Consider the following 139,823-nt stretch of genomic DNA (forward strand, 5'->3'; position numbering starts at 1 on the left):
GCCCATGGATGAAAAACATTAGAAGGAATGCTGTTCTCTACCCCCCAACTCAAAGCTTTGTGTCACATCATGACAAGTGTAGCCAACACCAGGGAAACTGGCTGATTCCTGCTTGGATTTTTTAGGGATCCATTTAAGCAAAGTGTGCAAACTGGGCTATGGCCCTATATCCTCTGAAAAGCTCCCATTCTGCTCAGCCAGGTACCCCGCTCCCCTGGCTGGGCTGGGGAGGGGAAACACATCAGCTCTTCCAAACACCCGGCAAGGGGGCAAAGAGAACCATAGGTTTGGTCTCATTTGAACCTCTATGGGGAGGGATATTGTAGGACTTGCTTAGTCCTACATTTGAGTTCATGTCAGAGCAAGATCCAAATCCTAGAGAGAGATGTTGCTCAGTTACAACAAATAAGTGTTTAGGTGACAAGGATTTAGGAAAGGAACATAGGCCTAGGGTGACTATAGCATCCTGTCCCAAAGAGGGGACAGGGAGAGATGTGGGGGAGGGGTAGCTTCTCCCAGCTGCACCAAGCCCCAGGAAACTGGCACTCCTCCCTCCCCCAGCCCTGCAAAGTGGCCGCTGACAGCTCCCACCCCAGTCCCCAAGGGCCTAAATATGGGACAATTAGTCCCTTTTAAAAAAATGTGGGACCCTAATACGGGATGGATGGTCACTGTACCTATATGCCCCACATCCTGCTTCCCCAACAGCTAGCGAGTAGCCCTAGAACAATGCAGCATCTACCAAGGAAGCATACCAGCCAGCTTCTAATAACAGGTTTCCCTACTATGGCAATGTGAGAAATCCATGGCAGGTTGAAGCTACTCCTGCCCCTAACCCTGCAGGTATCTGCCAAGATGAAAGGTTCAATACTCCCCACAGCATAGTCAGCAGGACCATAAGTGAGTAGCAGTGAGTACCACAGAATCCTTGTACAGTAATGTTTCATTTAATGTCATTATGGTCCATGAAGAATTTTATTTAAAGCAAAACACTGTTAAGGTATTTCAATTTCCCCATAAGTAAACAGTTTTATTTTAGGGATTTGTTTGATTTGGGTTGGTTTGGGTTTTTTTGCCAGATAAGTCATACAGCAAACTCTTTCATATCTGGCAGCTCTGAGACAGTGAGGTTGCCAGATATTCAAATATTCTCAATAGAGGGGTATACCTAGCAATGCATAACATCTAAAGAAAAACAAGATTAGCTATTAAGAAACAAATGTATGCAGAGTATTTTATTTACCATCAGCGATATGTATTTGTATTTACTTTCACTCTACTGTACTTATGGAAAAAGTGACTGGAATTTTAATCAAGTAAATTTTAGTTATTTGAGAGTTCTGGATAATAGACTGATGGATATGAAAGAGTTTACTGTATTTACATACACTGAGGGGAAGCAGGATCCTCCTCTCTCCCTTCGCTCCTGCAGTTCATTTTGGTCTCCAAAGGCCATACTGTCCCTGAGGGCCAGCAGCTCCTTGCACCAAAAGCACGCGCCATGTGTTGGATTCAATAAACTAGATAGCCCCCACTGTTGGTGGTCCTGTCTTCATTCCCTTCTTACTCCAACACTGACTCCTCAATTATTTTTTTTTTTTAAGGAAGCTGGTTTTTGGTTTCAGCTTAAAGAAAGTTGAGTGCATCTAGCCCCCCTCAAAACTCCATCACAAATTTCCCATTAGCTGCTTTTGTTCACTAGCTGCTTGGGTTGCTTAGCTGTGCGCTGCGTAAAATTCTGGCTTTCCTCAGTAGCTATGCTCCCTGGTTAAGTCTTGATGGGTACTATATTCAAGGGGATTAGGTATTAAAGCCTCAAGTGCCCACTGTGTCTGTGGTCATTTAGCACAATCCTAGTTCTTGCAGGTGCAGTGACAATCAGATACGAGTAGCTTGTTCTCGCTACACGTAAGTTGTAGAGCCAGCTTACTTCATTGTGTCATAGTAGCTGTGTGCTTAGCTAACCCTCTACCATCTTAGTTTGGCCCAAATTCTGCTGTGAGGCATGTGGACAATTCCTGCTGCCTTCAATGGAAGCTACTGGTGAGGTTTTGAGATGAAAAGCTCACCTGTCTTTGAGAGATTAGAGGCTACCTATCTACCTCTCATTGCTTTGTGCCCTTCTGGCTTCGACTGTCTCTCTTCTGTGCCATCTAAGAGAACTGCTCTAGCTCAGGGCACCTGTGTTTTGAGCTCAATGAATTGCACTGTTCCACTTTAGTAATCTCCTACCACTCCAGGTCATCTTTGCCCACTTCCGCTTGGCTCCCTTCCTTTGTGCTAAGTAAGGGCTCAAAGAGGGATAAAACCAGGGTACCTCTCCCTCACGAAGTATGGGGAAGGTTCATTTGCATACAGCATGTGCAAGAAGCCCCATGTATCGGGGGTACAGGGGCTAAACTCTGCCTTTAGTCTCCTTATCCTCATGCTAATGCTCATTACTGAACCACATGCGGCTCACTGAGCAGGAGCTTAATGAGAAGCACCTTGGCCATACTAACCATTGTTGATGCCAACGGCAAGGATGCTGAGGTGTGCACACAGCTGGCCTCCTGGCTTGGACAACAGCAAAATATTTTGGAAAGTCAGCACTGGGAGTGTGGGCCATGAGATGACTTCCCACCTGTAAATAAGTCAGTACCTTCTGTATTCAGACTGACTGAAGGCTTATTTTCCAGTTAAAAAAGAGTGCTGGTGGTTACGTTTACGGGAGTCTAGATTTCAGTTTCCCCCTGAGAAAAAAGGTTGGGGAAGACAGCCTGGGTCTAACACACTTTGCTACATGGACTCCTGGGAAAGGCAGTCTTTGCCCCAACCACAGCTCTGGCATGTAATCCCTCACCTCCTGTAATGCATAAAGCCTTTCTGAAACAAGGCCTGAGTGACAACTTCAAATATGCTTCTTCCCCCTCTGCGTGGCTGGCTTCTTATTTGTGTGTTGCTAGGGCAACAGCCAGAGTTGGAAAAAGTACCCAAAAAGTTACTTGAGTGAAAGTGCAGCTGCTTTCACTTCTGGATGCTTAAGTATGATAGAGCTGTGATGTGTTTGTGTGTGCACACTTTTACTCAAGTATCAGAGGGGCAGCCAAGTTAGTCAGTATACTCGAAAACAAGAACTCCTGTGGCACCTTACAGAGCAATAGATGATAACCTTTCCTGGGCAATCTTTGAACCAGTGACTTGTACTTAACTACACTCCCTACCACCCCTGGGCAGCTGCACTTTTACTTAAGTAACTTTTTGGGTACTTTGCCCACCTCTGGCAACAGCTGACAAAGTACTCCTATACGTGAGATTCAAGAAATTGTAACCAGTTTTCTATGTCACACTGCGCCCTTAATTGCTGCTGGAGGCTGAGCTCTGCGTGTATACGCAGCCTCGGGCTGGCAGGGGAGTGTGCATACTAGAGGGCCTGGAGGTTCGTGGGAGCTGGGGCGACAATGAATAAATAGCTCTGAATAAGTTATGCATGTGATGTTCTAGTAACGTGTAATGTATGTGGGCAGCAGCAGAGGGTGCCAGAGAGCTTCCTCAGCCCACAGTACCACCTGGGCAGCAGGGACTTGATTTAACTGGAACTCCGGCTTTTCTGGTTCTCACCCAAGTCACACAGGATTTTATGTAGCAGTGCTTGCAGCATCGCCATACAATTAGGGGAACTGCTCAGAGGTAGCTTTAAAAGTCCCCACTTCCAGATAAATGCCTTTAAGCTGCATGCAGGGCCTCACTGTGTCTGGCCAATGAGTGATCAGCTCCCAGACGCTGCACCCAACAGATGTTTAACAGACATCTCAGCCACTCCACACTTGGGTGGCTATGGAACCCCAGTGCAAACCTTTTACAAAGCCAGTCGGGAATCCTTCCTTCCAGAGGCATTTAAGACATGCCCAGGGCTGCAACCAAAAGGGCCAGGTCTGAGAATATTTAAAAAGATGCCCAGAGCTGGCAAGAGACACTCCAATGATGGGCTTCTGAAGTCAAGCATGTTTAGTTTCAATTCTGAGAAGAGAGTATTCTCTGGATCTACACACAACACCCTCCCCCCATTCTGGAGACAAATGGTTGGGATCTACAGGGAAATGCCTGACACAGGGTCCCTTTTAAATTCTTTTTCCTGCAAGTAGGCATGGGCTGTGGAGTTTAATATTTCCCCTTTGCTGGAAAAGATGTACAGTAAGCAAGTGAAGCATGTGACTGTTTCTCCCCAGTGAAGTTTCCTTCCAATCTGACTGCCTTGCATTGCGGTGCCTCTGATTATCTAAATCCCTTGGAGGAAAATGGAATACGCTAATGCAGCACAATTCTCAGAGAGCTGACAAATCCACTGCAGGGAAATCTTTATTTCTTTAGACCGCCTGTTCTAGGTGTACAATATAAGGTTAAATTATACATCTGGATTTTACTGGGCAAACTAGGCTGATAAAATGGCTTTCTTCAGGGACCCTATGCTGTCCCTACAAGACTTTTTTCCATGGATTTTACATGAAGTCTACTAATATTATTCCAATAGGTCAGCCCATCCATTTCAGCAGCCAGGAGAAGAGCTACTCCAACTCTCCAGTTCTCATGTGGTGAGAATCTCCCCACACACCAAAGAGGATTTCAATGCCTGAAGACATTACCCAGAAGTGCTCTGCTAGGTACCAACTTGTCTCTGTTGACTCTCACTCTGCCAGGTCTATCATCTGTAGATTGGGGTAAAACTGCATGAAAGAAATCATAGAAGAGTAGGACTGGAAGGGACCTCGAGAGGCCATCGAGTCCAGCCCCCTGCCCTCATGGCAGGACCAAGCACTCTCTAGACCATCCCTGAAAGCCATCTATCTAACCTCTTCTTAAATATCTCCAGTGATGGAGATTCTCCCACCTCCCTTGGCAATTCGTTCCAGTGTTTGATCACCCTGACAGTTAGGAACTTTTTCCTAATGTCCAACCTGAACCTCCCCTGCTGCAATTTAAGTCCATTGCCTCTTGTTTTATCCTCAGAGGCAAGGAAGAACAAGTTCCCTCCCTCTGCCTTATGACACCCTTTTAGATACCTGAAAACTGCTCTCATGTCTCCCCTCAATCTTCTCTTTTCCAAACTAAATAAGCCCAATTCTTTCAGCCTTTCTTCATAGGTCATGTTCTCTAGATCTTTGATCATTCTCATTGCTCTGCTCTGGACCCTCTCCAATTTCTCCACATCCTTCCCGAACTGCGGTGCCCAGAACTGGACACAATACTCCAGCTGAGGCCTAACCAGCGCAGAGTAGAGCGGGAGAATGACTTCTCGTGTCTTGTTCACAACACACCTGTTAATGGTTTAGACGTAATCACCAATCAGATTATATGCATGCACCTACACATGGGCATCCTGCACACCCCTCCAATCCTAACACCACCCACAACAAATCAGCTGGAAAGTTCTTATTCAGTGTATAGAACAGTCAGCGTCAAATTCACCATTTTATTTTCTCCCTTCAACCATGATTATGTGGTATCCAAACTTCGTTCTGATGGGAGGGTCTGTGTACACTGGCTTGTCCACACTGCTGACTGCCAAGGCAAACGCTGCTTCCTGGAAAGGCCCCACCATGGAACCTCTGGTCATCCAGCCTAGGTCCCCCTGAAAGAGCCAACCAAAAGGGCTAGGTCTGAGAATCCCATGCAACACACACACACAGAGCTGCACTGGGAAGCATTTTTATAAAGCAGAGAAATCAGACAGAAATCCAAGAGATGGAGTTTTTAAGAATAAGTAATTTTTTTTTCCATAAGAACAGCCACACTGGATCAGCCCAAAGGTCCACCCAGCCCAGTAGCCTGTCTGCCGACAGTGGCCAATGCCAGGTGCCCTGGAGGGGGAAGGGGGTGGCGGGGCGGGAAGACACTGAAGACAATGATCAAGCAATTTGTCTCCTGTCATCCGTCTCCAGCCTGTGACAATCAGAGGCCAGGAACACCATTCCTACCCTTGGCTAACAGCCTTTTATGGACCTAACCTCCATGCATTTTATCTAGCTCTTCCTTACATTCTGTTATAGTCCTAGCCTTCGCCGTCTCCTCAGGCACCAGTTAACTATGTGCTGAGTGAGGAAGAACTTTCTTTTATTAGTTTTAAACCTGCTACCCATTAATTTCATTTGGTGTCCTCTAGTTCTTGTATTATGGGCATAAGTAAATGACTTCTCCTTATTCACCCTCTCCGCACCTGTCATAATTTTAAATACCTCTATCATGTCTCCCCTCAGTCTCCTCTTTTCTAAACTGAAAAGTCCCCATCTTTTCAGCCTCTCCTCATATGGAAACTGTTTCAAGCCCCTAATCATTCTAGTTGCCATTTTCTGAACCTTTTCCAGTGCCAGGATATCTTTTTTTAGGTGAGGAGACCACATCTGTACACAGTATTCAAGATGGGGGCATACCATAGATTTATATAGGGGCAGTAAGATACTCCTTGCCTTATCTTCTACCCCTTTTTTAATAATACCTAACATCCTATTTGCCTTTTTGACTGCCTCTACACACTGCGTGGATGTTTTCAAGGAACTATCCACGATAACTCCAAGATCTTTTTCTAGTCAGGGCTTGGAACCTTGAACTTCACAGCTGTCTATTAGTGCACAGATGTGCATGGGATAAGACTTTCAGATACTAGTGATGCATGCAGAAAAAAATACCTACATAAAATAGAGCGTAAGAATGGCCAAACTGAATTGGACCAAAAATCCATCTGGCCCAGCGTCCTGTCTGGTTTTAAACTTGTTGCCTATTAATTTTGTAGGATAACCTCTCTTCTTATGTGAAGGGGCATTTAATGCTTTCTAACTCACTTTCACCCCACCATTTATGGTTCTATAGCCCTCCAGCAGGTGTTTTCCGAGTTGTCTCTTTCAACAAAAGCTGAAAGCCCTCTCTTTGAATCTCTTCACCTATGGAAGCTGTTTCATACCCCTACTCATATTTGTTGCCTTTCTCTGTACCTTTTCCATTTCTAATTATCCTTCTTGCACGCAGTATTCAAGGTATAGGCATATAATGGATATATATAGTGGCACTATGATTTTCATTATTTTATTATTTATCCCTTTCCTGAAAGTTCTTAACATAGTTAGCTTTTCTGACTGCTGCTATGATCTCTGTCGTTACAGACATGCTTACTGATAGGTACTTTGTAATATCTTACTAAAATAATCGAAACTGGCATGATTATATAGTTGCTTGGACAAGAGACAGAATTTTGCAGACTTTTAAAATAGTGTAAGGAGAATTTTAAAAGAATTGGTGCAGATTCCTCTGAGGAGTAAAGAGCTACTGAGAGAGTCCTGTCGACGGGCTCTGCCTGTGTGGATTACTCTTCCCCTCCCAGGAAGGTTGTCAATGTAAAACCATCCTCAGGGGCAGCGTTGCCCTGAAAAACCAAACTGCTGGGGCAGGTGGAGAAATATGACCTACGCAAAGATCTCGTATATCAGGGAAGGGAGAGGAGCAGGAGATCTAAGGAGTCCAGAAGAGACTTCCCAATGCAACCTCGCTCATCTGCCAAGCGCTGCGATACCACTGCCCAGGACCAGGGGACTGTTTGGTGCATTCCCCAGAGTCCCAGTCCCCTCCTACGCCTGCCGGAGCCAAAGGTCCTGCCCCTCCCCGCCAAGGTGGAAGACGTCCCAGCACTAGGCTGCTTTGGGCAGCGCCTGGGGCCTCTGGCTGGGCTGAAGCCGCAAGACGCCCGCCACCCCCAGCAGAGGGAAGGGGCGGTGAGCCCCTCCTGCCCTCGGGCCGGGACACGCACCCCCTGTCTGGCTTTGTCCTCGCTGTACTGCGAGGCGACCTCGCTGAAGCGCGCCCCGGCCTTGAGCTTCTCCAGCGCCTCCAGGGCCCGGCCCTGCTTCTCGCACAGGATGTGTCTCACCTGCAAGGCAAAGGCAAAGGCGAGGGAAGGGCGCGGGCAAGGGCGCCCGGCTCCCACCCAGCCCCAGCACTCGGGGGGCGCCCGCAGCATGGGCACAGCCCCCGCCCCGCTCACCTTCACCGCGCTGCCCCCGCCCTTGGGCGCCGGGACCGGCTTCTCCGCGCCGCCGCCGCCGCCGCCTGGGAACAAACCGCCGGCGTCAGCCGGGCCGCAGGGACGGGGGCGCAGGGTCAGGCCCGGCCTAGCGAAGGGCCCCGCGCGTCCACGGACTGCAGCGTCCGCCGCCCCCACCACCCAGCGGGGCAGCTAGTGACCGTGACCCCCGCCCCCGCCCGGTGGTACCGCCCGCCCCGGCTCCTCCCCCCGTCCGGTGGTACCGCCCGCCTGCGCTCACCCTTCCCCCCCTTGCTCCCTTTCCCTTTGGGGGGCATCTCCGCGGCAGCTCGCTCCCAACCAGCGGCTTAACGTGCACGGGGCATGCGCACCGAACTGAGCATGCGCAGTGCCCCGAGCCGGGCTGTCCTCGCGCCCCGCCCAGGCCACCATGCGCTTCCGGCCCCCCGTCCTTCCCACGTGGCCCGGCCGCCCCGCCCCCCGGGCGTGCCGCGGGGTGCGACGGGCGCACGGTCACAGCTGGGTGGGGCGGCTCGGGTCTCAGCCCCGCCCCCATCGCTCCGGTACCCGCGGGGGGGGCCGGGAACGGGAGGGCGGAGTCCCGAGTCCCGGCACATCCGCTCGCCTGACGCCCGAGCCGCCCTGCGCTCCGCCTGCGGGGGGCTCCGGAGGCTCGGAGGCCCCGGCCTCGGCCCCGGCCCCGGCCCCGGCCCGTGCGGCAGGGCCCGGCTCTGCGGGAGCCCGCGGGCCGCCCCTCGGTCCGCCCAGCCCCCGTGGTGCGTCCGATCCGCTGGCCGCTCACTGCTGGGCCTGGCGCCTCCCGGCTGCGGCTCCGGCGGGCGCGCGGTGTCCCCTGGCTCCCCGGGGTGGGACGGGACGGGACGGGACGAGAGTTCGGAGGTGGAGCCCAGCCCCTGCCCAACGCACGACCGGCCCTCACTACCCCGTCCCGGCCAGGGCTCAGCGCCTCCCCGCTGTGCCTGCGGGGCAGCGCCAGGCCAGGGCTGCAACAAGCAACCCCTGTCCGGCAGACCTGCTGCCGGGAGCCGCCCCTGGAAGCCAGGCCCTGTGTTACCAAAGGCCAGCCCTGATCAGGGAGCCAGGGTAGCTGTTGCCTGGGGGGATCAATACAGCACCGGGCAGCTCCCTAGGACAAGGGTGTGCAAAGTGGGGGGGTGGGCCCCGGGGGGTAGGAACGTGAAATTTATTATCATAAACGGGGCACAGCCTCATGGACTCCTAAGGCTGGGTGGGACCTCAGGAGGTCATCCCTTCTAGCCCCTGCCGAGCAGGATCAAATCCAACTAAATCTTCCCAGCCAGGACTATGTCAAACCAGGACTTAGAAACCTCTAGGGATGGAGATTCCACCACCTCTCTAGGCAACGCATTCCAGTGCTTCACCACCCTCCTGGGGAAGTAGTTTTTCCTCATATCCAACCTACACCTCCTGCTCTGTAACTTCAGACCATTGCTCCTTGTTCTGCCGTCTGTCACCGCTGAGAACAGCCTCGCTCCATCGTCATCCGGCTCGTTACAAACGTGGAACTGGGTGACCCTTTGTATGTCTGGCTTAGCATTTGTGTGCCCATTAATAACAGTTCTAGAGTCCACCGACTTCTCTTACACGTGCTGAAGGGTTTTCCCCGTATGAACATAACCAACATTTCCATTGGGTTGGATTATGTTAGACAGGTCGGGGGAGGGGGGAGCACTGCTAATCGCAGGGACAAAATGTAGAGCTCCATGTAAAAAGTTGTCCTCTGCCCTAGATGACAGTAGCTGAGGCTCCTGCTCAGTGTGAGCGTAGCAGGTATGGTTCTGTACAGCAGAGGGCAGCGTGTACCTGTACAGAACAGTGGTCCTGAGTGGTGGTCCAGAGGCCCATTTGGGGTGCATGACAGGGCCCAGGCCAGCTCCCATGAGGGGCAGAGTGGGAGCATCACTCATCTCCCCCCTTGGCTCTCAGTTCAGCTCTGGTTTCATGCCCTGTCTGCCCCCAGGCTGGTTCCTTCTCTGCCCCATGTCCACCTGCAGCAGTGGGAGTGGACAGAGTCCCTTGCTGGAAAGAGGTGGGGAGGGGCACACCTGGAAAAGCATAGGCTGCAACCAAGAAGCAGGGTGGCTCGCATGGCTCACCCCTGCAGGCCCAGCGTGCTGCTGCCAGGACATGGCTAAACTCTGGGAGTTTGGGGATCCACTGCAGGGTCACTGCTTCCCCTGGGGCTCCCAAAGGCAGCAAGTCTAGTGCACTGGGGACTGCTCAGTCTCCCTCAGGGGGCTTTGGCTCACACCCTGTCTGTGCTGCTCCCAGATGGTGCATGGTGTGGGGAGGCCCTGCACAGCCAAGCTCTGTCCTGGCCTAGGCGATAGCCACATGCCCAGGACCATCCCCACGTGGGCCGTTGGAGATGCGTATGCGTGAGGTGCATGCAGGATGCTGAATTGTGTTATGGACTCACTAGACAGCTATGTCTATGCAGCAGCATAAGCTGAGGGTTAGTGGGACTTGATCAGCTGACCCGGGTCAGGGAACCCCCCTAGCTGAGCGTCTACACTGGCTTTTAACCCTACAAGGAAGACTTTCCCGGCCCATGCTTGACCTTGGAGTGCTGCCTGCACACTGCAGTGCAAAGGGCAAAGTAACCACAACCCAGCAAGCTGCCACCCACCCGCAGGGCTGAGGAACGTGGTGGGACAGTTCTGCTGGCTGCATTCACTGCCTGGCTGGGCCCCTGCTCTCCCAAAGAACCATGACATAAATGGTGGTGTGTGCTAGGAGTGGGGGGGAAGCTGGCATGTTGTTGGCAGGCAGGCAGTGCTGGGGGGGGAGGGGTTTGGTGTGCCACGCAGTGCAAGTCAGAATGACGAGCTGGGAGAGAAATGGCGGGGCCGGGGGGGCTGCACCACATCTTTGCAAACTGGCTTACACATACCTGCCTGCAGCAAGACGGGGAGGGCCTGAGTGTGCGTGTGCCCACTGCAGCTCACCGCCCCTGCAGCGTACCGCTTCCAGTGAGGGGAGGCACTGCCTCAGTCCCTCTCCCAGGCTCCTAGCATCTGGCCTGGCCCAGCCCCATGCAGGAGCCATTCCCAGCATGCAGCCCCAGCCACGGTATGACTCCCGCTTCACTGACAAAGCTCCTGAAGCAGCCAGCACGGAGCCCGCTGGGGCTGCCTACTTGTTAAGGTCTTTGGTGTGCGGCACCCCCTCTGACCACCCCCCCAACGACCTGCTTCCTTCCGCCTAGGCGTGGGAGTTGGAGGCTCCAGCTGGTGTGCAACTGGCATGAGAGCTTTGGGCCCCAGGGTTTGGAGTGCGGGTGGTGAGGGATCCAGCTGCAGGGTTTCAGCCAAAGATCCTGTCCTTTAAACAGCCCCCAGGCTGCCTGGCTACTGCCAGCTGTGTGGGGAAGTGCAGCACCAGGGCTTTGTCTGCAGTGTGCTCCAGCACCCACCCCGCCCCGGGAGTCCTTATCCCTCCCACCACTGCACCCCTGGAAGTCGCAAGGAAGTTCTGGAGCCGGGTCCCTCTCGCCACCCAGATAGGCCCTAGAGCCTGGGCATCCCATGCACTCAGCCCCAGGTGTCAAAAGGGGCAGGGAGGTCTGGGAGCAAGGGGCAGAGAGCAGAGGGGAACCGGCAGAGCTCCTGGCTCAGGCAGCCTCAAGGCAGGATCTCTCCCACTTCCTGGTGGCTGGGGGCTGCATCACACCCAGGCAATGGAAGGGCAAGCAGGCTCAGAGAGGCAGGAAGGGCACTGCTGGCCCCTGGGCTGGCTGCCTGCAGTGTGCTCTGTCCTCGGGAGACATCTGGAGGAGTCCTGGGACCAGAGTCAAGCATGAGCAGGGCTCACCTGGGTGCAGATGTGCCCTAAGCCGTGTTGGCCAGGCTGCTTCATAAGAACAGCCACGCTGGGTCAGACCATAGGTCCATCAAGCCCAGTACCCTGTCTTCCGACCGCGGCCAATGGGATCTCAATTTCTCCCTCCGTGAAGTGGAGCAAAGGACAGGAGAATTGGGAAGCTCTGTGGCTGGAGTGTGCGGGTAGCTAAGTTCACACTGGACCCTCGACTGCCCCCAGCTCACCCTGAAGAGCCCTGCCACCCACTGGGCTTCACACAAGTGCACCTGACAAGACTGGGCCAGAAACTAATAGGGTTTTAACATTTCCACTGTTTCAAATGCCTGACCCCTCCAGCTCCCTGCCCTCTTGGAGCTCAACTAGTCCCTGTGCAGGCAAAGGCTGGCGAAGAAATGCACGCGCACAGCGGGTGGGTGGGACAGTTATTGGAGTTTACCAAGCTTGCAATAGTTAAAAAGTACAACATTCAGAGATATAAAAAACGTTGCTTTTGCCATCTCCAAGGGCTGTAGAGGGGCAGAGACGGGGCTGACATTGCAAAAGAGGCCACTGACGCAGGGAGGGGAGAGGGGTGTTTGCATAACAGACAAATAGTTCACATTCTTTCATCTGGCCCATGGTTGGCCCACTCAGGACAAAAAAGTTCTGTCTAGCTCTAGGGCTTACTTCAATCTTTGCTGCACAGAACCAGCCAGAGAATTTTGTCTAAGTTCAGGCAGGTGGCGTACAGGAAATCCATCCCTACCTATCCAGTTCATCCCCTGCAGTGCTCCAGATTGGCAAAGCAACTGTTCCATCTTAGGTGCAGAAGTTGAACTTGGCACAAACAAGAGCCGTGTTCTCGGTTAAAGCATTTGGAGTGGGACACCCTGGCCCCCGGAGGTCTGGGGCAGACCGCCCTGTGACTTTGCTAGAGCCAGGACATCAAGCAGGGATTTTAAGGCCAGGATGTGGAGATTCAAACTTCATTTTTTAAAGTGATTTTCTGATAGTGAAGAGAATCGAGGACAGATTTGTTTTCTGAAGCAGCTATTTTCATTAGAAACGCTTTGCAAAGTCCCTTTCCAGCAGGATGCTTACAATCTAAAAAATCACTCCTCCCTCGTGTCGTGCAAAGCCATCGCTAACTGCTGGGGGTAGCGTCTGTTTCCTGAGCAATCGTGTGCAATACTATACACGGTTATTGGCGTTCTAGCTTGGCCAGCAGCTTCTCTTTCTGCAGCTAACCATGTGATTTGTGTATTGAGCATTCAGATTTTACCCTGCAATATGCAACACTTCCCTGAACACATGTTGCTTCTACTAAGGCTTAACGTTTCTTTCAGGCCTAGAGCCAAGTGTGGAAATGCTGAGGCATCTGTGAGGGTCATTGCGCAACAACTTTGCACAAACTGTTCAAGGCCTGGAACCCAGGTGGGGCTGGTTTTTGCAGCCACAGATCCAGCCACTGGACCTGAGCGGGAATACCACAGGACCTTAGACTACATTCTAATCGGTCAACAGCATGTTATAAGGGCAAGGACTTGTTCTTGGTCCGACTGGGGAAAGCGGGAACGTTCCCACATGGGAGCGAGAGGAATCTGAGTTCCGGTCCAGCCCGTTACCCTACAGCAGACACCGCTCTGGAGGGCAACTGAAATAAAAGTGGGCTCTCGCTGCAGGCAGACCTGGGCCTCAGTGGGATGCTGACTTGCTGCCATACTCCTGAACAATACCACGGGGGAGTGCCTGAGATTAGCATTGACATAGAGGGAAGTGGCTCTAGGCCTGGCCCTGGACAAGCCAGCTAGCAAATCCAACAGGGAGCTCCAGGGCTGGGTGAGATCTTAGGCACAGGCCTGTAGCTGGGCCACATTTCAAGCCCTGGCCCCAATGTGAAGGAGACCAGGTGAATAAGCCAGGTATGGGAGCAGCACAAGCCCCTGGCACGACGGGTCTGAGCGCAGGGACATGGCGGCTGTGATCACAGGTGGCACTTGAGACCTGGCAGCAAGAGCGCTTGTCCGGCAGAGCACAGCCAATGGCTTCCCTCGCTTCACGTGACGTAAGCAACTCGGCCAGCCACATTCCAAGTCCTTCCGGGCCACTGACTGCATCTCCATGCACAAGGGGGGTCTGAGTCCAGGGGTGAGGGGAGACGGATGCTGTGCAGCTGGGAGAATCCCCTGCCCCAGCGGCAGCTGAAGTCTTGTGGAGCTAACAGCTGGGCGACTACTGCTGGCAGATGCAGAAGAAACAACAGTGAAGCTTCGAAATCTTTATGATCAATTTTTCCTGAGTTTCTCAGCCTGGATGTTAATTACAGGCTTAAGTTCTGCAAATCCATGACAACAGAAGGAGTACCATGTAATCAGAGAGAGCAGAACCGGCAGCATGAAGAGCTGACCCTCCTTGACAGCAAAACACCGAGTCCTTGTGGTGAAAAGGGGCCAGTAGTTCTTCCCCTGGGATAAAGGCAGAGGTGTAAACATGAGAGAGCCTGGTGCTTCTCCACCAGCACGTCCCTGGGCGAGGGGAGACCCAGCTCCCCACTCATGTGTACAGCAAGGAGGGGGTAACCGGCGAGCCAGGAAACCCGTTTGGCTTGAAATCTCCCAGCAGAGTGGGATTTTCGCGTCACGTTACAATCCGCAGATGTTCATGAGCCATAAAGCTGATGCCCCTGCTCGCTGCAGTGCCCCTGTGGTACACACCCCCGCCCCGGCACATGCTGTGCAGCTGGCGACATCTGCTCGCTCTCTTTCCATGCCCGCTCGACAGATGAGCTGCCTGAGAACTCGTGGGAATGGCCTGATTCTGAACAGATCCCGGGAGCATGGGGGGAGCTGGCTGAATGAGCCATTGTGAATTTAGCCCTTTTGCCAGTTCACAAGCACCTCCTGGGTTGCTTCCAGGGGTTCTGCGGCTCACAAAGATTTGCTGATTGGTTTGCACCAAAGATTTCCAGCTGGTTACTGTGACTGGACATGAGCTGTTATTCGTGGGGTGTGACTGAAGTCGCATGGTACCCTTCCTGCTCTGATCAGACTGCGGAAACCTTTCAAGCAGCAGAGTGGCATCTCTACCTGAGGGGACCCTCCCCTGCGTGACCACCCAGGAGTGGGCAGTGTCTTCCCACCGGCTCTCAGATCCTCACCAACTGGCAGTGCCACAGCCCCACACACGCTAGCAGCCTAGTCGGTGAAAACAGTGCAGCTCCTTGCACTATTCCACCAGCGCCAGTGCCAACCGCCAGTGCAACTGGATCAGGCCCTGCAATCAGTGGCCAGCTGCAGTGTCCTCCTTGTACCATCACACTGCAAAGGGAAGGCCTTTGTTTCTATTCAGGAGGCTCAGGGCAGGGCTGGTCTGCCCCAGCCGGTCGGCGGGCACTCGCTCGCTGGGATGGGCCCGTTCCCCAGGTGCGAAGGCTCGCACAGAACAGCAGATTGGCATACAGAGGAATACACCAGGAGGCAAAGTCCAGTTTTCTTCAAAATGCTTCCGTGAAGCGTCAAGTCATTGTTCGCCCCGTAGTCATCAACCAGCAGCTCCCTGTGCGCCCCAAGCAGCCTGGTCGCTAGCACAGCTGAAACAAGCCGGTGAGGACAGTCCACTGCCTCTCCCATGTTGCTGCAGCTGCTGATGGGAAGGTGCCAGGCACGGACCTTGCGTGCCGCATGGATGCGTCACGGATGGGATTCCTTAAGGCAGCTGGCCCTGTGGGGCTGCAGAGCCAGGAGAGTGCAAGGCAAGTGTGTGGCACTGTTCATGGGAACGGACCCAGCAAACCCCTCCCAAGTCCTGCTGCTAGGCTGAGCAGGGGGCTCTGGTGGCGAGGCCCCTGCTCAGCCCTACTTGCGGCTGGCTACTGGCTTGGTTTGCTCTCTGGCTGGATGCCTGAAACTGGTGACTCAGGAATCACACAATTTCCAGCATGAATTGGCCTTGGTGCTACCATCCCCATGAGGCACTTCCCAAGAGGCCCAACGCCTGTTACTCCTGTCCTCCCCGCCACAGCCGCAGCCCCTCCCTGCCCCCAGACAGCTCTGTGGACCACAGCAGATCAGATCAGATGGCCTCTCCCTATGGCTTCCCGGCCAGGCGATAACTCAGCAAAGCAAAGACAGAGCTTGGTGCCGGGAACGCTTCAGGAGCTTTGCTTTACGGAGCGAGTCCCTGGCCACGAGCACTCAGGGCTGAATGCAAAGCAGCTCCCAGCACTGTGCTGGGATGGGGACCGTGACAGGACCTGGGACAGCCAGGTGGGATTTGGAGGTGTCATGTATCTGAGCCAGGGCAGCACAGCAGGAGCAAGCTTGGGAGAGGGGAATTTACCTTAAAGCCAGGGAGGGGTCAGAGCAAACCCCTCACCAAGGAGAATCCGAAGCAGCTGGGCCCTGCCTGAGCGCGCGGGGGGCAGATCCTGGCCTCGGCTCTTTAGTGATTGTCACCGCATTCGGGGGCGGGGGGCGCGGACGGCTGCCAGGCAGCCTGCACACGACTCGGCTGGGATTTGTGCCCCTTTGTCACAAGAGCAGATGCCACGTTCTACGCGTGACAAGTGTGCACGGAGCCGGTGGCCCAGCAGCGCACGTGCACAACGCTCTTGGTCACAGGGCCGCGGGCACCCGGCTCAGCCCTGGCATAGCTCCACCGAGCAGCAGCTGACCTGCATGCAGGGGAAAGGCGTTTAGCAAGCCGGGGAGCCCACAGGGAAGCCGGGCAGGCCGGGAGCAGGCAGATGAGTTTGTCTTACGAAGGGAAGTAAGCCATGCCTGGGCCCTGCCGAGAGACAGTGCCTGTCTGTGTTCTGCAAGGCAGCTGCAGTACGGTTTGGGCTGAACCCCTGGCCTGGTCCCGGGGCGCTGGGTGCCATGCCATGGTTCCCCCACCCCACCCTCTCTAGACTATCTCCAGCTGGAGGGACCAGCCACGAAGACTCCTGGTCCGGCTGAGGGCAGGCAAGAGACACGACCTGCTTTACCCCCGGCTGGCCAAGTGCCTCCCGTGAGGTCGGCCCTGCGGCTATTCAGCGACAGGCTGCAGGTTTCCTTGGCAGAAAGGCAGCTCCTGCGCTAGGCCAGCCAGGCCAAAGCCATCCTGAGCAGAATCCTCGGGGTAGCCACGTTACACCCGGGGTCACTTTGGCCCAGGCACCTGCCACTTTAGGCCTTGGCCCTGCAAAGAGCACGTGGGCCCTTGCACCTGGAGAGCCAACCACTGGGGTCAGCGCTCTGAGGCCCTGGGCCAGGCCCTCTCCGAACACCAGTGCTCTCTCCTGGCTGCTCCCGCCCCTTGGCTGAAAACAGGCCCAGCTCTCTGCCTGCCGTTCCTGGGGGTGGCCAGCGGCATCACGGTGACAGCCCTGCCAGAAGCTCTCAGCAGCAGCTTAGAACCCGGCCGGCGAGGCGCTGGGGCCGGTCTCGGGGAACCCTGGCTCGGAAGCATCTCAGCCCCTCCAATGCAAACTCCGTCCTACCTGGCGCTCCGGCCTGCGCCGCTGGCAGCTCTCCACATGGGGGTCTGTCCGGGGGACTCAAAGAACAAGGCCAAACGAACGAGAAAATACAGGGTCAACACTGCACTACCACAGCCATTTCAAGTACCACAGCTGAAGCGACTGAGCAGCTGCCTGGTTACGAGTGGGGCTGAGCGAGCCCGTCTGCAGATCACCCCAGAGCAGGAGGGCGGTCGGTACGTGTCACGACGACGGCCCCATGCGGGTGGCGTACGCCCGCCTTCTCCTTGCAGCCCATCGCCGCTGGGGATGATGCTGTGAGCCCGCTGCACCGGGGCATGCTCTGGAGTTACCCTTGGTCGGATGCAATCCCCAGGGAGAAAGGAAGAAGAGTGGCAATTGCCAGGGAGGGAAGGGAAAAGTTCTGCAAACCCCAGCAGGAGAGGATGGGCTCACGGCACCAGGCTGGGAGGGAGCGGTCCCTGCAGCTGCAGCTGGTCTTTTAAGAGCCAGCCTAAAACTACCAGCCACGCCGTGTCCGCCCCACGCGGGCCGTGGGGAACTTGGGAGGTCAGGGCTGGGTTCTGGCACTGCCTGCGTGGTCCAGCTCGGGGGCAAACTCCATGATGACTCGCCGAGCCAGGGGGTTTGTGCTCTTGAGAAGCTCTGCAGCGGAGGGGCGAGTCCCTGGACTGGCCTTACTGCCCTTCTTCTGCAGCAGAGCCTTGAAGTCTTCATTGCGACTGGTGGCTCTGCTGGGGCCGCCCCCCGCTGGCGGGCCCTCGTTGGCCGGGAGCCCAGCTGGGCTCTTCATGGTGGAGTGAGAACTCCCCCGGCTGCCAAAGGCATCGCTGGGTTCCTTCCAGCCCAGCAGCTTCCGCTTTGACCTACGGAGAGAAGAAGCCCGTGGTTGGTGTGGCCGTGGAGGCGCCGGCTTAGCAGGTGGAGCACACGCAAAGGGACCTTCCCCACAGGCCCTGGGTGCAGGGCTCCTTTCAGGTTCCCACTTGCTGCATCCCACCAGTAATGGCCCTGGTCTGGCCTGGGCACTCCCTGCGTGGGGCAGGGTCTGGGCTGGCAGCCCTAGCGGCAGCGGGGCTTTGTTTGCCCTCAGAGCTGGGACAGACCTCACGCAGCTCCATGGGCAGCCCCAGCCCCGGCCTCGGCTCTGCAGAGACCAGCCCAGTTACTGCCTGCTGGGCCCCCGACTCCCGGGCTGAGCAGACGCCGGCTGGAGGGTGTTTGCTGGGGGGCCGGTACCTGTGGATGACAGTAAATAGATCCTCCGTCGTTCGGGTCGTCACAAACACCTCATCATCCTCTTCCGCTATCGACTCGGCCGTTTTGTCACTCGCACAGCCCCCCTGGTTGGTGCCTCCCTCCGGGGGGTTCCCTGGCCGGGGAGAGGCGCCGTGAGCCAGCGCAGGGCAGGGGGGCATTCCCTGAGCTGGGGGTCACTCCCAGGAGCTACGTGGGCAGCCCCTCAGAGCAAGCTGAGGCCCCCATAGCTGTCCATGGGCCCGGGGTAGCCCTGCTGGGTAACCAGTCTGATGCCCGGCCCCCGGGGGGGTGAGAGGATCCCAACCCCAGGCTTCCAAACCCCACCACCCCAGGCTGAGAGCCAGCAGCCCCTGCCCACCACCCCAGCTGAGTGCCAGCAGCCCCTGCCCACCTCCCCAGCTGAGTGCCAGCAGCCCCTGCCCTGCCCGCCTCCCTGGGGGCTGCGACAGCAGAACGCACGAGTGCACCACTCTGCTTCCTGCACACACACACGGCCTGGGAGGTGCTCGGCCTCTGACGAGACTCAGCACAACACTGAGCCGCCAGGCGTTGACACGCCCTGACCCAGGGCTCCCATCCTCGCGCAGGTGGCTCTGCCTGCTGGCCATGGGAGGTGTGAGCTTGGGCACCCCTGGGTGCCCTGGCCAAACCCTGGCATGGGCTGCCAGCTTGCCTGAGCGCTTCACATCCTAACCCCCCGCCCCCTGGGGAAATGCTGCAGAGAGCATCCGCTGCACTGACCTGCCGGAGCCTCCCCGGGCGTGGCAGCGAGTGGCAGGCTCGAGGGCAGCTCCATGGCCTCTCCGGGTGCCAGCAGGTCATTGGCGTCCGGGTCCCAGCAGCTGGTGTCCTCCTGCAGGGTGATGATGGGGCTGGGCGTCAGCCTGAGCTCGCCGGGGCAGGCGCCCAGGTGGGGCGGGGGCGGGGTGAGGGGCAGGTACAGCACACTGGGCTTCTTGGGCACAGGGGGTGGGACTTTGGCTTTCCTCTTCTCCCCCTCGGGCCCGCGCACGGGGCCGCTCCGCTCCGGCTGGCCTCGGGGCTCCTCCTCCAGGCTGCTCTGGGACAGGCGCCGCAGGCCCGAGAAAAAGCCCTCTGGGTAGCCCTGGGTGGGGGTCAGCGGAGAGGGGGGCTCCCCTGGGCTCCTGGCCTCCGGGCTCCTCTTGGCCTTGGCCTTGCGAATGACCAGGTAGATGTCCTGCGGCAGCCCCCGCTCCTGGGCCGGCGGCGCGGGCGGGGAGGTGGGCGACCCCAGGGGAGACTCCTCCTGCAGAGGCGGGGGCTTGGCCAGGATGTTCGGGGGCCGCTTGGCCAGCGGTGGCTTCTCGGCCACGGGCGGCTTGGCCTTCCTGCCTGCCAGCTCCTCAGCGCACTCGGGGCTCTCCAGGTCGTCCTCGGGCTCCGAGCGGCTGATGGAGCGCAGGCGCACGGCGCGCAGGTCCGACTGGGTCACCACAGGCATGACGGCTTGGACGGGGCTCGTCTTGGGGCCCAGCCTGGGCCCGAAGGTGGAGTCCGAGTGGTGCCGGCTCACCTTGGCCTTCCCCTTGAGCGAGAACTTCAGGCCGGACAGGTCCAGGTGCATGGGCGGCCTGAGGGGCAGCTCGAAGGAGAGCCGGGACTTGGGGCTGCGCTCCAGGGGTGACGGAGGGGGCAGGGAGGATTTCCTCTCGGGCACCAGCGGGCGCACCCGGACGGGCTGGTGGGGGGAGTGCCCGAGAACCACCGAGGTGGGGACGGTGGGCGTGGGGGTCTCTGACTGGCTGGAGTAGCCGCTGGAGGGTGACATCAGCCCAGCAGGCCGCCCCGGGGAAGAGGTCTTAAGCTCTGCCTCGGCCGAGAGCTGGGAGGGGGTGGTGGCCCGGGAAATGGAGGGGGAGGGGAGGGACTCAGAGCTGCCCTGCGCCCTGCTGCACTCAACCACGGTGGTGCCCGTGGCCGTGCTAGAACTGGACAGGGACTGGTAGGGATCGCCGGCCTTCCAGTCCGGCAGGCACCAGTGCCGGGGGAAGGGCACGCTCTCCGGGTCCCCGGCAGGAGGCGCGGCTGTGCCGTCCGGGGGCAGCATCCCAGGAGCCGGGGGGTCCAAGAGGAGGCAGAGGCTCTTGGGCCGCTGCTCCTTTGGCAGCGCGAGGCCGGCCTCTGCTCCTCCCGCCTGCCCGTCTTTGATCAGCGAGACGCTGCGCATGGGAGGAGACGGCTTCTTCTTCGCCTTCTTGAGAGAGATGCTCTTGGAGCGGCACCTGCGCTGGGCGTCCGGCTCCACGGCCAGGGAGACGTTGTCCGTGCTGGCGCTGCCCTCGGAGCTGGCGCTGGGGTAGCTCAGGGCATAGGTCCCGCTGCCTCTCCTGTCCTCGGGGTACACCATGTCCACGGAGCTGAGCGAGCCCGAGTCTGTGGGCACAGACAGCGACCTCTCGCGGAAGGGGCCGGCCCGGCTCTGCAGCGTGGCTCCCTTGGTCCCGCTGGCTGGGAGGGTCACCTTGGCCTCTGTCCCCTTGGGCGCCGGGTAGACGGCAGTGTCCAGCGGGGACGCGGCAGCCCCGCAGGGGGGCGCGCTGGGCCCTTGGCTTTGGGGTGGCTCATCTGTAGCGATGAAGAAGGAGGCAGCACCGTTGCAGCGCTCGGGTGAGCCCGCGGCTGGGGACCCCACAAGGCCACCGGGGGAGGGACATGCTGTGTCCTCGGCAGCTGGGCTCAGGCAGTTGAAGGAAGCCGTGTTCCAGGCAGGGGAGAAGGCAGAGTCCTTTGGGCCGTTGCAGGCCACGGCGGTGCCCTCCATGCTGGCGGGGGGCTGGCAGCAGCGGGCCTGCAGGCTCTCCCCCAGGTCACTGAATGTCTTTCTCAGCGGCACGGCCGGAGGCCGTGGGGTGCAGGGCCGCCGGGGCGCGCTCCTCCCAGTCGCAGCCTCCGGGGCGAAGCTGCAGGAGGCCGACTCCACAATGGTGGCGTGCGGCGTGAAGGTGGGGCCGTTGCTGCCGCCTGTGGGGACAGACAGGAGAACAGGGCTGAGCTCTGGCTCAGGACACCCCCCAGCCGCCAGGCACCGCCTGCCTAGGCCCGGCCCAGAGCCCTGGCCAGCCTGCACTGTGCCCACGCTGGGGGTCAGCACAGCGCATGGCTGGGGGGGGCAGGGCTGACCTCTCACCCAATGGGCTGGAGCCCAGACCCTGCTGGCATAGAGGCTGCTGGACCCAGCATGGCCGGCGAGAGGGAGAACCTCCCTGCAGCCCACACTGGGAAGGACCTGGGATTGCAGGCACCAGCCCCAGATCTGCCTGCTGTGTCCTCAGGCTGGGTCCCAGCCCCAGCTTCCTCCAGGGCAGGGCCTGGCCTGGTGCTTGCACAGCCCAGTATGACGTGGTTATCCTGAGGGGCGTGGGGAGCAGGACAGGTCCTGAGACCCACAGAGCCCCCTTCCCTCGGCTTGTGGCCACAGCCCAGCTGGCACCCCCTGGCCCTCGCTGGACAGCTCTGCCAAGGCCTCTCCCTTCCACGCTGAGTGACTGCCCAGCCTGGAGAGCCCCTGCCACCCACTGTCCAGCCCAGCCCAGCCCAGCCCAGGCAGGAAGCAGAGCCGGGGGCTGGCTGCAGCCAGCGGGAACTCTGTGCAGAGGGTGCAGGATATGCCCTCCGAGGTTCTCTTGGCCTCCCTGGTGCCTGAGTGCTGCCAGGAGGCTCCCCAGGGCCTCCTCTGGCCTGGTGGGAGGGGCTGGATCCCGGCTGCGAGCTGGGACTCAGGAAGGGAGCTGCCCATGCCGCCAGAGAACCGGCTCTGCCATTTCCCCTGCCAGGAGCCAGCACGAACGGCGCACAAATTGCCCCTAATTGCTCGTCAAGGCAGCGAGGAGCTGTCAGGCGCCACAGCCCCAAACAAAGGCACCGGCTTCCTGGCAACAGCGCCTGTGACGCTCCCAGCGATCGCGCCCCCCATGCAGGCGGGAGCCAGCTCTACAAGGCAGGGCCCTCGGGAACTGGGGGAGGGGAGGCCCTGGGCTCCCACAGGTCACCGCTGCGTCCCTCACCTCGGCCGGCACTCAGCACCCTCCCGGCACTCACCTAGGGCCCACAGAGCGAGTGGGCCGTTCCCATGGGCACATGGCAGGTCGCCGGCAAGGCCAGGGATCCCAGCCGTGGCCGGCGTTCCAGGCCCCCCCGGGGAGGGACCAGCCGGCCTGCTCTTCAGATCAGGGTCAGCATGTCAGGGTGCAGCCCCAGGAACCTCCTGCTGGGCCGGGGTGGGCCAGCCGAGGGAATGGAGGACAGACCCCTGGACGAGGGATCTCAGAGCTCCGTGTGGAGCCCTGGGCTGCTCTCGGCTCACCGGCTCAAGCAGCCCCCTGCGGCTCTGGCTCCCGACTCCCAGCTCCCCCCCGGCCTGCGACATGGCCCGAGGGGCCCCGCTCCCAGCCATGCAGCTGCTGTGGTCACCTTGGTCTCGCAGCGCGAGGTTAGGGAAGCCGATAATGGTCCGTCTGCGCCGCAGCGTGGACTTGGGGTTCACCGCGGTCTCCGTGTTAAACAAGGAGTGCCGCGCGCTCGCGTGCCTGTCGAAGTGCTGCCCTGTAGCCAAAACAAAGACACTGCGCGTGGCAGTGGGCTGGGGCCGGCGGGACCTGGGAGAGCCACGTCCTGCCGCTATCAGCTCCCAGCCCTCGTGCGGCTCAGCGTGGCCTCTGGAGAGATGGAGGGACAATGGTAGATGACTGGGAGGGGGCCGCATGCTGCTGGGAGAACCAGCCTTGGGGGACCCGGAGACAAAGGAGACAAGGTGATGGAGATGTGATGCATCAGTAGTGACCGAGACCCCCGCTTGGGCCTCTGGGGCCGGGCAGGTGAACTGGGGGTCCTCAGGGACAAAGCACCAGACAGGCTGGGCGGGGTCTCCCACGAGGGGCTCTGGCCACCCAGCTCGGGCTGAGGGCCTGGCTCCAGGCGTTCCACAGACAGGCAGGGCACCTGGGGGCTTCACACAGGCCTTATGCAACTCCAGCAGGGACTTCAGCAGCCTGTCCCCACAGTGCCTCCCCTTCCCCTCCAGCGGCCAATGCTGCCGCTCTCCCAGCTCCTGCCAGGCAGTGGGAGGGCTCGGGGCGTGTGCCCTCCCAGCCAGGGCAATACCCAGGGCAAAGGGGTCAGAGGAGGCCGTTTCCTCTAACACCAAGGCACTTTGGTACTGCCAAAGCCCCACGCTGAGCAGAGCCGGAGCCGGGGCCTGTAGCCTCCCCCTCCTGCCAAACACAGGAGTTCCCTGGCGCTGACGGCCGGCTCGCCCCATGCTGGGAGCACCAAGGTGACCACAGAACACACTGACTGGTGAGCTGGGAGCCACTCGTGAGATGACGCAGACGAGACGGGATGAGTCCAATGACGTGTCACAGTGAAGGCTGACGTTACGGAGGGTAAAACACAGGGGCAAGAACACAGCACAGAAACGCTGCCCTGCAAACTGCCCCTGGAGCCTCCCTCGGCCTGGCTACTGAGCATCATCCGGGCCCTTCACAGCCTGCAGCCCGCCTGGCCAACAGCGTGGCTGCAGGTTGGCCCCGCCTCTGCAAGCCCGGCCCCGCCTCTGCTTGCCTGGCCCCTCCTTCACGTGTCCGACCCCGCCTCTGCAAGCCCGGCCCCGCCTCTGCTTGCCTGGCCCCTCCTTCACGTGTCCGACCCCGCCTCTGCAAGCCCAGCCCCGCCCCCACGTGCCTGGCCACGCCTCCCCACATCACTGCAGTCTGGCTTTATCTAACCATTGCGCTTTCTGGGGCGTCCTCACCACCCTATCCAGGGCTCAGCAGCAGTGGCACTTACTCTGCCCAGAGCTGCCCTGCGCAGGGCACAGAAACCCAGTGCCGCTGTGGGGAGCTGACTGGAACAGGTTAACCCCTTGCCTCCCATGCACCTACACACGATCCCCAGTGGCCTGGAAGAGGCACAGTCAACGCTCCACGGGCAGAATAAATTTTGTTCTATGCACCAGGGGGTGTGGGGACACAGGCCACTGGCTGTGGGCGCGCTGCCTTCAGCTGGGTAGCCCCGGATCTCCCTGGGGCGGCCAGTGCAGCGCTCGGCTCACAGGGCACAGCCCTACCAGAGACGTTGATGGGGACAATGTTGGCTTGGATGGAGCAGGATTGGTGCCACCTCTTCTCCTCCACGGTGGGCAGTGGGAAGGCTCGTGTCCAGGCTGGCTGCTTGTCCGGGGTGGTGGGCAGGCTCAGGAAGGGCTCTGGGGGCCTCACCCCCAGCGTGGTGCCCTCATCCTCATTTGCTCGCTGGGCTGCAGGCTGCCAGGGAACAAGAGAAACGGGTCCCGAGGCCAGGCCGTGGTGGGACGTTACCAGGCCTGGGGAGGGGAGGGACGGGAGTGCGGGTGTGTGGGGAGCGGGGGGTGACTGTGCGTGTGGGGAGGAAGCCAGTGCTCACAGGGAAGGCCTGAGTGACGGCTTGAGTCACAAATCCCATGGGTAGGATTAGCCTTCCTCCTGCATCCCTCCGCCCTGTGGCCCCCAGCCCAGGGCAGGCTCGGCCGATGCCCCTCACCCCCCCCGCGGCCCCCAGCCCAGGGCAGGCTCGGCCAACACCCTTACCTCCCCCAGCCCCTGGCCCCAGGAAGGCTGCTGTGCCCTGGGCCAGAGACACACTCACCATCAACACGAACTCCAGGCGCTTGGCAGGCAGGGGCCGGGGAGACGGCTCGGGGGGGACGTCCGGGGGCAGGTGGCTGCCGTAGCGGAAAGTCTGACCAGTGACTCTGGCCTCTGTGTACTGCTCCTCATACTCCTCTGGAAGACAAGAGCTTGCCATAGCGCAGAGTCCGGGGGTCCCCTCCCAGTGCTGGGCCAAGGGCCAGTGGGGCAGGCACTGTCTGCCCCCCTGGCAATGGGGTCCTGCTCTCTGCCCCCCCGGCACTGGGGCCCTGCTCTCTGCCCCCCTTCATGGCAATGGGGGCCCTGCTCTCTGCCCCCTCTCATGGCAATGGGGTCCTGCTCTCTGCCCCTCCCCACGGCAATGGGGTCCTGCTCTCTGCCCCCCTCCCACGGCAATGGGGTCTTGCTCTCTGCCCCCCTGGCAATGGGGCCCTGCTCTCTGGCCCCCTCCCACGGCCATGGGGCCCTGCTCTGTGCTCCTCCCCACGGCAATGGGGGCCCTGCTTTCTGCCCCTCCCCCGGCAATGGGGCCCTGCTCTCTGCCCTCCCTCATGGTAATGGGGGCCGTGCTCTCTGTGCCCCCACAGGGAGAAGAGCCCAGAGGAGCTCCCAGCTGTTCCCGAGCAGCTCTAGCTGAGCCCGTGTCTCTCTCCCAGGTCCCACATCCCACGAGATTCGGGGGGGGGGGCGGGGGGAGCAGCTGATTCCCAGCAGGGACAGTAGTTTGTGGAAATCTGGTTGGTGCCCAGAATGCCCCGAGCCTGCACCATATCCCCACCTGAATGCCACCCCACCCGCCTGCGGCTCAGGGAGGGAGGTGGGGTGGGGAAGGCTGCGGGGGTGCGGCAGGCTCAGGGTGGGGGCAGGGGCTCGGGTACAGCCTGCAGGCTCTGGGAGGGAGTCTGGGTGCGGGAGGGGGAGTGCAGAGCTCAGCTGGGGCACCCCCTCCGGCAGCAGCTCCTAGGTGGGAGGAGGGGGCGGGGAACACCAGCTCCCATTGGCTGCAGGGGTGCTGGGGTGGAGACATCGCCCCTCCCGCCCCTTCAGTGTGTTGGCAGACGTGGGGCGCGGGTGGGCTGGGAGCTGCCAGTGGGGGGGGACCCCGGGGCCATTTTAAATTGCCCAGAGGAGGCAGGTGGCCAGAGCACCCCAGGGGGACGTGGGGGCAGCAGGCGACCTTGGCTGGAGCCGGGCCACCGGCCCACAGAGCTCACAGCCGTGACCTGGTCTTACAAGAGGGCAGGGGAGGGAGAATAGGGCAGCTCTGTCCCCTCCTCTGCACAACGGGTCAGGCTGCACCCTGCTCCCCCTCCTCTTGTGTGCAATGGTGCAGTCTGATTCCTCCTCCCTTCCTGTCAGCAATGGGTCAGCCTGCTCCCAGCTGCCCCCCCAGTGCAATGGGTCAGCCTGCTCCCAGCTGCCCCCCCAGTGCAATGGGTCAGGCTGCTCCCTGCTGCCCCCCCAGTGCAATGGGTCAACCTGCTCCCAGCTGCGCCCCCCCCGCCAGTACAATGGGTCAACCTGCTCCCAGCTGCACCCCACCCCAGTGCAATGGGTCAACCTGCTCCCAGCTGCACCCCCCCAGTGCAATGGGTCAACCTGCTCCCAGCTGCCCCCCGCCCCTCAGTGCAATGGGTCAGCCTGCTCCCAGCTGCACCCCACCCCAGTGCAATGGGTCAACCTGCTCCCAGCTGCACCCCCCCAGTGCAATGGGTCAACCTGCTCCCAGCTGCGCCCCCCCCCCAGTGTAATGGGTCAACCTGCTCCCAGCTGCGCCCCACCCCTCAGTGCAATGAGTCAGCCTGTTCCCTGGTGTCCCCATGTACGAGGAGGGGTGGTAATAGCCCCCGTCCCATGAAGCACCCCTCCCCCCCCCGTGGTGCGCCACAAGCCAGGGGGACGGCGTTCCTGCCGCGGCCCTGCCCGGTGGCCCCAGCCCTGCCCTCGGGGCCGGTACCTTGCAGCAAGCTCTGCAGGTTCAGCTGCGCCTCCTGGTGCAGTTCCTCCATGCCGGGCGGGCGGCCCGCGGCCAGGAACACATTCACAGGCTGTTGCCATGGCAGTTTGCAGTGGGGCGTTTTTTTGCTCTCTGGGTCCAAGTTAGAGGTGGCTGCTGAGAGGAGGGAAGAGGAGGGTGAGAGACGGGCCACAAGCCCCAAGGTGCAGGCTGTCCAGGGCAAGCCATTGTTGGCGTGGGGGTAACTGAGGCAGAGGGGCTGGGACTCCCAAGTCACCGACTGTGCACCCACAGGCCTCCAGCCCCGCAACAGCAACATGACCTGGCACCAGCCACCAGACCGGGAGCCAGGAGAGCTGGGTTGTAGTCCCCACTCTGCTGCCCCTCGCTGGGTGCCCCAGTTTCCCTGCTGGAGCATGGGGAGACTGCCGGCTCTCTGGCCCCCTCCCGCAGTGAGTCTGGCCCCTATGTCAGCAGCAAAGCACTGCGCAGGGCGTGAGGCAGTCACGCCAGCCGGGCGTGGGCTGTGACGGACAACGTGCATAAGGACTCTTGCTCGCAAACTGCCGGGGAAGGAAGGAACAGCTCCGCTCCCCTGGCCACTCTCACACCACCACTCTGGTGGTCTGCATCTGCATCTGCACCTGCACCCAGCATCTGTAGACCAGCCTGCACCCAGGGGAGTTCCACCGCGGGGGAGGACAGCTCCACAGTCGCTGCAGTTCAACCATCCCAGTGACCAACCCAACACAAGGGCACCTCGCAGTCCTCAACCGCAGTGAGCACGGCAACACGGCCAGCCAACGGCTCTCCCACGCCATAGGCCATGCAGCGCTCAGAGACCCCACCCCACAGCGCCCCCAGCCAGGACATTTGTGATCACATCTTTCCCCAAACAACTTGACAGCCTCATCCCCCCCAGCCCTCCCTAGGGACCTTCTACAGGCCAGGGACCCCAGGCAGACCCATCAAACCTGGCCAGGGGACCCTGCCTGATGGAACAACACAACTCAAAGAACTGTCCTCAAACCACGCACCCACACCAGGCTGGCTTCCTCCCTCACAGCACCCTTGCCACCATACACATCACCTTCTCGCACACCAGCGCCCCCCACAGCGATGGCATCACTGCTTGCCTCGATTTATCTACAAGACAATGGTCACCCTTCGGCTACCATCCCCAACACATCACCAAACTCATCCCTTCCATCCTCACTCAGCCATTTCACATTCAATAACTCTTTGCCCAAACCGAGGGACCGCCATGGTTTACTAGGATGGCTTGCTGCCAAGATACACTCCTTGTGGGCCACTTTGAAATACATTAATGACACCTAAACTCCCTCATAGGCTTCCACCATGACTTCAACAACCACCATGCCTCCTTTAACCTCTTATTAGCCTTGATTTCCTGGATATCAGTCAGTTTCAACAATGGAACGCTACAGACAGTCATGTACAAGAGACCCCGGGATCACCACACTCATCCCACAAATCTGATAACCCTCAAACACACAGAGAATCTGTTAGCTACAGCCAGACACTCCGATACCACAGAAGATGCTCGGATTTGGACGAGAAAGTCCTGGACAGACACCTTAACACACTAGAGCCGTGTCTACACGTGCACGCTACTTCGAAGTAGCGGCACTAACTTCGAAATAGCGCCCGTCACGGCTACACGCGTCGGGCGCTATTTCGAAGTTAACTTCGACGTTAGGCGGCGAGACATCGAAGTCGCTAACCTCATGAGGGGATCGGAATAGTGCCCTACTTCGACGTACAACGTCGAAGTAGGGACCGTGTAGACGATCCGCGTCCCGCAACGTCGAAATTGCCGGGTCCTCCATGGCTGCCATCAGCTGGGGGGTTGAGAGATGCTCTCTCTCCAGCCCCTGCGGGGCTCTATGGTCACCGTGGGCAGCAGCCCTTAGCCCAGGGTTTCTGGCTGCTGCTGCGGCAGCTGGGGATCCATGCTGCAGGCACAGGGTCTGCAACCAGTTGTCGGCTCTGTGGATCTTGTGTTGTTTAGTGCAACTGTGTCTGGGAGGGGCCCTTTAAGGGAGCAGCTTGCTGTTGAGTCCGCCCTGTGACCCTGTCTGCAGCTGTGCCTGGCACCCTTATTTCGATGTGTGCTACTTTGGCGTGTAGACGTTCCCTCGCAGCGCCTATTTCGATGTGGTGCCGCGCAACGTCGAAGTTGAACATCGACGTTGCCAGCCCTGGAGGACGTGTAGACGTTATTCATCGAAATAGCCTATTTCGATGTTGCTACATCGAAATAAGCTATTTCGATGTAGGCTTCACGTGTAGACGTAGCCTAGAATTGCCATCACCAAACAAGGAGGTGGTGGCATCATGGGACGGGCTATCCACATGCCCCAAGAGAATGTTGAACATGGAAACAACCCCCCTTTTGACCACTCGCCCGTAGTTCTCACCTACCAGGCCACAGTGGAACGCAGAGCATCACTAGCTATTACAGCCCATGTTCGATGGGAACTCCATTCTGAAAGAAATCTTTCTGAGCCCCCTCTCCTGACCTTCGAATTCCTCTTCAGCCTTCCCAGGCTCATTATCAGGTCCCCCCAGACCTGGACTCACCACTCAAAACTGCCCCAAACTCAGTCAGAACAAGAGATGAAACCCTGCCGACGTAGCGCCACCGCTGCGACTCTCATTCTCCGTAACGCACCTTTCCAGAGCTCTGGGCCTTACATGTGCCTGCCACAATGTGTGGTGCCCCCACCCCGTGCACTGAACGTCTCAAAGAAAACTAACTGTGCAGGGGAATGAAGTCAGGCAGGCACAGCACTCTCCAATGAAGTCACACAGGGAAACGAACGCGGCTATCCCTCCGTCACAGGGAAACGAACGCGGCTATCCCTCCGTCACAGGCAAACGAACGCGGCTATCCCTCCGTCACAGGGAAACGAACGCGGCTATCCCTCCGTCACAGGGAAACGAACGCGGCTATCCCTCCGTCACAGGCAAACGAACGCGGCTATCCCTCCGTCACAGGGAAACGAACGCGGCTATCCCTCCGTCACAGGGAAACGAACGCGGCTATCCCTCCGTCACAGGCAAACGAACGCGGCTATCCCTCCGTCACAGGGAAACGAACGCGGCTATCCCTCCGTCACAGGGAAACGAACGCGGCTATCCCTCCGTCACAGGGAAACGAACGCGGCTATCCCTCCGTCACAGGGAAACGAACGCGGCTATCCCTCCGTCACAGGCAAACGAACGCGGCTATCCCTCCGTCACAGGCAAACGAACGCGGCTATCCCTCCGTCACAGGCAAACGAACGCGGCTATCCCTCCGTCACAGGGAAACGAACGCGGCTATCCCTCCGTCACAGGGAAACGAACGCGGCTATCCCTCCGTCACAGGGAAACGAACGCGGCTATCCCTCCGTCACAGGGAAACGAACGCGGCTATCCCTCCGTCACAGGCAAACGAACGCGGCTATCCCTCCGTCACAGGCAAACGAACGCGGCTATCCCTCCGTCACAGGGAAACGAACGCGGCTATCCCTCCGTCACAGGCAAACGAACGCGGCTATCCCTCCGTCACAGGCAAACGAACGCGGCTATCCCTCCGTCACAGGGAAACGATAGAAGACAAAAGTATCTTCTCACCCGCTGGCCAGACCGTTCCCCTAACCGGTGACCAGAGCTCTCTCTGTACTCGCTTCTCTAGGGCAACCTGCCCCGCACCTTGGGACAAGCCTGGGAGCTTCAAGGACAAGCCTGGGAGCATCAACTCATAAGCAGACACTGAAAATCCCAGGGTGAGTAGGGGCACTGGATTTGTGGCTGATCACAACAATCAGCCTTTTCATTTCTTACTCTTCTCACCTCTGCTCCTTTCTCCCCTGGGGGGGGGGGGGGGCGCGGTTTTGCCGACCACTTCACCTTGAATGGCGCCTTGAAAGACGTACTAACTGCTCATACCAAACAGTCTGTTCCAGCTTATCTTTAGCTGTGACACTCTGAGGACATTTCAGAGAACTCCAAAGCTTGTCTGGCTCGTCAACAGAGCGTGGTCCACTAAAAGACATTACCACCCCTCCACCTCAGCACTCTCATCCCCTGGGACCAGCAAGGCTATCCCACCACCGAACATCACAGCCCCATGCAGTCAGAGGTTCATGAATTCCAAGGCCAAAAAGGACCTCTGTGGTAATCTGGTAATACCCCACAGAGACCTGCCCCCAAAAGACACGCAACCTTGATTTAAAAGGGTCGGGCTGGTGACTCCACCGCCACCCAGGGTAGATAGTTCCAATGGTTAATTCTTCTCCTGCTTGTAAACATCTGCCTTATGTACACACTGAATTCATCTTGATTCCACTGCCAGCCAGGTGAGACCTTCCTCTGCTGGGCCCAGGAGCCCCTTTACTACATTTCTTTCCTGAGTTGTAGGTACTTATGGCCTGGATTGAGTCATCCCTGAACTTTCTCTTTGCTCAGCTAAATGGCAACAGAGCAGGGGGTTGCCGGGTTAGCCTGTATTCTGACAGAACATCACAGCAGTCCCGTAGCACTTTAAAGACTAACAAAGGAGCTCCTTGTCTCTCTCCTGAGAAGTGGATTTTAACCCCTTAATCCTCCTCGTGGCTCCTTTCTGACCCCTCTCCTATGGATCAACCTCTGCCCTGAGGTGTGGGCACCAGAACTGGAGAGAGGATTCCAGCCACTGTTGCACCGGGGCCAAGTGCAGCGTAAAATGAGTGCCCTTGGGACAGTCCCCTGGTGATCGATTCCAAGGCCACCCCCGGTCTTTTGGCTGCAATGTCGTGCTGCTCACGCACAGCTGACTAACTACCGCGACCCCCCCCAAATCTTTTCCATGGTCCCTGCGCCCCAGCATAGCCTCCCCCTTGCAGGAGGTCCGGCCGACGTGCTTTGCACCCAGTGCCTGCATTCACAGGTAGCTGTATTCACTCTGCTTGCAATCCGTTTCCCAGGAGATCACCGTGCTCTGGAGCAGTGGCCTGTGCGCTCCGTTTTTTTAACTTCCCCCACAATAATTGTGTCAACCCCCGACTTCATCAGGGATGAATTTCAGGTTTTCTTCCAGCTCACAGATATTGCTCTGTTGCCCTCCTGTGTGCTCTGCCCGTTCCCTGGGGCTGGGAAGGGCGTCTCAGTGCGTGCTCTCAGCGTGGCAGCAGCTGGGCCTTTCTGCTCCACCAGCGTGCAGGCTCTCGAGCCCACGGCCGCTTCCCTCCTTGCACAGATACGCCGGGGCCAGGCTAGGACTTGCCTCAGTTGTGTGCAACCTCTGCCTTCTCAGAGCCCACCTGGGCCTGTCCTAGCCAGAGCCAGGGCCTGCCACAAGCACAAGGAGCCACAAGGAGCTGGGGCCTGCCCCAGCCAGATGAGGCCACAGAGAGCCAGGACTGACCCTACCCAGACACGGCCATGGGGAGCCAGGGCCCACCGCTGCTGGGTGTGGCTGGGACAGGCTATGGGAAGGGTAGTCAGGGTGGAGGCACAGGGCTGGGATTCAGGAGATCCAGAGGCTTCGTGTGACTTAGCGCAGCTCCCTGACTGCTCTCCCTCCGTCACCACCTGTGCCCCGCTGGCGCAGAAGGCACGAGCTGCCCTGCAGGAAAGGCATCAGGGCAGGGGCTGCTGGCAAGGCCGGGAGCTGTGCGCTCCAGCGTTGTGGATGACTAGCGGTTGCACTGAGAGCAGCTGACCAGAGGATCTGTTGAGCCTCGGGGAACACCACTCTGCCATAGGCTGGGTGGGCTCCGTAATGGTGTGGGTGCCCTGCCCCCTGCAGGGAGAGCCTCCAGGGGCTGGTTTCGCCCCCGGAGGAGGATGGGGCCATGCCCAGGCACACAGTTCTCTGTGCAGAAAAGGGGCTGGAGGGAAGCGGAAGCGGATTTCCTGCTGAGAAGGGTTTCCTGGCAGTGCGAATAGCACAGGAATGACAGGGCAAGGGGGGCGTGAGGCCTGCCCAGGAGTCCCTGGCTCTGACGCTGACTCTGGCAGCCCAGACCCAGAGGAGATTCATGGCTCGCTCTGCTCCCGCGGGCCTGGCTAGCTCCACACCGCAGAGCTCCAGGGAGAACTGCCGGCACCCGGAGAGCTGCGTGCGCAAATCCACCGCACAGGGACCGAGGCGCTAAGTCAGGAGCTGCAGAGCCAGGGGACACGCCACCCAGCTCTGCTTCCTGCGCTGGGGTCTTAAGCCCCAGAGCTTTACGGCAGGGGAAATCGTTCATCAGTCGGTTGTGCCAGGCAGGGTCTCCTCCCACCCTTCAGCTCCGCAAGGCCCAGCCCGGCCCTGCCCTGCCCCAGCTCCGGAAGGTCTGCAGAACAAGCCAAGTGTGACGCGAGTCCCCACGCACAGCTGGGCTGGAGAGGGAACTTGGAAAGTGGCACCCACGGGTGCTGAGATCAGCCTCATCATCTGCCATCTTGGGGACCCTCTGCCCCACCCTAGTGGCGTGCACCCAGGTCCCACTGCCAGGCAGGCAGTGCCTCTCTGCACCCACTTCCAGGCATGCTCAGGTCTCTGCCTGGCAGGCAGTGCCTCTATCCATCCTCTGCCTGGTCCTCCTCTGCAGGGCCGAGCCAGGCAGGCTCAGCCCCCTCTCCTGGTACAGGTGCACACCTCACACCCTCTCTGCCTGGGTGGCCCCTACGGGACACAGCCCAGCACATCGCTCCGAAGGAGTCTCCGTGGGACCACCCGCGGCACGGCGCCTGGGCCGTCACATCCCTGTGCCCCCGCTGCAGAGACAGCCAAGCGGAGTCCAGATCCCTGCACCTGGCGAGCTCCCATGGCTCAAAGCCTGCACCGGCCCCCGGGCCCCCACAGCCAGGCTTTGTTGATGGTCTCTGTCTTCCCGCACCCTGCCATGTCTCTGGGGGCCCCTCCGGTGCTCTCTGGGAGCTGAGTGCTGGGGCGGCCGCCCGGGAGAGAGGTGGGTGCTGCCCAGCTGGTTAGCAGAGCGCCCACCGCCAGCAGCCTGTGTTGGTAGTGCAGGTTCACACGCCTCAGTGCACATAAAATTTATTCCACCCATGGATGGAAAAAATTAGAGGGACCATCGGTCCCCTCCCCCTCTCCCTCTCCCAGCCTGGCCCAAGGAGGCCGAGTCCCTGTGGCTCCTGGCCCCTGTGCACGGAGTCTGATCTCCGTGGGGCACAGACGCGGTGCTGGCTGCTCTCGGGGAGCTTCTGGCTCACTGTTGCTGCAGGAAGCCCAGCACCCGGCTCCCCTAATAACCAGCCAGCCTGTTTACAGCTGCCGGCCACCGGAGCGTGACGCAGAGAGACCTGCCCTGCTGGGACACTCACAGCCGCATGCAGGGGCATGGGAGGCCACCTTGAACTGGCCTGGTCTGCACCCTGCCCCAGCTCTCTGGGGGGGCAAAGGGCCCTGGTCTGACCCACGGCACGCTGTGTGTGGGGCAGGCAAGGAGCTGGCCTTGGGGGGGCCTGAGGGGAGCTGGGCTGTCTCCACCACATGCCCCTGCACATAATGTGCCCAGCAGAGACACATGCAGCTGGGCTGGCCTGGGATGCGCACAGGGGGTGCATGCGGGGCAGACACACACCTACATACCCGGAGACGTAGTCACACAGAGGTACACACCCAGAGAGATGTATTCGCACACAGGTGTGCACAGAGCTGCACCCATCCACGATTTGCCAGCGTCTCCCACAAATGCGCCCCCCAGCCTGGCTCTGCCCTTGGCTGCCGTCGTGGCATGTGTGCTCACCAAGGCCTTGTCTGGCTGCTCTGGGGCGCCCAAGGCGTGGGGCTCCTGAGCACAGCCCAGAGGCAGCTGGGGCTGGGTGCCACGTGCTGGCCCCACTTCCCCACGCAGCCCAGGGGGAACTGAAGCCAAAGGGGCGTAGCAGCCCGGGGTGCACACACCCGGAGTTGGGGGTTGCTTGGGCGTCCCGGCAGACAGGAGCACAGCACCCCCTACAGCCCGTCCTCCCCTTTCTATGTCCCCACGTCGCTGGGGTAAACTGGGAGTCTCATGAGTCTGTGGCTCTCACGGCTGAGTTACCCAGAGCACTGTCGTCTTCGCGGCACCGACGCGCAAGAACGTCAAACGAAAGCAAAGCCACGCTCGCTGCGCTGCATGGCTAGCCTGGGGCACGGGCCAGGAGACAGCAGGGAGGGGCCGGGGCCAGCGACGCAGAGAGCAGGCCCCACCACCGGGCTGGGACGGGACGAGACGTGAACGACGGGTCCGAACGCCAGCACTGCGCCCGCGCGGCCGGAGCCAGAGCCAGCGTCTCAGAGCTCCGGCCCACCGCCCCCGCCCCACCCAGCAGCACGGCCGCTTCTCACGCTCGCACGGCAGGATGGGCCGTGTCATGAGAGCTGCAGCTCCGGGCGCCCTGCCCCGAGGAGAGACCCCCAGCTGCCCTTAGCAGGGCGTATCCCTGGCCCTCTTTCGGGTCTGAGCCCGGAAGGCTGGTGCCAGGACCCAGCCTTGACCACCGGTGCCCTCTCCTGACTCGCGAGCCGAGCGTGGGAACTGGAAGATCTGACTCCCGGCTTTGGTGTACGTGGGGCTGGCAGTTCCAGGCCTGGCTCCACGCAGGACCTAGCAGCCCCCCACGCCAGCTCTCCTGCCACGCCACGGGCGCCTCCGGGGGCCAGGCACAGGCAGGCTGGCCTGGGTGAGGGGCAGGAGCAGCGCTGGGTAAAACAGGAAATGCCAGGAAACTGCTCCAAACCACAGCCCCCTGCTAAACCTGAAACGAGTGGGCAGACTCCCTCGCCCCGCCCCGCCCCGGGGGGATCAGCTGAGCCCAGGGGTTCCTACCAAACTCAGCATCCAAAAGCAACACACCACCCCCTGCGCCTAGTTACTGCCACAACTCCCGTTCCCGTGGCAACAGCACTTAGCAGATGACTTTTTAGGCTTTAAATAATTTGACTTGTTTCCATATCAACAGGGGGACGGGCGCACGAGCCCATGAGCGCACGTTACGTGTGCGTGCACACGCGTGTGAAAAGCATGGGGCGGAATGGCCCTCCCCCAGCTGGGCTGGGTCCCCAAGGCCCACGCAGGCCAGGAAGCGCTCCTGCCCCAGCAGCACTGGGCTGTCCTGCAGAGCAGAGCCGGGCCCAGGGTTTTGTGGCAGGAGCACTGGGTGAGGAGAGCGCAGAACAAGCTCTCCGCCTGGCAGGCGGTGCCCCTCTGCACCTCCCACCAGGTGGGGTCACGTGGCAGGGGGCGGGTGCCTGGGCTGAGCCTCTGCATGTGATGGCCTCGAGGACTGTCAAGGCGACCACAGAGCATCAACCTGGGGCCAGAACCGACCCCTCAAGGGTGTAGCCCTGCAACTTTCCCCTGGGCACAACCCGACCAGCCGCTCGCTGCTGGGCACAGCTGTGACCAAGGCTCATTAACGCCACTCCAGCACTCCCATCTGCCGCCCGCCCGCCCACCGTCGCTTTCCCTCTGCCCCCAGCATCTGTGCCCCCCAGGCCCGCTCCCCACCCGCCCACTGTGCCTTGCATTCTCTGCCTGACCCTCCAGCCCTATCCGCCCCACAGCCTGCCAGTCCAGCCTCTGGTGCCCACAGAATGCAGACTCGGGTGCCAGGGAGCAGCAGGCAGGCACTGCCAGTCAGTAGGGCTCCACCCTGGGACCTGGCCTGTCCCAACCCACACCCTCCGGGGTCCCTGGCACCTTCAAACACCTAGACACAAGCAAGGAAGCAGCAGCCAGCATAGCTGGGGTGTCTGATCTCCCGCCCTCCCCCACCGGGAGCCGAGTGTGAGAGCGCTGAGGGTACCGCTTACGTGTCCGCTGCGCTGGCCCCCGGCCCGCTCAGTTCTGCACTCCTCCGAGCCCCGGCCACGCCAAGCTGCCCCAACGCCAGGCTACAGCTGCTGCCGGGCAGCGGGTGCCCTCGAGCCGCACCCTGCGCCTGGCCCAACTGACAGATTCTGGTCATGTGCGCAAACCGCAGCCCAGAGCCACGACTCTTCTTGTGCAAGGAGAAGGGGGAAGTGGGGCACTGCACAGGATGCAGGGAGGCACCTCGGAGCAGCAGCCTTAGCAAAACAGGCTAGCAACGGTTTTGCAGCCCCACCCTGCTGACCCCATGCTCGGAAGCAGGACAGGGACACTCTGGGGTGTGCGGGCTGCCTTGCCCTGCATGTGACGATCAGAAGGGCTCTGTCACTGGCCTCACGGGAGGCAAGCTGGAGAGAGGGCAGGAGGCCCTGAAACTCACAGCGAGCAGCCATTTCTTAGCTCCAAAGGGTGCACCCAAGAAGGGAGAATTCTGCACTAGACCTGTGGCTTGGCAGGCAAAGGGGAACTCATCACAGAAGTAAAACCATTAATGGTAAATGCTCCCAATATGCTCCCGTCCATAATATGCAAACAGAATAAATCCCAGAGCCGCGAGATACATATAAGATACACTCAGTGCTTTAAAAGGAGCAATTTCACAAAACTGAAAACAATTCTGAGTCAAGTCAGATGGAAGGAAGATGTTAATCAGAAAAATGTGAATGATAATTGGGTATTGTTGAAGAATACTTTATCCCACGCCCAAAAAAGCCACAAATGAGGAAGTTTTCCATAGTGATTAAATAAAAACAACCTGGTTTAGAAGCAAAGTGAGAACAACCACGGAAACTATGTATAAAAAAATGGAAGAAAGGGAAAGTTGATAGTGAGGAGCAGAAGTCAGAAGCTAGGAACTGTAGAAAACTGATAAGGGAAGCAAACGGATGCAAGGAGAAATCTGTGGCCAGCAGAGTTAACAATAATAAGAAGGAAAGAAGGTTTTCTTAAGTATATCAGGAACAAAAGGAATCATGACAATTTAAATGACAGAATAATCAATAACAGAAGTATCTGTGTTTGAGGGGGGATACAGATAGTCATCTACGATAACACCCTTTCCAGCCCATTGGAATCTCTGTAGGATGTTAAACAGCAGACACTAGAAATAAATATTTGTGAACTAACAGGTCCACAAAAGTTGCATTCAGGAGTTTTAAAAGAGCTGACTGAGGATCTCACCGGACAGTTAATGGTCATTTTCAATATGTGTCTGAACACTAATGAAGTTTCAGAAGAGTGGAAGAAAGTACCAGTATTGAAAAGGAGGAAACAGGGTGACCAGAGTAATTAGAGGTCTGTCAGTCCGATACGTTGATGTAATATACTTAGACCTCTTCAATGCCTTTTTTTTTCTTTTTTCTTTTTTTTAAAAAAACAAAAACAAAAACAAAAGAGGAGCTGGTACTCAGCCCTCCCCCCCAAAAAAATCACCCTCAGCCAATCCCATAGCTAGGGCTGCCAAAGTCCTGGTATTCAGTACCAGGAAGTACGGGCACAAAAAAAAAAAAAGCCCTGGATTTCTGTAAGGCATTTGACTTGACACCACAGGACGTTCCCACGGGGGTTGCAGTACCAGAAGTCCGCACACTGGGTAACGTTACTATCTGGTGGCTTTAGCCTATGCACTGGCGGCCTTGGCCTTCAGGTGCCCGACCTGGTGGGGAGAAGACGGGGAGCACGCTACGGGCAGCGAAAACCCACCGCCCTGTCCAAACCCGCCTCAGAGCAAACTGGGAGCCGCCGCGCTGCCGTTCGCCGCTCTGGCCCCCACGGGTGGGAAGTGGGAACCCGGCAAGGCGACGATGGCAGCCAGCAGCGGCTGCCGTATAAACACAGGCTGCAGCGGCCCAGCTGGCGCGCGGCAGTCGGACCCGGGAGCAGTAAGAAGAGGGCACTTTTCAGAGCGGCTGGAGGATGGGGACAGATGCTCCAAGACATCAGCCCTGGTCACAGTCTGAATTCGCACAATGGGAATGAAATGCGCCAACGTGGCAAACCGAGCCCCTCCCCACTGGCCAACGACAGGCCTGCCCTCCTCTGGCTGTGCCCCCAGCACGGCAGCGTTCCTCGCAGTAAGCGAGGGCAGACGCGGCCCCGGCGCGCTGCTGGCAGAGCTGGCTGGCATCCGCTGCAGTCCCAGAGCTGAGCCGCACGCTGGCTGTGCCCAGTGGGGGAGCAGCAGAGAGCAGGAACCAGAGGGCTCCGGAAGGCATTGCACAGAATGCGTCTCCCCTCAGCCCCTGCTCCTGCTGAACTCACAGGCTGGTGTGAGCAGCCCAGGCTGCTGCCTGCACGTCTGCAAAGGGGCAACCTTCAGGCCAGCTGGTCCCCTTTGCAGGGCTTGGCTGCAGCCTGAACAATGGCCTGGAACACGAATGGCCTGGGTGCAATTTCGGAATACTTCTTTTAAACGTCACACTGACCCCCGCCCCGGCTGCCATCCCGAGACCCCTCCAGCCCGTCAGCTGCAGAGCTGCAGCTTGAGCAACAGGCAGTGCGGTGAAGGGAGTGAGGGCTGGGAGCTGCTGCTGGAGAAGGACCAGGAACATGCCGTGAGGTGGGGTCTCAGGGCTGGCTGCTGGCAGCAGAGGACTGGCCAGACAAGTGCTGTGTTCAGTTCTGACCTTCACCCCACTCTCCCCAGGCCCACCAGCCTCTCGCCTGCTCCTGCCCCCTTTGCCACTGCTCTCCTCACTAGCTCACACCCAGCTCTCCACCCCCAGTTCCCACCCACCCCAGCCTACCCTACCCCTTGCCCTCTGCCTGTGCCTCAACTGCCCCAGGCCCTGCCAACCTTCGCTTGTGCCCCCAGCCAGCCTGCCCTGGAAGCTGAGCATTTGGGCGGCTGCCTGCGTTTCTACTGGTGGTGCACAGTCACTCGTGCCTGGGTGCACACAACAAAATTTATTCCACCCACCGATGGAAAAAAATTAGCAGGACCCCATATTGTACCCCCTCTGCTCGGACCCCATCCCCCCAGCTCCTTCACCTAACCCCTCTCCTCTTCAGGCTCCTAGTCCCATCACCCCTCTGCATTGCAGGAGACAGACTCCCCGCTCTTAGTTCTGGAGCTAAGCTTCACAAAGGGCCAGGGACAGCAATTGCTGAGCAGCCCTGTGTCCTGAGATTGGAGCATGCGTCGTCCTGCCCGGCCTGGGGATGGCTCTGAGGGCCAGAGCATGCTCAGTACAGGCAGACTCTTTGGAGAATTTAGCTACCGAACTCTCACAAATTTCTACTGAGCAAGTGCAAACAGATTTCTGCAGAGGGTTGACTGATTTGGGGCCTGTCCCCAAAGAAACAGGTTAATGCACCTCCCTGAAACAAAGGAAACTTCTCCACCAAATGTCAAGGTCCTGCTCAAAAGCACGAATGTGCTGGAGCTTCCCTGGGAAAGTTGGAAAAGCGGTTTTAGCACAGGCAAAACTGCCTATTTGCCCCTAATCTCAGACTCAGAAACGGCTGTACTCTTTGAGCTGAAACTCAAAGCCAGCTCAAGCCAGACCCCAGCCGTGGGACATTGAAACCTGGCTGGTTAAAGTCTGGCAAAGGCATACAAAATGGGATCTTTGAAAACGTCAGGCAGCCTCGGACAATTCCACATGCAGCCATAATTCCACGGGGAAAAAAAATCACTGACTGGCACAGAACTCGGTGCAGAGAGCTGGAATTTTTTTGCACTGGCTTCTCTTCAATTAAACAATGGTGCTTCTGTTGGAACTAAATGACAATAATTAACACACTCGAGACACTGGGGTCTGTGCTATTTAATTCACTGTTCAATTCAGTGTATTCACCATTGGTTCCACGTGTCCACTGTTTGCTGTGTGGCTGACTTTCTCGCAGGAGATAACTGCACTGGTGAAGCTGTCATAGGAGGAGTGATTGGTTTGGCAGCTGCATAAGGGACATTTGGGGCGTTTAGCAGGTTGGAAACAAATTGGGATTATGAGATAAGCCTAGTGCTTGTTTCTGCTAAAACTGTTATCAGTAGGCAATGTCGGTATTGACAGTGCCATTGTTAGGGTCCAGAGCTAACACCTCACTGGGTGAATAGAGCAATTTGCTCCTCTCAAGCTGCAGATCCAGGGAGGTGACCCAGTATCAGCTATGCTCATTTAAGGGATCCCAGAAACCAGAGCTGAGCTCCTTCGCCGATTTACCTTTCCCTCGCTACCTCCTCCGCAGCCTGCCCTGCCAGAGGCTCATCCCTGGTTTCCTCTCCAGCCTGGGGATCGGGGGAGACCATTATTTCCATTTGCAAATGCAGAGACGTGTGTTTTCCAGGGTCTCCTGTGTGCTGTGTTCACTGCAAGTGCAGATTCAGCAGAGGGGCCAAGGGGTGGGGGTTGGTGGGATATGGACCCTGACTTTATCCATAGGCCAGGAACAGCTCCACAGGCCTCAGTGAGGTCTCCATGGCCCAGCGAGTCCTTAGCCTCTCTGCTGACACAGGGCCACTGACTGTCTCCTCCACTGACCCCTAAGCCACCCTGGCAACCCCTGACCAGCTGCTCTGGCTTGAAGCCAGCTCCCTGTGCATCCCGATGGCAGGGGGCCGGCACAGCTCAGGCCCTCCTCCCTGGAGCCCTGGCAGGAGCCACAGGCACCCAGAGGGTCCCCAGTAGGCGGCAGTGGTCACCGCAGCACCCGGAGCATCACCACCGTCTCAGGGACAGAACAGCCTTAAAACAGGTGAAAAGAGCTGGGAGCTGCTGGGACACGGCCCTGGGGACCGCCGCGGGCGAGAGGGGGGCAGGCCAGCCAGGCAGCGGCCAGCACAGGAGAGATGCAGGCAGGGAGGAGGGTACAGGAGGTTATCGAAGAGGTGACCGTGGATCTTTCTCGGGAAGGGGGGTGGTGGTTAGAGCAGGGCTGGGAGCAACGTTCCCTCGCACCTTTTCCAGCCCGGTGTGGAACACATTTTGTGCATGCTGAGGCCTGTGTGAATGTGCACCACTCGCAGAACAAACGAACAACAAACCAAACCGAGCTGTGGGCGCTGCGCTGGGCGGCTCTGGAGTCTGCCCCGAGCAGCCGCCCGAGCGTACAGCTCACAGGCAACACCGACCGGGAGTTCCTGGGTTCTGTCCCTGAACCCAGGGGGAGGAAAGGGGTCTCGCGCTGAGTGCCGCAGTGAGTGAGCCTGGAGCCGGTACTCTACCTGCAACCCCACCCCGACTTCCGGGGTGATCCTGGATGTGCTCCTGGCCCGCTCGGTACCTCAGTTTCCCCACCTGCAACACGATGTTTGTGTTTCTCTCCTGCCTCACGGAGTCAGAGCTCATTCATTCCCGTGAGGGGAAGGGAACCAGCCGGGGCAGGTTTCCACCCTGGGGTCCTCCACAGGAGGCAGCTCTTCTAAAGGACCCGGGTCGCGTCAGCGTCAGAGCGCTGGATGCTGGGGCGAGGACACCTGCCTGCACTGCTCCCCGCAGACATGCGCTTTGGCCCCTTGTGGACTGGAGCCAGCCCAGGCCCCTAGCCGCGCCTGTGAGCTCTCCTTGCTGGGCTGAACTAGGGAGGCCAGCAGCAGAGCCCTGGCTGCTTTGCTGACACCATCCAAGCCGCTGGCCTGGCGCCCACTCCCCTGGGAGGGGAAAGGAGGTGAAGTCATGCACTTTCTCACACCTCCCCTCCCGTCTGGAAAGCAGAGGAAATGGGACTCCAGATTCTGTCTGTGTCAGGCCGGTGATTCACGCCAGCGTGGGGGATGTGAGCACCAGCACGCCACGAACTGCCCTCCCTCAGCCTGCCCTGCACCTCTGGGGCCGGGGGCGCAGTCCCCACCCAAATAAGAAGCCAGAGGCCAACTGGAGGAAAACAATATTGGCTCCCAGGCACCTGGATGGTGCCCGAGATGGTACCGCCTTTGGGCTTCACCAATGGTCCTCTTCTGCGAGCCCTGGAACGCTGCAGCGAGGGAAGGCAGCCGGCGGGGCATGTGACAGGTGGGGAAACTGAGGCACGAGGCGGCACTGGGACCTGCGGAAGGCCGCAAAGCAAATCAGCAGCAGGGCCAGGACCTGAAGCTAAGAGTACTTTAACCTCTCTGGGGCCCACACAGCACGGCTCAGGGAAGCCCCCAGAACCTCCCAGCACTGACACCCCACCCGTGCTGGCCCCACTCTTGGAGGACGCGCATGCAGAGGAACAGCCCAGCATGCTCTGGGACCGGGGGGCCCTCCCACCCCAGCTGCTTCCCCCAGCTCCAGAGACCCCCATGTCTGACCTGCAGACCAGGCTTGACCCTTATCTCTGTCAGTGAGTCCGACTGCCCCATGCTGCAGGGCAGAGGCCGCTGCGACACTCCCAAGGGGTTTGCAGAGGTGCCCATGGGGCAGTGCACAGCAGCCGCTGGGGGGGCAGGGAGTCCTGGGGGCTGGGCGATGGCTGCCCCCGGAAGGCGAGAGAAGGCTGCGTCTTGGCAGGGAGCTGGCGGGGTGCAGGTCGGGGACAACCCTCCCCCCCCGCTGCCTGCCAAGCGGAGCCCACGGAGGGTCCCTGCCCCGAACAAATGCCACGGCTGGCTTGTCTGGGGCTGCAGCCCCAGAGCCAGAGCCAGGTGAACTGCCCCTGGGCTCACCGCCCCCCCGGCTGGTCCCCCCCCACCAGGGGCACTGGGCCAGCCCCGGCGCGCCTTGGGGCCGGGCTGTGCGAGAGGGGAGTGGTGCTGGTCTGCCCATCATCTCCCTCAGCCCTTGGAGGGAGCAGCAGCCGAAAGCCCGGAGGAAGGGCCCGATTCTGTCCCAGGCCCGCCGCGGTGGTCCAGGGCGAAGGGGGCGCCGTATGCAGGGCACCCCTGCCCATTGCCCCTGCATTCTCACCCTCCTCTGTCCCTGGGCAGGTGCTGCAGGCCCCCGCCCCACACCTGCCGGGCCCTCGCTCCCCAGGCTCCAGGGAGCAGCGGGAGAGGAGAAGGGCTGGCCGGCTCTGTGGGAGAGAACTGCAGCCACAGTCGCTGCTGGGCTCTGCCTTGCGAGCTGCCGGCTGCTGCAGCCTGGGGGAGCTGCACCCCTGGGCACTGCCACGTGGTGGGGAACCTGAGACTCCAGCCGAGGGTGCGTCCCCAGCACCACACCAACCCTGAGGCACCGCAGGCTCTGCCACCCGCAAGGGCCGCGTGAGCTGTCACATGCCAGAAGGGGAGGCGGGAGCTGTGGGGAAGGTGCATTCGAGCAGTCTGTGGAGTTAGCACCCTGCTGCCAGGGGAGCCACGCCCAGCACTCAGCACCTCCAGAGCAGCCACTCCATCGCCTGCCCCTTCCCAGGCACCCCAAACAGCACAGCCCTGCACAGGAGCTGGGCTGTAGGGGCTGCAAACCCTCTGCCCTGGGACCCCAGCATGTACCCCATGGGCCAGGCAGCCAACCAGCGCTTTCAACACACACCTGTCCAGTAAGTCAGACCTCCCTACACATGCACATACGCCTCCCCAGCCAGCCAGCACTGGTGACCACACAGACTCCTCCTTCCAGCCCTGCGCAAAGCCCACCAGCAGGAAGGCTGGGGACAGGGGCCCAGAGGGGGTCCCCAAGCTGGGCCCTGCCTCTCCTTCCTCCTCCTGCCAGACCGGATGCCCCACTCAACCTCCCAGCTCCAATTCAAACCCGCCAGGCCCCTCCCCATCCTCTGTCCTGTTTCCCAGGGAAGAAAGGGCTCACCTGGCTGCCTGGGTTACAAAGAGCAGGGAGACCCATTGCCTGCGTGGGAGAAGGCATCACACAGACACTCCCCTCACCACCGCGCACTGATGCTGTGCCGAAGGAAACTGGGTATGCACCTCAGGTTGCTACAGAACAGTAGGGAACACATGCAGCCCAACCAGGGGAACGAAACCCTCCCACACCCCACGTAGGCACAGACACAAGCCAGGAGTGGAGACCACGGCCTGCGGGAGCCCCGGGCCGGCGCAGTGCTCACAAGGAGCGAGCGGAGGGGGGAACGCAGGCTTGGCAGGGCTCCGCGCCATTTTCACAGCTGCCAGCCAAGTAAGTCCATCCCAAGGGGCTTGGAAACACAACCAAGCGCTGGCAGGAGAAGGGAAAGCTCTTGCACCCAGCCAGGCAGCCCAGAGCTGCAGTCCGGGGCATGGGCCCAGGGCTAGAAAGTACGGCAAGGGGCACAGCAGGGCTGTGCTGCACAGCCAGGCACCAGCCCCACACTTGGCCACGCAGGTGCGTGTAGAGGAGCCAGAGGAAGCAGACGCCGTTTGCACTGGGGGTGTGGGACTCATTCACCATCCCGGATCCGGGACTCTCCCTGCTTCCCCCAGAGGGAAATGCCAGGAGAACTGAGCATCACTGCTCTGGCTGCCCAACAGCCCCACTGCGCCCCCAGGGCAGGGCCCACAGCCTCTAGGAGGCCTGTGCCCTGGCTCCAGTCCTGCCTCCCCAGCCTAAGACCTCCTGCACCAGGCACCATCCTGCTCAGGACTCTAGCCCAGAGCTGAGCGTGCCCTGGAATAGCTTTCATGAGGGGCTGGTTTGTGTGCATCCATGGCCCCCTTGCTCCACTGAGCAGGTCCCATTGGCTCAGACCCACTGCCTGTGATGTGCCCCGAACGCTGCCGCACAGGCAGGGAGACAGCTGCCGCCCCAGACTGCCCCCCCCGGCCCCCCAGGCTGACGCTGACGGTCAGAACTAGCCTGATGTCTCTGAGACTTGGGCTAGGCTCAGCGATCTCTGATCCGGGCAACGCACCTCTGGCTCCAGAGTTCACCCCGAGCCCTTGGAGGGGGACGGACCCCGAGCCGGTGCTGCCCCACAAGACAGCAAAATGCCCCATGGGCACCTAAACACACCACCCTGAGGCTCCTGGGTTTCTCTGCTGTCCAGGCCCTGCTCCTCACAAACACCCAGCCGGCCTTCCCTCCCCGTCCCGGCGTTGCCACCCTACCTGCCCCGCGCCGGGAAAGGGCCAGCGACTCGGGCCAGTCCATGGCTGCGTCTCCACATGAAGGGCCGACCCCCTGCGGCTGTGGGTGGGGGCTATGGGACTATCCGGGTGGGCGCGACCGAACAGAGTGCTCTGGGGTCCCCAGCCACACCCCACAGCGCCTTCACTCCCAGCCACGCACGGGGGGAGGGTCCCCCAGCTCCTCTGCTGGGCCCCCACGGCTCCGCTCACAGGCCGCAGGGTGCTCGCTGTGGGGCCCGTGTCACAAACACCCGCGGGGCGAACCTCCTCCCCCTTCCCAGCCGACAGAGGGAGGAAGTGGCCAGGAACCGGCTGCTGGAGTCAGTTCCCTGCAGCCCATTGTCCTGGTCTGGCCCCTCTTCCTTCCCAACTGCACAGGAGGTTAGGGGGAGGGGCCTTGCTCCGCAGCCCCTCCCCCACACCCCTGGGCCATGCTTTGGGCTGCCACCCCAGCAGAGCCCCCCTCCCAGCGCCCGAGCGGGACTGGGCTGTCCACAGTCCGGCGCGGAAGGCTGCCTGCCCAGCCCCGGGCATCGGCTCCGCCCAAGGAGAAGAAACTGCCCCTCACCTGCTTCCCAGCCACAGTCACGGCAAACCCCCTCTGCCCTGCAAAAGCAGCTCCGAGGGGCTGGCCCAGCCCCAGTGGGGTGCAGCCTGCGTTGCTCTCTGCCCCACAGAGCCGTAGCACTGAGCCAGCGCCACGCTGGTGCAGCGCAGCCGGCCGCGGGCAGCTCGTTCGTATGGGTGGGCGCTGCGCTGCGCGCTGGTCCGCACCGGCCGCAGAGGTGCTGTGAGGCTGATCCCCGCCGACCTACCAGCGCTGTGGGTGGTGGTGCCTCGTCTGCCTGGGGGAGCCCCTCCACGCAGCCGCACCACGGTGGCGCCACGACCCCACAGGGCCACGCCGGCCGGGGGAGGACGCCGCTGGAGAAGCGAGCGGCTCAGAGGAGAAGGGCCCGAGGCCCACGGGGCAGTGACCCAAGCCCTCGCTCTTCGTTATCCCCGCATCGCGTGGGGCAGCGAGCCAAGGCCCAGCCGGGGCTTCGTATGGTGTTTAGCAGCCGCAGGCAGCACCCAGCCTGCAGGCCCCTCACCCCCGCCCCCGCAGCACTGCAGCTGGCCCTGAGCACAGGGAGGGCCGGCGGGGAGCCTGGTGAGGGTGGGTGACTCCCCAGCGCAGGCACAGCAGGGGCAGGGAACGCTCTCCCCAGCTCTCCTGCCCCAGAATCGCCCCTGGTGGAGGGGAGCCCATTCCGCCCTGGGGCTCCGCAGATGCTAAGAACCCAATTCGGTGGCTGCAGGGCGGCTCCCAGAGCTCGCAACATCCCCCCAGGCACCCGGGGCCCGTTCCCAGGCACCTTCTGCAGTGGCTCCTCCTACAGTCAGTCCGGTGGCTGGGGCGAGGGGTCCAGGAACCAGCCTGGGGAACCCCCAGCTCAAGAGCCAGCAAAACACACACCAACCTGCAACAGTGGCTGGGGCTGGGCCGAATCCTGGGCCCCGATCTGAGCTCCAGCTGCAGCTCATTAGTGGAGAGGGACGGAAGCCAAGCCCAACTCAAAGGCCCCCCTTGGTGGGGTGCCCATCTGGGTCAGGACTCCAGCCCACCGCAGCCAGTGAGGCTGTGGGCTTGGCTGCACCCAGAACCCCCCCCAACAATTTGGGGTAATCTGCCTCCTGCGCTGCTCTGTGCAGTAAGGTGAGAGGGGCAGGGACCCACCAGCGCTGCTACCACCGGCTCAACCGTCCGCTGACAAGGTCTTCTCCTGTGCTAATTTCAACGGGGGGTCCCAGACCCCGCTGCAGGGCTGACTCCTGGAGCCAGTCCCGCCAAGGCCGGCACCCCTCCTGCGCTGCGCCTGTCCCAGAAGTGGGGCAGCGAGGGGCTAGTCCCTGAGCACAGGGGCGGGGCGCTTGATCCCAGCTGAGCCAGGCTAGGAACCTGCCTTTTCCTGGGGCTTTTTGCTACCAAGCAGCAAAATTGCAGGAGCAGGAGTTTACCAGCTGTGGGTGGATGATCCTGCCTGAGCCACAGACCCGCCACAGGCTGCCCTGGTCACGGCTCAGACGGGGATGTGGATTCTAAGTCACGTAGGCCCCTGGAAGTCAAGCCCCCCGCCCCCTCCCCGTGCTCCTTTGTCTGCGGGTTTCAGAAAGGAGCTGGGGGTGGAGGGGGGGCGCTAACACAAGCTGCCGCCGGAACAGTGGCAGCTGCTACTTCCCCACAACTAGGGGGAGAAGAGGCCGGGGTTCCAGGCACCAGACTCAGGAGTCTTCCCACGGGACAGCCTGAGCCAGCCCTGGGTCATCCCCTCCGCCTGCAAACTGCACTCCTCTCTCTGCCTTCTGTCCCAGCTACCACAGCAGCCTGGCTCCGACCTCTCCTCCTGGATGTCGCCCCCCGGCCTCCCTGCACCCCTCACTGGGTCACAGGGACAATGCCTGTCACTGGGGGGGGGGGCAGGCTCTGGCCCCCCACCTGCAGGCAGACGGGACTCAGCAGGAGAGCGTCAGGCTACAGGGACCCAGCGTGGAACAAACTTGTCAGCACAGGATCCAGCAGCCGTCGGTACCATCCCTGTTGGGGAGAGAGGCCCAGAGGGGGTCCCTGAGCTGGGCCCTGGCCCCCTTCCTCCCCCTCAAGCCAGGTCATGCCACCCAGGTCCAATTCAAACCTGCCGGGCCCCTCCTCCCGCCTTTGTCCTGTTTCCTGGGGGGAAGAAGAAAGGTGTCACCTGGTTGCCTGGGTTACAAAGCTCAAAGGAGGCCCATTGTGTACCTGGGAGAAGGCAACGCACCGACTCTCCCCGCACCACTATGCACTGATGCAGAGCCTAGGGAAACTGAGGCACCACCTAGTATTACTAGAGGAGGGTCGGAAACACATGGACGCTAACCAGGGGAGTAAAACCCTCCCCCACCCCACTTTGTTACAACACCACAGCCGGGCTCGGCCCTCAGCCCCCAGGGCGTCACCTCTGCCTGGGCCTCTCTCGAGGTCCTCACGTCGCCCCGAGCAGCTCTGAGACACGCCTCTGCTGGCCACCGGCGCAGCCCAGCCGTGCCAAGGCTCTCATCCTGCACCGCACTCACTGCGCCACGCTCCTCTGCGGCCTCAGCAGACGCCTCCCGTCCCAGCCCCGCGTGCTCCCAGCCTCCAGCACCACTGGCTGCAGTTTCAAAGAAGCTCCTTCTTGCTTCCCCGCTACATCTGCAGAACTGACCCTTCTCTTCCTCCACACCCTGCCTCAACTCCCCTTCCCCAGGACATCCACACCAAGCTCCCTGGGACGGGCAGTGCTCTGAGTCTGCCCAGGACCCGGTGTAACGGGCTGCTGTCCCGTGACTGGAGCTCCTGGGGGCTACGGGAACACCCAGAAATACCCAGGTGGCGGCTGAGGGGTGGGGAAAGACAGGCGGAACCCATCTCAGATGGAGCCTGATTACCCAGGCCAGAGTTCACCTGTGACCAGCGTTCCCTGTAAGCTGAGCCTTCGGGTGGCTGGTCAGGAGAGAGTCAGGTGCTGCCCAGATGATCAGTAGAGCACCCACAGGCACCTGCATGTGTTTGTACTGATGGTGAACACCCACACATGCCTCAGTGCACACGATAAAATTTATTCTGCGCACAGATGGAAAAAAATTAAAGGGCGCATGTTACCACCAGCGTTCAAACAGCTTCACCAGCAGGATCTGCACCAGCGTGGGGGGAGGGGAGTGTGGGGTGGGGGGGGGGAAGGCTCTATTTCTTTGGAGCTAGACTAAGGCCTGGAACTGAATTCCTCTGCCCACCTGGACTGGACTGGACTCTCAGCACAGCCAGCTTGCTACCGAGGGGTGCTGCTGAATTAGTGTTTGTGCTGCCCTGCCCCCAGCTTCTTCCCCCCAGGTCACGGCAGGACAGGCATGCCATGCAGCTGCAGGGCCAGTCTTCCCTGACGCTCGCTGTTTGTGTTCTCTGAACCAACCGAAAGGACAAGCAAAATGTCAAGAACACCGACAAGGAGAGCGGCTCCCCGGACGTGACCTCTCTGCAGGGCTCAAAACGCCGCGCTGGAATTCCATTCCCAGCCCGGCATGAACCGTCATGCTCCACAGCTGCACGGCTCGCCTCTGCAACCAATCTCTTGGAACCGAGTGACCCTGCACGCAGGCAAGCACGGCAGGGCAGCCTCAGACACTCGGCACGGAACACCCACATCTCCGGACGCCACGGCTCTGCACAGCCACTCTGTGCACCCATTTGTGTTAGCAAAACACTGTCCTCACGCACGCTTGTCGAAGCAGAAAGCATCGGACCCAGTGGCACACGAGGGTGTGTACAGCAGCATTCACAATAGCCGTGTTCCCCTGGCTGGCTCCAAAGCTCTTAGCAGGCCTGGGCAACCTGGACAGTGGAAACAATACCTTGCACCTCTGTGACCCATCTCGTTGCACAGATATTCAGCAACAGAGGCGGCGAGGCACTCCTGAGTATTGCACAGGCTGAAATAGGTTTGCACGGCCACTCGTGGATTACCAGACGAAGCTGAGAAACCCAAGGCTGTAGGGGGCTGAACCTCAAACGGGGAGGGCGGATAATTCACCCAAAGACGTGCTCACTGCAGGCTGCCTGGGAGAAAGGCTGATCCGCTGCAGCACACTAGCAAATCCCCAGACAAACAGCCTATGTGACACCAGCCACTGACCCAGGCCCGAGCACCAAAACCAATGGCTCCTCACGCCGCCACTCCCTCCAGCCTCTAAAGGGAGCCCGATTCCACCCAGAGGGAGCCCCAGCTGCATCCACCAAGGGGCAGCGGTGCTGGCAAATGAGCTGGTTGGGTTTGGGTCTCGTGCATTTGCCGTGACCTCCATTCCCGTGCGCTGGGCCCTCTCTCCTGCGCCAGAAGGCCCCAGTTCACACAGGGAAGGGGAAGGAGCGGGACCCTCTGCAACACAGCAGATCGGGGTGTGGGACCCACTGAGCGCTACATGGGCTCCTGCACGCTCACACAGCATGGCAGGTAACAAGAAAGCCACTCCATGGCCTGCCCTTTGGCACTCCCGCGCACAGAGCCAGCCTAGGAACCCACCCGGCCTCACACAGGGTCTGTGAAAAACACTCGGAAACCCAAGGGGTCTACGCACACCGAGCGCTGGTGAGGCAGGGAGGAGCCACCAGGCTCTGTGCCAATGGGGGATGCCGGCTCCAGCCCTTCCTGGACACACGAGGCGGTGGAGCATGCCCAAGGGTAGAGTTAAGGTGACAGGAGGGTCCCAGTGACCGTTATTGAAGGTATTACACTAACTGAGAGCGTCTTGGCTTCCCAAAGGAGGCTTTTCACCCCAATTCATTCTGGTCAGGCCCCTGCTTTATCTTTAGGGAGTTTTTTTACCAAGGCCTTGACTGAGAGCGTGTTCCTGGCCAAGCCAGGTGTGACTTGGCAGCAGATATAAAGGTGAGTTGTGATTGTGCAAAGCCCCTTTCCCCGGGGGACACAGGCACCGAGGAGCTGCTCGCAGAGGTTTTCCCCCCCACAAAGGGCTCTCGATGTAAGGGAGTAAGACAGGGCTAGCACTGGAAGGGGTTACCTGGGGAGGTGGCACAATCTCCACCCTCAGAGAGTTTTAAGGCCCGGCTTGACAAAGCTGAGCTTGGTTCAAACGTGGAGCAGGGGGTTGGATTCCATGGCCTGCTGAGGCCTCTCCTAACGCTCATCATCTCTGATTCTAGGTGCAGATGGCCTCAATCTGCTCAGTCCCCCCACGGCCCTCCCTGACTATGGCTGCACAGTTCCAGCCCAGAGCCCCCCACGCCAGGCGCTGCCAGTCAGCAGTCTCAGCCTGCTCACCCACAACACCCCGAGGACGTTTGCTGACACCAGGCAGGGAACAGTGGCCCAGAGCTCCAACAGGGAACGGCAGCCTCGCTGTCAGAAAAAGCCTCTGCTCCACCCTCGCGCCCCTCGGGGCCAGAGACCTGCAGCAGCCCGGGTGCACAGGCTAACCAGTAAGTGCGGACCCACACGGATCGGGTGGATGGGACCAGCCCAAGCTGCTGCAGCTAGACCACTGATTTTAGCCAGCTAGCGTGAGCAGAACTGGCTTGTGCACAGGCGCACGAGGCGGGACTCACACTCCAGCTGCAGTGCACAGGTAGCCTGAGGGCCCTGGTGCCCCCCTGGATGATGCACGGTAGCCCGGGTCAGTCTGGGCTGGAGCGCGCAGTCTGTTGTGTTGCAATGATGCCACCACACACACGCAGCAACGCAGGGTGCCAGCACAGCATGAGTGTCAGCAGTTCCCTCTGCCACCCCCGTCTGGGGCTGGGTGTCGCTGCCCTTCACCTGGGCCACTGAAACAAAGGTGGGGGGCGGAGTTAACTGAGGGTGGCTGCACATGGCCCGTAGCGAGTAACTCCCACTGGACTATATTCCAGCAACCAGTTACAAGCAGTCACTAGGGAGCTTTGGCCTGTCCCTGGCAGTCACTGTGTCTTCACAGGGACATGGGAACTTCCGCACCGTTCCCACAGCCGGCCCCCGCCCCATCCTCCCCCTGGGCCGGGGTGGGTCTGACTGGGCTCCCCTCAGCCAGCAGGCCCCAGTCCCTTCCCACCGCAGATGATGGGACCAGCACGGGGGCTGGAGATGGGCGAGAACTGAGCCAGACTGGAGGAGCCCAGGGCTGTTTAAGGGGAGCACAAGGGGCGAGCACAGGACTGCCCGGCCCAGGGGAGCCCAGCCGAGACACTTCTTACCCAGGACTCTCCCTGAGGGGTGCCAGCTGCAGGCGTGACTCTACCAGTGCAGCCCGCCCCACTGCAGCCCCTCTCTGCTCCCAGCAACTGCACTAGGGCTTTGCTGGGGCAGTGGGAAAACTCCTCCTATGGCAAACAAACGAGGGAGCCGCCGCTCATCCCCCACAGGAGCCTCCACAGCCCTTCCGGCCAATCTGGGTGAGCTGGGTGTTGTGATCACTTGTCTGGCTCTGACCTGCCTGGGGAGCCTGGGACCCACCACAGGACTGGTTTTTCCAAGGATGGGAGGCACCCAGGGCTATCAAGTTTCAAAGGCTTCTTACTCAGGAGATAAGACTTTGCTTCCAGCCAAGGCTTCGGGGTGGTTCCTTCTCAGGAGGAATGCCTGGGCCATCAGCCTCCCCGCACTGACAGGACTGGATGTGCCTGAGTTGTCTCCATGGCACATACGAGATGAGTTTGAAACTTCTCTAGTGTCCAGCAGTGAACCTCCCTACTACAGCTTCGCTCCCACGGTTTAACACATCATCTGTCAGCCCAGGGCAGCTCTGCTGGGGTAGTTACTCAAGATTACGCTACAGCCCGGGAATGCCATCACGTCCTCAGTGGGGTCACAGCACAGGCCACAGGCACTCAACTAAGGAGTAAGGAGATACAGGTTTGTTTTCTAACCAGCTGGCCCAGCATGCTTCCCCAGGGGGAAGAGAGAGCCAAGCCATCCCTGTCTCCTGTGTCTTGCAGTCTAGCCTCCAGCTTCTCCTCCCCAGCTCTGCAGGGCTAGCACTAGCCAGGCCTCCTGGGCATGGGGCTCTCCCTGCTCCATCCTCTTCCCATTCGCTCAGCACCAGTCAGAGGCAGGGCAGCGCTTCCAGAGCTGCAAGGCTGAGCTGAATGTGGAGCAGTCTGAAGGACTGGAGACAGGTGAGCTCAACTGCTTGGAAACTGGTGCGATCTGAGCACCTGCAACCCTGCAGCTCCTGGAGCCCAGGACTGGGGGAGGGAGAACCCAGGTTCCCCAGGTGCTGAATTACTAAAGCCAGCCTGGGGAGGGCAGGGGGGTGAGCAGGCAGGTGTTCCCCCCGGCCCCGCATGGAGCAAGGTCACGGCTAGATGAGGCTGGAGTGGTTCTGCTGTGAGTTCTGCTGCCTGCGCACAGGACCCTGGGGGGTAGGTTCTGTCACTGCCTCTTCCCTTTGGGCTCCTCATGGACACAGCCGGCATCATACACCCACTACGATGCTCACACTGGAGCCCAGGAGCCGTTAGGAGACTCACTCCCGTGCAGTACAAGGGAGAACAGACCCCGACCCTCCAGCTAACGCCGGACGGGCACCGAGATACACACCCCACGTCACACTGCACACACGCGGCGAATCCAAGCGCTGCCATCGGCTCTGAAGCGCAGCGGGAGCCTGGCCAGCCACAGAACGTGTCGGAGAGAGCCCTGAGCTACCGCAGCCCCTCAGCCTGCGTGCAGGCCCAGACACCAGAGCAGTGCGGTGCTCCCTGCTTGTGGGGCACCAGCGGGAGCCCTGCCTTCAGGTGCCAGAGCCACAGGCTCTCCACCCGCTGAACGTGGCTGGCCCAGCCACAGGGGAGCCCACACCACTGAAGCAGGTGGCCCACACGTTAGCACACAGAGGGCAGCAGCCGGGCAGCGCACACCCCCGCACGCCCTAGAGCGGAGACGTCACATTCTAGCCGGCAGCAGAGCGAAGCGCAGAACCCCGGTGCCCTGGCTCCGACGTGCCACGTGACCTTGGGCAAGTCACTTAGCCCTCTCCTCAGCCATTCAGATGTGACCCAGCCAGACTAAGGGCTGCACGCAACTGGTCCATGCCCTACCCAGAGAGAACAGCAGCTCCCTGGGGACCCTGGAACACAGCCCCATGTCATTCCTGTTGCTATAGCAAAGCCCAGAGCACCTGCACAGACGCAGCATGTACCATCACCCGCTCCTCTGCACCGCAACTCGAAGCGCGCAGGGGAACAGAACCTGCAGCCAGCCTTGCAGCGCCCCCCCCAGCTCAGCCCGGCAGCCCCCTCCCCTTCCATGGGGGCAGAGCCCCCAGCTCAGCCCGGCAGCCCCCTCCCCTTCCATGGGGGCAGAGCCCCCAGCTCAGCCCGGCAGCCTCTTTCCCATCCGCGGGGGGCAGATCCCCGAGCCCGGCAGCCCCTGTCCCTGCTCCTTTGGGCAGACCCCCAGCCCAGCCCGGCAGCCCCTGGCCCGTGCACAGGCCGCAGGGCCCCAGCTGCGCCCAGGCAGGAGCGTGGGAGGGGGCAGCAGAGGGCCGGGGGGGGCGCAGGGGACCGGCCAGGGAGCGGGTTGCAGGGGCAGCCTGGCGGGCGCTGGGGGCTCCCCCCGGTGCAGGACCCACGTGCAGCGCCCCACGGAGGGAGCGGGGCTCCCGCTGCACAGCAGCCGGGGGTCCCCAGGAGCCGGAGCCGGACCCGGACCCGGACCCCCCCCGCGCGCGCGATACCTGTTGCCGGGTCCATCTTGCCGGGCCGGGGGCTCCGCGGCGCCCTGCGCTGAGCGTTGCCCATCCCTGGGGCCGGCCGGGTCTCACCGCGCCTGGCTGCCGCTGAGCCCCGGCTCCGCCGTCCCCGCGCCGGGCTGAGGGGAGCAGCCCCGGGGCCGGGCGGGCGCCGCGGCGCGGAGGGGGCAGCCGGCCCTCATGCCGCCCTGCCCGGCCCTGCGCCGAGCCGGCTGCGGCGTTCACACCATGGGCCCTGCGCCGGAGCCCGCGGGGGTCGCTGCCGCGCTCACGCCCACGCCGCCGGGGACGCGGCTCCTAGCGCCGGAGCGGCCGCGCGGGCCGGGCCGGGCCCCCCATGGCGAGCGGGCGGGCGGGGCCCCGGGGAATCCGGCTGCGGCGCGGAGCGGCGGGGCGCGGCGGGGGAGCGCTGCCGCGAAGCCGGATCCCGGGAGCTGCATCGCTGGCAGCCAATGGCGGGCGCGCCCCGCGGCCCACGAGCAATGGAAACGCGGCGCGGCGCGCTCCGGGGTCGGCCCCCGCCCCCCCACCTAGGGGCGCCCGAGAGAGGGGCAGCGGCCAAGCCTCGGGCACCACCTGCTGCGCCCCAGCCCAGCGGAGGGGAAAGGGCGAGGGGCCGCGGCCTGCAGCGCGCCCGGGCCAGGCCGGGCTTTCACCCCACCGCAGGAGCCGGGGCTGCCTCGGGCATAGGGGAAAATCGAGTCCAGGAGCCCGGGAAAAGCCGCCGGGGGCGTGGAGGTCACTGGGGCCCTCTCTCCCTGGGGGCAGCTACTTCCCGGGAGCCCCTGGCACCCACCCGCGCCCTGAGTCCAGGGCAGAGGCCTGTGCTGGGGAGACTAGCCTGGGGCAAGGCCCCTACGCACGGCACCGGGAGACAATCCTGCCGGATGCTAGTGCCCTTGCTGGGTGCCTGGTATCTCAACAGAGATTGGGGAGAGGCCCAGCACAGGCACCAGCATCCTGCCTTCCAGCCTGCCTGGTGCTGAGCGTGCCCAGCCAGTACCCCCGGTCCTCATCCAGCCTGCCTGGCGCTGAGCGTGCCCAGCCAGTACCCCTGGTCCTCATCCAGCCAGCCCGCCCCACCTTCTCACTGCATCTGCATCAGCAGCCAGAGGTTTGGCCAAGGCTGCCCAGCTGGGGCTTTACGTGCACCAAGTGCTCAGCTTGTACCCGGCCTGTGCAGATCTCCGAGCACAGCAGCCTGGCAGAGCATGGGAATCCTGGCTCACACACCTCATGACCTTCAGAGATGGGCGGCGAGGGCGTGGGGAAGAGCAGGAGTCCTGTGTCCTGCAGGGAGCTGGGAAAACAGCCTGGGAGACGTCACCTGCTGCTCTGTGGGAGCTGGGTCACTGCCTGGGACTTGTCCATCTGACAGCTCACAACCCAGCCCCCCACAAAGAGAAACACCCCCAGGCACCAAGGAACTCTGGGGGCTTCTGCAAACACCCAGGGCCTCCACCTTCCCCTGGCCACTTTCAGCCACTGGACGACCCCCTGGGCAGCAGTGACAGAGTTGAAACACACCTGATAAAATGTGCCCCCGGCCCCTCCACCTGGGGGCACTCACAGAGCTGGGGGGGCTACTGGAGCCAGGGGAGGGGTGGCAGAGCTGCGGCTGCACAGTGGGGCAGAGAGGTCCCCACAGAGCTGGGGGGAGCCCAGGGGCCGGCAGGCAAGGCCAGTCACAGCACCCAACTGCCGCTGACTGTTGGCAGGGAAGCCCCTATTGCCACTACCCCTGGGAAGCCAGGCACGAACTGCTGCTCTTGGCCTCTCATCTTCACGAGGCCCAGACCTTGTCAACTCCACTCCCACGTGCAAGGAAGAAAACCAGACTCGTGTCTCAGGTGGGCAGTGCAGCAGGAGGAGGCTTGTACCAAGGGCTGGCGGGCACAGATTGGGGCACTCCCAGCCTGCAGGGCCTGGGAATTCTTTTCCACCCGACCCCGACTCGCCTTCCCAACGTGATGAATTCTGCGGAGCACTTGAACGCCAAATCTCAACTGCTGTGAACAGCAGAAAGGACCAGAAAGCACCGGGAGGTTGTTATGGAAACAGGAACAAATTGGATCAGTACTTAGCATAAGTTGGCAAAAGAAATTTCCTCTTCGACTGACGTGGGCCCAGGTGGGCGAGTGGCTGCAGGTGTGCGAAGCAGCCCTGCACCCAGATCTGAGCATGCCAGTACTGGTACCAGGACGTGCTGTGCCCAGCTGCTGCCCCAGCCAGAAACTGCAGCACAGCAGCTTGCAGCTGGATTGCAACAAAAATGACCCTTCTTTGCAGAACGCTCCCCGTGCCCTGGGAAGCAGCAGCCAGGGCCTAAAACACTCGGCCGTGAGAGGGAGGTACACTCCCCTAGGAAAGACACAAACCCTGCTGCAGGCAGGGTCAGACCAGTCTCAGTCAGGTCCCTTGCAGCCCAAGCTAGCCCAGCAAGGAGCGCTCAGCTCTGCTGCAGCAGCGGGGGACCTGCGCAGACACATGGGTGCGGACGGAGGGGAAGCAGCTTCTGCCTCCCCTACATGGGAGCTTGACAGTCACTCTTGGCCATGGCTGAACAATCTCTGGAAGCAGCCGCCAGCGGAGCTCTCGCTTCTGCCCTGTCTGCTCCGTCCCCGGGGGCACCGTACAGGAGGGAACCATTGTGCCGCAGAGCCTGGGAGCAGAGCTGGGCTACTCAGCTAGCCCCTCATCTGTTCAGGTGTTTGCGGCCCCGGGGCAGGGTCCTAGGCTTGAAGGGTCACCCTGCAATTGAGCAATGCAGGCTGCAGTGCCGGCCTCCTCAACGTCACCTCCAGTCGGTCAAGGGGCCCCAGCCCCCCCGGCAGAGAGTGACCCAGCGGCAGGTGTTCGTGCCTTCATCCCCACTAGGCTGGGCTACAGCCACCCAGCATCCCAGGGCAGGAGGCACCTACTCATGCACGCAGCTGCTCAGTGAGTGCTTCCTCCAGCCTGGCCTCCCCTGGCTAACGCTGGCCTCCCGGAGACCAGCAAGCCAAGTTCAAGGTCACAGTCTTTGACCTCAAGGCACACCTTGGCCTAAGCCCAGGGGATCTAAGAGAGCCAGGCTGAAGACTGGTCACCCGCTCTGCATCCTGGCCAGCACTCTACAATCAGGGAGACAGAACTCCCTCAGGAGTCACTGTGCCAGAAGCGAGGCTCACCTTGAATCCCGCCCTGGGCACATTCCCTTGATCTTGTCTCCTCTAATTGAAATGCAGAGCCGTGCGTGCGTGTGTGATGCTCTGCGGGTGAGATTCCATGAGTGGCTCTACCTGGTACAAACACATTCCAGACCGACACATTCCACTGGGGAGAGGATGAGAGACCAGCCAGCTGTGAGTCATATCGCCAAGTGCATGGCTGGAAGGGCCCAGCCACTCCGGCGCTGAGAGCGGGAAGAGGACTTCTGCGGACAGCCTGGGACTTGCTGGCGGCCGGAACACTGGAGAGCGACTGGGTTGATCAGTATCAGCTGGTGCACCAAGAAAAACGCAAAGTTCGCACGGCATTAAATGCCCTCTCTCCAGCATGGTCCGCAGCCTAGGCAAGGCCGGGCTGGCGTGGTTAGAAGCAGGGCCTGCAGCTGTTATCTGCCCCAGCCCCAAATGCACTGCTTTCTGATAAGGGACTCTATAAATGTCAGCACAGTGGCCTCCAGGCTGCTCACCTCCCGGGCTCCGACTCAGAGGTGCTCAGCCGACGGGTGAGAATGCTCCTGGGATCACAGCCAAGCTGGGTTATTTTGGGCTCATGCAACATCTCTGACAATAAAGATCCTGGTGTCGAGGTGCAGCCCCTGGCCCTGGCTGCCTCGCGACCCAGGCGGACCCGGCACTTCAGTGCTACTTAGCGCCATGCCGGTGCTTGTCCAGGACCAGCTCCCTGGGTGCTTCAGGCAGGCTGCGAGAGACCACATACCGCAGGCGATTCGGGTCTGAGCTCGGCCCCTTCCCACTCAGCTTAGGGTGTCCAAGCCACGGCTGTGTGACACCCACAACACACAGGCAGGACAGTCACCCCAGGGGCCACGCTCCACTCCAGTTACACTCAGCCCCTTGCCCCAAGGCCCCCTTTGGGGCACAAGCTTGTGTCTGCCAGCGCCCCACTGCCACCAGCTGATTGTGGGGCGCAGAGCCCAGGGGCTGGAAGGACAAGCAGATGGCAACAGGTCCGTACGTCCTTCCTTGCTGCCCCGACTGCCTGACCCAGCCAGGCTCCCCGAGTGTCCCTCGGCCACTGGGTCCCTGCCAGGGAACGTGTGCAGAAAGGCCATTTCCTTTATCTGAAAACTGATTTCCTTCCGACTGGGCCAGAAGGGCAGGTGGGAGCTGCCCCCGTGTCCCCTTCTCTGCAGTGCCTCCTGCCCCCCGGGCTAGCCAGCTGCCCCTGTGCCAGGGGAACCAGGAGACATTGCAGAGAACAAGAGGCAAGCTGCTCAACCCAGCCCCCGGCCTGCACCCTGCGGGGAGCGTGCACCAACAAAGCCATTGGGCTGGCAGAGGCCGCTTGGGAGACGCTCCTCACCCTGTCTCCAGCAGCACTGCCCCTTGGCGGGCTGCTTGGCCTTTGTGGATAAGCTCCTACTGCCAGAGCCCTGGGCTTGGGGTCGGGGGGCCAGACTCTCAGCCCTGGAGTCTGAGAGGAGACAGGGTTGGTGAGCAGGTGGGCACAGCCGGCTCCCACCCCAGGGTGCTGGGAGGTCTGCAGGGAGCTGGAGCACTGTCGCTGCTGGGGAAGAGGAGGCCAGGTGCAGGCTGGCGAGTCCCATGCTCAGCAGAGAAGTGAGGCCAGGCAGGGGCTGCAGTTAGACTCCTGGTAATGGGACCCAGACATTGCTCTCTGGTCCTGGCTGGGGGGCCGTGCTCTGGCCTGGAAGGCCTTGCACGCTGCCAGGGTGAAGCCAACAGGCCTGTAAGCTGCCTCATCCCCTAGCCTGTCCCCACCCCAACCTAGCCAGTGCTGTGCAAATCAAGGCGTTAACCCAATGCAGAAGGTGCATGCTCCGGCGTTCAGAGCCCAGGGGAACGCTGGGGCCCGCGAAGGCCAGGAAACAAGCAAGGCTGGAGCAGCCTGCTGGAACCTGACATGGGAGCGCTAGATCGGCCAGCTCTGCCCTGACGGCGTGGAGCTCCCACCTGGCAGCTAGGAGATACACAGAGCTCCTCCTCCCGCAGCCAGCTGGACCCCAGCGGGTGGGTCTGGCTGTGAGCAGGTAGAGAGGAGCCCCCGCCCGGCCAGCTGGAAACAGCCCCGAGGCCCCTGCGCCGGGGGCAGCCGCGTCTCTGAAGAACTCAGAAACACCCACAACCTGCACAAGCGGCGCTCTCTGCCAAGGAGCCGCATTAAAACCGAACGGCAAGTGAAATGAGCTCGTTAGGAGAACAATGGGCTGGGGTGTGAGCCAAGCACAGCAGAGAAAGAGCCTGGAAAGCAGAATTCCGCACACATGCTCCTGAAAGGGAAAGGGCCGCGCACCAGCCTGCGCTGGCCCAGGGGTGCGACCCGCCTCGCCCCGTGGGGGAGAATCGGGGGAGTGATGCACAATCTGCCTCTCCCGGCCCCTGCTCCAAGAGCCACCTTCCTTGCCCAGCCCTGCTCTCCTGGGCCTAACCCAGGCCATGCCCACCCTGTTCCGGTTAGCCCATCTCAACTATGCTGGGAATGAGCAAGGGAGAAACTGAGGCACACGGGGCAGGGAGAGACACTGCACTTGCCCAAGGTCACACCGTGGCAGAGCTTTGAATCCAAGCAGCATTCCAGACTCCAGTCCCACGGCTTAGCCCCAGAGCAGCCTCCCCTCCACGCCCCCCCATCCCCACACCCTGACGTAGCAGGAACACGCTCCAGAGAACTGTACACCCACCCTCTCCTGCGCCTGCTCGCAGACAGGCCTGGCCTCAGACCAAATGTCCTGACTTGGCTGCACAGTTTGCAGGGCCTGATTTACTCCTGATGTGGAAGATGAGAAATTTGCAGCCTAGGATTCGTGCAACAAAAAAGAGCCCCCAAAGCCTGGTGGGCGCCTGCCCCCGGACCCCGTCCTCTCTGCAGGGGCTGGCAGGGTGACTGGGAAGCTGCAGCTAAAAGCAGTAGCTGCTCTGCCACCTTGCGCTGCCTCTGGGCCTTGCATGCCCGGATTTCAGGCAGACCCCGGTTGCTGGCCAGGTTCAGCAGTGCCTGGGATTCCCAAGGGAACAGGCCAGGAGCAGGCTGCCGGGGCACCTGGAGCTGCAGCAGGGTCAGCCTGCTGCTGGGGCTAGAGGAGCAGCTACGTCCCAGGAGGTAGTGCCCAGGGCTGTCCCTGCGCAGCTGCGTCTCATCTTGGTGTGTGTACTGAGGTGTGGGGAGGGGGAGCTCGCTGCTGCCTCAACACGGCCTCTCGCGTTCCTCTGCTCCTCATCCCAGCCTCTCCCTGGGCATCCCTCCCGCACTCACGAGCTGCAGCGCTTTTTCGCCGAGGCCTGGCCCCGGCTGTCACAAGAGCTTCCCTCTCATGGGGCATCCAAGTCTCTCCATAAACCACCTCCGGCAGCCTGCAGAGTGCACTGGCCTGTCCCCTGGGAGGGAACCCCAGCCTGCCGTCTGCACTGGAGCCCAACAAGCAGCAGCAAAGGCAAAGACAACAACCTGCACGGCCGTGTCCCAGCTATGATGAATGGCCTCACTGATGCCCAGTGTTTCAGGATCCAGGGGCGCTCCAGCTGACGGCTGGGTGTGGCGGGAGCTAGGGATGCTCCGGCTGCCGGCTGGGTGTGGTGGGAGCTAGGGATGCTCCGGCTGACGGCTGGGTGTGGCGGGAGCTAGGGGCGCTCCGGCTGACGGCTGGGTGTGGCGGGAGCTAGGGGCGCTCCGGCTGACGGCTGGGTGTGGTGGGAGCTAGGGATGCTCCGGATGACGGCTGGGTGTGGCGGGAGCTAGGGGCGCTCCGGATGACGGCTGGGTGTGGCGGGAGCTAGGGGCGCTCCGGCTGACGGCTGGGTGTGGCGGGAGCTAGGGGCGCTCCGGCTGACGGCTGGGTGTGGCGGGAGCTAGGGGCGCTCCGGATGACGGCTGGGTGTGGCGGGAGCTAGGGGCGCTCCGGATGACGGCTGGGTGTGGCGGGAGCTAGGGGCGCTCCGGATGACGGCTGGGTGTGGCGGGAGCTAGGGGCGCTCCGGCTGACGGCTGGGTGTGGCGGGAGCTAGGGGCGCTCCGGCTGACGGCTGGGTGTGGCGGGAGCTAGGGGCGCTCCGGATGACGGCTGGGTGTGGCGGGAGCTAGGGGCGCTCCGGCTGATGGCTGGGTGTGGCGGGAGCTAGGGGCGCTCCGGCTGACGGCTGGGTGTGGCGGGAGCTAGGGATGCTCCGGCTGACGGCTGGGTGTGGCGGGAGCTAGGGGCGCTCCGGCTGACGGCTGGGTGTGGCGGGAGCTAGGGATGCTCCGGCTGACGGCTGGGTGTGGCGGGAGCTAGGGATGCTCCGGATGACGGCTGGGTGTGGCGGGAGCTAGGGGTGCTCCGGCTGACGGCCGGGTGTGGCGGGAGCTAGGGGCGCTCTGGCTGACGGCTGGGTGTGGCGGGAGCTAGGGGCGCTCCGGCTGACGGCTGGGTGTGGCGGGAGCTAGGGATGCTCTGGCTGACGGCTGGGTGTGGCGGGAGCTAGGGGCGCTCCGGCTGACGGCTGGGTGTGGCGGGAGCTAGGGATGCTCCGGCTGACGGCTGGGTGTGGCGGGAGCTAGGGGCGCTCCGGCTGACGGCTGGGTGCGGTGGGAAATAGGGGCATACTGGTTGACTCCGGGTGTCTCAGGAAGGCTGATGGGCATGGGAACAAAGCTCTCTGGACAGGGCGCTGATGAAAGCAAAGGATCAGCAGTGCTGCCTTGCTAGATGCTGACACAGGTGCCCAGCCCTGGCCGCAGTCCCGCTGCCCTAGCCTTGCGAACACCAGCACCACACAGCTCTGCGGATGCCCATCACTCCAAACTTTTCCAGCCTTGGATGCCCCGTAGCAGAGCTCTGCAGATGGCCCTTGCTCCGGACGGCATCTAACACCTGTTGCAGTCCAGGGCCTCGCCTGAGCAGAGCACTAACCCCACCTGACGGCGCGCTGCTTTAGTGACACCGCTGACTAGACTGAGCCTGCCAAACTCGCTTCACTTGTGAGCTGCGATGGGCTCTCTCCTCCCGCTTCCGAGGCCACTCCTGCCAGCCCCTCACCCCCTGCCCAGCCCCAGGCTTGCTTCACACATGGATGGAAGGATTTGCAGACTGCTGCCGTTTCCAATTTGTTTTGGCTTTTCTTGACTAGATCCCAGGAGAGGTGGAAAATCCTTGTCTCCCGAACACACGGCCAGAGGCTGCCTCCAGTTCAGCACCAGCCTGTCTGAATTATCACAGCACAGAACATTCATTAGGAGGAGGGGGAAAATCAGACCAGAAACCTGAAAGCAGCTTCCCAGGCATGAGCTGGTTTCCTGCCTTTCTTTGCTCGTCCGTGATATGGACTGAGCCACTGACCCAGCTAGCAAAGGTTCGGGGATTTTATGTCAGGAAACACAGACGCATTTCACAGCAGAGACGCACACTGACAGTGCCTGATTCTTTCAGCTTCCCATAGTTCATCTACGTAACCCTGTGACTGGTTCCACTATTTCATTGTTTGGGGCCTTTACAGCTCTAAGGTCTCTGCAGTCTGCAGACAGGCAGTCCCCCTGCACTGTGTTCAGAGCAGATTGTTCCAGAAGAGATGCGCACACTGTGCTCTCTCTCAGCCTGACTTGACTGACATTCTCTTCATGTAATTAAAAGTCATTCATGTTGAAATCAGCCGGCTGCTCTTCTGTCTGGGGAAGGCCCAGTATGTGCAGTATACAAGGTGAGGTTCCTCCCTGGCCCCAGCTGGGGAGCAATTTGCACCCCAAAGCCAGGTTTCTGTATTGCTAAGTGAGTGAGAAACCTGGATCCTCTTACAAGAAGTCCTGTGGCACCTTATAGACCATGGGTGTCCAACCTTTTGGCTTGCCTGGGCCGCACTGAGTGAAGAGGAATTGTCTTGGGCCGCATATAAAATATATAATATAGTTAACGTATATAAATCACATAATAATGTTAAAAGTTTACAATCTTGTGGGGCCGCATTGCTAGCTGTCCAGGGCCGCATGCGGCCCACGGGCCGGACTCGCCTGTTATAGACTAACAGATATTTTGGAGCACAAGCTTTTGTGGGCAAAGACCCGCTTATGCTCCACAACGTGTTAGTCTGTGAGGGGCCAGAGGACTTCTTGTTGCTTTGGAGATAAGGACTAACTCGACTCCCCCTCTGATCCTCTTCCAGGCAGTCGTGCTGTGGCCAGCGACGACCCTGAGCTCTGTGAAACCCTTCCCTCCTGCAGCCCTTCGCCTTCCTTCGCCCAGCACACCGGAAAGTGCTGTTGCACGCTCGGCCGCCACGTCGCCAGGATGGGCACTGCCCGGCATGCGCGCTCTCACCCGCCGCCACAGCACGAGCCTGGCCCTGCCCGGCGTTTCCTGCGGGGCCTCGCCGGGGACGTCTCGTGTCACAGGCTTGAGCCACAGCTGAGAACTTCATTACAGGATGCCGGGTGCGACGCCATCGGCCGTGCTCGTGCTGGCTGGCACAATGTGCGCACTGTGCACGTTTGATGGTGAGGCCCGAGGCTCCTGCCTGGCATCACCGGTGGCATGTAGAGCTTGGTAAAAACCAGGTGCAGGCAGGGCTGTCAACTGTTTCTGCTCTGCGGTTTGCGAAGGGCCCTGTGTCGGCCACAGGCGCTCAGCTAGCCCTGCCCCTGGCAGCGAACGACGACTGGCCCCAGGCTGGGGCTGACAGGTCTCCGGTGCAGCGAGCGGTGCCTGTAACCAGGGAGCAAGGCTGTCGTCCCAGGTGGGCGGGGAAGACCCCGCCAGCTGTTGCAGGGTGTGGCGCTAATCGGAATCCCAGCTTTGTTAGACGGCGGCAGCTGCTCCTGCTTCCCGCCAGGCGCTGCCGTCCCGTGAAGGAATTGCCATTGGACTCAGGGCTTCAGGGCTGCACACAGCCACCCGCGCGCTTCCCCAGAGCCAGCTGCCCACCAGCCCCAGTGGGCTGTGAAGCTTTGATAAGGTGGCCCCTCCCTGCCCTGAGACCCACTGTACATCCCCCTTTGTAAGTCTCTCTCATGGGGTACGCTCAGGTCCCCGAGGTGCTGACCGGGCACAGCCACGCCTTCCCCGTGGGGCGGGGCACGCCTCGGGGGGGTGCTGGGAGGCGAGGAAGCGGTACCTCCCCCCAGCCCCAGTGCTGGCAGGGCAGGACGCCAGTACCCCACGCCCGAGCAGCAGAAGACGCAGCACGATTCCCCCAGCCTGGCACCAGGTCTAGGACCATTCCCACTCCCCCCGGAGCCAGCAGCTTCCCCTGGGGCCCCCTGTGAACGAGCCTCAGCCCACGCCTGCAGCGCTCGCCACAGGTGGCTGGTGCTGTCCTGCTGCGGGTGCCAGGGCAGGCCTGGGCCCCCAGGATTCCCGGCACGCAGGCCCCCAGGAGAGGGAGAGCTGCAGGAATGTGCCGCATGCCCCGGGAGGAGCATCGGGAGACAGGGCAGCGGTGCGCCAGGAGCGAGCCTCCTGCTCGCTGGGGCCACGGGGAGCAGAGGGAGGAGGCAGCAGCCTCCAATCCCATCCCACTCCCGGAGCCAGCCTGGCAGAGGGGCCCCGAGTAGCCTGCTCCAGAGCATGGGGAGAGCCCTGGCGATGCAGAAGACACCCCACCTCCCTCTCTGCACCGGCGAGAGCAGCGACGTGGGAGCCAGGACGCCCGCCGCGCGTGCGCGCATGTCGCCGCAAGGGGCGCCTGAGCAGCAGCAACGGGCCCGACCCTGGGTAGAGACCCACCCAGCAGCCCCGGAGCTTCGCCGGTCCGGAGATTCCAGCCACCGTAGCAGCGAGGTACGAACCCTCCCAGGTCCACACCGGACAGCCAGCTGCCCCCCAGCCCAGCGCTTCCCAACAGCTCCTGCGCCCCTCACTAGTGCCCCCTGCACCCCACGCCAGAGTCCCGCACGGCCCCTCTGCACCAGCCTCTGGGCCTGTCCCCCCGGCTACGCCTGTCTCTCATGCACGCCCGTCCTGTGGTGAGCACACAAGAACCCAGAGCAAGCGAGTCCTGGTGCCCCTTCCCACTGCAGGGCACTGGCTGACGGCTCTCCCCTCTGGCCCCGTAGGGGAGAGGCACAGCGGCCCCGCTCTGCACCCGTGCCAGCTGCAGAGCCCTTTCCCAGATCTGGGAGCCCAAGCCGCAGGCGACAGGGGAGGAGGAGAAAACTTGTACGTACCCAGCTCCCGGATCTCCTACCCGGCCCAAGCAGCAAGGGGCAGTCGCGCGTCCAGCTGGTCCAGGCAGCCGTCCATCTCACCCCAGGCTGCGTACAGAGGCGACGCAGGGGGCTGCAGCTGGCTACCGCTCACCGTGCCTGCGTGCAGGGAGGGGGAGCGTCTGCAGCGCCTCTAGCCCCTCGCCTCACTTCCTAAACTCAATCCAGATTTGCTTTAAGGGAAGCTGCGTGAAATCGATTCTCCCACCCCCTAGCCCAGGCCTTTCTTAAAGACACAGCCCCTGCAATTCCACCCGCACGGACGCATGCTGCCAGAGGCAGGCCAGACCCTGCTTTGCCAGTGGCAGCCTGCTCCATGCACCGTGCCCTCCACTTGCATAGGCCATGGTGAGCCACAGCCAGGGCCAGACGGGGGATCTGCTGAGGAGAAATGGACACCAGGGCAGCCACCGGGGATGTTTGCCCTTTGCCCAGTCCTACGGCGCCTCTTGCTGGGTTGGTGTTTCCCTGGAGGATGCAGAAAACATGGCTGAATTTTCCTGGACAAGCTCGACTGGGGGAACAGCCTTGGCCACGGACCCCACGCTGCTCCCTTGGACGTGGATATTATTCCGATTGTGCACAGGCCCTCGTGGGGCCAAAATGTCCAAAGCTGAAGGGAGAGCAGAACATCACTGCTGAATGGGGCAAACAGCTCGCATGTGCCCAGAGCCCTTGTTATCAGCTGATCCGTACTAGTCCAACAGCTTCCTAGGCCGGAAGGCCCTCTGTGACCATCCAGTCCGAGCTCCTGGCGCAGCCCACAGGGCTAACCCATAACACAGGCTGCTGCCCCCACAACAGCCCCAGAACAGGTACCTCAGAAAGGCACCTACCCAGCCCCCAGTGGTCAATTAGTCTCAGCTTCAGCCCCCAGCTGGCAGGACTATAAATACACAGGTCATCTTGTTTGCCCAGGATGAATACTGGCACAGCATCATCTTTCTTCCAGTACTCCATCACCCATTGAAAATCAGCAGGTGGTCTTGCAGGTGCGTCAGGCAGCTCCTTAGAAACTCTTGGTTTGCAACATTTTCTAACCTGTCTGACTTTCAGCATCTTCTGTTGAACGTCCCGCAGAGCTACTAACAGAGAGCAGAAAATGGCTGAATAGTTGCACGTGGTGTCCTAGGCAAGATCTTCCAGGCCTGGGTTGGCCTGTGCTCAGGAGGGCGAGGATGCGGCCTGGCAGAAGATGGCCGGAGATGGGGCAGACAGACCTGTGCATTGCATGTAGAAGGGCATGAACAAGGGAGGTGCTGTCTGGCAATGCCAGCCTGAGGACGTCACACTGCCCCCGGCCCCTGGAGCACGAGGTGCCCCTCCCGCTTCATCTTTAATAACCTGGCAGCAAGATCCAGGTTGTTGCTTGGGTCTTGCGCAGATACTCATGATGGGAGCCTGGAGGCAGCGTCTCCGTGACAGCCGTGTTCTCACCCAGCACTGACTGCCACCTGCCTCAGCTCTGCTGCTGCCCTCAGTCCCAACCTGCAGCCCTCAATCACCCCGCCCGACTGCAGCACCAAAACCCTTCTTGCCAAGAAACCCTCAGGGCTGGGACCATTAAACCCTTAGCGCCTGTGTGTGCCTCAGGGAACAGCTGCATCCCAGCTGCTTGGGGTCAAGGGAACAGCCAGCTTCCAGCCCAGCATCCATGGGACCATTCCCTCAGAGCCCAGCCCCCCCACAGGCTCAGAGCCCCAGCAGCTGCCCAGGGCAGCGGAGCTCTCTCCAGTCAGGCGCACTCTGTGGCTGCCACTCGGAGGCCTCTGAGTACCCCCGTGGCGATGCAGCCCTGGGGGGTGCAAGGAAGAGGAGGCTCCCAGGACATCAGGACCGGTTGTTTGGTGTCTGCTCTGCGCAGGGCAGTGGCCCCACAGGCCTTGGGCTGCTGGATCGGGGCCCTGCCCTGGAAGGCAAGGCCGAATTCTGCCCTCTGGCACGCCCTTGCCAGCGCTGCCCTGCAGCGAGTTTGGGGGCCGCCCAGCACGCTGCCTTCCTGCTGCCAGACTGCAAACCGGACGACAGCAGAGCTCCGGCTGGCCCACGGGCCATGTGCCAGCCAGTCACCATCACCACACACACTGGAGATGGGCGCCGGGAGACCCCCCCCCCACCTCCCAGCCCCACCCTCTGGGCCCATGCTCACTAGCTGTACGACCCACGGGCGCACCCCCCAGCTGCGTTCCGACGGCCCCACCAGGCTCTGACCGTGGACGCAGGCCAGTTTCAGGTGCCAGACGGGCCTGAGTGGGCCCCTCGGGCCGTCCTGCTGCCTTCTCCCCACCGGTGGCCCAGGGTTCAGGGCTGGCGTGATACTGCAGCTCGGCTGGGGATGAGCCGAGCCTCCAGCTGTCCAGCCCTTTCCAGCACCGGCCTCGAGCCAAGGGCCTGTGTAAACAGGAAAGAGCAATTTCCTTGCAGGGGATTGTTGTGTTTACCCGCCGGCCTGCCCCTCGGAGCTGTACTGACTGGGATGGATAGGGCTGCAGGTTCCACCCCAGGCCTGAGGCCCGCGGCCCCGGGTCATCCCCAGCAGGGGGAACGGCCCTGCGATCCGAGGTGCCAACCCCTGGGCTCTACTGCATGAGCTAGAAGGCAGGTGGCTCCCAGCCCCGGCGGCAGAGCAGAGGGTTCCCTCGCCCTTGTGAGTTACACGTGCACGTCCCAGCACGGCCCGCTGGCACAGCCACACGCCCCGCCCGGCCAGTGCTGGCTTGGAGCCCCGCCGCCCATCGCAAACGTTAAATTTGCAAAAGTCGCGACCTTGCTGTATTACAAGACCAGCGTAGCTGCCCTTTGCTCACATCCCGGGGCGGATTCCTCCCACAGTTCCACCGGCGGCGAGAGACAGCAGACAGGTGATACTGATCAGCAACCGTCCCGTCCCCCCCGGCGGGCGCTGTTACCCCGACCGCGACGGTGAGAAACGGTTTTAGGAACCGGAGGCCCAGGTCTGATTTAAATCAGAAAAGTCAGAGCAAGACAGCGTGCCCAGCGCCTGGGCGAGCTCCTGGATGCCAGAGCAGCCCCTGTACCTGCACCAGCTCGCTGCTCACACACAGCGCAAGCGGCCTTCTTCTGCACACACCACATATACGGACAACCCTGCGCTCTGCAAACTTTGACGTGTGCTCGTCTGCTGGGTGGGACTCTGGAGAACAAGAGCTCTCCTGCATCCCAGTCAAAGACCTAGGGAGAGAATCCCCCCAGGGGAGGGATCAATAGGTCACCTGCAACCATCTCTAAGCCCTTCTGCTGATGTGCTTCTAACGCCCACCACCAGAACAGCTCTCCTGGGTGAGCCAATGGCTCAGTTGGCTCGGGGTCCTGTCTCTGGCACTGGCCAGTGCTAGAGGCATGGGGGTGCATCCCTGCCCATCCTGGTTTATAGCCCAATCTCCATGAACGTATCTAATTCCTTTTGGAACACAGGTTGACTTTTGGTCTTCACAACATCCCCCAGGTCGTCTGGGCCTCGTTTGAAGAACTATTGCCTCTTGCTTGTCTGAAACCTGCTGCCTGGTGACCCGTAGTTCATGTGTCACGTAAAAGGGTAACCGACATGTCCCTCTTTACCTCCTCCACGCCAGCCATCATTTTATAGTCTCCTCTCCTGCTGCGTAATCAGTTCCAGGGCTTGGCAGTTCGTCCAGCACGTCCGTCTAGACTCTCTTGTGACCAGAAATGGACAGGCCTGGCAGCCACAGAGCCAGGACCAACCTGGATCCACCTTCCCAAACCCCAGCCCCAGCTTCAGAAGGGAAGCTCAGGGTCGGGAGGCTCCCATGGGAGGACAGGGCAGCAGCCCAAGGGACGCCAGGAGATCTGGGAGCAGAGCTCCATGTCCAACCAGCCCCACAGACGGGCCGTGCTCCCACTGGATAACTTCACGCTACTGAAACCTGGTGGGAGGGTTCCCCAGACTGGCCCGATAAAGTCACTGGTTCTAGGAAGAGGCATGCAGGGTCGGGGAGCACCAGGTCTTTACCCCAGGGGCAGTAATCCAGGACCACTGAGAGGGAGCAGGGAGTCTGCCCTACAGCCCCAGCCAGCTGCCTGCAAGCTGGTGCACTACAAGCTCCTGGCTTCAGCCCTGCCGCAGGTCCCACGTTCTACCCCTGCCAGCTGACAACCCGGGTCCATCAGGGTAACACCAGTTTCTGAGTCACTGACAGCTCAGAAAAGGACCCTACATGCCGAGAGTCCATCTCCTGGCTGACAAAGCACAAGCTGGGATACCGGCTGGCACCTGCTACAGCCCCAGTTGCACCAGGGAACAGGATGCTGCCGCCGCAGGCACTGAGCTAGGCGAGAGAGAAGCCGTGAAATCGTCACTGATACAATCTGCAGAATGGGGCACCGACAGGCGCCAGAGAGGCCAGGTCAGCGACACACAGCGAGCGCGCTGCTTGCGCGTTTTAATCCGTCTGACTGCGAACACACCCGCCCAGGAACAAAGGGCGTCGCTCAGGCGTCCCGCACGGGGATGGCTGCGGACACACGTCAGAGGGTCAGAAACAGCTGCAAGAACAGGCGCAGAACTGGGCTTCCCGGCGGCAGACGCAAGGTGCGCGCTGGACCCCAACGGAGAGGTGCCAGGGCGCCCGGATGGCGGTCAATAAATACCGACATCCCAGGGGACAAAGCTCCAATGGCGGCCTGGCAAAGGAAGGGCCCCACGCGCCGGTGGCTGGCAGCAGCAGCAGGAGCAATGCGGCGTGGAAGTACAGCCTGGGTGTGATCCCAGCGGTCCCCCCTGGTCTTGACATCTGCCAGCCAAGCCAGCGGTGCCTCCGCGCTCACTGCCGTGCGTACGGCACCCTCTAGCGGCCTCTCTTCCCCACAGCATCGCCTGGCTGCAGGACCCCACTCTGCTTGGCGCAGGAGCAGCATAGCCGGCCAGGATTTGCTGGGTGCTCACCCTGGGCTGCAACCTGGACCCCTGGGTTGTGCTGTTACTGCCGCCTGTCTCGCTCCAGGGGAAGGCCAGAGCAGTGACTCCAGCATCGGAGAGCAGCCAGGCCACGGAGGAGGGCAGGGAGTGCCAGGGAGAACACGACAAAAAAGCAAACGGAAAGTTAGGAACCATTAGGAATGGGACAGACAATAAACCAGCAGAGATCAGCATGCCACTCGGTAAGCCCTGGGCCGCTCACACCAGCTCAAGGAAGGTCTTGCAGACCTGGGAGTGTGCACGACAGAGCAGCCCAACGGACTGAGGGCACGGACCAGCCGCTGTGTGCGCAGCTCGGAACGGAGATGGCTGAGGAGGTGGTGCCACAGGTCTGCACGACAACCGACTGAGGAAGTGTCCTTGGCCCCCTCCCACAACACGAGTCAGCCCCCCCCCCAGCGGTGGCAGATTTGAAGCAAACTGGGGAAGTGTGGCACCACACAGCAGCTGCCCTGGGGCCCTCCTTGGCAGGGGCTGTCCTGGGGCCAAAAGCAGAAGGGGGCTGAACAAAGAACTAGGCACGTTCCTGGCGGGTGGGTCTGTCGCTGGCCATTTGCCATGATGGTCAGGGCTCCGAGTGCCCATAACCTCTGCGGGCCGGATGCTGGGGCAGGGGTGAGTCGTTCGGTAACTGCCCTTTTCTGCTCACTCGGCAGCACGTGGCACCAGCTACGGTCACAAGACACGGCCCTGGGCTATGGCTCTGCCCCAGTATGGCCATTCTCAGGCCCTGTCCTCAGGAGCCCCAGCTGGCGAGAAGAGCCTTTCTGATTCGGCCTGGCTTGTTGGCTGCCCAGGGGCCTTCTCTCCAGACGCTGGCCTTTCCGCCCCAGGTAAGGTGCTGCTCTGGGAGACCGTGCAGCCTCCTGTACTGGAGGCGCACCCTGGGAGTGCGAAGTCCCTCGCCCAGATAAGCAGCACCAACCCCCAAGGCATGGCCTGAGCTAGCGCGCTCAGCTTAGCCTCCCACAAGCCAAACGCGGCCAAGGCGTGTGTGCCGCTCGCAGCCCAGCTCCCGCTCCCAGAACATTGCCCGGCCCTCCTGCCCAGGCTGGGGAACCGCCTGGCCTGCCCCCCTCTGCACGTCAGTTCCTCTCCTGCAGGGGGCAGCGGCTGACCACGCTCCCCGGGCAGAGCGCCCAGTCCACAGCCAGCACTGCTGGTCAGCGGCTGCCCTCCCCAGGGTCTGCCGGCTTCCAGGTCCCAGCAAGAACCCCCAGCACCACTTGGGCATAGATGCCTGGTCACCGCACAGGCTGGCACAGGCTAGCGCTCCCAGCAAGGGCATGAGGACTGGAGCCTCCTCTGGCCCACAGCCAGGCCAGGCAGCTTGCCCTGCTGCAGGCCCTTGGGTGCTGCCCTGGCACAACAAGTGCCTGCTGGCGGCACGCTCGGGGCGGTCAGTGCAGTGGGACCCTTCCCATGGCTAGTGAGGGGGGCTGAGCGTCCCCGTTGCAAGGGGCTCGGAGCTGATCCAGCACCGGGGGATGGCGTGGGGTGCGAGGGAGGGGGCTGGCACTGGGCGGCTCCTCGGGTCGAGCCCTGCCACACCCCCCTGTGCAGTGCCACAGGCAGACCCCAAGCGACTCTCCCCAGTGCTGCCAGTGAGCAGAGGGGCTGACTGGGTGTGGAGCCCAGCGGGAGCCTGCAGGGCAGAGGGGAGGGAGGCCACAGCCAGCCAGGAGCAGGATTCCCCAGCCAGACCAGCAGGAATCTGGAGCCCACTGTGGGCCCCCTCCCGAGACTCACCCGGTGTTTCCCCCACTCCTCCTTGGCCAGGGCTGATGTGCTGCCAGACATCCCAGGGCCCTGAACCGAACGCCAGCAGCTCCCTCGGGGCTCTGGCACAGCCGACGGGACCCAGTTGCCGCTCTCCTGCCCTGGACTCCCTGTGCAGGGCCCAGCTCCCACAGAGGCACACCTGGGCTGGGGGGGCTGACACCCACCCACCGCTCCTTGTGTGCTGGGTGGTGCCAGCTGGTGTCAGGCCCTGGGGAAAACGTGCCCAGTTGGCACAGCCCACCCGCCTTGCCCTGGGCGCTCTGCCTGGAGAGCTGCAGCCAGCTGTGCCCCTGGCCGGGGGCAGGCTCTGATTCACCCCGGCCCAGCCAGACCCCCTTCAGGACTCAAGGGAGCCTCTGTCTCCCGCCGCTCAGCGAGACAGCAGCTTCTCTCTGGGATGGCGCCAGGCAGGTCACTATGGAGTTGCACGACAGCCTGGCACTACTGCCCAGGCCTGTCCACCCCCCATCTCTGGCTCGGGGCCGGGCAGCGGGGACTGCTGGGTGCATGGAACATTCCCCGGCACCCCGGCCCAGCTGAGAGCTCAGCCTGCCGGGGGCGGGTGAGGAACAGCTGGGAACCAAGCCGGGGCTGCACAATGGGCCTGACCCAACTGCCTGGCAGATGTTCACTGGCACAGGCAGATTGCGCAGCCCCCGTGTGATGGAGTGGGGGATACCTGTGTGTATGTGAGTGGCTCACAGAGGGTGTGGGGCTCCTGCTGAGGGTAACCTTGATGACCAGGTAACACCTTTGTACTGCAGACAAAGGAGGAGGTGGAGCCTGAGGGGTTTGAATTGGAACTGGGAGTTGAAAGCGGTGAGTCTGGGCTGAGGGAGAGAGAGACAAAGGAGGGGGCCAGGCCCCAGCTCTGGGGGCCCCTCTGGGCCTCCTCTCCTCAACATGGGTTGGACTGGCTGTCTCTGCCTGCTGTACTGACTCCTCTGTACGATGCTGTGTCCTGTCGGCTAATAAACCCGCTGTTTTCCTGCTGAGTGAGAGACTCTCCTGCCTGCGGACAGGGTGCAGAGCTTGGGGGACCCCAGAACCCCATCACACCCCAAGCGGCTGGTTCCTCCCGCCCTCCTGCCCTTCACGCCGGGGCTCCACTCACAGGCCTCTGCTGGGTCCCCGCTGTGACCTTGCTCCCAGCTGAGAGCAGGGGACTGGACGCCCTATCGCACGTGGCCCGGAAAAGCGCCAAGCCCTGTTGCAAAGAACGCCAGTGGCAGCGTAGCGGCAAGCTCAGCTCCAGCCTCCAGCCCATCTCACCCCCGGCTCGGCCGCGGGCACACCCAGCCCAGCCGACGCACCGACGGCCTTCGCTAGCTGGGCCTCGCCTGAGCCTCGTGCGCACTGGCCAGCCGGCCCGTGGGCGTGCACGGTGCCACGCACAACTGCAGTGCCAGACACACCGGGGCCTGGGCCAACGGTGGGGCGTGTCACCGTCACGGGGGCCTGCAGATGCTCCCCAAAGGCACCGCTGTAAGCGGCATACGCCTGTGGGGTTGGTTTGCCGTAGGTCAGCGCAACAAGCGGGAACTAACTACCCTGGTCTCTCCCTACCGGGGACCCGGTCCAGCTGTGAGCCCTGGGGGTGGGGGGGCACGAACCCTCCCTGCGACCTCCCCAAAGCGGACCAACACAAGCATCCGCTCCACACCGCTCTCAGTCTCCTGGCTCGTTGCGTCCGTCGCAGGCTCCCTGGGCCCGGCATCCCGGCTCCCCTGGAGGGAAGGCGTAACTGCTCGCACGATTCCTTCCTGATCCCTGCTGCAATTGCCCTGAGGTATGAGACCTGTTCAGCGACCGAAGCCAGGAGACCAGCAGCCACGCTCTTCCCAAAGCCAGCTGCAAGGAAACGGAGTCGCCCCCCTGGAGTTCTTTGACTCAATCCCTCCCGCTGCAGCCGTGAGTTCCACAGCTCAACGGCTCCTCCTGGGTTTGCACGGCTCTCCACAGCCCGGCCCCTGGGGAAGGCCACTCAGCCCTGCAGGGCTCTCCCTGAAATCCGAGCCCAGCCCAGCTGCAGGGAGCGGCTGGGGAGAACCCAGCGGGGCTGACCCGTGGAGTGACACCGGCACCTCAGGACCCAGCCCTGCAAGTCCTTTTCCCATGCACTGAAGCAACCCAGTCCCCAGATGTGCAGCCTGACCCCTCTCCCACTCGGTGCCTGGCCCTGGCGCTGCCCTTGCGGGGAACAAGCCGGGCCGGGGGAGAGGCTGTGCTGGCTCCCGTCCCACTGGCAAGGAGAAGATGACTCACTCTCGGGGCTCAGCTGCCTTGGAAGGAGATACTAACTTCCTGCCCTTCCTCCAGCCCCAAACAGGAAACCGAGCTCAGCTCCACTGGGGTCCCAGCTGGGGTGCAGCCCTGGGGCAAGCTCCTCCTCGCTACGCTGAGCTCCTCCGTCCCACGGAACCAGCCTTGGGCCACGGCGGCATCTGCCTGCAGGTGCTGTCTGTCTCCAGCCCCCAGCAGCCTGTTACTTGGACATCCTTTCCCAAGCACCTCTCGCCCACCCGACCCGAGGCACTCCTGGGAACTGAGACCACGGCAGGCACCACTGAAATGCAGCCACCTCTGGGGCGCAGCGCGGCAGCGGCTCAGCAGCACACGGTAACGCTGCGCCAGTGTGAGACTGTACCCAGCTGACGCTGCAGCAGAAAGTAATGACCACAGGGCCATGGGATTCACAGTCCCAGCTCTTCTGCCAGGTGCCCTGGGATCTCAGCGCCCACGAGCAGCCAGCCCCTCGAGTGTGCTGCTCACCCGATGCACTGGGCCCCCAGCACTACGGTGGGGCAGCTCCCACGCTGCGTGGCCATAGACATGACCGAGGCCCAACCCCATGTAGCTGGGGAGACCTGACCCTGCCGGCTGGCAGCGAGAGCTACGGCAGGCCAGGAGCCCCGGCTGCACTAAGAGCAGAGCGGCCTCTGCCCGTCGCCTGCCCGCAGGGAAGAGCTGCCTCTGTGTGCCGAGGGCTGCGGTGCAGCTGAGCAAAGGCAGGAGCTGCCTGGCATGGCCGCATTGCCCTTTGGCGCCGAAGAGAATGGGCAGAGCGCGGGGCCAGCTGGCCAGCGCCGGGGCGGAGTGTGTGAGACACAAGTGCAAGTCAGTACGTACCCCTGGTGAGCGCCCCGGCCCCTGCCCCAGCCTGCAGTGTGCACAGGAGGGAGAACAGCCGCCAAGGTAACATGGGAACAAAGCTTGTGCGTGCACACACACCATGGAGTGTACAACTCCTTCCACAACCACCACAGACCTCCCGCTCCACAGCCCCGCGCACAGAAGCCCCCACCCGCTGCTGCTCCCTCTCCTTTGCACCTGGAAACGCAGGGCCAGGAGGCTCGTCAACAGGTCCTATGTCCAGCCCCTGCGTGAAGGCAGGACGCAGCCACCCAACGGAGCACCACACAGCTCATCTGTCTGCGCACGAGGGACGCAGCCCTGGGGCAAGCAAGTGCCACAGCTCACCCTGCCCAGACTTCGACACCCAGAGTCTCCCATGTCCTGCAGCACGAGCACGCGCGGGTGTGAATGTGTGTGGGCAGGGTTTGCATTTTGTTCACAGTCCTGAGCTCCCCTCTGGCCCAGCTCCATTACACTTGTCACACCCGCTGCCCAGGCTGGGCACCTTCGGCACTTGCGCACACGGGCTGGACGCTCCTTCACAAGGACATCCCCAGGCACAGGGAGGGGAGACCTGCGTGTTGGAAACCCCTGCCTCATCCTGGGCTGGGCAGACAGAATCACAGAAGATGAGGTTTGGAGGGGACCTCAGGAGGCCATCAAGTCCAGCCCCCTGCCCAAAGCAGGATCAACCCCAACTAAGTCATCCCAGCCAGGACTATGACAACCTGGGACTTAAAAACCTCTAGGGATGGAGATTCCACCACCTCTCTTGGTAACACATTCCAGTGCTTCACCACCCTCCTGGGGAAATAGCTTTACTTGATACCCAACCTCCCCCTCCCCAGCCGCAGCCTGAGCCCAGTGCTCCCCACTCTGCCATATGTCACCACCAAGAACAGTCTGGCTCCGTCCTCCTTGGAACCCCCGTTGGCAGCTGAAGGCTGCCACCAAACCAACACAGGCCTGGGCCATCTGCTAATCCCTCCCCATTTATGAATGATGGAAACACGGCCTTCGACCTCCTGCCACCCCCGGCCCCGACCCAGCAGAACACGCCTGGGGACTGGCTGCCGTGGTCACTTCAGCTCCACAGCCCCAGGGCAGCCAGCTCACTGCAGGCGCATCCCCCAGCCCCCGCCTGCACCACGTACAGCGGTTCCGTCACCGAGTGCCTCCGGGGCGAGGCTGGCAGCTGCTTGGCTGGGGTTAACCGAGGGAGCTGGCTCACTCCTGCTAGCGGCTCTGCTCCGCCACCGTTAGGCTCCCGCCAGCCGGACTGCGGTCGGGCCCCAGCTCCCGCAACTCCCTATTGCCAAGTCCCAAAGAGCTGCCGTCGCCTGAGGGGCCTCTGCGCCTGCTGGCCAGAGTGCAGGGGCCTCTCACCTGGCACCGCCACGCAACGGGCTGGGCGTGTCGCTTAATGCCCCTCAGCCAGGTGCATGTGCACACACACCCCGACCTGCACACGTCCTTGCACGTACCCGGCTGCACTCACACACAGCGACCCGCACCCACGTGTGGGCGGGCACGCACGCACACGCACACCCCGACCTGCACACGTCCTTGCACATACCCGGCTGCACTCACACACAGCGACCCGCACCCACGTGTGGGCACGCATGCACACAGGCACACACCCCAACCTGCACACGTCCTTGCACATACCCGGCTGCACTCACACACAGCAACCCGCACCCACGTGTGGGCACGCACGCATGCACGCACGCACACACCCCGACCTGCACACGTCCTTGCACATACCCGGCTGCACTCACACACAGCGACCCGCACCCACGTGTGGGCACGCACGCACGCACGCACGCACACACCCCAACCTGCACACGTCCTTGCACATACCCGGCTGCACTCACACACAGCAACCCGCACCCACGTGTGGGCACGCACGCACGCACGCACGCACACACCCCGACCTGCACACGTCCTTGCACATACCCGGCTGCACGCACACACAGCGACCCACACCCACGTGTGGGCACGCACGCACACACCCCAACCTGCACACGTCCTTGCACATACCCGGCTGCACTCACACACAGCGACCCGCACCCACGTGTGGGCGGGCACACACGCACGCACACACCCCGACCTGCACACATCCTTGCACATACCCGGCTGCACACACACACAGCGACCCGCACCCACGTGTGGGCACGCATGCACACAGGCACACACCCCAACCTGCACACGTCCTTGCACATACCCGGCTGCACTCACACACAGCAACCCGCACCCACGTGTGGGCACGCACGCACGCACACACCCCGACCTGCACACGTCCTTGCACATACCCGGCTACACTCACACACAGCGACCTGCACCCACGTGTGGGCACGCGCACGCGCACATACACCCCCCGACCTGCACACGTCCTTGCACATACCCGGCTGCACACACACACAGCGACCGGCACCCACGTGTGGGCACATGCACGCACACACCCCGACCTGCACACGTCCTTGCACATACCCGGCTGCACACACACACAGCGACCGGCACCCACGTGTGGGCACGCACACACGCACGCACGCACACACACACCCCAACCTGCACACGTCCTTACACATACCCGGCTGCACACACACACAGCGACCCGCACCCACGTGTGGGCACACACACACACACACACACGCTCCCACCCCTACCCAATCTGCACACAAGCTTAAGTACCTTCAGTCCAGCATCCCCCGGAGCTCCCAGGGCCAGACTGTTCCCCTGACACAAGCCCCACAGGCTGGCCAAGCAGCAGGCTGGGCAGATCGAGGCAGGCCGGTGTCCTCTCCATCACCCCATGTGTTGTCTTGGCTCCCCCGTGGCCAGGCTGCGGTGTCTATTCAGCCCCCTGGAGCCGCTCCGGGGGGAGGGGCCCAGCTCTCTCACACACAGACAAGCGAGAAGAAGAGCCAATTCTTCTGCGGCGCACACTTGCCCCCATTCAGCGTGCCGCTGCCGGAGGAGCCTGCCTGCCTGCCAGCCAGCTCCTGCTTAATCTCCACTTTGTGCCAGCGGCCAATGCCCCTGTGTGCCGGCTGCAGCCCGGCACAGAGCCAGCAGCGTGCGGTGCTTGGTACTCTGCACGGAGACGCCCCTCGCTGGGAAGGGCCAAGCCCAGAAGGGTTGAATCGAGTCCTTATTGACCCTGCCCCTAGAGCAGGTTCCCAGTGCCCCCTGTGCAAAGTGGCTCTGAGACGGCTCCTGCACGAGGCCTGTCCCTGGGACAATCCACTGGGTGCAAAGCTTCCCGGAGCACGCCCCTGCACCCACTCAGCCGGCAGCTCAGGCTGGTTCCCGCCTGCACTGGACGCCCTAGCCTGGCTCCATGCTGCCCAGATGCTGCTGGGCTTGGAGCAGGGCATGGGGCTTTGCAAAGGGGACAGATTCCCCCTGGGGTGGCCGGGGGACGGTGTGGATCACCGGGGGCAAGTCAGAGACCAACAGCTTCCCCAGACACTTTGGGAGCTGAATCTCGTCAAAGGCCGTATCCAGGCTGCAGCACTGGCACACTGGGCTGGCCCCGGGAGGGACCATCTCTGGATCGCTTGCTGGCTCCCTGGAAAGGCCAAGGCTGGGCGGGCCCCTTGTGACCCTGGCACAGGCTGCAGAGCTGCCCCCACAAGCCCTAGATCTTGCAGGAGAGACGAGCGGGACTGAACCATTGGCAGCACTGGAGCATCCCCACTACCCCAGGGCTGCTGTTCCCACAGCTCCTTAATCCCCTCTCCCTGGCACCAGCCTGGGCCCTGCCTGCTCCAGCACGGCGGTCGGAGTGACAGGTCCCTGGGCAGCCAGACACCATCCAAGCACCACCACGGGCTCAGGAGGTGTTTCGGGGGCTTTGCTCACCTCCTTCCTTGGAACTACGAACAGGTATCTTGCACTCCCATGGTTCTCCTTCCCCTGGGCAGTGAGACAGCCTGGCCCCCCGTCCCTCCAGCAGCCCCATCTGTGCCCCGCTGGCAGCGCAACGGCCCTGACATCCAGCCAGCAAGCCCCTCGCGTCTCCCTCCGCGCCAGAGCCAGGCAGGGAGAGAGAGAGACGCAGACCACCCAGCCGGAGCGGACTCCCACAGACAGCTGGGCTGGAAGCAGCTTCTGGCAGGACTCAGCAGAGCCTGATCCACACGGTGTGTGTGTCTCACACTGTGCTCCCCTCCCCCTGCATCAGAACACACAGACAGCTACACACATCCCCCTCCCCATCCACAACAGCTGCATGCACACACACCAGCATCCAGCAGGCACACACTCACAAGGAGAGCTAGACACAAACACGCACCCCTCCACCTCCAGAACAGCTACACACACACGCACCTTACCTAGACAAACGCACACCCCTCTTCCTTCAGAACAGCTGCACACACACGCACCTCACCTAGACAAACGCACACCCCTCTGCCTTCAGAACAGCTGCACACACACGCACCTTACCTAGACAAACGCACACCCCTCTGCCTTCAGAACAGCTACACACACACGCACCTTACCTAGACAAACGCACACCCCTCTGCCTTCAGAACAGCTGCACACACACTCACTAGGAGAGCTAGACACAAACACCGCCCCCCCCCGCATCCAGAATAGCTACACACACTGGCATCCTAGCTACACACACACACCTTACCTAGATACAAACACACACCCTTCCACATCCAGAATAGCTATGCACACACACACCCTACTTAGAGACAAATACACACCTCTCCACATCCGGAATAGCCACACACACACACACACACACACACACACACACACACACGAGCATCCAGAACAGCTACACAGACACATGCGCATGCGATTGGGACAAGCTTTGGCAGGGTCTCTGAGAGGCCCAGCAGGGTGTCACACGGAGCACGTGAGCGTGGGCACACAGACCTCTGGGCCTGGCACAGGACTGGCACGCTCCCCTGAAACGGCTCCAGGAGCGGGGCTAGTTTCTGTGAGCATGGGGGGCTAATGCTACAGCCGCCCTCCGGAATTCACCCCAGCCCAGCCCTGCTTCAAGGCTGTGCCATTGCCCAGGGGCAATGTGCCCCAGAGGGCATTGCACTGCTGCCTGATCACCAGGGCACCAGCACAGCCTGGCAACGCCCTTCCCACTCTGGCCTGGCCGTGGTGCCAAGCAGCCATCAGTGCCAGGCCGGCACCTTTCTGGGAGCACGTCCCTTCAAGGCATTCCCAGGGCAGGGCTCACAACAGATGCTGCTTACAGCAAAGATGGTAGAGAGCCCTAGTCCAGACACCACCTCCAACTTTTTTCCCTCCATGTGCAGAATAAACTTTGTTACAGGCACTGAGGCCTGTGCAGAGGTGCACCACCCCCAGACTCACAGGCTGCCAGCTGCAGGTGCTCTGCCCATCAGCTGAGCTGCATCTGAATCTCTGCTGGGTGGCCACCCAACTGCTCATCTTACAGGCAGAGGGCTGAGCACCACCTGTTATTACTACAATGTGCAGTGGCCGAGAGCAGCTCAGCTGTGGCGCAGTGCCCAGGCCCCAACGGCCAGCTGCCTCGTCAACTAGACACAGGGACAGGGCTGCCCCACCCAGCATCCTCCGCATGGCCGAGCTGGTTCCCATACGACTGCCAACCCCTGCCCTGCCAGCTGCATGTCCGTTTCCAGGCTGGGTGCTGCGGCTTTGCCATGCTGACACCAGGGCCTGTTCCCTGGGTAGGGACCCAAGTACCCTCAGCGCTGAGATGCAAAATGACACTGCTGCCCCAGAGCCACTCATTGTCCAGGAACAGAGTCCGTAACAGGGAACCCCTTTGGCTTCTCGCTTCAGGGCGGCCTCGCCCCCAGAGCAACCATCTCCAGCAGCCTCCTGCAAAGAGCAGAGCCGGCCCCAGTCCTCGAGTGCCTCTTTTGCTGGTGGGCCGGTGCAGCCCCCCCGTCCCGCTCAGTGTGGTGAAGCTGAAATTGGCGTGCTGCAAAGGACACCCACATGGACTTGTCTAGTTCCTTTTCATACCAGCCCATAGCACCCACTGTCCAGCCATCCACGCACAGGGAGTTACCCTAACACCCCGGCCCAAGCCACCCAGGGTGCAAACCTGGCTATGTGCCCTCCTACGCGGTGTCATTTCAGGGCATGGGATGCTCCTGAACCGCCGCGGCCGGGGCCACACCCCATCAGAGCACAGCGACTGGCCAGGAGATGAAACCAGGCTCGAGAGCTGGGCAGGGGTCCTCAGCAGCTGTCCCACAGCAGAGACTTCCCAAAGCTGCCCCATGGAACCCCAACCTTGCTGGGTCACCGCAGCACACCAGGAATTGAGCCCCCAGCTCCGACACCCCTGGGTGCTCCTGAGGCAGACAGGAACCGCACAGAGCTCCGGCAGCACAGCACCAGGACAGGCACTACCCGGCCTTCGGCCCCCAACGGGCGAGCGCCCCCCAGCAAACCAGAGAGCACTGCAGCGAGAGAGCCCAGAGACACGTCGGCCAGCCAGGAAAGGGACTAGCTGCTATACACGTGCCTGCTGAATCCCCAGGGCTAGAGCTGCCCCAAAGGCAGCCACGGCCCTGGCAGGCCATGCGCCCTTCCAGCATGGCCCACATCCTGGCTGCCAGCCTGGGCCCGGGGCGTTACCTCTGACGCTGCGCATGGATCTGGTTCCCGGTTCTGCGCTGCTGCCGGGGGACTGGCAGCGTGAGCAAGCAGCAGCTTGGCTCAGGCCTGTGGCTCCATTCACCTGCTGTTCGCAGCCCAGAGGAGCAAGCCTGGCTCCTGGCTCTGCGCACGGAGAGATGAGGGGGCGGCGAGATAGGAGGGCCGGGGGCGGCTCAGCTGCTGGAGGCCCTGGCAAACGCACGTTACGCTTCCCAGTGCAGCACAGCAAGAACGGTGCAGTCGCCCACACAAGGAGCAGGGAATAGCGACAGGTGAGTAAACACCTCCCCGGGTACGGAGACATCGGCGCTTGCTCTGCAGCGCCCAGGGACCCTCACCCGTGCCCAGGGCTGGTAGCCTCAGCAGGAGGGTGGGGATGGAGCAGGGATATGACCCAGCACTGGAGGAGCTGATATGATTAGACAGGGAAGGGGAGTTCCCGGCCTGAGCCAGACTCCTGGGTGGTTCATGTGTAGCCCAAGGGCTGGGATCAGAGGGTGTGTGTGTGTGTGTGTGTGTGTGTGTGCGTGCGTGCTTCTGCACAGAGCCACAGTCAGGGTAAAGATCAGATGATGCCAAGCAAGGTCCTACTTCCCTTGTTGCAAATAATGTGTGTGATGGAGTGGGGGGGGGTGCATGTGTGAGTCAGGCTGGATGTCTGAGGCAAGCAGCAGCTCCCAGTGGCTAAGGATGACCCTGGGGCTACAACTGGCAGGTAACACCTCTGCCTGAACAAAGAGCAGGGAGGAGCTGAGCTGGGTTTTTTGAATCGGGGGTGGCAGTTAGAGGCTAGGAAAAGGGAGAGCTGGAAGGCAGCCAGCCTGAGGAGGGGGAAGCTACACCTACACCCCAGAGGGGCACCCCTCGGGGTCTTCCCCCAGGACAGGTTGGAAGGACTATCTCTGGCTGCTATGCTGTTGCTTCTGTGAGAAACTGGGCATCTGTTGCCTAATAAACCTGCTGTTGTACCTGCTGAGTGAGAGTCACTCCTGCCAGCGGACGGGGTGCAGTGCAGGGGGACCCCTGAACCCCATCACAATGTGTCCTAGAGAATTAGGCCCCCACAGGCAGCCAAACAGCTGCTCGTATAACTGGAAAACAACAAGAAGTCCTGTGGCACCATACAGACTGACAGATTTTGGAGCATAGTGGGCCCCCACCTCGCAGGGTTGACTGTTTCCTGCCTCCCCAGTGTGGGAAGGCCAAAGCCTGTCTCTTGGTGCTGGGAGGAAGAGGCCAGTGGGTGGGGGAGCTGGGGTCAGCCCAGTCCCATGCGCAGATGAGTCAGTGAGCAGAGCTCTGGCTGCCTTGCTGAACCGGCCCCAGCCAAGCAGGCACTGTTGCTCTCGCTGGTTTTATGATACCTGGATGGAAGCGAAAGGGAAGCTCAGCAAACGAAGAGACAAAACCAAAGAAGTAAAACTCCTGCTTCAAAGATGTGCTGAGAGTTTCCTGTCTGAGACAAATGCACTAACCCTGGAGCTGGAGGAGAGTTCCAGCCCTGCCGCATATGCATTTGTGAGCTCATGAAGGTATCCCCAAGCCCCCTGCCCAGTCTCACTAAACCACCTTTTCCACAGTCTCCCAGCTGAAACGCCCACCCCAGCTCGGCTCGTTCACCTCCTCTCTGCCCGCAAGCCAACACCTGCCACAAGCAAAAGAAAAAGCCCTGAAGGAGAAAGAAACCACAACACAACGCCCGGAAGAAGCAACCTTCCAGGTTCAGCCATATGGCACCACTGACTGCAGCAGATACGCCGACTTGGCAAAAGCACTCCCAGGGGATTAGATTTCAGTAGTTCTTGCAATGCTGCTGGGATACGGTAACACAGTAGGGCGTGGGAGGATGCCAGTCCCCTCATTAGGTTGCATGTGTTCCCCACTTCCCTGTAGTAAGCTGAGGCAGGTGCCTCAGTGTCCCTAAGCACAGCAGCAATGCATAGAGGTGAGGGGAGTTTCAGCGCGATGAATTCTCACGTGTAGAAAATGGGGCTCCAGGCTCTTTGAAACCTAGGCAGCCAGGTAACACCTTGCTTCCCTGGGAACTAGGTGGGGAGGGGCCTGGCTGGTTTGAATTGGAACTGGGCAGTTGAGTGGAGCAGTCTGGTCTGGCTGGAAAGGGAAGAAGGAGGGCCAGAGTCTGGCTCGGGGACCCCCTCACTGGAGGGGGCTGGGGTCAGCGGAGGGCAACCAAAACGATGAAGGGGCTGGAGCATGTGACCTATGAGGAGAGGCTGAGGGATTTGGCCGACAAGTCTGTTCTATGCTGTGTCCCTGTTGCCCAATAACCTTCTGTTTTCCCTGCAGAACAAAAGTCACATCTGACTGCAGATGTGGGTGCAGGACCTGGGGACTCCCTGACTCCATGACAACCAGGGTAACAAAGCGACAGGATCCCATGGGTAAGAACATGAAATTGCCCGGACTGCAGGAAAGAGAGCCTGTGATCCGCCAAGTACGGCTGCCAAGGGGGGGATCCAAATGTCGAGAAAGACCCTGGAAACGCAGCTGACGTCTAGGAAAGTGATGGAAGTATCTCTAAGGAAGTGAATATGATAAAATTCAGTCTGCACCCGAGTAAATGGACAAGAAAGGCAACCCCAGCCATCGGTGAATCTCCACACAGCTGGGAAACACCCAGCTTTTCCACAAGTACTTGCTGACTGTTATTTTACAGCTGAGTTCTGCAGCATCTGGGTAGCAACACCCCCAGAAACAGCTAACAGTCCCCCACAGGGGACCACCTGAGAGCCAGAGGATGTGACTAAAAACTGATCACTGGAGATCTCCGGGGAGTCTCCCAGAAACTGGCTGCAGAGCAAATGCCCAACTCAGCGTGGAACGGAGCCTGCGCAGGGCAAGCGGCAGGAACTCCCATCACTCTTAGAGGTGGCTCCTTCCCCCAGCAAGTGCGTGGGAGAGCACAGGCGTTGGGACCGTGGCCAGGAAGCTCTGTGTGCTGCTGGACTTACTGTACCGATGCTGCGCAGGGAGGGCTTTATTCACAGTAGCTGTCAATCAGCAACTCGCACCAGTGCTCCCTCCTCCACGCAGTCCGTGCAGGACAGGGCACATTCCGTGAGCTACTACACTCATTTCCCAAATGATCCCCCTTCAGGTGTGGTGCACAGACAGGGCAGAAGTGCACCTTGGTGCATTGTATGCAAAGACAAAAACCCAGCTCTTTCCATCTGCTCCTTAGCACGGTGGAGCCAGAACTGACATTCCTGCAAAAGCCAAGGGGCATTCTCCTGAGCTGGAAGGCTCCGGCTTCCTAAGAGAACGCCAAGAATAGGTCTGATCAGATAGGCTAGGCGCCCCCTCCATGGCTTGGCAAAGTCTTGCTGAAATCCCTGGTGCTACTCAAGTGTAACAGAACGTGGCCTAGTGAGATTGTTTCCTGTGTTTCTTGGAGGCCACACGTGTTCTTTCTGCTCTGTTTTGAAAAGAGAAGCCCTCCGTTCCCAACGCTTTCCCTTCAAGGCGGGCCACGGGGAGGAGAAAAGCAAGAGGCTTGTTTGGAAGATAGAAGGTTTGCTTTGCAATCCAACTCTGTGGCCCACGGGCTTGTTACTAATACAGGCAACCTGCAGACAGTAACACCGTTTTCTATCAAGTATCAGCGGGGGAGCCGAGTTAGTCTGTATCTTCCAAAACAACAAGCAGTCCCGTGGCACCTTATAGACTAACAGCTGTTGTGGAGCATAAGTATTCGGGGACAAAGACCCGCTTCCTCAGACGCATCTTTGCCACAAAAGCTAAAGCTCATGCTCCAAAATATGTGTTGGTCTATAAGGTGCCACAGGGCTTCTTGGTATTTTCTATCCAGTGTTTCTGGCCTGGCTGGAGCCCTCACCTGCTCCCACCGTATGGCTGGCCCCACTTCAGGCAGCCTCCTGCTCTCCGGGAAGCATCCGGCAGATGGATACCAACACTCAGGCTTCGGAACAACCAAAGAGCCCAAACCAATGGCAAGAGAAATGTTTCCACACTTGAGGGTTTTTACAGCAAGACAGCAGGAGGGCGGCTGCTCCCTTGGGGTGACACAAGCCCTCAGGCACATCAGCAGGCTTCCAGCGAGTAGGACCCAGTTACCTCAGCTTGGTTAGGAACAGCCAGAGAGACTGATCAATGAGGTTTCCTTGGGCAGAGGGGGGTGAAGTTTGACAACCAAGCCAAAAAGCCTCCGTGGCAAAAGCGGCACAGGGTTTAGCAATTGCTACTGGAGATCGGGGCGCGTGCCTGTGACTGGGACCCCTTCTGTCTGAACCCTGTGAGTTAGGGGTGGTAACCAAGGTGAGGAGACTGGATTAGTTCACATCTGCCTCTGTCTCCGTTTTGCCAGCCTGAAGAAAGCCACCGGTGCACATCTGCAGACGCCCGATGCTAACCCCACCCCAAACAACGGCAGCTGCGTGGGACCCTCTGGATTATATCACACGTGCTATGTAAACCGGGCTTTTAGATTACAAATCTATTCCAACAGAGACCCCACCCCCAGGACCCCAGCTGTCGCCCTGACTGCCCCACGTGCCGCTACAACCACCCCACGGCAGAGCTACAGCCTGAATGCAGCAAAGCAGCAGCATTCTCCTCCCTGCTCCCAGACCCTGCCCAGCTACACGACCTATTAAGTGCAACGCCCCCAGTGCACTCCGCCTCCCCCGAAACCCATCGCCCCACCCCCACCCCGCCTGCTCAGACAGATGGGCTTGGCTAGGAGCCCCCCTGATCTACAGACTCGGCTGGGAGCCGGAGAGCCCCAAAGGAAGAGGTGCTGCAGAGAGCTCTCTGCCTGCAGACCCTGCCTGTTGCAGGGGGATCCAAGGCTGGGAGGTGGCTCTGCCAGGCAGGTCCCACTCCCTGGGGGGGAGGTGAGAGAGCAAACCTAGTAATTTAATCTCCTCCAGAAGCACCGGCCCACTCCCATCTCCAGGTGATCAAGGCCTGGGCCAGATCCAGCGTTCCCTGGAAAACCAGCAATTGGGCGCCCACCCAGGAGCGAGTCACATGTTTCCCAGTTGATTAGCACAGTGCCCACAGCTGGCAGCGTGTTTCTGCTGGTGGTGCACATCGCGCACGCCTCAGTGTGTGTAACATTAATTCCGCACGTGGATGGACAAAATGAGAGGGAACCCTGACCTGGGACCAAGCCCCATCCATGAGAAGGGGTCGCAATCCCACAGCTGCCGAGCTGGCCACGGCCCCGGCCGGACCATCCAAGCGCAGGCGAGGATCCGACACTGTGTGTGTGTGTGCACACCCACGCACGCACACACGCACCCGGAGACCACGCTGTCGCTCCAGGGCTTGCCAGCGGACTGACGCACTGGGCAGTTCCGCCCTGGAGTGCTGCTGCCAGGACGCTGCCGGCAAAGCCAAACGCAGGGATCCGAGCCACCCCGGGGGCAGCGCGGTCACGGCTCCACCACCGCCCCCAGCAGCAGGAAGAGACCGTGCACCCCACGAACTAGCGAGGGACAGAGCCACTCGTGTGCAGCTCTCCTCTCCCCCATCATCTCTCAATGGCTCCCAGCACCCCTTCCATACAAGCTGTTTCTGCCTCCTGAATCCCGCGTCTTTGGCCTTTTCCCTCTGCTTACCCCGGCAGCTTTTTTTAAGTACGACCCTGGCGTCTGAAGCAGCAGTGCACCTCACAGGCCCAGCCTGAAAACTTTGGTTCGCTCTCCGCGTACAGGAAACAAGCTGCAGGGTCCTGACAGCTACTTCCCCCGGCTCCACACAGACAGCACCGACCCAGCCACCAACAGCACACACGGGAGGGAATGCGGAAAACGCAAGATGCACAACCTCTGCCAGAGGCCCCGACGGAAGTGCAGAGTCTGCAGAGGGAAGGAGTCTTTTCCGACAGCCCTTTACAAGCAAATCTGATGGGAGCGGATTTAGACTCCTCCGAAACGCATTGCCCGCTCCCGCTCCTGCGCTGACATTTGCATGGCAACATAGCACTTCACATTGGAAAGGAGAGCGAGACAGAAACAAATCCGCTGGTACGGGGGTGGGGCAGACAGACCTAATAGGTACAACTTGTCATTTCAAGAAGCAGCAGCACCAGCCCTCAGCTAACGGCTGGACACCTAAAGCCGGACACACCTTTAGGGAGTCGCTAAAGAGAAAGACTCAGATGCCTGTGGGAGAAGTTTACCTCCGTGTCCTCCACATCAGGGCTTTGGGGCAACCCAACTAGCCCCAGAAAATCCAGCCCAGGCTTTCCATTGTGCCTGGCAAGCCAGGGCTGCACAGATGCCCAGCCCTGCAGACAGAGCGTGAAGGTTCACAGCTCAGGGGGACACCTTGCTGGGCTGTCACTGGCAGCGCTTTGATCACAGGAGCTCCCTGTTCTGCCATCACTTGGCCAACAGCCTGAAAAACACCTAGTGTTTGGCCAACTGTGGGGGAAAGTCAGCCTGAGCGTCCCCCTCGTCTTTGCAGCAGCACTACGGCACGTAAAGGCAGGCTCGGGGCCGGAACTAGCTGGCATAAGCCAAGCCACGAATGGACATCGTCAGCGTTATGTCAGCCCCCGCTGAGACAGGCTGGGCAGCCCAGGGGATGGACGGGGTGGCCAGGTGCCAGCGGGAGAGGCAGGGACAAAGTCTGAGGGCAGCACGTCCCTGTGCACAGGCCCAAAGCAGCTCTGCTCACCTCCGCTGCCGTGGGGAAGGAGCAGGGGGCTTGGCAGACCCAGCCCCAGCCCCTCCTGGAGAGGAGCGGCAGGTGTCCGGCCAATGTCTGCCGCAACAGGGCTGTGCTGGCGTTGCAGACGTGCGCCAGCGCAACAGAGCACAGGGCGCATCCCCGGGGCCACCACCACACCAGCGGAGAGTCATTCGCTGGGCGGAAGCCGCTGCTCACTCTGCTCCGGCACCATCAGCTTTGCCCGACGGCCTGGGCCAGGACAGCCCTGGGCAGGGCCCGTCACCCAGCTCAGATCTGACCAGGGCAAAGCTTGCAGTCAGGCCACTTCCCTCCTGGAGGCGCTAAGGGTCCAGTCCTGCTCCCACACAAGCCGCCTCCTGCCACAAACACCCTCCAACCAGGCCCCCTGCAGGGCTCTCCCTAGGAAAGGGCAAGGGTCAGAGACACAAGGGCGTCCACCAGGACTCTGCTACAGCGACCCACCTGGCACGGAAGGGGCTCAGGAGCTGCAGCCACAACAGGGGGAAACCTTCAGACGGGCTCCAAGGAGCCCAGGCCCGCGGCTCTGCTCAGCCTGGATCCGGCTACAGCGCAGAACTATCCAGAAATCCCGTCCCGGGTGGAGGGGAGCTGCCCCTTCCCGCAGCCCAGGCCCTGGATCGCCCCGGGGGGGAGAGCTCCAGTCTGTACGCTGACCCCTTTACCCATCAAAGCGGGTAACCCCCTCCGCACCCCCGGCGGCAGCTCTGCCCCAGCGGCCCAGGGCTCGGGCCAACTCGGGCACTAGCCTGCAGAGGCCGCAGGTGCCGGCGGCGCGGCGCGCGGAGCCGTGTCCCGCCGGGCACGCGTGGAGCCAGCAGGGTCCCGCTGCAAGGGGCGGGGCGGGTCGGGTCGCAGGCTCCCACTCCCCGGTCTCTTACCTGGCGCCGGCGGGGGAGGGCGCCCGTGCAGCAGCCCCTGCAGGCGGCTCATGCGGCGGCGCAGCCGGCCGGCCCGGCGCCCCAGCGCCAGCAGGTGCCCCTCGATCTCGCCCAGCAGCCCCAGCGAGTGGCCGCACAGGTGGGCGAGCTGGCGGAGCAGCGTGAGCGAGGCCAGGCTGCAGACGTCCCGCAGCTCGACCAGCGGCAGCGCGGCGCGGCGCGGGCACAGCCGGCGGGGCAGCACCGTGCGCCGGTAGAACGGCATGGCCGGGCCGGGCGCGGCGCGGCGCGGCGCGGGGCTCGGGCTGCTCCGGCCGCCGGGGCTTGCACAGCCCAGCCCAGCCCAGCCCGCGGCGAGGGAGGGGTGTGGGCTGGCGGCAGCGCCGGGCCCGCGGGCCGCTCCCTCCCCTGGCGCCGGGGCACGCGGGGGCGGCGCGCCGGCCGGGGGCCGCGAGTCGGAGCCGCGCTTGGAGATCCGCGCTGCGCCTGGGACGGAGGCGAGTGTCTGCCCCACCCATTCCCTTCCCCCCGGGCCCGATCCCGATCCCGCCAGCCCCTGCTCCCTCCCGTTGAGCTCAAGCCAGCCAGGCTCCCCGCCAGTGCAAGGGCCGCCGGCTTCAGGATCGGGCCCCCAGCGGGCAGCTGTCGCGCCAAGGGGCGCGACGGGGGGCAGGGCGCCTGGCCGGGGCTTGTCCCTCCCGCAGCCCCGGCCCTGGTGCCAGCAGGGCTCATGAAGCCACCCCAGTGCAGGGACAGCAGGACCTGGTGCTGTGATTGGCTGGTGCGGAATCAGAGCACCGCTGTGATTCCCCTCCTGTGCCAAGCGGTTGCCCCTGCCTAGGGCCGTCTCCTCTCCGGGTCCCGCAGGGGTCCCCAGGCATCCGCCACAGCCAGACAAACAACAGTACAAAACCTGGGCACGGTCTCCCCCTGCCCTTCCAGCACCCATAGTCCTCCTGGGCTCCCGAGTGCCCAGCCTCTCAGGGTGGCCTGGGCCTGCAGGGGTGCCGGCCTTCGCCGTTAGCCCCCTCCCGTGTTCTCGTGGCTCTCCCCTCGCTCTGCGGTGGCAGGCCGGTGTGGCATGCGCTCCTGGGTCCCTGGTGGCCATGCTCAGGGAGCCAGCATAAGGCTGAGCCCCTCTCTCCCTTTTCGGATGGTGTCCTTACCCTGTTCTCTGTCACTCTCCTTCCTTGCTGTCGGCTCCCCCAGCTCCCTGCAATGCGCCTGGCCGCGGGGCTGGGGAGAAGGCAGGAAGAGAACCCAGGTGTCATGGCGTGTGCAGGGCACCAGGCCCTGCAGTCGGATGTGACTCTCACTCAGCAGGGAGAGCAGGAGGTTCTCAGGTGACAGGGACACAGCCTAGAACAGACTTGTCAGCACAGGAACCAGCAGCCGTCAGTGCCATCCCTGATGGGGAGCAGGCCCAGAGGGGGTTCCCCTTCCTCCCTCTCCAGCCAGACCCGACTGCCCCACTCAACAGCCCAGTTCCAACTCAAACCAGCCAGATCCCTCCCCACCCTCTGTCCTGTTTCCCGGGGAAGAAAGGGGTTGCCTGGGTTACAAAGGGCATGGAGGGCCATTGAGTGTGTGTGAGACATCATCACACCAGAACTCCCATCAGCAGCTATGCCCTGATGCTGTGCCTAGGGAAACTGAGGCACAACCTGTTGTTACTGCAGGACAGTAGGAAACACATGCCCCTAACCAGGGGAATAAAGTCTTCACACCCCACTTTGTCACACCAGGTGGTCGAACGGGAGCTGCACAGCCGCTGAGGAGGGAGAAGTCAGGGCCACTCTTGCTCTGAGGAAGGGATTGTACCGAGGGTGCAGTTGTTTGGCTCACCAGTAAGAGCGACCCTGTTACACGGTTTGGGAGGAAACTCAGGAGTGATCAAGCCTGCCAGGGTCTCCCAGCAACCCTTGTTCCCAGCCCCTCCAAGGTTGAGCAGGGAAAGGATGGGGAGAGAGCCTGGCTCTGCTGCCTGCGCTAGCTGCATGCCCACAACCATATCTCACCTCCTGGCTCCTGCAGTGACCTGGGCTTGTAGTGGTGCCCTGCAAATCCACCAAGATTTGCAGCTCATTTCCGGGGATATGGGTGTGGATGCAGATTTTGCACCTAGCACCCAGCATGTTCCTGGATCTCTGTTGCAGCGCTGCGGGTGTCTGCACCCACGGATGAGCAGGCAGACAGCCACAGCTTTTGTGGGGGTGGATACCCACGCAGGGCTCTAGCTTTTAGTGCGGGAGGTCTTCGGTTCACTCCTCCTGACCACCACGGTGCCTAGACCTGCATAGACCAGTCACAGCGCGGGCTGACAGTAGCCATGGAAAACCCTCTTTTCTGCTGCAGCAGGCACCAGCCTGGGAGGATCCAGCTCCCTACATGGGCTCTTCCCAACACCTGAGGCAGTGAGGGCCATTTCCACTTTTTATTGCCTCCCGTTTTCTGCTTCTGAGGGACAGAGCCAGGATCTGTCTCCCTGGTGCCAGCTCAGGTCAATGGAGAGGGTCACAAGCTGAGCCCCTGCTGCAGCCTGGCCCAGAAGTGCAGAGATGTGCGCAGGTGCGCTGTGATTTACTGATTGCATTGCTGGGCCCCACCGCCTGCCTCTGGGGCTGGTTGGTAATTTTCATCTACTGCTGTGGCTCTGTGTCCTTTTCCTCTGCGGTTACTGGCCAGCAGAGGGTTGTGTGTGTGTGTGTGTGTGAGAGAGAGAGAGAGAGAGAGAATGGGAGCCCTACACCTGGGCAGCATCCCATGGCAGCCGCACACCTTGGGTTGCAAGTGCTGGGAGGGGGGTACGCCCGCCAGCCCAGGCTGATGGGCAGCCTGTGTCATTGAAGCCATGGAGTCAGGGTGGCAGAACTAGGAAGGACTCACAGGGGCTCGCTGCTCACTCTGACCCCCCCGAGGGGAACATGGGGCCCAGTCCTGCGACAGGGTAAACATGGTGAGCTCTTGTGTTTGCATTCTTTGGGCATTCTTCTCCTGTGAGTGCGCCTGGCCACCCTGCAGCTGCAGGCCTCTGCCCTCCCCTCTCTGCTCAGCAGCATACCCTAAAGTAAATGTTTATGCTGGATCTGCCCCTCCTTGGAAGCCTCCCCTGCCCCGCAATCCCACTGGCTTCACAAGACAGCGGAACAGAGACGTAAAACCCGGGCCCTCCCAGAGCCTGGATATGCATCATGGACATCTGGTCCTGCTGGGGCATCACATACGTGCCCTGATAAGGAGGGGCTGGTTTGGCTGAGCCAGAAGAAAGGGGACTGCAGTGTTCCCTGTAAGCAGAGCACTTGGGTGGCCGCTCAGGAGAGAGTCAGGTACCGCCCAGCTGATTTGCCAAGCACCCACAGCCAGCAGCCTTTGTGTCTCAGTGGTGCACATCCACACAGGCCCTGGTGCACATAAAATTTATTCTGCACATAAATGGAAAAAAATAGGGGACAGGGTTGCTCTTTCCCAAGTGGAAAACAGAGAGAGATGTTACCAGGTGCTGAAACTCCCAGACATCATTGGCAGTTCTAGAGCCCCTGTGGGCCTTCCAGCTTCTTCCCTTTCCACCCACTTCCCCCGTATTTAGGGATGACAGCAGTACAGTTGATTACTGTGCATGGCCGTCGAGGGGACTGACTGGCCAAACCGAATCCCAGGCATCACCCCAATGCGTGATTAACCTCTTGCCTTTCCAGAGAATGATCCCCTCGTATTTTGCAAGTTTTGACAAAAGATCACTTAAGCCTGCACTGAAGTGCAGCCACCTCTGGGGTAGAGTACAGCAACATTTTGACAGCACTGAGCAGGCAGTGAAGGAGGAGTCCTGTGTCCGGCGGACGCTGCAGTGTGGATTTCCTGAGGCAGAATGGAATGAGCAGAGTTGGACACTAGCCAAGATGTGAGTTTGAGCTCCTACTTAGGAGAGTCAACAGTGACATGAAGTCAAGGCATGTGCTTTAAACCTCCTCCTAAGGAGGATCCCTCCACACAGCATGGGGCTGGGGCAGACTCAGCTCCCCTGTCAGTAACAGATGTTTCTTGGAAGTTTCCCATCCAAGTGCTGAGCAAGCCCCGCCCTGCTTAGCTTCAGGAAGCTGCAAGGCTCACAGCACAGGCCATCTCAAAGGAAAATAAACAGCTCCTGGGGTGAGGTTGGGCTGCAGAAGGACAGTTTCTGCAGGGCTTGGCTGTGGACCAGAGGGCTTTTCTAATGTGGGCTCTGTTCAGTGCGCAGCAGCCAGGGCAGTGGTGCAGCACCTCGGTCGCCTTGCAGCCTCGCTGTGCCTGCAACGGGGAGCTTCCAGCAAGGCCCCGTCTGGGAGCAGATGGTTCAGATTCGAGGTTTGCAGTGCTGGCTCTACAGGGCTTTGGGAAACTTTATCCCCTGCCCGACACAGGCTAATTTTAACATGTTTGTGTTTGATCTTTGCTTCTTGCCAAGATTCAAATAAAAGCTCTTTGGCAGCAGAAGTTCTGATGTCCGCTTGGCCTCCCCCCGCCCACTCCCAGCGCTCCGCAAGCTGCGCTGAGTCTCCCACAGGAAGCGACAGAGGAACATGCACTGTCCAAGAAGTTTGAGCAACCTCCTGCATTCTTGAAGCCCTGAGATCCTCTGTGGTAGCCACTGGAGAAAGTCAAATTCCAGGCCCAGCGTCTGAGGCAGGCAGGCTACCGCTGTCTTGATGCTCCTTTGTAAAAGCACTCAGCCATCAGTAGCCCCACTGGCAAGGAAGAAAAGTGGGCGGGTGAGAGAAAAGGATTGAACCATGTGTCTGTTCTGCAACAAGCAGCACACAGCACTCAGGTGTCCGGGGCCTGGAAAGCTTCTGGCGCACGGTGGCCCGTGGTGTTTGCAGAACTCCAGAAAAGGACGGTGAATAGGGGTCCCGCTAATGTTTTCCATCCAGGGGCAGAATAAATTTTGCTATGTGCACCAGGGCATGTGTGGGTGTGCACCGCCAGCAGAAACACACGCTGCCAGCTGTGGGCACTCTGCTAATCAGCTGGGCCACATTTGAATCCCTCCTGAGTGGCCGCCCCAGTGCTCAGCTTGCAGGGAACGCTGGCAGCAAATAGGGTTGTCAGCTGTCCAATTGTACAAGCTCCAGCAGCTGTGCCCAGACCCCTTCCTTCACTCCTTCTCCAAGGCCCTACCCTCACTCACTTTCACGGGCTGGGGGAGGGGATGGGTGGTGCTTATCTTCCGCAGCTCCTGTAAGCAATCAGCATGCCCAGCTCATTGGTTCGGGGGCACTGCCCCTGCAGCTTCTGTTGGCTGTGGTTCCTAGCCAGCAGGAGCTGCATAGTCGGGGCTCAGGGAGGGGACAGTGTGCAGAGCCCTGCAGCTGCTGCTGCACGTTGGAGCCAACGGGCCATGGCAGTTGCTTCTGGGCGTGGCCCAGAGCCAGGACAGACAGTGAGCCTGGTGTGCCACCCACTGGACTTTTAGCGGCCTATTAAAACCTCCTGCATGGCCTTCAGGAGCCATCAGGAGATGCCAATTCTGGGAGATGCCCATCTGGAAGGGTTGGCAACCCTCGCGGTGCAGGGGAAACCCAGATCAGGAGATGCAGGTGAAAGCACGTCACAGAGTTCTCTGCCCAGCACCCCTCCTGCAAACGGCGGGAGATAAAAGGCAGCTGTAGCCAGAACTCCTCCACTGGCATGCATGTGGATCGCGGTCCTTGGTGAGCAGGAATGAGGTAAGTCTAGCACAGCCACTTCCTCACACATCAACATGGGAGCAGAGAAGGGTGGAGCCCCTGCCATGCACTATGCCCCAGGGCTAACCATACTTTGTCCCTGCTGAGGGACTGCTCAGATGTCACGCTTGAGGCGCGGCTAAAATTCTTTCCACTCCATTGCGTAGATGGGGAAACTGAGGCACAGGCACAGTGCTGTGACTTGCCCATGTTAACACATCGGGCCAGGGAGAGAGTGTGATGAAGTGGGGGATACCTGTGTGTGTGTGAGTGGCTCACAGAGGGTGTGGGGCTCCTGCTGAGGGTAACCCTGACAACCAGGTAACACCTTTGTACTGCAGACAAAGGAGGAGGTGGAGCCTGAGGGGTTTGAATTGGAACTGGGAGTTGGAAGCAGTTAGTCTGGGCTGAGGGAAAGAGAGACCAAGGAGGGGGCCAGGCCCCGGCTCTGGGGGCCCCTCGGGGCCTCCTCTCCCCAACATGGATTAAACTGGCTGTCTCTGCCTGCTGTACTGACTCCTCTGTACGATGCTGTGTCCTGTCGGCTAATAAACCTGCTGTTTTCCTGCTGAGTAAAAGACTCTCCTGCCTGCGGACAGGGTGCAGAGCTTGGGGGACCCCAGAACCCCATCACAGAGAGCAATCCTGGGTCCAGATGGCCTGAGTCCAGCTGTCCATCTAGTGCGAGTCTGAGAGGTTGGCTGCCAGCACAGCTGGCTAACATTTACTGCACAAAACGTTTTTTTCTCCAAAAAATGCAGATTCAGGTCAACCGCAACCACTCTTGTCCGGGCCAGTAGTAACCACTGCAGCCGCTAGATGCTGCCGTGGATGGAGGGGATCAGCTTTTGGTGCAGCGGAAGGGGGATAACACACCTCTGCAGGCCAGTGGCAGGCTGCAGCATGGAGAGAGTGTGATCCTTTTGGTGGCTCTTCCCCTTGGGCCTGTGTCACAGAGTGGGGGGGGGGGGCGTCCCCAGGCCCTGCATCCACCCGCAGGCAGACGGGACACTCACTCATCTCAGCAGGAGAACAGGAGGGTTATTAGGTGACAGGGACACAGCGTGGAACAGTCTTGGCAGCACAGGAACCAGCAGCCATCAGCACCATCCATCCTGGGGAGAAGGAGCTCAGAGGGGGTCCCTGAGCTGGGCCCTGGTCCCCCTTCCTCCCTCTCCAGGCAGACCAGACAGCCACACTTCCCAGTGGCCCAGTTCCAATTCAAACCCGCCAGGCCCCTCCTCCGCCTTTGTCCTCTTTCTCCCGGGGAAAGGCCTCACCTGGTTGCCTAGGTTACAAAGGGCATGGAGAGTCCTTGCGTCAGATGTCATCACACCAAAACTCCCCTCACCAGCTAGGCACTGATGCTGTGACTAGGGAAACTGAGGCACTTGCACAGGAAATGCATGCAACCTAAGCAGGAGACTCAAACCCTCCCCTCCCCACTCCACCAAGCCTGGTTTCAAAGCTTGCTGCTGTTCTCCCATCACCACCTAGGAGGAGGGACTCAGACCCCGGCTCTGGTCCTCAGAAGCAGAAAGTGGGGGTGAGAATGCCCCAGAAACGCCCATCAGCACCCCAGGCCTTGGCACCAAACAACGTGGCGAGGGACCTGTGCCAGACCAGCCAGTCGCCATGGCCCCATGTGGCACCCAGTGGCGCGCCTGGGACGCAGAACCCAGGTTAGTCCCTGGCCTGTCGTGTCCAGAGCAGAGCAGCAAAGCAGGACATCCCGACAGTGCAGCCCGGTCCCTCCGAGGGATGGGAGGCCACACGAAGGTTGGCTAATGCCGCTTCAAGGCAAGCAGAGCAGTTATAGGGGACCAGGCCTTTGGTCCAGCTAAACACAGCTGTTCCCAACTCCTCCTCTGGTCCTTTGGCCACGCTGCCTGGGGTGCCCCAGCTCTCCTGCAGACAGTATGGGGGTGTGGGGAGATATTCCCATGCAGCCAGCTTTCTCCAGTTCAGCACCCACAACAGGCAGGGGGCTGCCCTCTGTTCTGGGCAGTGGAGGGAGGCCTGAAATAATGAGACACTCCCCCTCCAGCCACAGGCTTAAGATCACAGCAGAAGGACACTTTTACTCCAGCAGCCAAACATCACTGACGCCTCCCCCTGGAGCCTGTGAGCCATCCAGAGGGGACCACCCACTCCCGGACTAAGGCAACCTTGGCTCTAGATGAAGGAAATCTCTCTGAAGAAAGGTCAGCAGTGAAATCCCCTTGAGGGAGTGCAGAGTGTGTGTCTTTTCTGTAATGAGCTGAGAAACCTGGGGCGGATCCTCAGCACTGCAGAAGTGCCCTGGGCGCACAGAAAAGTCATCACAGCTTCTCCTACCAAGAGTCACTTCTGGGAGCAGGGTCTGTACTTCCCACTGCAGAGCAGGAAGGGGGGTTGCCGCACAGCTCGGCCAAAACACCCCGTGCCACCGCCGGTCTGAGACGCACAGAGGTGAACATCAGTGAGTGCACCCTGGTGCACAGCTCCAGCACGAGCCAGCTGAGCTGCTGCAAAAGCCAGCAGGGAGCTACTGAAAGAGCTGGCAGGGACCTGGGTTGCAAGGGGACAGGATCTGTAAGTTACTTTCACCCCTGCAGATGCTGCACTGGTTATTTTCTGCTGCTTTATTACTTACCATCATTTACTGTCTGTCGCTAGTTAGTCTGATTGCTGTGGGTCTCCCTTTGTCTGGGTTATGATACAGCAACTGTGAGTTGTAAGCTGCTGTGCGCAGGAGAGAGCAGAACGAGCAGGTCAGTGCAGTAGTAAAATGAAGACACAAGCTAATGGCATCCCTGTTCAGAAAAGTGAGCTAAACCTTCACACACACAACAGCTGTAATGACCTCAGGCACATGACTAGCACCGTCCCTACCAACATCTCCCAGTACTTTGCAAGCGTGAGCAAATGAAGAGGCAGCCAGCACTCTTTCCATTTTGCAGATGGGGAAACTGAGGCACAGGGTGATTATGTGAGATGCCTAAAGTTACAGAGGAGTCAGTGGCAGAGCCAAGAATAAAACTCAGGTGTCCTGACTGCACCCACCACCACCCTCTCACGCTACGCTGTGAAGTAAACCAAACGCTTGTACCCCTCCAGACCAAACTTTGCCACCCAGGCTGGTCCTGTAGATTAGTTCCAATCACATCCTGATGGTCACTAACAGCTGTTGCTACAGGGAACTAGCTGTGCTGCTCCCCAGAGAGAGTTCAGTTCCTTTCCCCATCTGACCTCAACATCACCCTCCAACTCCTGCCAGAATCCCAAATGTGCCCGTACAATGGGCCTGCTTGTGCTTTTTAAAGCCAGAGATCTTGTTTGCTTGTAGGTCGGAATGCCCACAGTGTGCGAGAGGAGCTGGCTTCAATTGTCTCTAGATTTTGCAACGGCTTTCGAGTATCCAAGCTGGAGGAAGGCCGGTTGAGTCCTGGCTGTCCATTTTTTTCTTGCATCCACCCAAGAGATTCTTCTCCTGCTTTAAGGCAAACTTGATTCTGTCCCACCTACCCCTGTGGTGACTTGAAGGTGTGCAGCATTTGTGATAGATGGGCTACTCTAGAGGCTGCTTCAAATACTCACCAGTTTTAAAAGTCCAGCCCCTTGCCCACTGGGGGTGAAGAAATCAGAGACACGAAGAGGAAGGTGGAGAGAGAATGGAGAGAAGCCAGTGGGAACTGCTTGCCTCCCTAAATGGCAGGAGCCGCAGAACTCCTGGGGGAGGACCTAGTTATATTGACACACACCCATTCACACATGTGTTTACACATATCTGCACACCCACAACTCTCTGCAAAATGAGTCTGTCAGGTGTGAGAAGTGTCCTTCCGAGCTGTCTCAGGCCAGCCTTGTCCAGAGGGTCATGGGCCTGATGTGTCGGGGCTGTGGGTGCAGGCAATAGTTCAGCAGGTGCAACCCAAAGTACCAAGGCCTCTGTGCATGAAGGGCTGGGTCAGAGTTAAGGTAACGTCCTAGGGCAGGGTGAGTTTATGTTTCATATGAGGGGCAGGTGGGATTTATGATGCTCTTATCTATTTCTTCCACAGCTGAGCTTGTAAATGATCTCGTAGGTAACAACGTTTGGCAGTATGGCCAACTCCAAGCATTCAACATTCATGAACTGGACTACCAAAAATCCTGTGATTGGCTTAAAAATCAAGAGGGTTCTTTTTTTAGACTAACACACTTTAGGTTCTTCCTTTATCTTCTTCTTTGTGAGGCTTTAGGTTACACACCCGTCATGTTTTCGAGTTTTCCTCTGCAGCAAGGTGGGGCAGAAACACACTTTTTGCAAGGCCAGCTGAACTTCTCAAGTACTTTTCTGATTCCAGGAGCTGGAGTGTTCAATAAAACATCAAATGTCACGCGCCTCTTGATAAAATCACTTAGCAACTTAAGTTGTGTTTTAAAAGACGTTTTTAGAGGTTCCCTCCCCCATCTGGTGTCTCATGCTCTGTGCAGGTAAATTTTAGTTCAATTTGTAACTAGCATAGTAGGAGGAACACCAGATTTTGACATTAAATGTGCTAGTGCAGACAGCCAGACAAGCAAGAGCCACATTCCCATAATTGCCTTACCAAAGAACCTGCCAGGGAACATGAGTTGTGTACCTCGGTACCTGAAAGGGCACTCTGCACTGGGAATGGCTGTGCCATGTAGCAGCCAACACAATGGGGCACAGTGTTGTGGGGCCTGGGAGAACTGTCCCACTTTGGGTGGGTCTGGTTGCCATCTTGCAGGCAGCTCCCCGGCATGATGAGCAAAAGCTCTGGTTGGGGGGGAGCTCGGGCAGAAGTCAGGCCTGGCTCATGCTGGGGTAGGGAGTGACTTGAACACAGAAACCGAAGCAGCCTCGCTGGTGGCCAGCCCTTTTCCATCAGCTTCAGCTGCACTGACTGCCTTGCACACGAGCAGGGGGCAAACCTCCTCTGTGTGGCAGACGACTGGCTAAAGAGCCCAAGCCAGAGCTCTGTCCCGGCAGCCCCGCCCCAAGAAGGTAACGGGAGCTGGCACAACAAACCCAGGCCTGAGGACTGGCAGCTGTGAGCCCAGGAGCAGAGGGGTTATATAAGGCAGCTGGGCAAGCAGGAAATAGGAGTGTGTGTGTGTATATATGTATAGGGCTAGAGGGGTTTGGTGACTGGCTGTAAATAGGAAGGGGGGGGGACTTTTACCCATCATAAAAGCCTGGGGGCCAGGAACTGGAGTGGCCTCTGCTTGGTTTGCAGACAGAACAGGGGCCTGGTCCCAGGAGCACAAGAGGCCCTCTGTGGCATGTAGGGAGATTGCACTCAGCACCAGGGCCTTTGGGGGAGGAAACTGCCCCTCACCCAGAGCTGGATGGACAGGAGGGGGCAGGCTCAGGCTTGGCCACTGAAAGCAATGGGTTGCAGAAGCCTGGCATGTTGCAACCAGGTGGTGCTGTGGGGGTTTCTTGCCCTGTTCTCCACCTAAGGCCTGTCTCTGGGCAGTGGTGGTCTGTAGTGGTGGGTGTGCTGAGCTCTTGAGGGCAGCAGTGAATGGCCCCTTTGGCTGATGGGGTGACAGGGCTCTGCAGGAGCCAGGCTGGGAGGAGGGTGCATGAGGGGAGGGAGGGTCAGGATGGTATTGCCCTTCCCCTCCCCTCTGACTCCCCCATCTGCAGCTCCTGCACAACCTATGGTGGTCACTGCTCTGTGTGCTCAGGAGCACTAGCTGAGCTCTCTGTGTGCAGCTGACCACCCCCTTGGTTCTGGCTCTGCCCTGTGTCCAGCAGAGGCAAAAGGATGGCTGATGGGGGAAAGCTGGGCTCATGTGGACACTCCGCTCAATGCACTAGAGATGTCCACCCCCAGGCCATGTCAGCACCTGCTGTGGTTCTGGGTGAACGGGATAGGATCGCAAAAGGGAGGTGAGTAGGTGTCCATGGCTACGTCTACACGTGCACCCAACTTCGAAATAGCTTATTTCGATGTTGCGACATCGAAATAGGCTATTTCGATGAATAACGTCTACACGTCCTCCAGGGCTGGCAACGTCGATGTTCAACTTCGACGTTGCTCAGCCCAACATCGAAATAGGCACAGCGAGGGAACGTCTACACGCCAAAGTAGCACACATCGAAATAAGGGAGCCAGGCACAGCTGCAGACAGGGTCATGGGGCGGACTCAACAGCAAGTCGCTCCCTTAAAGGGCCCCTCCCAGACACACTTTCATTAAACAGTGCAAGATACACAAAGCCAACAACTAGTTGCAGACCCTGTATATGCAGCACGGACCCCCAGCTGCAGCAGCAGCAGCCAGAAGCCCTGGGCTAAGGGCTGCTGCCCACGGTGACCACAGAGCCCCGCAAGGGCTGGAGAGAGAGTATCTCTCAACCCCCCAGCTGATGGCCGCCATGGAGGACCCCGCTATTTCGATGTTGCGGGACGCGGATCGTCTACACGTCCCTACTTCGATGTTGAACGTCGAAGTAGGGCGCTATTCCCATCCCCTCATGGGGTTAGCGACTTCGACGTCTCGCCGCCTAACGTCGATTTCAACTTCGAAATAGCGCCCAACACGTGTAGACGTGACGGGCGCTATTTCGAAGTTACTGCCGCTACTTCGAAGTAGCGTGCACGTGTAGACGCAGCTCATATGAGCAGCTCTGCTAAGATGTGGTCTGTACGGGAAGGAGCTGGGCTGGCTGGGGAAGGATGCAGAGAGGAGGTCAGACCAGCAGAGAGAACGGCTTGTCCTCGGGATGCAAAGGCATTACACAGAAGTGAGGAGGGGGATTAAGGGGAAGAGGAATGATGGCTCCATTGTCTTTGATGCTATGAAGCAGTGTCTCTCAACCTTCCCAGAGCACTGAACCCGTGGCAGGAGTCTGACTTACAGGAGAACTGGCCTGAAATCAACATGATAAAATTCAGTAAAGGCAAGTGTAAAGTACTTCACGTAGGAAGGAAAACTAAATGCTCAGCAACACCTGGGGAATAAGTGGCTTGGTGGTCACACTGGGGAGAAGGACTTGGGATCACAAATTGAATATGAGTCTACAACACGAGGCAGCTGAGGAGAAGGTTAATATTGCTCTGTTTCATTCACGTTATTTTAAACCCTTCCAGAAACACAAGCCCTATTTTTCTTTCCAACACAAGTTTTCACTGTTTTTTTGTGTCAGCTACAGACATCACCAGCGAAGATTTTTATATCACCACTGATAAAAATATTAAATAGCTTTGTACCAAGAAATGATCTCTGACAGTCCCTGCTAGCAATGGCCCTGCTCACTGGTTTCTCTCTCTACATTGTGATATCTGCCTGTCATCCAGTTATTAGTCCATCTAGTATGTGGCTTGTTAGTTCCCTGTAATGTAAGTTTCTAATCAAAACATAATGTGGTACTGGGTCAAATGCTTTGGAGACATCAGAATATTCTACAGCAATAGAGTTGTGTTCACCAGCTTGATCCATAATCTCTTTTGAAACGAGGTAACAGGCTTTTTGACCAGACCTACTTTCCACAAAACCACGCAGACTGGCATTCATTATATTTATAGCTTCTAATTTTAGCCAAAGTAACAATTCCACTATTTTACCAGGGATCAGTGTTGGGCTAATCAGTCTGTCATTGCATGTTAGAAATATTAGCAGAACTACGCTGGCTGCTCTGAAATCCTTTGGGATTTTTCAGTCTTTAATTGGGAGCTTTTCTTCTAGTAATCTCAGCTGAATAGATACTAACAGAACCCAGAGTTTTAAGCAGTGTGACTGAAGGTCACTTTGCCTCTCGCTTGATCATCATCAGTTTCAAGTGGAGTGCCCCAGTGATCGGTTCTAGGGCCGGTACTGTTCAACATGTTTATTAATGACCTGGAGGAGGGGATGGATTGCACCCTCAGCAAATTTGCAGATGACACTAAGCTAGGGGGTCAGGTAGATTCATTGGAGGGTAGGGATGGGGTCCAGAGTGACCTAGACAAATTGGAGGATTGGGCCAAAAGAAATCTGATGAGGTTCACCAAGGAGAGATGCAGGGTCCTGCACCTGGGATGGAAGAATCCCAAGCGCTGTTATAGGTCGGGGGCCAACAGGCTAAGTAGCAGTGCAGCAGAAAAGGACCTGGGGATTACAGTGGACAAGGGGCTGGAGATGAGTCAGCAGGGTGCCCTTGTAGCCAAGAAGGCTAACGGCATATTGGGGTGCATTAGGAGTAGCATTTCCAGCAGATCTGGAGAAGTTGTTATTCTGCTCTACTCAGCACTGGTGAGGCCACATCTGGAGTATTGTGTCCAGTTCTGGGGCCTCCAGTATAGACAGGATATAGACACATTGGAGTGGGCTCAGCAGAGGGCAATGAAAATGATTAAGGGGCTGGAGCACATGGACTATGAGGAGAGGCTGAGAGATTTGGGCTTATCTAGTTTGCAGAAGAGAAGACTGAGGGGCAATTTAATAGCAGCCTTCAACTTCCTGAAAGGGGGCTCTAAGGAGGACGCAGAGAAACTGTTCTCAGCGGTGACAGATGACAGAACAGGGAACAATGGTCTGAAGTTCCAGAGCAGGAGGTGTAAGTTGGATATGAGGAAAAGCTATTTCTCCAGGAGGGTGGTGAAGCACTGGAATGTGTTACCTAGAGAGAGGTGGTGGAATCTCCATCCCTTGAGGTTTTTAAGTCCCTGCTTGACAAAGTCCTAGCTGGGATGACTTAGTGGGGGTTGATCCTGCTTTAGGCAGGGGGCTGCACTTGATGACCTCCTGAGATCCCTTCCAGCCCTAGGATTCTATAGCTACGTCTACACGTGAAGCCAACATCAAAATAGCTTATTTCGATGTAGCAACATCGAAATAGGCTATTTCGATGAATAACGTCTACACGTCCTCCAGGGCTGGCAACGTCGATGTTCAACTTCGATGTTGCGCGGCACCACATCGAAATAGGCGCTGCGAGGGTACGTCTACACGCCAAAGTAGCACACATCGAAATAAGGGTGCCAGGCACAGCTGCAGACAGGGTCACAGGGCGGACTCAACAGCAAGCCGCTCCCTTAAAGGGCCCCTCCCAGACAGAGTTGCACTAAACAACACAAGATACACAGAGCTGACAACTGGTTGCAGACCCTGTGCCTGCAGCATGGATCCCCAGCTGCCGCAGCAGCAGCCAGAAGCCCTGGGCTAAGGGCTGCTGCCCACGGTGACCATAGAGCCCCGCAGGGGCTGGAGAGAGAGCATCTCTCAACCCCCAGCTGATGGCCGCCATGGAGGACCCGGCAATTTCGACGTTGCGGGACGTGGATCGTCTACACGGTCCCTACTTCGACGTTGAACGTCGAAGTAGGGCGCTATTCCGATCCCCTCATGAGGTTAGCGACTTCGACGTCTCGCCGCCTAACGTCGAAGTTAACTTCGAAATAGCGCCCGACGCGTGTAGCCGCAACGGGCGCTATTTCGAAGTTAGTGCCGCTACTTCGAAGTAGCGTGCACGTGTAGACACAGCTTATGAGTCTATGATCGTTCTAATCCTATAGGTTCTCCAGGCCTCCAGTCCTCCAGAATAGAAAGGGTTAAGAAGGCCTGATTTTTTTGTAAAAAAAAAAAAAAAACCACAAAAAAGTAACCCTTCAAATAAAATCAAAACAACCCTCTTACGCCTGCCTTATCCCTGAAAAACAAGCAAAGATGGGACAAAGCCTTTGTCTTTCTTTTTGTATGTCATGTTTATCTGTGCCCTCTGTGGGGCTTAAACAGAAGTATATCAGAGATAAGCCAATGCCAGAGAGATGACTCATCAAACACTGAGTCTGGAAAAGTGCAAAAATGCAAAAATGCTGGGAACATCGACAGCCAGACAGCAACTGGCTTGTTGGAACAGGGTGACTCCTCTCTCCCCGGCCTAGAGACAGGTCCCAGGGGATCCCTTCTGAAGATGCCTCTCCTGCTTCTCACGGATGTCTCCGCATTTTCCCTTTTCTTGTGTAGTTGTGGGTATTGCATGGTACTGGGAATCCGCAAAGGTCTTGTTGGCAGATGAATGCATCAAGAGAAGTCATGTTGTCAGTCAACAATAGAGAGTTGGGTTTTGATCTATGTGAAACACCAGCAACAAACATGGAATTCTTGGCTAATGCTGATGGTATAAAATAGATTGTTGCTTTTCGCTGTGCTCCCCTACACAGCCTCCTCTTGCCTTATTGCCCCCTGGGCTTGTTTTGCCCTCCAATTTTCCATCACTGTGCCAGGTTCAGTCCCCTCATGATAGCAGTGAACATAAGAACGGTCACACTGCATCAGACCAAAGGTCCATCCAGCCCAGCGTCCTGTCTTCCAACAGTGGCCGATGCCAGATGCCCCAGAGGGAGTGAACCGAACGGGTAATCACTGAGTGATCCCTCCCCTGTCGCCCATTTCCAGCCTGTGACAGAGGCCAGGGACACCATTCCTACCCAGCCTGGCTAGCAGCCATAGATGGACCTGACCTCCATGAACGTATCTAGCTCTTTTTTGAACCTTGTTAAAGTCTTGGTCTTCAAAACCTCCTCTGGCAAGGAGGTCCACAGGTTGACTGTACATTGTATGAAGAAATCACAGAATCACAGACCACTAGACAGGAAGGCGTCTGAGATTCCACACTACTTCCTTTTTTTGTTTTAAACTTGCTGCCCATTAAACTTCGTTTGGTGACACCCTCCTTCCTGCCGAGTTTTGGTGTTGCGGGAACAAGACATAACTGTTATGTATTTACTTTTTCCACACCTGTCATGATTTTATAGACCTTCATCATAGCCCCCTTTAGTCTCCTGCTAAAGGGAGCGGGACCAAGGGACGGTGTGAAAGGAGAGTCTTACTCAATACTTTACATTTCAAAGGCTTCAAGAGTTTCCCCTTCTTTTCCTTATCTTCACTAAGAGGTAAACAGTTATTAACTGTAACAGCACCAAAGGGTCCTGTGGCACCTCATAAACTAACAGAAAAGTTGTGAGCATGGTGCCACAGGACCCTTCGTAGTTATTAACTGGTTTGTCTCCCAGGCACAGGCTGAGGTCTTGGTACGCCAAACCACCCTGCTTTACCGCTTTTTAGTTAACACCTCCGAGCCTTTGGACACTTTATTCCTTCTGCATTAATACCGCAGAAGGGAATGTCCTGTGTTACTGGATTTCTACCACACCCAGAGGCCCAGGTTCCGCCACAAGCAGGAGGCTCCTCTGGAAGTGGACGGAGTTTGCAAATCCCAAGGGCGATCTTGGTTTGCTCAGTTTAATTTCCTAAGTGGCTGCACGTGGCACTATCACACGCTGACAGCTGTCACCTGGCGACGGGAGGTTCCACTTCAGCCTCGCTCTAATAGCTGCTCTTGGTCCTGTCCCTTCCAAGGGAGGGTCCCTGGGACAGGGTGAGCTGGCACAGGGGCTAATGAACAGGACAGACTTTGACAGCCATCTGCTGGGTATTGCCTGAAACTGCAGCACCCGTACGCTCAGCGTAGTGTGACAGTAGAGAGGGAGCTCTGACCCTGTGCTGAGTGCAGAGAAGGGGGTCGTAGGGGCAGCTCACTAGCCTCTCGGTGCACTCACAGCCCGGCTGCATCCTCAGTGATGGGGAGCCATGGGGGGAGAGGGCAGGGCTTGTGGGGCCAGTAACAGACAGCCCCTCCCCACCCCCTGGAGTCCTGAGCCACACACTGGTGCTGCTCTGGCTGGGGATGAGCTGCAGGCTGGGAGTTTGAGACCTTGGTCCGCACTGATTTGTAACCCCTTGTTAAGATTTTCCTATCCTAGCTCAAACGTGGAGCTTTGGTTCCCATCGTAGAGGGTGCAGAACCTTGTCAAACCAGCCATTCCTGCATCCTTAGCACCTCCCCACCTGTGGCTACACTAGCCCCCGGAATGTGGTGCATTATGGGGAAAATGTACCGCCCCCCTGCACATTAGGGAGGGTAGTTTGAACAGCCAACAGCGCAGCTGTGTGGTCGGTGTGCTGCCCGCACCACGGAGGAGGCGCCTTCTGAAGATCTCTGCCTCGCGCTTCCCCTCCCGGGCCAGGAATGGGCCAAGCTCTGTGAGGTGCAGGTGGCCATTTTGGTGGCATCTTCTGACCCACCAAAGGTCCATGGCAGATGCTGTGCTGGAGCAGGAGGGGGAGTGCCTGAGCCTGGCAGACACGCACTGGAAGAAGCTGCTCAGTGAACTTGGCAGAGCCACCGATGCCCCCAGGTAGACAGACTGTGCCTGGGACCTGGATACAGGGAATGCAGTGGTTCAAGCATTGGCCTTGTAAACCCAGGGGTGTGAGCTCCATCCTTGAGGAGGCTACAGTAGGACGGTGTTTCTGGGCACAGATAGAAACATCCATCCAGGGTAACTTTGCTTAAAATCAGTAAGAAGTCCTGTGGCACCTTATAGACCAAGATATTTTGGAGCATAAGCTTTCATGGGCAAAGACTCGCTTCATCAGAGTCCTCAGCATCCACCCAGGACATTTTCTATTTCCACAGCCTCTGCCCCACCAGGGCGGGTAACGTTCCCCACAGACATCACCGAGGAGCATGGAAAGTTAGTGGATGACGGTTTTCCTCTGGTTCACTCCTCACTGCCTTGCCCTGCCAGCTGTCCCTGGGAATGCTCAGGAAATTTCTGCTCGCTCTCAGCCTTTGTTAAATACCCAGAACTCCTGTGTACGTATTAGCACGTTAATTAGCCATCAGCATATGCTAATCTTGCAGTCATGGGATTTCTTCACAATCTTAGGCTCCCAGGCAACTTTAAACCAGGTTTGGAAAGTCCCAGCAGAAGTGGTGGCGCATCTCCCTGATCTGCTGAGAACATTGGTGCAGCGCAGTGGGAGCTTAAGAGTTACAATAGTAAATAAACTGATTACAAACGTTACCGCTAACAAACCACAGAGCTAGTTACATAAGGCAGGGTTAGGAGGCTATGCCGAGAGAGAGAGAGAGAGAGAGAGAGAGAGTCTCACCACTCCATGGAGCTTGCACTGCCCGGCGGTCCCGGATGGTGATGGTAGCTGGGGATCCAGAGGGCAGGAGACAAGCAGAGCTCCCAGCACAGTCAGGCAGGAGATGGTCAGGTCTCAATGGAATTAATGTAGAGTTTACATCCAGGCATCGGAACCGTTCTTAGGCAGGGGCAGGTGTTTTTGTAAAGACAGGACAATGGTTCAAGAGGAACACTGGGCTTGATTATGGGTAAACGGAGGCGAGACAATAGAGACAGATCATGCCTGGCTATGGGTGCTGTTTCCTGAAGGAGCTCACAATGCAACTAGGCAGTTTCAGCAGTTTGGGTATCAATAGGGTGCATTACTAGAACTGGGGCGACAATGACCAATCGGGGGGTGAGCAGGCCTGCGTTCATTAGCATCTGGAGCAGAGGTTTCCCATCAGGCAGTGCTTCTCTGCTTTCAGCATCCCATAGGTCAATGGGGTTCCTGCTTTGGGAGAACTGTTCTCCACTCATTGTGCTCATGGAGAGGTCTTTCTGTTCCGTCGTCTATACAGACGAGGCTGGGGGGTGTTTCCTCAGTCCAATCGCCCTTGTTGGTAGGATATAGGTGTCCCCCTACCCGCTAGTTCCAGTACTTTGTCTTTGATTCAAGCAGCGGCCTGGGGGAAGGGGATTTGTTTTCCATGAGTGTCACTTCCTGACTCTCCAGGAGCACAGGGCTGACAGGGGGTTGTGTTCTGGTTCCCCAAAAACAGAGCTGGTGGGTAACAGTGGCATTCGTGCTTCTTAAGTGCAGCAGGGCAGGAGGGAGGGAGCCCATGCACAGAGCAGGCAGCTGCCTGCGTGGGATTCAGTGGCTGAACAATGGGGAATTGCGTGCAGCCCCTGGGCTAGGCTAATTCAAAGCTTGACCTCAAAGGCATCCCTCAGCCCCAGTGCAACGTCCTCCACTGCTCTGCGGTTACACTGGGGAGGAACCTGCTGCAGATTGCCCTGTGGCCTGTTCGAGGGGGGCTGGAGAGCAGCTGGGCCACTTGCTGCCGGGCGTAACAGAACTCGAGGCCTGGCCACTGCTGCTGCTCCATGGCGGGTGCCATACAGCTGGGCAGACCAGAGCGTCTGGGGACCCGGTCTGGCTTTGATCTCTATGACACTCCTCCGAGCGCCTCAGCTCGCTCAGTGACTAGCTCGCAGCCGAGAGGATCCAATCCAGTCTCGCACCGTACGCACCTCCGGGCCGAGGTCCCACAGCTCCGTCAGTGACCCAGGATGCCCTTCAGGTCCCCTCAGCAGCTAGGAGCCAAACGGCCTTGCCCCGTAAGCGTCGCAGAGCAAGAAACGCAGTGAGGCGGTGGTTAAACATCTTCCCGGTCACAGAGAGCCGATCCCCTCATGCTCCAGCCCCTCTTCAGAGCCAGCTCGTTAGAGCGCAGCCTGTCTGGAGAGCTCATTTCACCTCGTTAGCATGCCAGCATGGAGATGAGTGTCGCTCAGGGTGCTCAATCAGTGTCAGCTCTGGTTACAAGAAGACGCGTCTCTATTCTCTCGTTCTCCCAGCTGGATCTGGCACCTCCCCCCAGTGCATATTAAACGCATCAGGAACAATGTCATTCCGTACGTGGCACTGGTTAAACGACTCTCAGCAAACTGAGTAAATGTTGGTTAGCAGCCGTGCACGGCTTACTGGGTGAGACGGGGCCTCTCCTCTGTCTGATCCGGCCCTGCCGCTGTGGATGAACTCCACATTGCGCCTGGCAAAGTCTCCCTGGTTCCCTGCGGTGGCCGGTAGCATGTGGTGGCCTCCCCCGGGGGAGCAGCCTGGGGACTTTGCACCAGGACGTTGTGTTATTACACCAAGTGCTCAGGCCTGCCTAGGCCTTCCCACCGGACAGCCCCTTATCCCTGTCAGTCGTGTGACTGCAGCTCCGAGAGAGCTCGGTGGGCTCAGGCCCCCTTCTGCTGGGCAGTGCGCAGGCACAGAGACACAGTCCCCCAGAAGGGACAGTCGTGGGCAATAGTTTTAGAGAGGGGCCAGTCCCCAGATTTCAGGGCTGGTCGCAGGCCCGGATGAGGCAGGGCCTTGGGCAGAAGTTTTGGGGCTGGGGGCTACAGAGAGAAAAAGAGAGTGCGAGTATGAAAGAGAAACGCTGTGTGCGCGAGACAGGCTCTGTGGCACAGACTGAGCGTGTGCTGCAGTGTGTATGTGACAGTGACTGTGTGTGGCACAGAATGGGGGTGTGTGACAGTGACAGTGTGTGTTGGCTGCTGCTGGGTAAGTTTCTGAGAGAAGCTGCCCTCTGCCTCTAAGGGAAATCTGTCCGGCTCTGTAGCTCCCCTGTCCCTTTTCTGCACCCGAGTCACTCGCCATCCCTGCTTCAGACTGGAGCAGCTCCGCTGTGCGTCTCCCTCTCCCTGATCCCTGCTCTGCAGAGACGGGGTGCAGGGCCAGGGGACACGCTGACGTCAGCACCGCCCTCTCCCTCCACCCCCTGCCCTTCTGCACAGCTCGCAGGAGAGCCCCAGGAGCAGCTCGGCTGCAGACGGAACAAGGGCGGGAGGGACAGCTGAGCACGTGCCGCCGGCTGTCAGCACCTACGCTCTGCTAATCCGCTGGGCAGGCCGGAGAGAAACGCTTTGTGGGCCTGCAGCGGATTTTGCCCGCCCCGATCTGAAACGACAAAGCCCCGCACAACATGAGACAAATATGGCGGGAGCAGGTATCCCACTCTAGCGACCTGTGAAACAACGGCCCTGCGTCTTGGGGAAGCTCTCCCCTTGGACAGGCCAGCAGGTGGGTCCAGCCACAGTTCTCCCGGTCTCAACCTGCCCTGGCTCCAGCTCTCCAGCGTGAGAGGTAAGCCGCTGGGCTGTGGCCTTGCACTCAGTTTTCTCCAGCCTTCCACTCTGGCTCAGGCGTGTATTGGCAACTCCCAGTGCTTGCCCCAGCAGCCAGCTTGGCAAATCAGATGCTTTCGGAGACCTGCCTCTGCTTCCTTTTGATCCTTTGTATCCACAGAGGCTGCCCCGCCTGCTTAACTGGCCAAACTGGGAGCATGTGCTCTGGCCCAGGGGAGTGGACTCGCTTCACTGAAAAAGCCAAATGCTCTTTGACGCCATACGTGGAAACACCGCAAGTGTAGCTACAGCTGAGACTGGCATCCAAGTGCTTTGACAGGTGGCTCCTGCCGGTTCACCAAGAGGCAAACACACTCTTATGCCTGAGTAAGTGTGTTCCCGGCAGGGCTTACCACAGCACAGCTCTGCGGGTGAAAGCTCAACCCAAACCGACACAGCTGCAGGGGTACCTGTTTGCAGTGCAGACCAGGCCAATGGGAGGATTATTGTCCCACGGCTACCCATAGTGAGCTGGGTTTCTGCATGGCCCATGGCTGGGTGTGTGTGTGTGTGAATTGAACCAAACTCACCTGGCTCCGAGGCCTGGCAACTCTAAACCCAGCTCTAAAACCTGATCGAGTGGCAGCTTCAAATGCAGAACTCTGTGACAAATAACAGACCAGCCTTGCTCTCGCTGCTGGCTGCTGGCAGTGCTTTCCCTGGTCTGTAAACAAACAAACGAGGGCTTCCACCCCCAGGGCTGGCAATTGGCATTAAACTGTCCCAAGAGTCTGGGAGAGTCCCAGACCCTGGCTTCCCTCCTGTGCCCAAACTCCTACACTGCAATTTTACAGCCCGGCAAGCCGGAGGCAGTGATGCCAGCCAGTCCTGGGTGCTTGTCGCAGTGTAGCTGTAACCTGGGCTAGCCTGTCACAAAGAGAGAGTGATGATTTCAGACGAGGAAGACCAGCTGCAGAACCCTAGGGAAACAAGGAGCTGTTTCATAACGAGCTGTGATGGAGTGAAATTAGTTCAGGGCATATGTGAGACAGCGGCCTGGGGTCTGTCGGTAATTTCCTAGTGAGGGAAAACTGATGTGGGCCTTAGAAAGAGGCAAGTCTGGGCTCCCTCTCTGACTACGACAGAAACATCCCGCATGAGGGGGTCAGAGCTGTGCAGCGGGAGAGGCGCTGTCTTCTGAGCGGCCCATCTGTCAGTGAAGGAAAGGTGCTTTTCTGAACAGCAAGGAGTCTTGTGGCACCTTATCGACTAACAGATATTTTGGAGCATAAACTTTCGTGGGCGAAGACCCGCTTCATCAGATGCATGGGGGGGTGGTTCCAGAGGGGTATTTAAAGAGTGGGGTCCCAGTAAGAGGGAGGGCCAGAGCTGACAAGGTCTATTCAGCAAGGTGGAAATGGCCCAGTATCAACAGTACTTAGCAAAAGAGGAAAAAACCAGTCAGATCAGACGGGGGGGTGTGAGCCTTTGTGTGAGTCTAATGCGGAGATATGAGCACCCACAGCAGAGAAGCTGCCTTTGTAAGCTGTGAGCCACTCCCAGTCTCTGTTTAATCCATGGTTAATGGAGTCAAATTTGCAAATAAATTGCAGCTCAGAGATTTCTCTCTCCATTTGATTTTTGAAATGTCTTTGTTTCAGGACTGTCACCCTTAAGTCTGCCACTGAGTGCCCAGGGAGACTGAAATGTTCCCCCAGAGGCGTCTGTACATTACCGTTCCTGATGTCTGATTTATGTCCATTTACTCTTTTACGGAGAGACTGTCCAGTTTGGCCAATGTAAATTGCAGTGGGGCATTGCTGGCACATGATGGCCTATATTATATTATATTATATTATATTATATTATATTATTAAAGTGCTACTTGACTGCTTTTTGTTTTGATAGTGTATAGACTAGCACGGCTCCCTCTCTGTTACTATATTATATTAGTAGATGTGCAGGTAAAGGAGCTTTTCTGGTCTCCTCACCATAGCATCTGAGCATTGCTGGTGTGTAACGGGCTAATCCCCATGCAGCTAGCAGGCAGGGTAGTGCTGCTATCCCCCTGGGGAAGGCGTTAGCCCAAAGGCCCACAGCAGGGACCCAGACGCTCACTGCTGGGCTGTGCTTCCTTGCATGACCCGGGTCTATCTCCCCTTCAGCAGAACTCCCCACTGAATCCACACCAGGCCCTGCCCTGATCCTGCATCCCCTCCCCAGGCTGCCTGTTGCATACTGCTACCTGTGTTCCCTGGAGCCGAGGCGAGACTGGAGAACCAGGCAGAGGGCCAGCAGACGAATGGACGAAGGGACTAACAGGTAGCCCATGCTTGGGGTGAGCTTTGTCCAGGATCCAGAGGCAGTGGAGCAGCAGGTCCTGGAAAATTATTCTGTCAGAAACCAGCAAACTGACGTGCCCCCAGAGCTCACCGGTGCAGAGTTAAGGCGGTGCCTTGTGTCCTGGCTAGACGTAACCCTCTGAGACCTTGGAAATGCACACTCCAGTTCTGTGCAAGGCAGGGCTAGTTGCGGGGTGGGGGTGGCGGGCAGGGCTGTGTCCGGGGAGGCCTGGCTGTAGTGGGAGTGGGGGTCTGGCCAGGGAGAGGGCCTGGGGGACGCAGCCGGCTGTGCGCTTTGGGCTAACTCACCGAGGAAGCGTGCGGCCCCCGAAGAGCTGTTGCCCGTGATGCACGTACACAGCAGCAGAGGGCGCCAGACCACAACGAGAAACGTTTCACCTGCTCCCGGCTCCCAGAAGGGCTTAATGAGATGCGCAAGCTAAGAGCATCCCAGCAGGGCGGCGACACCTGGGCAAGGTGCAGGGACCGGCAGGGTCCTCAGGAGGGGCAGTGCCTCGGGTGGAAGGGGCGAGGCTGGGGGCTAATCTCCCCTACCCAGCCCTTCCGCACAGGCTGGCGTGTGCCCCCCAGGGCTCCAGCAGCGCTTTACAAGGCCCCAAGCTCTGGCCGCTGCTGTTGTAACAGCATCAGAGGCCAGAATCCCGAAGACCTTTTAACTCACCAAGCTCTGGGACAGCTGCCTGCTTTGCCCCCGCATCCCCCCAGCAGCAGGGGGCCTGCCTCACAGTGCCAGAGGGCATGGGGTTCCTGATAACCGGCAGTGAGCGCCGGCTGGCCTGGCCCGGGCCGTTCTCTGGATCCCAAGTCATTCATGTCACCAATCGGATGTGGTATGTGTCACCTAGGGCCCACTGGACCTCATGCCCAAGGGACTACAGAAATGTGCCAGGCAAGTCTGAGCTGTGGCAATCAGGTTTCTCTCAGGCAAAGGATAAGCCGCCAGTCACATGTCCTGGCCATCACACAGCAAGTGACCTTTGCAGGGAGGGGCAGGAACAGGCCCGTTTACATTTGACCAAACACCTGTGGGCGGAAGAAGCCAGAACACAGAGCCAAGCTCTCCACACCTGCAGAGCTACCTGAAAGCACCTGGTTGCAAAAGGACTCGACCTGGGAGTGATATATGCACAGGGAGAAGATCGGCTAGATCCGGGCTAGAAATACACTGCTGGCCTGGGAAGGCCTCTAGCTGAAAGAACTTCAGGCTGGGGTGGGGGGATTATTATTTCTTTAGTGACTCTACCTTCATTTGTGTGCTTTGTGTTTTCTTCAAGGTCTGCTTTGTTCTGTCTGCTACCCCTTTAACCACGTAAAATAAACCTTTTGGTAGTTATTCAAATCTATCTCTTGTTTATAATATGACCTAGTCTGTGTCATTTCTACCTGGGGGCAGGTGCAAACCTTCCTCCCCATTGATGGAGGAGGTGAATTTTGTACAGCTTTGGGTTGTCACTGCTGGGGAGGTCAGCTCATGGGGCTGTGGCAAGACCCCTTAGCTGAGCCTTCCCAGCACTGATCTCAACGTCTGTATTGTTCCGTGTCTGGGTGTGGCACGGCTGGAGGGCTTGGCTAGAAGAGGCTTGCAGACCTGGCCCCGCAAGGCGGGTGCCAGGGACCCAGGCTGGCGGAACAGGCTGAGTCATTGGTATCTCAGCCTATCAGGTGGGATCCCAAGGGGTTCAACCCATCACAGATAGTTTGCCCACCCCAGGGAGCTGAACTCAAGAGCTGGGGGTGGAGCCCTGGTGTGTTGGAATTGGGGCCAGGGTTGTGCTGGGGGCTGGAGCTGTAGCCAGGAGTGGAGCTGGGGACTGGAGCTGCACCTGTGGCTGTGGCTGTGGTTGGGGGCAGGGTGGGGGTTGAGTGGAGCTCGGATGCTCCTTTCCCACCTCTCGGGGAGGGGGTTGGCTTGGGCCCGGTGTGCTCCTGGAATATTCCCCTGGGTGCGCTCCATAGCTCAGGGACCACCACTGTAAGGAGTCTTGCAAAGGGCTGCAGCTGCTGATCACAGGGAAGGTCCAACAACCAAACAGTAGACGTGGCAGGCGGGGTGCTGGTGCCAGCGAGCAGCAGGCGACGCCCAGAGAGCGGGACACCCTCCGACTGTGGAATTACCTCCCAGGGAGCTGGAAGAGCCCCACTGGGTTGGCAGGGACAGCTCAGCAGTGGCCAGGAAAAGCCTGAGTGAGAGCAGGTGATATGAGGCTCGTTCCTACATATTGTTTGGCAGTGTTCCCTTTCAAAGGGGCCCGAGCCAGCCAGAGGTGCTGGCCTTCACTCTCCTTGCCACCTCGCCCCGGTATTCCTTTTCTCAGGGATAGCACCCCAGGTATCCAGCGCAGGAGGGATTCAAGCACCAGGTGCCAGAAACAAAACCAGAACCCAACGCACTTGAGGGGAAGAAGCTCCTCCTAAGATGAGTGATAGCAAGTGGCAGGGAGAGAAAAGGGAGGAGGCTTCAGCCACACCTCGCGGGAGGTCTAGTCAGACAGGGCCTTCGAGGAGAATTTCCTCAGGGGCCTGCAGGTTGTTTACGGCCATATCTACGAGGAAAGACCCGGGTAACTCAGACCCGGGCTGTCGTTTTCATGCGGTGGCAGGGCTGGCGGCTTTTGAAGTGGTATCCGCTGGAGTGGTGCCTGAGCGGAGCTGTGACTGTAAGTCTGTGAGATGCAGGAAGTCTGAGGGGACTGGGTTCTGAAAAAGGCTTTTTCACAGATATTAGCCAGCGAAGCAGAAAACGGGAGGCCAAGAAGAGCAATATTCTCCGGCTGCTCTGTGTGGGGGCAGCTTCACTCAGGGCAGCTATACGCCTGGCCTAGCCCAGAGGGTGGCCACGGGCCAGCTACGGCCCACACCGCCCTACAAGACAGCCCACGGTGTCTCTTCCTTTGTGATATGGGCCGAGGCTTGTGGAGACTACAGCTACCAACATGAAATGCTACATCCTAAGCCAAACACCCAGGAAGATGGAGCCTCACCAACTGTCTCCACGCACTGCGCCTCTCTCTGGCAGCGGCAGTCAGCGAGGTGCAAACCTCTGCCACCCTTGTCGAGGGTTAGCCTGCTGCTGAACCACACAGTGACGAATGGGCGTGGACTGCTGGCAGCTCTGATGAACCAAGAGGCCTCAGAGATGGTGAAGGAAGAGCCAGGCCCCCTCACAAGGAGATTTACGCTTTCTATGCATTCCCACTACAGAAGGGGGCTGCACCCGAGCTGCAAGACACGGTGGCTGCGCTTTACCGTCCTGCGCTGCGGAAAGTCCACCAGTTCTCTTCTGATCACCAGGCGGGAAGGCTCAGGCAGAGAGGTGCAATGACCTGCCAGCCTCCCCCCAGGAGCCGTGCCTGGGATGTCAGCAGAAGCTAGAAGTGCTGGCTCCGACGCCCCTGCTCTCGTCAGAGTACCCTGAACCCGCGACAAAGCTCTGCAGCAGCCGTTGCCGTTCCCAACAACATGCAACTGCCATTTGGCTTTCCAGCACTCGGAGGATACAGGGACACGGGCTGAACGGGAAGGCCAATGTGAGATGCAGGCTCTGCCTCTTGGAGCCAGACATCCCCGCAGGTGCATCAGTAAACGCAGCACCATTAGGCAGGAGATGGGAATGAGTAAGGTAAGCAGTGGCAGTTTTACGTACTGTGAGATTTTCCTATATTATTATCCTTATTATTATACAAAATAAGATCTAACTATATGCCCCCTTCTGTTCTAGCCATGTCTTTACATTTTTATGCTCCAGTAGTCTAATATGAATAATTTAATATTTAAGGTTATTTAGAAATAAGCAAATGCATTTTGGCACCCTGGGCGGCTGGCAGGCGCGCCGCAGAAAGGTTTGCGGTGAGCGGGGCGAGCCACGAGCCAAAAAGTTTGAGAACCACTGCCCCTAAGTGCGTGAATCTCTCTGGTACTCTCCGGTGTGCCTTGCTGAGTCTTAGCACATTCACTAAAGTCTCCCTAAGCACCAGCTTTACCTTCCGGCTTTTAACACCTCTTGGGCATGTGCGGAGCTCTTCAGAGATTTCCCAGCCTGCGCAGCTTTGGACAGTTGGATCTGCCAGCCCTAAGTGTTTTAATAGAGTTGAGTCAACTTAAGTGGGTGATTATCATGCGATAACACAAAGCAATTAACATATAATGTAACTTTTCCCTGCTCAACTCTTTGTCAATTGCCCTTGCATAGCAGTCTTTTGTCAGGCTGCAAACGTTGCGCTCTTCTGGCATTTTCCGCTCCATTGCAATCTTTGGAACAGGGAAGAATTATCTCCCCATGTTAATTAAGTCTCCTCTGCGTGCTTGTGATAAAAACTAGAACAATGAGAGAAACAAAAGGGGGAAAAAAGCACAAAAATTAATCCCCCTCCCATCCTCCCAGGTCTTGTGACAAGCACAGGGCTCTTTGAGCTCTCTGGTTTAATTCCTGCTGTACTGAACACGTCCAGATGCCTGCCTCCCATCTGATGCCCTGGAGGATCTGCCGGTATCCCCCTCCTCTGGAGACGGCCCAAAGCTTCAGGTGCAACAGTCCTCACAGGAATGGGCTGGTCTACCAGAAATTTGCAGGAAACGGGCAGCAGCCAACTGCCGATGCTGGGAGACAGTCCAGGTGGGGCTGGAATGGAGCTTTTCCAGAACATCTGTCTTGACAGCTCTGCTTATTAAAAGGACCTTGCCACAGCATACTCTAGCCAGAGAAAGGCCTGCAGACAGTCTTCACTAGCCAGCAGAATGGGTCACGTCTCAGCTCAACTGCACCAAGGCCTCCAGAGGCTTGACTTGACAAGCTCCTGAGGTCCCTTCCAGCCCTGGGACTTTAGGATTCTCTGGAGTTCTTGCTCTCCTGACAGAGGCTTATGATTGAGGGAAGCGCTTCCTCTCGTTCCCCCACACTCCCGTGCTGCCGCCATAGTGTTGCGTGGGAGCTTACCTCGGGGAACCCCGGTGCACGATGGGTGAAGCAGGTCAGGAGGCAGGTGTTGGCCAAGTGCCAGTCCTCCACGCATGGGTGAGCTGCCCCGGGATGTAAGTGGAGAGGCATTGTTTGAGGACAAGAGCCGAGCTGAACTTTAATGATCACTCTAGACTTGTGGGTGGCCTGTCCTCTCAGGAGCAGAGAAACAGCCATACAAATATGGAGCTGAATTTACTAGCACAAGCCCATTTCTACTCTATTGAGGGGCCCATAAATATCTGTGCAGGCGTCACACACAATGCAGCAATATACTCTCCTAAATATTTGCTAGCTTAGACGCGACACATATTTTAAAGACATAATAAATTACCAGAATCATTTCTGCATGATTTTTAAATATTTATAGTGCCCAGGGCGTGACTTCTTGTGGTGGAAATACATATTGTTACTTTCCAATATGGAAATCCATGTTTTCTAGAGCAGAGATGAATTATTTATATCTGTTGACTGTGAAATGTGACCAACATCAAAGCGCTTTTCAGAGCGATGGCTCTGCCTCGGATCTCTCTCCTCATGTGGGCTGAACAACAAGCGTTTCTCCCCCCCCCCGAAAGCAGGCCAGGCTGGGTTTTGTAACACCGCGGCTGTGGCCAAGGGCTGCAATGGGGGAAGGGCTGCTTTGCCCTGGAAGCTGTCTCGGGTGAATTCCCATCTGAAGAAAGCTCATGCTCCAAAATATCTGTCAGTCTATAAGGTGCCACAGGACTTAGGGTGCATCTACACTTGCACTCCTCTTTTGAAAGAAGTATGCAAATGAGGCAGATTGCACATGCAAACGAGGTGTAAATTTGCATATCTGGCACCTCGTTTGCATATTCTAATTTCAAAAGCGCTTCTTTCGGAAGAAGAAAGCCAGTGTAGACGCTGCTCTTTCGAAAGGAAATCCCATCGTCAAAAAAATCCTTCTTCCCATTAAATAAAGAAGGTAGAATATGCAAATAAAGTGCCCAATATGCAAATTTACACCTCATTTGCATTTTCGGTCTACCTCATTTGCGTACCTCTTTCAAAAGAGGAATGCAAGTGTAGACACACCCTTCTTGTTGTTCTCGAAGCTACAGACCAACACAGCTATCTCTCTGATACTTATCTGAAGAAGTGGTTCATATCCATGAAAGCTCATCACTTAATAAATACATCTGTTACCCGTTAGGTGTCACTGCTCCGCGGCTGAGGAAATGACACCTCTGGGTGCATTTCAGAGGGTGACCACTGGGCATGTTTTGAATGAATTTAGTACGAAGAGGACAGGAAAACTATTTCTCATCATCTGCATGTGAACGAGCGCGTCATTGCCGGTCCAAGGCCTTTCCTCTGACTGTCGATTGGTCCCCCGTCTCCCTACCCCTCCTGTTTGTCTCTCACAACTTCTTTTTGTTCCCTCAGCCGGTTGCCTCGGGCCTTCAGCTTAGCCCTCTCTCCGCCGGCCAAATTCCAGCCAGGCTGGTTCCCAGGGGAGCTCTGTGCTGGAACCGCAGTCAATGCTCCAAGCGCATTAGACAATCTAGCCCTGAGAGTTTCGTTCTCTCTCCCACTGCCTGGGTCCTCACCTCAGAGAGGCCCAAATGAACCGATGGAAACTCCACTGGATGCCGGGAGAGTCAGGGCTGCCTGCCGGGAAAGCCGTGCGCCTGCCCCCGTCAGCCGGACCCTCCCAAGGAGAAGGGAGAAGCCCCAGTGTGAGGATCGTCTCTTGGAGACTCAGAACTGTCAGGCTGGCAGGGACCTCCCGGGGTCACCTCATCCACCCCCCTGCCCTGTGCTGGCACTACGTAAATCTAGGCTGGGGCCTGCAACCAAACTAGCGAGAAGAGCCATTTTTTCAAATTCGGTTACAAAATCAATCCTCCGAGAGCCACGATGCACGTGAATAGGAGATGGGCCTTAATAAATAACCTCAAACCGTCCTTTTTGTAACCCCTATTGTAAGAACAGCGCACACGCAGTGATTTTATTGAGATCCAGGTAAATATTTATCTCTCTTCTGAGTCCCAGTAGGCTCCATGATCAGTCCTATCTAGTGGCAATGAGCTCCAGAAATTAATTGGCGATCCAAAGGGGGCCAATTTAGGAGCGCACAGTATAGCAGGGGTCAGCAAACGTTTCTATATTGGGCCCCACTTTTTGTCTCTGCCCCTCCTCCAGCTTGTCCAATGCCCCAGGAGTGAGCGCCAGTCTCCCATCAATGATGCGCCATGCTCCATTGGCAATGGCAGGGTCGAAGAGGGAAGCCATCAGGGGCCGCGGGGGGCTGATTGCACCATGCCCCTGTTATGAAATGTCACGCCCCCTTCCTAGTGCTTGGAGCTCTGTTTCTGACTTCGCTCCCTGCTGACCACCTGGAGCAGCTGTAACTTGAGCGGAGGCAAACACAACCTGGGGAAGGCGGCAGGGCTGCAGAAAGAGTTTGCAGGAGCTGAGCAAAATCCTGGACATTTCTGATTTTCTGAAATCCCAGCCGGACAGAGAGTTAACCGGACGTGTGCTAGCCCTAATTCCAGCGTCTGGAGCCACAGAGGAGTCAGCGCTTGGACCCACATGTGACTCCTCAAAGAGCCGCATGCGGCTCGGGAGCTGCAGGCTGCCGGCCCCTGGTCTGGGCCATCTCTGACAGGTGTGTACAACCTGTTCTTAAAAGCCTCCAGTGACGGGGATTTCACAGCCTCCCCGAGAATCTGGCTCCAGAGCTTTACAAACCTGAGAGTTAGAGAGTTTTGCCTAATATCTAACCAACACCTCCCTTGCTGCACATTGAGCCCCAGGTGCCTTGTCCTGTCCTTAGTGCACATGGAAAGCAGCTGATCACCACCCTCTTTGTACAGATTTGAAGATCCCAGCCCCACATTCCCTGCCCCAGTCTTTCTCTTCTCCGGACTAAACCTGCCCAGTTTTTAACCTTCCTCATAGATTCTAAACCTTTATTGCTTTCTGTTGCTTTCCTGTGGACTTTCTAATTGTCCGCCTCTTGTTGATTTCAGACCAGTTGTCGCATTTGTCAAGGTTACTTAGAATTTCAATCCCGTCCTCCAATGTACATTTGCAACCCCTAGGAACTTGGGGGTCATCTGCAGATTTTGTAAGCGTACTCTCCACTCCATTAGCCAAGTCATTTGTGAAAATATCGTGCAGTGCCAGACCCAGAGCTGACCCCATTAGACACATCTGCCTAGTCTGACAGCAATTTACTCTCTGCATATGATTTTTCAATCCCCAATATAGTAATTTAATCAAGACCATGTTTCGCTGAACAGTGGACAAGACTGGCTCCACAGGTGGAAGGATCAGGCCTGTGGACTGGTCTTTGCAAAGCTGTCTGAGCAATTTGGATCCCAAATGAATCGGTGGGAACTGGGCATCCCAACCTGCTTTAGCAGCATGGAGAGACCCACCCACCTTCCCGTCAGTGCCAACGAAACTGCAGTGAGAGTCCCGGCTGCCCTGCTTGAGGCTGACACAAGGCCGTACACCACTCACTGAATCCCTGGTTTGAAGACTGAGCTGGGATTTAACTGGTGCCTCAGCCGGGTGCTTGCTCCTGCCTGGAGGTGAATTTCATTCTTGCAGGTTACAGAGCACCAGCCCTGGAACAAGCACTGCAGGGCGATGAGTGATGTCAAAGGAAGCCTAAAGAGACATTCCAGCAATGCTGGACTGAGGGGTGCCTGGGTCCTGGGAGGAGCTCTTATGTTAGAAAAGGCCCAGGAACCCCTGGACTGGGTGCTCCCTGTGCATGGGGAGTCCTGCTCGCGCAGGGCTGGAAGACGAGTCAAAGCGGACAGCGCCGGGGTGAAGTGAAGCACTCGGTTCAGCCGGGGTACTGTGTAGACAGAGGAATTCCCATCCTACAGTGAGACAAACCTCCCACGTACCACAGCAGCAGGGAGTGGGGTCCATAATCAGGGACGTCTTTACTGAAAACTCTGCGTCCCTAGCTCCCCAGATCATGACTAGGACAGACAGGTAACCTCCCAGGGACAGCAGCAGGTCTGTGACACACACTGCATTCCAGCTCTCCAGACTTTGCGGCTGAGTAAGGGAACTTGTGAAAGTTCTTGGGGAGCCACGGAAGGTTTTTTGACTGGGACTGGTGTGTTGGGCACTTGGCGAGAGCCCACTTCTGGCAGAGAGGCAACTGAGAACTCTAGGAAATAACGTACTGCAGAAAACCAGCTTTGGAAAATAGCAGTTTAAAAGTCCCTCTCACTGTTCAGCAACCTCAGAGTGGGGACTGCCCGTGCTGGGTGATAAAACGATGCATCAGTAATCGACCAAAGATACATCACTGACGACACCCACTGCTGCTAGTGGAGAGAATGGAGAATGACCGCTGAAATGTCACCCAGCCACAGCCGAGAGTCAATCGAATCTCCGCTGCCAATGGTGCCAGTTCAGTGGTTCTCTCACGTCTGTGTTGGTGACCCCTTGTGCACAGCAGGCGTCTAAGTCCCTTACAGACTCCGTTGGATGTACACAAGCAGGTCTTTGCCCACGAAAGCTTATGCTCCAAAACAATCGAACGTGGCTACCCCTCTGATACAAGCCTCTGAGTCAGACCCCCCCCACCCGCTCCCGTATACATTAAAAACACATTTTGGAAAGTATTGAACACTACTATAAATGCTGGAAGAGAAGCAGGGTGTGGGGCTGGCGGCTGACAGCTCGTGACCCCCACTTAATAACTTCATGGCCCTCCCTCTCCCCAGTGAGCTGCCACCCCCAGTTTGAGAACCCCTGCTCTATTTCATGACATCAAGGGAGAGCTGGAGCGCAAGGTCTTGGAAATCAACAGCCCGTGCTGATGGGGCACAGGAGAGGTAAGACCTCTGAGTGATTTGGGGTACCCCGCTCCTCTCTGGTCCTCATGGCACACACAGCTCTCACCTGTGGCTCCAAGAAGCTGTAAGAAAGGCTCGTCAGGAACCTGCCTCCTCAGGTGAGCTCACCCAGGTGAGGTAACTGGACGCGTGGAACCGACAGTGATTTCGGGCTTGCCCTCCCAAGCCTCCTTTCTGAAGAGCTGTTCTGCTCAAGGGTAGCCAAGGTGGAAGAGACCATCTCGTGCTCCAGTGGATGGAAACGCCGTGCAGCAATGCCCTGTGGAAAGCGAAAGGCCTGATGGGGCACTGGAGAAGTCACGACTATCCACGGCAGCTAAAGAAGCCTCCAGGGGTAACAGTCTTTGTGCCACTGAGCCAAGCTTCAGCAGCTGAGAGAACAGGCCTGTCCCTGTGCAACGGCTCTCCCGTTTTAATCAGGTCTTCCATGCACGTCTCTCAAAAAGCCCTGTGGAGATGGAGGAGTGGCCAAGCAACAGGCGAAGATGATTACTGGCAGTCGTAGCCACATGCCGGAGGTGGTCTGGGACATTGGTCGCCCATCCCTCACCCAAGGGCAGCAGGGAACTTCTGCAATACCCCAGGTGACAGAGCAGTCCTTTTTAGATTTGCACGGCTCTCTCTAGAAAAGGTGCCTCAAACGTCATCTGCCCCAGTTAAATCCAGCCAGTTCCCCGCTGCTGGCATATCATCGGCAATTGGCTGAAAAAAAGCAAAGGTAACTAAGAAAGCACCGAAGAGCGCTGCTTGGAGCCTCAGGACGATGACAGACAAAGGTGATACTTCTCGATTTGCACGAGAGCCAGATTCAGACCTCTGCAAAGACAGGCACAGACACAACTACACTTAGTACAAGGCAAATGATGGGAGAAGGCAGTAGAAGATACTCAGATGTGTGCGGAAACAAATGAAACGAAGTTCTTTGGTCTCTTGATGCCGGTCTGTGGACCTCAAACGGTGGGCACAGGTTCGCTCATGATGGCTGAGGGTTAAGTCAACCTAATTACGTCGCACAAGGTGTGAAACTCTTCAGAGCCCTGAGTGACGTTGCTAGGTTCATGCACATACTCCTGAGCATATTGGGTGGGCAAAGTCATTGGTGAGCAAATAGGTGGCTACAGCAACACTATGAGGCTTTTCCCTGGTAGCTAACTGTTGATTATTTCTGTCCTCCTCCAAGGCTTGGGAGTGCTGAGCATTGCACGCTGCCGTGCTGAGCTATTTAGCTCAGGCTTCTCGAGATCATCCAGTTTTACTGAACCAAACTCTGTTCTTGATACTGTCCTTGTAGGGCTTTCCAGGGCAAACGTGATGCCAATGTCTGTGTGCCAATTCTCCATGGAAAGTCATGTTGAAGCACTAGCTTGTCCAGACTGAGCTTCTGCCAACTTGCTTTCGTTCAGGCACTCAGTCCTGGCCAGGCACTATGAAAGTCAGGCAACCTGCCTATGGACACAAGACAAGACGTGGCAGGGTCCAGGGGGTACGGCACTGGGTTGGGACTTGGCACAGCTGGGTTCTCTGCCAGGGCTCTTCTGTGAGATGTTTGGCAAGTTGCTTCTCTTCTTTGTGCCTCTGCATTGGTCAAGCCCGTCTGGAGCCAAATACTCTTGTCTGGAAGGTCAGATGAGGTACTTCTCCCCATGGGAATGTACCAGCTTTCCTGGGGCTGCCTGGACTCAGCAGTTTGTCTGTCACATGGTGCAGTTCCACTGGCCGTGTCTTCATGTGGCAGGGAGGAGTTAAGGGCCAGCTGCTGAGGGAGACAGCTTGGCTGAGGCACTGCGCTCACGAAGGAGGATTGGCAGGTCAGCCCCTCTGTGGTCAGGGTAGAACGCGGCTCCTTTGCCTCTCCACTTCTTCGGGAAGGCCTCCCATATTGCAGCTACTTTGGCGATCACGTCCCTGGTACGTGAGGGATGCTGAAATCTCCACTGGATTACTCTCGACAGGAGTGAGTTTGAGCTGCAATGCCCTGAGAAGGTTTGGGAAGGTCTCCAGGAAAGGGGCTGCAAGGTGCAAGTGAGAGCAGCGCACAGATGCCAGGTGCTGGGTCCCTGGACTGGCACCCACAGTGATGAGCAGGCCCAGGTTTCGCTATCTGCCCCGGGGGAGTAGCACCACCAGGATGGTGCATGAGACGATTGCCTGAGGCTGGTGGCATGGAAAGAGTCTGATACCCCAGAAGGGCAAGACTGTAGTGACTTGGCTGGAGGGCCAAGCTGCAAAGACAGAGTACCCTGAGTTGCTGAGGGCAAGAAAGAGAGCCAGCAGGGCATGCAGCGAGCAGCAGAAGGGGGCATCAGACTGGAGTGGAGGTGATGTCAGGAGACGGCTAGAAGGAGCCGCCCTCTCGTGGTGAGTCGAGTGCCTCGGGATGGGAGGGAAGGGGTGACTATGCATTTCCCCAATGGGAAACGAAACCCCACAAGCCTGTTTCAATTGCTGAATCTCCAGCCACGCCACCATACCTCACAGCGAGACCACTCATTTGCGGGGTTACCAGGCAGTTTGACATCACGGTAAAGGCACAATGCAATCAAGTGAGTTCTCTGAGTTAATGTTCCTGCACTAAATACCTGGAAGATTTATCGTGACTGGCCACTTAGGAGAGACTCGGCTCTCTGAGAGGCATGTGCTCAGCCTGACGAGGCTCATGGAATATTCTGTAGGCAAACAGCTGCCTGATTAACGAGGCGGGCTCCCCAGCCCTCCTCCTCAGCTGGCAGGCTCTGGGTTGGCCCTGCTAAGCCCTTCCTCCTGGGCAGATGGTTGATGGGCTCTTGTTTCCGCAGGAAAAATGAATTTGTGCTCTCCAACACCTGAGCATCCTCTCTCCCTAAGCCAGCCGGCCCCTGGTCTGAGGGTACGGCTGTGCTGGAGCTAGAGGGGTTGTTTCCAGTGCAGGTGGATTTACCTACAGCAACTCTGAGCCTGCACACTAAAGGTAGCCGTGTCACTGCAGCTGCATGGGCAGTGGCAGGGGCTAGCCAGGCCCAGTGCATAGCTAGCGTCTTGCACAAGATTTTTCTCCTGGCGAGTAGTCCACCCCTCCAGCCCTGGTGCCGTGGCTACGCTGCTGTTTAGCACATTAGCTCAATCTGACCTTTCTCTGAGGCCCGGCCGCTGGGATAAGGCACTGGAGTTGTCTCAGTGTCAGTCGGTGTGAGGATAGCTGTCTGGTTGCAGGCACCAGGCTGGCTAGCGTCTCACAGTCCACAACAGATCTGAGTCTATTTTCTTGTTTTCCATTCGGCCGTGATTCGTGAGCCAACCGGGGACGCGCTGCACTGAGAAGAACTAGGATCAGAATGACCACTGGGGGGCATTAATCCCCACCCTGTGCATAAAGCCGTTGCAGCCCTGGTTCCATGATTACAGAAACTGGCGGCTGTCAGAGGCGTGTTAGATTATTGCTGCCTGCGGGATCAGGGCTTTGATCTCATATGGCAGGAGGAGGGATGCGTTTGAGACACTGCGGATGCAGGGTCTGATCCATGTGACAACCTCTGTGCTTCTAATGATTCCCAGGTGTGCGGACTTTGCCTGTAGCTGTTCGTGCAGCCTGTGATTGCCATGTGAGCCTCGGCTTTGTAGTCACGCTTTGTAGGGACCGTGCATCACCGATATGAGACCTTGTTTCCTGCAGTGATATACCCTGCAATTTAAGAGAAGGCAGCCCAGCTCAGGCGCTCTGTGAGGTGTAAGCTAGATGTATGTTTAGTTAAATACAGTCCTGCCCCAGTGTGAGAATGGGCTGTGACACTCACACTACATGGCCTAAGCCATTCAGCAGCAGGGATGGAAGAAAACACAGCAGCGCAAGCAAACTGAGGAAAGAAGAACAGCAGCAGGAAATAGATGGAGCCACGATTCTTTGTGTCAGAAAATCAATAACTCAGTGGGACTTGCACTCCATTCAGCGTTCTTATCCTGCTAATAAATCCAAGCAGGAGCTGGGGAGGTAAGGGGGTGGGTGGTGCTGCAGAGAGATACAAATGCAGCTAGATTCTGTAAGCGCACGCACACACACACACACACAGACACACACACACACATCCTCCAACAGAGCACTTAAAATACTAATTTGATAACAGTGTTAGAGTGATTTGATAACCTGTTGGACATCCGCCTCCTTCGGAGTGCAGAAGAGCTCAGGCTAGCAGGATGGCTAGGCCTAGGTTGCTGAGAGTTGTTGGCAGAAGATAAGCAAATAGCACAAAGCATTTGCGTATTTCCTGCCAGGAGTTCTGTGGGGAGAGGCTTTCCTGACGTATGGGCTGTCCCCATGTGGCTGTATGTCAGGAAAACCCCCTGTGCGGACACCTCCCCTCTTCCTCGTGGAATGAGGATGACCAGGATGTTGGCAGAAGGCTCCTGGAGATGCAGATTTCTGCCGGGAGACCTCCAGACTCCGGACAGAAGCCCGCGGTCTAGACATAATCTAGGACTATGTCTACACTAGAGCGATCTGTCAACAGAAGTCAAAACTTCTTTGGACAGATTGTGGCCACACAAGAAAGCGGATCACTCTGTCGACAGAGAACAGCCAGACCGCCCGGCCGCTCTCTCAACAGAACGGCCAACCAGAAGCCCAGCAGAGAGGGCTGCCGGTGACCCAGAAACTGCCTGTCGACAGAGGGCCACCTGGAGCGTCCACACTGCTTTTTTTGTCAGCAGATTCTGCGGAGCAAGGCGTTCTGCCGCCGGGGGAGGGACAGATGGCTGTCGATGACAGTGCCGAAGTGCTGTCGAGAGCGTGCCGACAGAATGCACTCAGTGTGAACGCTTCGCAGGTTTTGTCAACAAAACCCTTTAGCGTAGACGCAGCCTCTGGGTCTAACTGGACCGAGTAAGCAGGAGTTGCTAATACTTCTGGCGTGTGTGAATGGAACCAGGATCCCATGCGGGCAGAACAAAGAAAAGTCAGTGGAAGCTATGGCTGCCCAGCATTGTTGGCAATCGGGCACTTACTTAGACACATAAGTGTTGCCTTAGGCACAGGCTTGAATGGAGCTCTGGTAAATACTTCCAATTCCCCATGGAGTTGGAAGCACTCAGGGGAGGAGGTCCCAGGAAATACTCCAAGAAATCTTAGCCTACTTAAGAGGACTCTAATTTAGATACCATGTAACCCTTCTACCAGGTAGAACCAGCATCAGCCAGGGTCAGGTTCAATTTCTAGGGGTTCCTCTCCATTCATCCAACACAGAACTGGGTCAAGCCTCCACCCAGTAACCTGGGAAATTCTTGCACCACCCTTGGGTGCCTTGGAGAGGCAATGCTTCCCCACTTGCCAGCATAGAGTCTGAGGGCAGAAAGAACCTTTTAATGAAAGGGAGGGAAGTAGCTTGGCATTAATTTGGGGAAACACCACAAACCATGAGCAAAAATCCAACCCCAAGTAGATTGGCCAGTATCCTCTTCCTCTCAGGGTCTTAAGTCCAGCAACCCAAATGTCCCCTTCCCACCCCAACCCGTCTCTGCGCCGCTCTCGCTGTTGCTGCCCTGGGTCAGGGCAGACCCAGAGTTCAGGGCTGCCTCTGCAGGGTTCATCTCCCATCCCGAGTAGGGGAGGTAAAGCAACATCTTACTCATGCCATTGGTCCCTTGCCCACTGCTCTCTGCCAGCCTGCTGGCTGTTCATCCCACCACTGCTGCTCCTGCTGGCCACGCTGCTGCTCCCACTAGGCAACTGCTCACTGATTCCATTAGCTTGTGGTGGATTTGGCGCTGGGCGAAGCTCAGTGATTTCAGCTCTGGGCCCAAGGCACAAGATGTCCAGCCACAACAAGTCTCCAGCATCCACTGCAGTAAATTTAAAGTAATAAAAGAGGCTCCTCATGGTGCCTGTTTTAGCTCTGTCATTGAACAGTGGGGAGAAATGGGCTGAACCAGTTTTACTGCTCAGGCCTGTGCCCTGCTAGCTCAGAGCCCTGCCCTATCCCTCTAATTTCACAAAATTCTACCCAGGGTCCCTTGTTCCTCCAAGGCTGTTTAAACTGACAGTGTCTCTTCCCTTTTGAAAACACCGGTTAAACACCATCTGTGTTTTCCGTATTCTCTCAGTAATTGCAAGCATGGGTGATCACATGTCACCGTTCCGGTGTTCAGCATTAACGTAGTCTGTGGTCCCACACTAACCACATTGACTACCATAGGTGAAACACCACTGTATCGGTTGAATGTCAAGCAGATCCAAGCACACAGGAGTAAATTGTGTTTACATATAGACGCCCAGGGTTTCTCTTCTATTCTAGCAAGTTGCAGTGGAAGCATCCCTTCACATCCTGCTTACATCTGTTTTGAGGGAAAGTTGGGTTGATTGTTCAAGAGCCGTGATTCCTAGAATTGCACACATGAGGTTTGGAAGAGCGCTCAAGGGGCCACCTTGTTCAACCCCCTGCTCACAGCAGGACCAACTGCCTCTAAATCATCTCAGCCAAGGCTTTGTCCAGGATTCCAAGACCATGTTGTGCTGTTGTGGCGTGGGAGTTCACTATGGAGTTCTCTATGGCCACAGGGAAGGTTCTCCCATCGCTGTAGTTAATCCACCTCCCTGAGAGGCGTAGTCAGGTTGACAGAAATACTCTTCACTTGTCTTTGTGTTCTCTACACTGAGGGTTAGAGCAGCATGTGAAGTCTTTCAGGGGTGTGGATTTAACACCCCTGAGAGACAGCTATGCTGATGCATTTTTTTCAGTGTAGACCAGGTCATAAGTATTTCTCTCTTCCTACCAATGTGACCTCATTCTTGCCTGGGGTCGGTTTGAGCCAGCTGCATTTCACCATGGCTTCATGACTTCCAATAGTTAGGCTAGTCTACTATTCGATCACCCAGCCCTGGTTATTGGTAAGACAAATGAGGAGATTCTTTTGACTCCCTCTTTCAATTGTCTAAAGCGTTTCTTTAATCTTTTTATAGGCAGATTTTTCCAAGATGAAAGCTGATGGTTCTGTAAGATTTCCTGCAAAGTTCTCTGTAGAAATGTATCTTTTATGACTTCAGGGAGGGTAGATTTTTTTTTCTGTTGTCTCGATCCCAAGTGTCGGTGGACAACACAGGAGATGCAGTTAATTCCAGTGATGATTTAACTAGGAATTCTTCTGTTTCTCCCGGCCACCATGACTACAGGCTGCACTTTGATTTGTGGATGGGGGTCTTCTGACTGTCAGTGGAGTGTTTCATGGTTATTTCTTGAATGAGCATCTGTCAACCCTCATTAAGGCTTGTTACTCACAAGTCGGCTTATTATGCAAACAGTGTGCTTACCAAATAGACATATTGCTAGTTTTTTTCTTTTCCTTGCCAAGAATTACTATCTTTTCATACTACCTGTATCTCAAAGTTACAGACTAACACGGCTACCTCTCTGATACTTATCTTTTCATAGTATTCCCTTCCTTATTTGGACTTACTGATTGGTGAGATCTTTTCCCATTTCTCTTTATTAGTTTTTAATGCAATGAGCACAGCATTAATTAAGGATATAAACATAAATAGCAGGAGCACAAAGACATGTGTGGTGCCTTGACAAATGTCGGATATATTCCGTAGCCCTTCAGCTCATGCAGTTTATGAGTATAATGTTTCTTTAATGGATTTCCCCTCTCCATTGTCTCCTCATTAACCAACTACAAACCCTTGACCAGAACGAAGTGCATAAAACATAGAAGAATGGATTCCTCCCCAAAATAGTCACACCCCTGCTGACTGGTTCCCCCCAGGTCTGAAGGTTGCAGAGCCCTGGATATGGCTGGACAGGCTTATGTGTAGTTATAGGGAGGAGCCGGTGGTTATGGTGAATATAGAATGGAAGCAGAGAAGATGAGGATTGGAAGAGACCTTAGGAGGCCATCCACTCCAACTCCCTGCTCAGATCAGGACCAAACCAAACTAAATCATCCCAGCCAGGACTTGTCCAAGCCAGGCCTTAAAAAAACTTCTCAGGATGGAAGTGCCACCAGTTCTGTAGGTAAACCATAACAGAGTTTCACCTGGAGAAATAGTTTTTCCTAATATCCGACCTAGACCTCCTCCACTGCAACTTGAGACCATAGTTCCTCATTCTGCCACTGTTGAGAATAGCCTAGCTCCATTGTCTTTGGAACCCCCTTCAGCTGGTTTAAATCCTGCCCGCACCCACTTTTCTCTTCTGCAGACTAAATAATCCCAAATCCCTCAGCCTTAACTCAGAAGTCATGTGTCCCAGAAGCAGAGGGCCCAGCCCCAGCCCCCGGGCCGCTGTCAGGAGACAGGCTACTGGGCTGGGTGGATAGTTGGACTCACTCAGTAGGTCCATTCTTATGCTGAGGCAGCAGGCTACTTTGTGGGGTGGCCACGGGCAATCCCATGGGCTGACCCTCGGGCAGCTCTGCAGGGTGTCACTGGCAGTGCCTCCCCGAGTGCCCAGCCAGACGCTAACCTGTCTGAATTCAGATACATAGCACCATAGGAACACACCAGCTCAGACACACCCGGGCCCCTCAGAGCCTGGTGTGCTCTTGCACACTCACAGCAAGCTGGGCGTGCACATACGGCTAACATAGATCAGCCGCACCGAGTTCTACAGACCCCACAACCAGAGCAGCTCTCACACCTTCTCTGCCACTTCCTTCCACAGCCTGCGTCCACGCAAACTCTTTCACACCACCTGCAGCCTTTCTTGCACACGCGGTCACACACACGTGCACACAGTCCAGTTTAATTTAGTGAACAGCAGCCCCACCCCCGCCCCCAGCATCAGCATAAAGTCAAAGAACAAAGAAAAGGACCTTTGTCATTACCTGGGCCTCTGTGAGCCTGGAATAAGTAATTATCTGCCTCTCCCAGTTGTTGCTTTGTAGAATGTTCCCCTCAGGCACCTGCCCCCGCCCCCAAATCTAGCTCAACACCAGGGCTGTGGAGTTAATTGAGGCACAGAATGGGTTTCTTCTTGCTTTCCAGTCCCTTTTAAAAGTGCCTTTTGATTTTTTCCCAGTGTGAACTCGACAGCTCGACTGTGCTGATTTTCTCCCGCACTGAGGGGAAATCAGCCGGTCGGAGGTGGCCTTCGTTCCGTCCTCTGCGAGTTCCAGGCCTCAGACACAAAGGCAGCCTCTCTGCTTCTTAAACCAGGGCAGATAACAGACCATCCAAGTGATTTTGGGGAAGAGGGGAAGCAGGGCTAGGGGCCCTCGGGGTGATTACCCAGGCCTCCAGGTGTGATCTGTCCCCAGGACTCTGGCTGCAGAGAGTATCGGAGGGGTGGCCGTGTTAGTCTGGGTCTGTAACAGCAACGAAGGGTCCTGTGGCACCTTATAGACTAAGAGAAAAGTTTTGAGCATGAGCTTTCGTGAGCACAGACTCACTTCATCAGATGCTGGAGATGCTGGCTGCAGAGAGGCACCCATAGTGAGCTGATTCTTCTGCACAAGTTCTGCTTGGGAAGCAAACACCCATCGTTGTGGTGGCAGTCGGTCAGTAGCGGCAGAACTGCGTTTCAGCAAAAGCACAATCCAAGTCAAGCGCCCCCGTTTCCCCTCCCAGGCTTCTAACGAGGTCCCGCTGGGGGTCGCTAAATGGCTGCAAGACAAGAGTTAATTTCCTGGCCCACAGGGGAAGTGATGGGCACACTGTTGCAGCAGCAGCCAGAGTCACTGGAGGCATCGATGAATTGTTATTTCAGTTGACTTGTGCCAGTGCTGGCAGATAGGGCACAAACGAGCTGGCTGCTGGTATTTAGAGCAGCTGGGAGCATTTCTGAAACTTTTGGGTAAAGTGCCTGGGGAGGGACAGGGAAAGTTTCTCACTGAGCACCATGAACCAAGGGCCAGAACTTACCTCCCTGCTTGTGGGAGCTCTCCACTGCTCCCACGTTGCCGCACCGGTGGCTCAGCGGAGGAGTGCGAGCTGGGGGCAGAGCTGGGGCCAGTGGCGGAGCTGGCCTGTGGGCAGGCAGGGAAAGAGGGCAGAGCTGGCCGGGGGTCAGAGTGGAGTTAGGCTGGGAGCAGAGCAGGGCTGAGTGGCCCTGTCCCTGCCCCTGCCCCGTGTCCCCCCACACTGAATGTTCCTCTGGGCCCCCGAGGGGGGCATGCTCCACAGTTTGGGAGAAGCTTGGGAAGTAGCATGGCCCCTCTATGGCATCTTTCTCCCCGGGATGGACGGTGACAAAGTCAGGGAAACACAGCGCATGGGTTAAATATGGAAAAGTCCCCCCCCGCCACTGCCCTGCAACACCCTTCCTCAGGACCATGACCCTGCCATGGGCACAACAGCATCATCTGTTTATCCAGCCCCTTACTGCCTTGGGGCACCACCCTTCCCAGCGCAGGGACTCACCCAGGGCACTTCAGTACAGGAGGAAGCTGGAAGAGTGGGGTGGACCATTTGTAGAGCACAATGGTGCCATGCAAACAGGTAAAGGCTAAGGTTTTCCCGCTTTCCATTGGCAACAAGCCAAATGCCCTAGCCCCGCCCCTTTCTAGAGGCCCCACCCCTTTCTAGAGGCCCCGCCCCTTCCCAGAGGCCTTGTGCCCATTCACTACAGGTCCCCTCCCTCAGTAGCTTGCTCCCAGTGCTCTCCAGGCTGGAGCAGGGGGCTGGGTAGAGGAAGGGGTGTGGGCTCTGGGGTGGGGCTGGGGCTGGGGCTGGGGCTGGGGGTGGGCTTCAGTGTGGGAGGGGGACAGAAATGGCGCCCAGTTAATCCAGCCTGCCCTGTGTCTGGCAGGGGGAGGTGAGGCATATCAGCTGAGCCCTAAACTGCTCCAGCTGCCTTGGCTAGGGAGTTCGCCAGTGGACGCTGCTCAGCCAGAGTAGAAGACAACAGCCCTGTCCACTCCCCTGTCCCACGGCCCCCTGCTAAGCACAGTCTGGCCACGTGTGGCTGTGGCAAGGGCTGCACAAATCAACCTGGCCCAATATCCTGCAGCCCTAGCTAAAAGCCAGCGTGGCAGAATTAATGGGCGTTCAGGGTAGCCTTGGGTGCTTAAAAATCAGCTCCAGCCTACAGTCATAACTAATTTGGAAGAAGTTATTGAATTAATATTACTGATGTCTCCTCCTGAAGGTCGGGCTGGGAATAAAGTCACATGATGCTATTAATGTTAATACTAAAATTAATTACCTGTCATTTTTATGTGTGTTAGTGATTTGATTATAATGCTCTTTATAACCTGCATGGAAGGCCAGTGACTGATCTATTCCCATTCTTTATGAATGTAATTAAAAAGGAGGCACTTGCAGGGATTTGATCACAAATAACACACAGCAAATCCAATCCATATCTGCTGTGGCAATCTGCACTCTTCAGCAAGCCTCGTGCGTGAAATTATGGTCTCCTACCGGAGGCAAATCAGGCCATGAGAACGTTGTGTGATCCTGCAACACGTGCCTCCTGCAGCGACGGAGTGCCACGACCGGGCAGCGTGTTGCACAAGCAGGTGCCAGGTAGCAAGATCCTCCTGTACTTGTGCAACACGCCTGGCGTGAAAAGAGTCCAGCTGTGAAGTTCCTGCGACGAAGCCCTGGCCGCTTTTGTGCTGGACGGTGAATGGCAACGCACCGGTCGGTGTTGTGTGATTCTGAGGGCCTCTCGGTTTGTGTGTTGGTGAGAGAGGAGCAGCAGGAGCAGGGAGGGTTGTGTGTGCGTGTGCGCATGTGTGGCCAGGCCTGATGACCAGAGGATGGAGAAGGAAGTGTCCCTGGGGCCCGGCAATTCAAAGGGGCCTGGAGCTCCCAGCCACCACTGCTGATACTGCAAGGCAGCTGGATCCTGAGCCCTTTAAATCACTGCTGGAGCACTGCATGGCAGTGTGTTCTGGGCAGCACAGAGAGCTGGGGGGAGGGGCTGGCTGCCCTGGCCCCTCCCCTTCTATCTGAGGCCCCTCCCCTTCTGCTAGAGGCCCTGCCCCTTGCAGCAGTGTCCAGCTGGGCTCCTCCCCTCCTTGTCCTGTGGCCCGGAGAGGCTGGTGGGTCCCTGGCGTGCGGCAGCAGCAGCTCCGAGAGGTGCGCATGCGTGTGCAGCAGCAGGAGTCAGGAAGTGAACTCCACATCGGGCGGTTGCTGCTGAGTGTGCATCACCCAGAAAAGGAGCAACGTGCTGCTCTCTGTACCATCCTCGGGCTTGCACACAAGTCACCTGGTGCTTACGGCAGCCCTTGTGGGGAAGGGGGTCAGTCTCCTCCCTCCAGGGCCGGCCTTGGAAAAATAGCACCACGGGCAAACTCATAGGGTTTGGCAGCTCTGCCCCCGCCCCCTCACGTGCTTAATTTACAGTGAAAGAGGTGTCCAAGCTCCAGCACAAACGAAGCCCTGGCTGGGTGGCAGGAGACCAAGCACTAGAGGCTGAGGTGCCTGCAAAGGGGGGTGTGGTATGGCACCGGCATCCTTCCCGCACTGCTGCAGGTAGCGGCACTGCCTTTAGAGCTGGGTAGCTGCAGAGCAGCAGCTGCTGGCTGGCAACCCAGAGGTGCTGGGCTAGGAACCACTAATCCCTGGCACAAATTAATCATTGCCTCTCCCCTCCCCGCACTGCCCTGAGCTGCCTTCTGCAGCCTCACATACAAGGCCCACTCCACTCTTTGCCTCTTCATCATAGCCTGGGCGGTCGCCCACCCCCAGGCGCATGGTTGCATGGCAGCCCTGAGTGCCCGATTCTGCCCCCTGACCCGCTGGCAGGTGGATATCACTCCACCAGGAGCCCCCTGAAGGGTGAGGGCAGCAGGATCATGTCCTAGCTGATGAAGACATGCTACAGAAGACTCCCTGGGTGTCCAGGTCTTAGTCTCCTGCCCCTGGGGGCCCCTCTCCCCAGGAAGTGACTGCATTGCCCTCCCACAGCCTGGGGGCCAGCCCTTCCAGCAGCCCTTGGAGACCGGCAGATTAAGCCGCAGGAAGAGGGAGGTGGACGGATGGACCGAAAGACAGACAGTTGTCCCGCTTGGGGCAGGTGCGGCACTCCCGTTGAGTGCGGTGACACTTCCTCGGGTGACTGTGGAACGTGTCCTGGGTTTCGTTTAGCAGTGAGCTATTTTAGCCCAGTCTCGGGGCTGTGACTTCCGGGCCCAGGCTCTCACAGGCTGCTCCAGCCTCTTCCTGCAGGGGCGGAGGGGCGGAGTTTGGGGGTGGGAATGTGTTATGCATCTTGCCGGCTCGCCTATTTATTGTTAACATGCACTTAAATGTGGTTTCTTTGTGTGGGCTGCAAAAGGAGAATAAAAATATCCGTGGATGGGTTGGTTTCAGATTTCCTCTACAGCAGCTCCTGGGTGCACAATTATTCACAGAAAATCGATAGGAAAAAGCCTCCGCTGACAAACAAACAAATCTATAAATAAACGATCGAACTAATCATAGTACAATAATAAACAAACACAAACGTCTGAGGAAAATGACGGGTGACGTGATAATAGTGGCTAATTACTTGACATCAGCGACTGTATTGCATTATACTTTAAAATGAGCCAGTTGCTGGTGGCCAAGGGGGCTATTTGGAAGCCCAGGAGTCTCAGAGCCGTGCCGTGGCATTGGAACAATGTGTATATTGGGGTGCTGAGAGCCAAGGGGGTGTCTCCATCCACCCTAGTTCTGGTAGCCTGGAGCCATAGTACAACTCCCAGTGTGGTCACTCTGAGCAGGGGGTCCCCAGTGCTTGAGACAGTTCAGTGAGCACAGGGGCTATAGGGTGCATTTCTGGGCCAGGACCGCTTCCCATCTGTCCCCCATCCTTTGCAGCAGCTGGAGAAGGCAATGGGCAGGAAGGGGAAAGGACCCCTGGTGTATGCGGCTTCTGAGCCGCAGCCAGTTTGCCACCCTAAGCATTGTCAGCCTGGGCCAGAGCAGGTGCAGCTGTAGCAGGCGTGTGGCAGGGAGTGGAACCCTGGGGCTGTAAACCAGGCAGGGAGGAAGCAGAGGCACCATTTCAGCTTTTGCCGGGGGAGAAGTAACTATCGCTGTGATTCTAGGGGCTGGGTAGGCAGACAGCTCAGAAATTAGCCAACAGGAGCACCGTGTCCAATTCCTGTAGAAAGACAGAAAAACGCACAAACACCAAGGGAAGCCGTATTTTAAGTTTATAGATAAATTTAGAGCCATCGGGAGATGGTGCAGCAAGATATTCTCAATCCCAAGCCTGGAGGTATCAGTTCTGGAGACTTCATGCAAACATCAGAAACTGAAGGCCGGTAACTTGTACGTTATCTTAATACAGATAAATCAAATATGCTTAAAACCACCTTACTTTCGCTGAACACTCTGTTGCTGCCATTATCTGCTCTGTTGTAGTTAATTGCTTTTCACTCCACAAAAAACCGCATTTGCTTCATTTTAACGTGAGCGATTGAGGTTCATTTCTCTTTTATTGAGAATGGGAATTTATCTGAATCCGTCACCGGCCATGTCAGGAAAATAATTTGTGCAGTACCTGGCAGGTAAAATTGCACCTGTCATGGTAGCTGATGATACTTAAAGAGAAACTTTGCTTGAAATGAGCACAATTGATGCCCTTGTGGACAAGCTGCTAGCCAACGAAGGCTTTTTATATCCGTGGAGGATATTAAAACCAAAAAAGCCAAGAACCCTGTACATGAGCAGGTCAACACTGAAGCATTTCCTGCTGAAATGGGATCGACACTTCCATCTGACAAAACTGGATCTTGGAAACAATTTTTTATCACTTGAACAATTGCATACGCTTCCAGGGTGTATTATCAGGAGTGCTGCAAACAAAGCACAAGAAGAAATTTTTCTGCTCTGCTCTGTGCTGCTAAGACCTCAACTGCAGCATTGTGTGCAGTTCTGGGTGCCTCACTTTGGGAAGGATGTGGACAAACTGAAGAGCAGCCAGAGGAGAACAACAAAAAGGTGAAAGGTCTACACAGCGTGACCTATGAAGACAGATTGAAAAAGCATATTTGTTTAGTCTGGAAAAGAGAAGTCTGAGGGGGATATATTAACAGTTTTCTAGTGCATGAAAGAGGGTTATGAAGAGGAGGGCGATAAACTGCTGTACTTAACCACTGAGGACAAGACGGGAAGTGATGGGATTAAATTGCAACCAGGGAGATTTAAGCGGACATCAGGAAAATCTTCCTAACTGTAAAAGTAGTTAAGTGCTTCAAAAATTGTCTGGGGAGGCTGTGGAGTTGCCATTACTGGAGATTTTTAAGTGAGGATTAAACAGACGTTTGTCAGGGATGGTCTAGATAGCTCTTACTCCTGCTCAATGCAGGGGACGACTACATGTTCCAAAAGGGGTCATTCCAATCCCACATTTCTATGATGCTGTGCTTGCACAGTGGCTCTCCTCAGCCCACTGAAAGTGATACGTGAAACAGACAATTTCCTTGCCTTCCTACGCACCTCCATTTTTCATCTCTGTTTTATGCAATGAAAAATGCAGCCCATGAAGACTGACATGTCAAGTGGCTAGTGTAATCCTGGAAGTTCTGGGCTACCCAACTCAAAATCAATATGGTTTACAGGGATTGGAAGAATCTGCTAACGTCAGTGTCTGCTCATGAAGGGGCAAATAACAAGCAGTCGCCTATGG

At 58.6% G+C, this 139,823-nt stretch overlaps 2 protein-coding genes across 9 annotated transcripts; both read right to left on the minus strand.

Annotated features, from left to right (window-relative positions):
- Nucleotides 1-4,299: 4,299 nt before the first annotated feature.
- PIN4 (peptidylprolyl cis/trans isomerase, NIMA-interacting 4) lies at nucleotides 4,300-8,388 on the minus strand. 2 transcript variants are annotated; one of them, XR_012647338.1, is made up of 6 exons: nucleotides 8,289-8,388; nucleotides 8,009-8,073; nucleotides 7,775-7,894; nucleotides 5,446-5,608; nucleotides 5,040-5,294; nucleotides 4,300-4,703 (listed from the first exon to the last, which is right to left on the minus strand). XR_012647338.1 is itself a non-coding variant. In XM_075007979.1 (4 exons), exons 1-4 carry the CDS (start codon nucleotides 8,323-8,325, stop codon nucleotides 5,450-5,452), a joined length of 381 nt encoding a protein of 126 aa, XP_074864080.1. In that variant the 5' UTR covers nucleotides 8,326-8,388; the 3' UTR covers nucleotides 5,436-5,449. The 2 variants fall into 2 exon arrangements, 1 of the variants encoding a protein (XP_074864080.1); XM_075007979.1 differs by lacking the exons at nucleotides 4,300-4,703; nucleotides 5,040-5,294 and having other exon boundaries at nucleotides 5,436-5,608.
- A 3,896-nt stretch (nucleotides 8,389-12,284) lies between these two features.
- Nucleotides 12,285-90,980, minus strand: NHSL2 (NHS like 2). Of its 7 annotated transcripts, none has more exons than XM_075007762.1 (8): nucleotides 90,657-90,980; nucleotides 27,195-27,347; nucleotides 25,236-25,372; nucleotides 24,679-24,874; nucleotides 23,025-23,156; nucleotides 19,335-21,575; nucleotides 18,573-18,705; nucleotides 12,285-18,199 (listed from the first exon to the last, which is right to left on the minus strand). In XM_075007762.1, the coding sequence occupies exons 1-8, from the start codon at nucleotides 90,919-90,921 to the stop codon at nucleotides 17,884-17,886; spliced, it is 3,573 nt and encodes a 1,190-aa protein (XP_074863863.1). In that variant the 5' UTR covers nucleotides 90,922-90,980; the 3' UTR covers nucleotides 12,285-17,883. The 7 variants fall into 7 exon arrangements, 6 of the variants coding, with proteins under 6 accessions (XP_074863863.1, XP_074863862.1, XP_074863866.1 ...); XM_075007761.1 differs by having other exon boundaries at nucleotides 27,195-27,350; XM_075007765.1 differs by lacking the exon at nucleotides 90,657-90,980 and adding an exon at nucleotides 55,197-55,561 and having other exon boundaries at nucleotides 27,195-27,350.
- Between the last annotated feature and the right edge of the window lie 48,843 nt (nucleotides 90,981-139,823).

The sequence above is a fragment of the Carettochelys insculpta genome, chromosome 13 (genome assembly GCF_033958435.1).
Source record: "Carettochelys insculpta isolate YL-2023 chromosome 13, ASM3395843v1, whole genome shotgun sequence".
Lineage (NCBI taxonomy): Eukaryota > Metazoa > Chordata > Testudines > Carettochelyidae > Carettochelys > Carettochelys insculpta.

Excerpts from the sequence above, each read along its gene's own strand:
- NHSL2 (XM_075007761.1), bottom strand. The coding sequence starts at position 90,921 with ATGCCGTTCTACCGGCGCACGGTGCTGCCCCGCCGGCTGTGCCCGCGC. Across the intron at positions 24,875-25,235 it reads GCCTGGAGTTCGTGTTGATG|CCTGCAGCCCAGCGAGCAAA; the intron begins GTGAGTGTGTCT and ends GTTCCCTGGCAG. Across the intron at positions 18,200-18,572 it reads CTATTTACTGTCATCCACAG|GTCAAAGCGGAAGCTGCTGG; the intron begins GTACCGGCCCCC and ends TTCTCTCCGTAG.
- PIN4 (XM_075007979.1), bottom strand. The coding sequence starts at position 8,325 with ATGCCCCCCAAAGGGAAAGGGAGCAAGGGGGGGAAGG. Across the intron at positions 8,074-8,288 it reads AGGGAGCAAGGGGGGGAAGG|GCGGCGGCGGCGGCGGCGCG; the intron begins GTGAGCGCAGGC and ends GTTTGTTCCCAG. Across the intron at positions 7,895-8,008 it reads GCGGGGGCAGCGCGGTGAAG|GTGAGACACATCCTGTGCGA; the intron begins GTGAGCGGGGCG and ends TTTGCCTTGCAG.